The following is a 122,103-nucleotide window of genomic DNA, read 5'->3' as shown; positions in this document are numbered from 1 at the left end:
ATACAATTATAAATAATTGATGTTTAATAAGCATATTTATTTATATATTATATATACTTTCTCCTTTATACTATAGAAAATAAACTAAAGGATTCATAAAATGGTTTTTACATTGTATAAAAATTCTATGATATATTCATTTAAAACATATTTGGTATTAAAATAATTAATATTAGTTTTAAGTAAAAAATAAAAAATATTTATACATTAATTAAAGAAAATACATTAATTTTACTTTATTATTTACAGAGAAGAGCAACATTTACTTTGAATTTCAAATTAATAATGGTCTTATTTAAATTAAGTCAATAAATAATCATGTTAGAATAGTATCATATGAAATAAAAGGAACAATTGTTTTGTATTTAAAGTATAAATTATGATTCCTTAATAAAATTATATGAACTATTCGTTACATATTAATTTTAAATCATAAATATATATTTTTTATGTCAATCTAATTAAACACCATATTATATATAAAAACATATTCAACTGTGCTAAAAAAATACCTTAAAATACAGATTCAGAAATATTATAACATACAAATTCAAACAAATATTAAGAATATTTTTTGTCTGCACCTGTTCATCAAATATGCCAGGTATATGCTGATGTATCCAATAAATTTAAGCAATTATGTATAAATTTGTTATATATATCTTCAAATATATTACAGTTATTACTTATCATGAAGGACTTTTACACAGGGAAACATATTTCTTATTATTACTTTATGTATTTGCTTTTCGTAACTCACATATTTTTTATAATTTTTATAAATATATAAATACACCCTGTTAAGAATATAACACATAATGCATCGAAGACTCATAAACACAATGCTTCAATGGTTCAATGCTTCAATACTTTTTTCAAAAATTGTTTTAATAATACTAATTAATAGTGAAAAGAATACCAAATAGAGCAGTATAAAAGATATATATATTCGTAATCCGCACTTTTTAAATAATATTTGTCCATAAGTTTTATCACTAAAGATGTATTTTTTCTAATATAATCTATATAATCAAGATGTTTAAATTATGTTCTTTCAAAACGGGATATATTTTTTTTTTTCAAATACTAAATATTTATGTCTGTTATATTGTTTATCGAATTCCTTCTTGTATAATAAACTTTTATTTTATTGTTTGATTCTTCTATTGTACTACTTCCATATTTAGTTCTAACATTATATTAGTTCTCTTTATTATTATGTATCATATTTTTTACGCATGTAATATTTTAAACATTATTCTTTCCATATTGTGCTAACAATTGATAATTATTTATACCTAATTTTTTATTAAAATTGTACTCTCCTACCGTATTATAAAATGTACACTAAAAACAATATATAGATATATTTATCATTTAATAATAATAACACTTTTGTTACATAATAGAATTAATAAGAATAAACCAAAAAATATGTCAATAATGTAAAAATACTTAAATAATTTTATCATAATACATCATAGCTATAATGATATGTCCATGTTATAAGGATAAATGTAGTAATTATAATGAAAAAGAATGATATCATTTTTTGTTATATTATAAAGATCTTTAATATGATAATATATAGGGTCCAAAAAAATTTAATTATAATACAATATAATTTTAATCACAAAGAAAAATGTAATTACATTTGTAAATTTCTACTTATTATTTCGTTCATAACATTTTTAGTTATATATATATATATATATATATACTATTTTAAATAATCGATAAAAGAAAAAAACGTTCAAATATATTATTAATATTTTACGATAATGTTATATATAAATGCTAAACCTTAACAAATTAAATATATTTTGAATTCATTCTTAAATATTCAAAATATATACATTAATATATTACACTAATTAAATAATGTTTCTTATATTTTCAAAAACAAAAAAACATATGATTTCCTAATATTAAACAAAATGTGAATACATCTAAAAAACGAAATGTATAGAATATAGATTATGCATTATACTACATATTAAAAGAATAATTTCTATTTTTAAAGATGCTTTTGTATTTGTTATCCGAATTTTATAAATACTATTTTTGGAACTAATATATATAAATGATAAAAAATATTAATTATCGCAAAAATATAGTAGGAATGATAATAAAAAAAACAAAAATATTTTACAAAATTTGTGTCATACTAATTATAAAATTTACAAACTATATGATATTTATATATTTAAAAAATGATATTTGTATGTTACAACATCACGTATGAACAAATATATATATTAAAGGTATTAAAGTATATATTATTTTTTTGGCATAAATTTTTATATGATAAATTTTAAATAATTTTAATATTTATCATTATTTATAAAAAACTTCTTTATACTCATGAAATTAATTATTTTTAACATTTTTTAATTAAAAATATTCATTTAGAGGAAATATTAGTGTAAAAAAAATATGGAAAATAAATCAAAGATAAGAAGTATTTTTTCGTTAAAATATTAAATATATATGCTTTAATGCAAAGGTATCTCAAATGAAATATATTTAAAATATAAGTATAATATAAAGGTTACATTATGTACATAATATATAAAAATAAGCAAATTATTTAATAAAAAATGTTTTTAAGTAAAACTTATCTGATAAATTTAAATGGAATATATTATTTTTTAATTCATTCTTTGCAAATCAATAATGCCAGGAATACATTCTAAGGATACAAATTATACAATGATTATAAATAAATAATATATTGTTAAACATATCTATAGCAAAAAAAAATATTATTTTTATTATTTTAAAACTTTATATATAGTAACCATTCCTGTGACAGATAGGAATGTCATATGCAACGAAACATATTGTAATCGTTCTATAAAAAGACTCTAGATTATTGTTTACATTAAAAAGTATTATTCTTCAAACTATACAGTTATAATAATTAAAAAAAAAATGAAAAAAATATATAAATTTAAAATAGGATTTTTAAACTTCAAAAAAAAAAAAATTTTTAATTAACGCTAATATATTTTATTGTTTTAATATATATTATTATTATCGTCGTATCATATACGGAAACTCTTATTAGTTACTTTTATGTTTTTTCGGAATATGATAATCTCTCATTTTTATGTACATTAATGTTTTATATAAAGCATTCACTGAGTATTTTAAAAATTCATAATAATATATATATAACCTATAAATATATTACAGAATTTAATTCTTTGTATAGGGAAAATTTTCCAAGGTATTTGCCTATAAGTAAGATTTATCAGTTTTAGCAATTTTCATTTTTTTTTGAGATATTTTGTTGATCTTATTTTTTTAAAATAAATAAATATTTGTACAAATTATTTTTATATTTTCAATTTGAGAAGCTATAAACACATAATTTAATCTTCTAGTATAATATTCTATCTTTTCATTATTACATTTATATAGCATATGTGTATATTATATATATATATCTCAATAAAACGTTCCTGCTTTTTTATAATGTACTTTTTATTTTTAATGAATAGTTTTAATTATATTAATGCATAATAACAAAGGAATTTAATAAAGAAAGTTATTAAATTTGCATTTGCATAATATAATTTTCATATTTATACTAACTATATAATATTATGTCTACAAAAAACAAATAATTCATTTACATATTAAATTTTTACCGGAAATTGTATATTCATTATATGGTTTTCATATATATTTTACCAAAGAAACCAATATTTTGCTTTTCTACAAAGAAGATATGTTTTATTTTTTATCCCTTTTTATAATATTACATGTAAACTATATGTTTACTATTTCTGAAATATTCCCATAATTCAGTTTTATATGTAGTTTTCGTGCCTATGCTAAAAAAATATAATTTATTATATAGTAATCTTATAAGTATATATGTTACTCTAAATTCAATAACTTTTGAACACAATAAAAAAACTTGAAAATAAATATCACTCTTATAAATATCTTGTTATTAATCGCATAAGGGTACAGTTATTAAGGTATGTTAATGAACTATGTGAAAGTATTCAAACAAAAAGTTATACAGTTCCAGTAAAATTAATATTTATTTATTTACTGAAAAAACTTGAAACAACTGAAACTAAGGTGTATGAGCTTTTCTTTTTATTTTCAATTATTACATTAACATTTATTGCACTGTTTTCTATGTTTACTTTTGTTTAGTACTATAAATTAAATTACTTAAAAATGTAGATGTACTACACTATCCATAAAATATGCTGCTGCATGCATCACCATTTTAATAGTGTTGCATATACAAATATGAAATTTATTTAATAATAGATTATATCATTTGTACTTTGATTCGGTCTTCAATATGAAAAAATAAAATTATTTATATTAACAGAATTCCTGAATACTGATAAATGGCTCTAAAAACGATCAAATATGTTTGACCAATAGTATGTATTACATAAAGTATATTCCACAAAATTTTAATTTATAATTCTTCAAAAATATATGTTCTTTTACATATAAAGTAAAATACTGAATAATTCAATCGAAATGTATATTGAAAAAGCAAAAAAAAAAAAAAATATATTTTGTTTTTAATAATAACACTACATATGCAATAATTTATGAGTATGATTCTAATAATGCTATACAAAGTTCATACATATAGACCAAAGTAAAAATTTAACAACTAAAAAAAAAGGAAAATATAAAAATTAAAAGACAAATATTTTAATCAAATTATAAGCAATAAAGATACACAAATATAAAAAAGAATTAATTATAAATGGTTAACATATATTCAAATTATTGTTTCACATTAATATACTTGTTTTACATAATATTTCTTATATTATATCCATTCACACAATATATATAAAAGGGAATTCATCAAAAATACACATTAATAATTCAGAAATCGTAACAAGTACAGTAAATGTAATGGATAAACATAATTATAATTAAAATCAATAAAAATTTGTAATATTAAAAATATGTCATATATTAACTTAGTAATAATACATAAATATTAATTTATACTATGATTATTAAATTACTAGTAATTCTATACATTAGGGACCTCAAATTTTGAAACTTGCATACGAGAACAATATGAATTTATAAGGAATAAATTGTACATAAAATAATCCTATTTAATCCTATAAAATGAAATGATACTTATAAAAACATAAAAAGGATATCACATATTTAACATTGCAATAATCTGCATAAATGTAATTTATTGCCTTATTCGTGTAAATACATATAAAAATAAGACCATTTTGTTATAGGACGGGATTATATATTTATCTGTTTAACTAAAACGATATTAGTAAAATTCAGATGTATTATCAAGAAACAATTTTTTATTTTTATTTTTCAGGTATATTATTATTTAATACTGTTTACACTTTAATGTTATGTTGAAAATTATTAACACTAATTTGAAAGATATTAAATATAAATTTAAATAAGTGCCTTTTTATAATAATTTATATCACATTTTTTACATTGTATATTTGTATACATTAAATAATGAAAAATTATAACTACTTATTTAGAAAATTACATTATATTAAATGCAATTACTATTACATATTTTTCCCGTTTAATGCTTTAATACATTTTATTCTTATAGCATTAATCTTAGCTTATATTATGTTAATATTTTACATAAAAATATATCTATTTTTATATTAAACATTATATTTTAAATAAGAAGTAAAATAGTATATTCATAATATTATGAAGGAAACTTTATTAGTTCATACGAATCATAATTAATTTTACATTACCTTTAAATAAACGTAATAGATAAATTTCAGTATTATACAAAAATTCTGATGATACATTAAAAACCATAATAAAAAATAAATTGAAAAAGAAAATATATATGTTTTAATAAATTTATAAAATAATAAAAAAAAAAAAAATTTCTTTTTTATAAATATTTTAAAATTAAATTTAGGCAAATTTTGTTGAAATGATTTCATATATTTAAGAAAATAATATTCTGTTTTTCTTTTTGATATATATTAATCAACAATTATATATGCCTTATATATTTTATATTTACATATATTAATATAATACAGTCTAAAACAGAAATATAAATAAAATAAATTATGAAACACCATAAATTATATTTACGTATAATCAACTGTATAATGTTTTTAAGTAACATATTTAAAAAAAAAAATGGAATAATATATAAAATATTAAAAAAAAAAGAGAACATCATCGAACTAAAATAATTTATGTTAATAAAATAAATCATAAAAATAAATGAAAATATACGACTTTTATATAACTAATTTATTAAACATAGCCATTATATAGTAATTTTATATGCAAAGAAATTAATTAAAAACATATATTATTAATATTTGTTTTTTTCAATTTTCTTATCGTTATCTCTTTCATATGTATCTGTTTCAAAGAAAATATTATATTAAGAAATAAAAAATATTTTTTTTATAATATAATAACTAATGTTATTTGTATGAACTTCAAATTTGTTTGGAATTTCACTTAAACATTTGCATCATAAAAAGTTTTATAAATAATACATGACTTCTTTTATTATTAATGCTGAATAAATATGTATTGTAATAAAAATGTTATTTCTTTATAGTTAAATGTATAAAAAATCAAAAAAAAAATATAATATTTATTTAATCTATTTGTTAGAATATATCTATCAACTATTAAAGAAAATTAATTACAAAGATTTTATATTTTTTTGTCTAATTTAATATACTATTCCTTTTACGTCCAACATTACGTTATTGTTCTTTATTACAGTGTCATAATTTATGTTACATTTATTTCAAATATGTTGCTTAAATAAGCTTGCTATAATTAATTATTAATATTTTGCATATTTTAATGAGTATCCAAATATTTTTTCATTAATTAATACAACTAAATATAGTTTTAATTAATTAAGTGTTTGTCAAAATGAAAGGATTCATATATAAACGCGGTAATAGGCACATATAAACGAAAATATATATATAATAAATTATATTATATTAAAATTATTCAATGAAATACTATATACTATAAATAAGGAATTTTTGGTAATAGATATAAATATAATATTTAATGTCACAAGTGCATTTTAGCGATAAGCGCATTCTACAAGTATAGAAAAATTTAGTATAATATATATTTATTAGCTCTCATTCTTAACACTATGCAGTAAATATAAAAAAATATTAACAAAATAATGAGAACTATATAATGATCTTCATCATTAATATATAAAAAAATAAAACAAAAAAACTAAAATAAAAACATACTATCAGCATTAATAATGATTTCGTTTATAAATTATATATTCTAGAGAAAAGGTAAGAATAAAAGGAATTATTTATGTTAATATAGGTAATAATATTTATATATATATATGTTTGTTTTAAGAAAAAAGAAAAAACTGCATTATACAGATTAATGACATTTTACATAATAAAATTTATATTACATATTAGTGTAACATATATATAAATTTTTTTTAATATTTTGTCTTTTCTTTCATAAAGAGAATACTAGTTTTACATAACGATATATCCATAACTGTGAATTAATATTAAAATATGCTTACAATATATCCGTAGTTGTGATATATTTACTTAATGTAAATGAAGATAACAAACGTACAAAATATATAGAAATGAATTATATTAATTTATAGTTTATATATAAATTTTTATGTAAATGATGCTTTTATAATTTATTTTATTAATATATATGAATTTAAAATTACTTTATTGGTAAATAAAAATAACTAAATTTGTATTTTTTTTTTCACATTGTTATTTATGTCGATCTACGGTGCTAATGTAGAATCACCATGGATAGCTGTTTTCCATCGGTAATATTTAATTTTTTTTAATATGATTAAATTTATTCATAATTTTTTTTATGATAAAGATGCTATAATAAAAGTAAATGACAAATTAAAGCTTAAATAAGTAATAATAATTTTTTTGAATACAGTATTATAATTCCTATGGTTCGCAATTTTACGAAGTTACAAGCCTACCAGAGTTTAAAAGAATTGAAAATGAAATAAAACAAAAAACAATTTCATTGTCTAAAAAAAATGATAAAGATGAATTTAGGAAAGGATGCCTAAATTTGGCTGATTATCTAATTTCGAAAAATAATCCACCACGATATTATGAAGATTATAAAGTAACGTGGAAAGGATCATTAAACAATAAGTTAAGTGGTTACTACAAAAATCTAGGGAAACATGGAGGATGCCCTTTGATTTTAGAGAAAGAAGATAAAAAAATTTTACAATTAAATTATGAAGAAATAGATTTCTGTGAAAAGAAAAAGAGAGATATTGAAAAAATAAATCAGTTAGGTAATATATCAAAGGATTCTGATACATATAGAAGTATGTGTAACGCATATAACGAATGGATTGAACAGAAAAAGAAATATTTTGAGGACAAAAAAAGCTCTTTTAAAAAATGCTATAGAACAAAAGGCCAAAAAAAAAAAACAAAAGGTAGTTCGGAATTTATATGCGACCTAATGAATCCTCAAACATTCCATAGAATATCTGACTGCCAAGCCCCAAATAAATTATCACCTCGCGAAGCTGTATCTGAAAGTACACAAAAAGGTTTAAAAAGTCAAGATCAGGAAGTATCTAAAGCTTCGATTACAACCACAGTTCCATCAGATCAGGGACATCTAACAAAAATTTCAGAGAATGCCGAAGATAAAGAAATATCTCCAGATTCCCAGGAAATTCAGAAGGAACTTCAATCCACACCTCCACAAGAACTTCATTCAAACGTTCAAATATCAACATCTGAAACTACAGCTATGGGAAGTGAATCTACTTCTACGGGGGATACGCCAGTTACACCATTACAATATACCATAGATTCTGAAGCTCCACGTCCAGAATCATCAACATTTTATAAACTACCTGATCGAGATTCTCAATCCTCAGAAATACCCATTGACGCTGAAATTGTTCAATCACCTGGAGTGTCAAGGAATGATTCTCTTCCTTCTGTTTTACCTGCATCCTCTAAAATACTAGGTATCATTAACAATACTTATACTATTTCTGAAATAACTACAATATATAATATATATATTTAAAAAAATATTACAGGTCCAGCAAAAAATCCACATAACAACAGCATATCATTAATATTAACAAGCATTCTAGTTATCATTATATTTACCATTTTCATAAAAGTATAATAAATTTATAGTATTAACAAATATTATAAAATTTTCATAACGTAATAATGTAATTTATGTATATGTATTTTTTATGCTGTAGTATGCTTTAATAGGAAGGTTAAAAAAAAAAAAAAAGATAAAAAGAAGACAAATGAAATTTCTAAGAATACTGATACCTTCACTTTATGACAAAAAAAGTAAATTTTTAACACATTATCATACAGAAAGCCTACTACATGATGAAGAAAGTATCATAAAAAAACTGAAAATATATGAACACGACATAAAAAATTTAAACATACAAAAGCAAAAAAAGGATAGATTTAAAACCATTATAGAAGTACATATGGAAGTACTAGAAGAATTCAGAAATGAAGAATGGGAACACAAAAAAGGAGAATTTTTAGAGTTATGCCTAGAAATGTTCGCAGAAGAGGAATATAGAACATATCCTAATTTGAGTAATGGAGAACTGATAATGGAAAATACTAAAAGTATTAATGACATTGAAAAACAAAAAATTTTATGCAATAAATGGATAAAAGAACATAGAAACATTTCTGAAAAATTAAAAAAAACAGTATGGTTTAATTACTTGAAAAATGAATGGAAAAAAGAAAAGGATTTCATAAAAAATAGCGAAAAATTAAAAGTGAATTTTTCAAATAAAATTCAAAAAGATTCATTTTCAGGAGGAGAAAAGGATTTATGGAGAGAGTGGATATCAAAAAATCGTATGATTATAGATCGATACTTGGAACAGGAATGGGATGAAGAAATGACACAAGAATTGCTCAATACGATAGATGAGCTTGTAAATGAAAAAATTAAAAATAATACTATACTACTAAATACAGAAGAATTGCAGCAGAAGGTAAGTTATGATGAATTATATAAATATATAAAAAAAAAATTACTAGCGAAATTGTGCATACTAGTATTCATGATGGTATTGGAAGAATGCAAAAAAGAAGATTTTATAGAAAATGAAGAATTACGTTTGGATAGTTACATAAATGACTGGACAACAGAAGTAAACTTAGGGAGAAAATCAGATGTTACAAAAGAAATAATTGAATTTAATGACAATGTTTTAGAAAATACAGAAAATACAAAAATTCCTGCTTATACAGGGAAGGAAGGTCTTAGCCATGAAATAGAAAAATGGGTAAGAGTAGAAGATACACCGGAGAATTCCATATATAACGAGAATATAGTAGAATAATCTTATTAAATTTGGAAAAATACATTCTATAAATTCATAATTCACATCCAAAAAATAATAGAACGATATTTATATATAATCGGATGATGCTTATAAAACATATTTCATACACTTTGCGAAATCTAAAGGGATCATTAATAAAAGTTTATTAATTAATGAGTAATATAGAAGGGGAAATTAGATGTGAAATGTAAAATTTTTAATACAGTTATCTTAAAAATATGAATATTATATATACTTATTTTAATTTATGTAATAATAACTATTATAAAGTTATATTAATACCTAACATAATATATGTATCAAAACTCTAATAAATATATCTATATATAAATTAATATTAATATTTTCCAAAAAGGTTGGAGGAAAAATTAATATTTTGAAAAATAAAAAAAAGCAAATATAATAATTTTTAAATATTTTTATGAAATCAAAAAGATAAAAGTTAAATATGAATATGTATGTAAATTAAAAAGTACTAAATTCATAAGCTTCAACATTTTTTAAAACAAAAAGGAAATGAAAGAACATATAATTATTTCGTAGAAATTTTAAAAAATATTATATATCTTTTATTTTTTCTCTTTCAGTTAAACTTAAAATTTTATTTATATTATGTTATGTTAATAAAAAATATTGACTTACTTTTCATTTACGCTTTAATGATAATTTATATATTTTGACTTTCATCTTTTTTTATTTTTTTTTGATTTTTGTAATTACAGAATAATTCTTTTAATTTTTCATCTTAGTTAATAAGATTACTGAATATTTTTCTTTTTCATAATATTTTTCTATTATAACTGTATATATATATTTAAATTTATAAAATAAAATAATATTTGTCTTATAGTGCTAAAGTATAAGATACATTTTGATATATAATAATTTTTTGCTGTTACCATATACCATAAAAATACGTATATTATAAATTTCTATTTAATTCTTTTTATTAAGCAAATAATATTACAACCCCATTTTGTTTATTGTTTCGATAATATAATTAATTCAGGAATAATATTAATAATTAAAATTAAAAAAAATATATTTTTCTTATTTATTATAATTATCACAAGAGGGTAATAAAATCATATACAAAATACATATATTAATTTTTCTTAATATTATATCCTTATAATATATAAAAAAAATATATTATTATATATTAATAATATTTTATTTAGCAAATAATTTTCTTTAATTAATAATATACGCATAATCCAAGTTTCACAGATCGTTAATAGAATCATTTGAATTTAGATATTATCACATTATATTACCATTAAAAAAACGAAAGTTCTTTTATATTATAGTATTATAACATACATAATTATCTTTTCAATAAATACTCTTATGCTCTACCACATAAGATAAAGAGTATATACATATTTAATTAATATAAAGCGTACATTACAAACACAACATATATTGACGTTCTCTTTTATATTATTTAAATGGAATTCCAATACATTTTTTAGTTTACGTATAATCTCTTAAAACTATTGCGAGTATATTAAATATATATTAAAAATTAATCATTCTAAAACAATATTATCATACATAAACCTATAAAAACAATTATAAATTGATGTAAATGTCATTATATTAATGCTTATATAGATTCCAAAATATATTTTGTATTTTTTCAAAATGTCTATTTTATTTAAAGAAACATATTTTAAAATTAAAGAAAGACACAATAATATTATAAATAAAAAAATTTGATAAAATGCGAAAATATTTATATTATTTATATTAATAATAGTACTATAATAAAAGAAGAAGCATCGAATATCCGTAGCAGAATAATTTTTCAAAAGTACTTATTTTAATAATTATATTATCTTCTGAATTATTCGTGAAAAAAAGACAATTCATTGAATAAAAATACTAATAAAAAAAATAACATTTCTTTTTTTTTTTTTATAATTTCAAATAAGACAATTTTTATTAAATTACACGGAATATGGAAAGGATACATTTATTTATAATATGAAATAGTAATTTCATTCTTTTTGTTCTCTTTTACTACTATATTTTTCTGTTCTTAAAAATTATCATTGTGTTGATAAACAAAAAAGAATTATAAATGAATACATATTCTAAGAATTGATTCGTGGGTAATGATAATTTTTAATGTTTATTTGTTTTATTATTAACCCGAATTTTATTTCATTTTAATCAAAATAATATAACTGTTACACTTTATTTTTCAAATATGATAAAACATATCTATATTACCTTAAGATTTTTTTGGTAATAATAAATTGCATTTATAAGAATAATTTTATGAGCTATTCTACATTAAATATAAGAACATGAATTAAGATTTATCATGAATTCTTAATAAACCTCTGCCAACATTTATTATATCACTTCTAATATAATATATTGCTGTAAATATAATAATATATTAATTATAACGCACATAATAAGGAAAATGGATATAATTTCAACATATTATATATTGGTATCTATTTAAATTTAATATATTAATATATTCTTTAAATATTAAAAAAAATAATAGAAATATATAGTACATTTATGAATATATGTATATTTCTGTATAAGATATATTTAAGAAAATTTGTCAAAACTATATTATTGTCACAACTAGTCACAATAATAAAATAATAAATAACTATAATTTTTCATTTAATTTTAATTGCCTAGAATATATATATTAGTAAACAACTATAAATAATCCATTCGAAAAAATAATATTATTTCATTATATATTTATAATTCCCCAATTCTTCCATTAAAAAAAAAAAAAGAAGTTTGTTAAAAAGACTTAAGTAATAAATATATTTTATAATATATTTCTAATAAAACTTATTTTATATAATAAAAGTTATGATTTTTTTTTTGAGTAAAATATACATAATGTAGCATAATACATTCACTTCGTTTGATTATATACAAAAATAAACATTTTTATTTTCAACATAATATCAACAAAGTAACTTAGTCGTCACGTCTACCTTTAATTATTTTAGAATTGAACAAGGTAAAAAATAGAGCATAAGTATTTTTCATTTAAAAGATCAATTGTAATATAGGATAATTTAAAGTACGTTAATTTTTTTATTATATATTTATTTTGATACAATTCACACACAGTTAATATCAATCTGCTTTTAATATACAAATATATGTATTAAGCAATAATATTTATCTATTTTGAAACAACAATTTATAGTACAAAATGAAAATCATTAAAACATTTAAATCTACAAAAAAGATAAAAACTTAATTTATTAATCTTCGTGCAAAAATGATACCTTATACACATGTGTATTTATAAAATTATATATATAATAAATAATACTACAACGTATATAACAGCATAGATATTACATAAAATATATTCTATTAATAATTAATTTATACGAAAGTTAAAATTACTTATTGTTCATTTTACTCCATCATCAACTTAATTTTTTGATATTTTTCATTATTTCTTAAGATCTTATAAGTAGCTATTATAATCAAGACTGCCAACATAATGAACGTTACTGCAAATAATAATATATAAGCATTTCCTTTATTACCTAAACCTAGATTACTTTCAAGAAAAGATAAAATATTATTTTCTGTGCCACTACCATCGGAAGGCCAAAATGCACTGGATACCGGTAATCCTATTCCCAATAGAAAAAAAACAAGAAATATGAAAATTCCAAATTTATAACTTCTAAATTTTATTTTTTTTAAAGATATATCACCAATTCTCTTCTTCTTTGCAAGAAAAGTATCAAAGTCCCTTTTTTTTACCCATTTCTTTTGAAAATGAAAATGTTTTCCATCAAACATTCCATTATTATAATCTATAACTTCTGTGTAATATTGTGCTTTATTCAATAAACATTTATGTGATTGATTATTTTTTCTATTAGTTCCTACTTTATTATTAGATAAATCTCTTTGTTTATTTGCTTCATTATCCTCAAATTTTTGTTTTAAACCCACATTATTTGAATGATTATTCAGTTTATATTTTGCCAGTAATCGATAATTTCTTGTATCTAATTTTTTACTAAGGTTATAGTTTTTATCGATAAATTTGTTAAACGTACTCTAAAATAAAAAATTACACATATTTGTTGTTTAAACGATACATAGTTCGCTCTAGAAATAATTATTAATAAAATAAAACATTAAAAATATAAATAATGCAAATATCTTTAAATTATATTATCATACCAGCTCACTGTAAAAATCGTATATCCATGTTAAAAGTATAAATGTAGAAATCTTTATAAAAAGGAACAACATAATTTTTTGATTCATTATATAGATATTTAATATTTAAATGTATTCTAAAAGAAGCAAATTGATAATAATGGAACATGCATCTAATACCAAAAGATTCTATATTTATATAAAAATTTATATTTGTTATTCTTTCATAAATACATTACAAACTATATATAGTTATAATTGATTTTATCACATATACAATGCAAAATGACTTTAAAAACAAATTATATTATTTTTATCTTAATATTATTTAAATAAAAAATAAATTTCATTAAAACTAAATGATATAAATTTATTCACAAATGTTTAAAATATATAATTTACTTATTGTAGAGTACTAACTAAATAATAATTTTATTAATAAATTTAAGAATAAACTAAGAAATAAATATGTTATGCCTTCTTTATTCAAATATCGAGTTTATCCATTATCCACAATGTAGAGAATATATATATAATATATCCCTCTGTATACTAAAATAATTATTGCAAATTTTAAGGATGTAATCCTATGTATTATTCTAATTTTGTAAACATTAATTTTTAGAAAAAAATGTTTTTTTAAATCAAATATTATAATATAATAATAATAATAATAACATTAAATGAAAGAAACCATATATCGTATTACCTTGATTATAACATATGTATTAGTTCCATTTTAAGTTTAATATTCTACTGGATATAAGGTTTTTAAAATAAAGAACAATTTATACACTGCCTAATATTTTAAAAAATACGTACTCTAAAAGCAAATACGAACTAATTTTTTATTTTTGTACAATAACTTTATAAAATTACTATATTTAATTAAGATTAATATGTATAATTATTTCTAAATTAAAAATATTTATGTTAATCTATTTAATTTTATAATTTTGTTTTAATTACACATATAATTAGAGGAAATAGTAATACAGTAAGAAAAAAAAAAAAAATTCTTAAATATAAAATTGTTACAACAATGTTATTTGCGTAAACATTAGTTTAATGATACTTATATTGATTTATATATATGTAATTTATATAATGTATATATTGACACTACAAATAAGAATGAATAACATTGTATATTACTTAAATGTATGAATTAGTAGTTTTTATATTATTTTTTTAAGGATAGTGCTATTTTTTTTTTTATTACATTGGAAATACATAAAGTCAAGAACATATCTTAAATGTTTAGTATAATAAATTGACATATGTGTATGAACAATAAATACTGCACGAAAAATATAATTAGAACTAAAATTATATTATAACTGAATATTTATATTCTTTTTGAATTGTAAACTGAACAATGAGAATTATGAAAACCTGGCAAACGCGGAGAATTATTTTAATCACCTGAAATATAACATTTTGTTATTGTTCTCTTCAATAAATATTATTTATCCAAGTAAATAATTAAATAATAAAAAAAACTTAAAACAATACAAATTATATTAGTATGGTATTTTTATAGTTTTTCATTATTTATACACTTGTCACGACATTTATTAAAACTCCTGTTTATGTACCAACATCTACTACGACGATTCCTCGTTTAACGTTTATTCTTATAGCTAATACTTTTATATTAAATATAAGGCACCAAAATTTTAAAATGTAAAATAATACATATATATAATATAAAATTAATTAGTAAAAACTAGAAAGCTTCAACATATACACTCTCATAACAATTAATTATAAATAGCTATTCTTTGTTTTAATTAAATTTGTAATTTAAAAATATTTTTTTAACCTTTTTTTTTAAATATTCCAGTTTTTTCTAAATTAAGAAATATTAAAGAAATATATAAATTTTCTTAAAAAATATTTATTTTTCTACTTCTTTAATATGTATAACATAGGTGAATTGTTATCTTATATATATATTCTTATTAACGTCGTAACATTATTACATTTATCTATAGATACAGAATTATTTTGTGCAAGCCTAAATTATAAATATGTTATTTATATTAATATATTGTATTTTTACTTGATAATGTTTTCTATTATATAGGAATTTAGAATAATTCAATTTTTTTCCTTCATTTTTATAGTATAAAATTAATTAGCATACTTTTACATTTATAACGGAAATTTTTCTGTATTTTTTTATTTTTTAACACTTAAAAATTCCTCCTTATACCTAATATAAAATTATTACACAAAAAATTTATACAAAAAAATGCAGAAATATTTTTAATAGATATAATTAAAACCCAAGTCATCAAAAAGAACAAAGTAATATATTTATGAATTGTTTATAGATAAATAATTTTTTTTTAATTTCATTTCATTTAAAAAAGAAATATTATTGATATAAATTAATTAGCAATTTTCAATATAAACTACATACATTTTTATATATCTTCAAAATAATATTAACTATTTACATAACATATTAATATACATATAAAATTAGGAAGTATACAAAATAAAAATAATTTCACGTTACTATACGAATGTAGAAAAATTATATATTTTTTTATTACCTTTAAAGATAATTTATAATTTTACTTATATAAAAATATACTTAATATTTTACCATTATGAAAGAAATTGTATTTATGCATATTATACATTAAGAATTCATTACGTTTAACTCATTAATTTAATCTTTTAATAACATAAAAGATTAAAAAAATATATAGTATATTTGCTTATATGTATTCTATATAGTGTATATACAATTAATTTTTCCTATACTGAATTAACACCACAGTTCAAAAAAATACAAAAATTATAAAACAGAGTAACTATCCACTTAATTGTAAATATTTAAAATTGCTAAAATATTGAACTATTATAAGTACCCTAAAATTAATAAAGATATTTTATTATATATTTTTATTTTATTTTTTATATCATGCAAAAAAAAATTATAAATACTTTGAAAAGCGCTTTACAATAAAATTGCTTTATAATATATATCACAAAAAACGTATTTTATATAATAAATTTTATGTTCGCTTTTATGTAATATATATATTTATTAGTTCCATGTCACTTAAAATAAAACAAGATACATATATTTTTAATTTAATTCTTATCAAACGTTTTCCAAAATAAGTAAACAAATATTCATTTTAGACTAGTAAAAGATAGAATAATATGAAGAATTATTATTTATAGTTAAAATATAAATTTACACAAGACATATAACATAATAAATAAATTGTCCTAATATTAATTAATTACAACAAAGAAGTAGATATCTTCCATAGCAATATATGGAAATACACAAGCGTATATATTAAGTCAAAAATAATCAATTAAGCTTAAGCAATAAATACAAATTGAAAAAATTAAAACATTAAAATTAACAAAAAAATAAGGGAAATTCTTTTTACTAATGTGTATTAATGAGACCTTTTACATGTACAACCTTTTATAAGATATGTTCAATTATGAACATACATATCACATGTGCCATTCAAGATAATGCACATATTAGCTCACATTGAAGTTTTCATCGCAGAAAGAAAAATATTTTTTTATAATTCATTTTATCTTTTCGTAAACTTCATTTTTTCATATTTTTTAACTTTCTTATGATAATAAATAATCCCTAAAATAAGTATGATACCTAATATAATAAAAGGTACAAAATATATAAAAAATCCACAAAAACCCTCTGAAACAATATTTATATATAAAGTGCGGGCATTAGGTTTACTTGTTTCCTTAAGCGCATTTTGACCTACAAATAACCATCTAAAAGGGGAATTCCACAACTTTAAAGTTAATTCTTTCATCCATCCGCCTCCTGAGTACGTTTTTATTAATCTAAACAAACGCACAAACATCCCATATCCCCAAAAAAAATCTAACACAAATGATATTGATAAGACCAAAAATAGTAATATAGGTAAAGCAAATCGCAATCCGAATTTTTTATATATTATTTTTTTATAAGTATTATCACTTATTGTTCTGTTGTTTTTAAGAAAATCTACATAATCTAGTTCTTTGAATATTTTTTTTTCCATATGAGAATATTGTTTAGTTTCAAATATCCAAGATTTATTTTTCATATATTTTTTATGGCCTTTTACATTTATTGGGAAACTTCGATTTGACTGTTTCTTTTCTCCTGAGACCAATTTTTCACTATTAGATATATTTTTTTTATCGTTTAATCTATTTGGTATTTCTTCCTCTAAACATACAATAAATGAATCATTATCCTGCTTATATTTCGCCAGTAAACGATAGTTTCTTGCATATATTTTTCTATGATGATTGTAGCACTCAACCAAATATTTGTTTTGCTTACTCTGAAAAAGCAAAAAAAAATTTATTATTTAATCAAAAGAATAAATTCACACTAAGATAAAATCTTGAAAAAAATAAAACTCCAAAATATAAATAATATATACATATTTAAATAAAACTATCATAACCATATAAGTGTAAAAATGACATATCCAACTTATAAACACAAAAGCATAAATTTTAATAAATAACAGTGTCTTAATTTTTCGTTCCATAATGTAAATCGTTAATGCGGTAATATACAGATCAAGGATATAATTAAAAATAATATAATATTCCTTTAATTAAAAAAACGCTATTATCATTTATTTAATTAGTTTTTCATTATTTCTTCTTAAAATTATATTAAAAATATGTAACTACAATTTCTTTTTCTACAGAGATAGAAAAAATAATTTCAAATATAAACTCTAAAGATTATATCATAATAATATTTATAAAAAAATAGATTTAATTAAAAAATATAAACTGAGTTCATTAATAAATATTCAACATACAAAATTTATTTAATATAGTAAATAATTATTGTATTAATTCTTTTCAAAATAAAATAAAAAAGCAAATATATGATTTCATAATATTTTGAATATGGTGTATATATAGAATATAGATAGTAGAGAATATAGATAATACATTGTACTTACTCCTAGTAGAAGTATTACCGATTTCAGTGATGTTTTCTTATTAATAATTCTAAATTTTTTAAAATTATATTCTAGAAAATATAATTATTTGTAAAAAAATTTTAATTATTATAACAATAAAATAAAAATAATTATAAAGAAAACTACAATTTTATAACTTTCCATTTTATTTGTAAATTTTAAACTGGTAACTAGATAAACATATAAGTAATATTTTTGTCTTTAATACAAGTAAGAAATCAAATTTACAACGAATCCACTAATATGCCGTAAAAGTATAAATTTCGAGGATATATAAAGACTGATTTTTCATAGAGTCCAAATTATTTTTGGTGGATATGGCTCTTAATTGGATAAAAATTAAATTATTATTTGTTAAATGAAACGTTCCTACTTTTATGTACGTATTTGTTCTTTTTAAGTTAATATGTTTATTTAGAAAAATTATAATAAAAATATAATAAACCTATAATGTATAAATATATCATCTGCATGAACACATAAATAATCGTATTAGAAGAAAGTAGTTTTTTAATTATTCGAATTGTAAAAATGAATATAATTTTTTGTTATCATTATATTTATAGTATATATTTAAGCAATTTTTATAAAAAAGAATTAATTCTAACAATTACATAAGATAAAATATAAATTTCGAAATGTTATTTAAGCTACTAATATAATTGTAAAGATTTAAGAATTCTAATATTGCTAATACTCTATTAATAATTCAATTTTTAAAGGAGAATATCATTATATTTTACTTATAATTTCATATTTGTACTATAAAAAATAAATCTAAAAATCTATCAAAGTATTCTTCAAATAATCTATTAAAAACTCATGTTTCATAATAATTTTTTTAAAAACTAAAATTGTTATGATTACTTTTAATTAAAAAATATAAGTAACAGTAAAAAAACAAACGATTTTGTTTTTATTAAATGAAAAACAACGTAAATATTAGAAGTAATATATAATTAGCTTTTAAAAGAAATCATTTATATGATCACATGTAGTCATTAAAAAAATAATAATTGTTAAAAATATAAATTATCTCATTAGATTAGTAAAGTTACATTAATTGTGATTTTATATATTAAATTAAACAATCATTTTTTATAGTAAATATCTATGAGAAACATTTTCGAGTATAATATATAAGTAGAAAACACATATTTTTTAGTGAATATATAGCAATGCTAATATCACATTTATTTGAATCATGAAGAATATATTATATATATATGTAATATCAAAAAACTAAATTATTTTAAAATAAATTACAATACTAAATCAAATATAGAACATAGTAACTGTTAAAAATATTTAGTACATGATGTTTCCTTTAAAATATCAACATATCTTTGTATAATACATATTCTGTATAAGGAAAAATTTTTAATAGAGAACAATATTTTTTAAGCATAGCTTCATTAAGTATATTGCAAATGTTTCTTAAATAAATGAAAAAATTGTATATGATTACAAAATATTAATTATAACTGGATTTTGATATAATTTTCTTCTATTTCTTTGGCTTATTTTGAGATTTTTATAACTATATAAATAAAAAATAAAATACATAATTAAATAACTTACCATAATGAAGTTGCATCTCCCACTTCAGAATTTAATAACAGTCTTAGTATTCATTACATATATTATAGTAAATTTCCTAATGTAATAAGAAGTAAAAAAAGTAACGTAAATATTCTTAAAGGAAGTGCTCCTAAGGACTAATTGCTGAAGTAGCACTCGTAAATATGTAATACGTTAGAATTTTTTTTAGAAAGTATCAGTACATTAATTTTACGCATCCATATAATTGAGATTCATATAGAACAGTTTTTTTAAAAAAAACAAAATATATTTATCACATAAAATGTTTTATATATCACATATATCAATTTCCTAATCAATTTTTTGATTACAGTTTTTGAATTATATTTATCTTTAGGCTTAAAATTTTCATCGTATATTCAATATTGTAATCCTCACTGTCTTAAGTATCATGTCCATTTTCAAATAATATATCATTAATCCTATATTATATGTTTCCTTATTTTTTATGACAACAGTATAACGAATATTGCGTCTAATATCCCATGCGCACTATGTTAACTAACTATAGATTCATTAAAGGTCCATTACAATGAAAAAAAAATGTTTTTATTATTTAAATATATATTAAGTATACTTACTCATTAGAAATTTCCATATAAGTATATTCATATATTTATATGGCATGAAGTAGCAAGAAATATAAGGAAAATTTTCTACTATTTTATTTCAACGTATCAGTGAATTATGTGCATATCTATATAAAAGAACAAATATAAATACTTTAACTAAAATAAAAGAATTAATTTTTTCATTTGTACTAGAATTAATGAATTTTATAATTTATATAAATGTAACTAAAAAAGTTATTGTTTATACACAAGGTAGTAACATAAGTGTATTATATTTTGCAGTGCTATTTTATTCTTCAAAAAAGTATTAATTAGTATAAATAAAATAAAAATATAAATTATAAAAAATAAAAGATACTTTTAATAGTAATTTTGTAAATAATTTTAATAAAGTTATTTATCAAAAACGCAAAATCGAATTTATTTTAATACAAATTATTTTAATAAACCCTCAATATATACATATATATAGTAGTATATAACAGAACAACTCTAAATTTTAGATATTAATGCTTTTAAGAAAAATAATAAAACAAAATACATTTTTCTTTTTTATAAAAATTTTATTTGATAATCAGAATAAAAACAATATATATGTGATGAGAACAGGTACATAAACATATATTACTAATATAGTTATTGATTTTTTTGTCAGTTTCCTAATAATAAGCTTAGTTATTTGTACATGCTAAACTTTTAAATACTATTTTATAATAGAAAAACTTAAATAATTGTATAGCATATTATATTGTTCACATGAAAATAAAAAAAAACTTAAAAATTCAATTTTTTTTATAACACAAAACATAATGTTACATATGCCGCATACGTACGACATGCATAACTTCTATTTAAGAATAATTTGAAAATTATATTCAAGGAATTATTTTATGTACAAAATATATATATTTTAAAATGTACTATCGAATTTAACTCACTTATATATTTCCATTACATTTTTAAGTATGCAATACTTCATATAAGTTAATAGAATTCATTATGTGTAATATGAATAAAAAAAAAAATTTTAATTTAATAATTGAGTAATTTATATCTTATATTTTTTTTTCATTTTTTCGTTTAAAATAAAAATTTGTAAATTTTATAGGAATAATAACATTAAAAAAAGAAAAAAAATCTAAAAGTAAATATAGTAGAAAATACATTTTTAGTAATTATGCAATTAAAAAAAAAATTACAACAGAAAAAAAAATGATATCGCTAAGAAATACGAAAAGATTATATATAATGTAATATCGAATAAAATTTAGAAACAAATTTAATATATTATTTTTCTTTTCAATATATTTATGGATAAGATAACTATGTATATATTTTTTTTTCCATTTATAAATAAATAATACCAAAATCATCTAACAAATTACAATATTTACGTAACTAAAATAAAATAAGTATTTTATGAATATACGAATAAAGGAAGAAATATGTATATTACATATTTTCATATAAATATAGTGAATATAGTTAATTATAAAAATATAATATATTAAATATATTAAGTTAACTGTATAACAGTAAAATGATACTAATCCAGGTAAGAAAATTACTTATGTAAAAAATAATTAAATAAAAAAAATATAAAATAATTAAATTTTTAATATTCTACATAATTCATATTACTCTACAGAATGTCGCAAATATAAGATAATTATTTTTTTTATATCATTTTTTCATGTATATATATACTTATATAGACGTATATATATAATCATATTTAAATATATTCTAGGTTTGGGATCTTTTGAAGGATTCTTTCATTTGGATGTTCTTAATTCTGCCAAAAATTATAAATTCTTTCTTATAATAAAAAACAAAAGAGTTCAACTTAATTAATAATACTATCTATTATCAAAAATATATAATGAAAAAAATTACATAAACTTATAAAATTCATTTTTATAATTATTTTCTAAATGTTAATGTAACTAATACAGTTTGTAATTTTTAGAGAATTCAATTTTTCTTATATTATTTTATGTATGTCGTATTTATTAAATACATTAACACAAATCTAAATTAATTAATAATGCATATTAAGCAAAATTAAAAAGCATTCTATAGGTAATTTTCATTTTTTTTGAAACATTTTAGTTCTTAATAAATTCATATGACATCCAAGATAAGAATTATTAAATATGTATATACTAATGCATATATATTCACATTAAACCCCTAATATTTTTTAAATTATTTTAGATATAATGTCAATTTCAGTAATCATTTCACATAAATATAACTTTTTCTATAATTGATTAGGTTCCTTTTAATTTAACATATCCTTAATGTTATAATAATAAGATCCATGACGTTTTTTATTTTAATATATTTTTTAAAAATTAATTAGTGCACGCTACGCATATGTTCAGTGAAATTATTATTTTCATAGTGTTTCATTAAGTAAAATTTTTATGGTCATCCTTATTAAACAACTACTAAATCCTTTTACAATACTATTACTACAATTATATCTATTGAAGTATATCCACACAAACGTATTCATGTTAAATTTATAGCTAAATTTTGTATCATTATAAAATTTAATTTCATGTCTTTCATTTTACTCTACAGCCTTGCTGATATTTGTTTTTTCTTAACATTTTTAACACTATTATATTGCATATAAGTTTACATAGTTATATCTCATCTAATTATTTAAAAAAAAAAAAAAAGTATTGAAGTATAATGTTTTTGTTTTTCTATGTTCCAAATGAATTAATTTATCGCAAGCAAACTTGCAAATGTAATTTGCTTGTGCATATTATTTATTGTTACACGTGTATATTTACTTAGATACTATCTTAACTATCGTGGAAATTATGAACATATGCATTAGCATATAAGAACAGTTCATCTGTATGTACGCTCATTTACTTATATAAAATATTTTCTTTTATTTTGTCACGAATTAATAACTTTTTTTTTTTCGCTTATATTTTTACTCCTTATGTTTTTGTATTTTTTATATTCTTTTGCTTTTCTTTCTGCATATATATGATGAATGTATTAGTTAAACTCCAAATAATGATCATTAATAGAGGTAATCATAAGTACATTATCAATTTTTACGTAATATAAAATGGACTTCTGTTAAACAAATTTCTTATCTAACTAATTTATTTGAACAGCTCACTATTCAGATTACTTATATATTTATTTTTATCCCATATCTTTATTAACATTCATAAAAGTAGTAACTGTTTCAACGAACTTCATGCATTATTGTTATTCTCCTTTGTCATTTTTCTGACTTTTATTATACGTTCCATTCTTTTTTATGCACATGAACTTATTCTAAATTGTTCAAATCTATAGCGGATGAACATAAGTTTGTAATGCCAGTAATACCATGTAAATAAATTTTCAATACGCAAAAATTTGTATACATATATATATATTCACATGTTTCCTCCTTTGCGACTTTCCAATATAAATGATCTAACGAATATAAAGAAATATGTTATAGCAAAACATATATATATGCGTGTGTGTAGTATGCATAGATAAGTATCTAAACATTAATAATGCTATCCTATTAACATCAATAGGTATGAACTCAACTTTGCCCTCAAATTTTTTCATTTATTGACATAAAATTGTGCTCCTATGATAAATTTCTTATTCTATTTATTTTGATTTAAATGGATTAGATGAGCATTAGTGTCTTTATAAAAGTATTCTTCATATGCGTTCTTTCATTCGTGTCACATATAATGTGTACAATAATATAAAAATAATTTACATATATTGAACCTCAGTCACAATATGAAATTTATGTAATGGTTTCATAAGGTGAAATAGATAAATCAAGCTGTAAAAAATGTATCTTATTTGTTTCATTAATAATTATTATTTTTATGTATCCTGTGTTTATGCAGGAAAACATGCTTGTACAAATTCTGCTAAAAATATATGTAAATAACTCAATGTAATTTATCAAGTTAAAAAATAAATATTCGTTTTTTGGAATATATGAAGATATATGTACTGAAATATGTAAATGGATACATTACATTATGTAAGTATACACATGTACACGTACACACGAGTCTATACGCATTTACATACATACATTTCATATGAACATGTACATATACACATATGTATGCACACATGTATGTACACAGTATATTATCATTGTTCATACATATAAATTCTTTGAAAACAATTGTGTTCAACTATTATATCTCTAATTTCAAAGAAATTATATAATTAGAGGCTTATTTTTTCGATTTTTCATACATGTAGAGGAAAGAAAAAATAAATTAAAAAAATGTTGTAAACAGATACATAACTATATATTTAAATCACTTTTCATTAAAACATTTATATGAATATTCATCTTCCTTTATAGAAAAACATTTTTGTAATTACAATCTGAATATAAAAAAAGGTGAAAAAAAAATTTATGTTAAAATTTCTAATTGTACATAAGCATTTGCATCAATATTAATCACATATTATGTTAATTTACGTCTTTTTATTTTTCTGGAATCACATTTTCATAGCCTTATAAGATAATGTTTATCTTCTCCATTCTCTCCTTTTTCAGCATATCATTCTTTCTACAAGAATAGGTCGTCTTCAAAAAGATACAAGTAACCTAACAAAAGAAATAGCATCGTTTGTGAACATAATAGTGAGAATTTTTACGTATACTTATTCTTAATGCACACAGTTCTCTTATTTCATATTTATTAATGTTTCTTCATATATACTACTTTAAAACTCATGTACACAATGATGATAGATAGTCTAAGTAAAGAATATAAAATAATTTTTGCACTTTTAATTAAGCATATCACAACAATAATTATATCGTTTTAGTGTTGTGTGCTTAAGTCAGTACCTTGTTCACAACTGTCAAATTCAAATTTTGCCTTTTGTTATTTCTAAAAACATGTACACTAATACCTTTAAAATTTAATAAGTTCCTTTTTTTTCATTTTAATTTTACAAAAACTAATTATAAAAAAGTAAAGAAGAAAAATGAGGTAAAATGAAGAATTAGAAAAGTTAGATAAATAGGAGATGTACATAGGAGAACTAAAAAACTTTTAGAAAATATATGTACACATGTAATGCATGATTTTTACACATATATACATGCAAATAATTAAAAAAAATTAAAAATGATATTACACAAAAATTAAAAATATTCAAAAAATTCAAAAAAAAAATTTTTTTTTTATTTTTTGGGTGAATAATTTAACTTTTTTACGGTTTTAATGTTAAGCCTGCTCAAAATATTTAATTAACTTTTTCTTTGGTAGCTACTAGTAAAGAATAATTGTGTTGACATGTATTTATCTTCATGTATACTATAAAAACACAAATAAATGTAAAGCTAATACTATTAAGTGATAAGAATAAATATGTGAAAGCGACTTTTTTTAATTGTACAAAAATTTTATTATCATAATTTCTTTTTTGTTTATGTAGTTTTTCTTATAAAAATTGTTTATATACCTTTTACACAATAATATATTTGTAATGTTTTTCTTTGTGTTTAACTATAGTAGTGTTCTTAATACCAATGGATCGAATATTGCAGCTATATATAATATATTAATTTGCATTATTATTATTATTAAATATTCACATACAACTGAAAAGTATAGGATAAGGTAATTTTAATATAAGTTTATTTCAAAAATATGATATAAATAATTGCCTATAAATTCTAAAATAAATAAAAAATGAAATATGATTACTTTTTGAATATTTAAAGTGTACAGCGATATATACTAATTAATATAAAGATAATAATATGATGTGTCTATTAATAGTCATAGAATTATAACTAAAAATTTATTTATTTTAGTATTTTTATATATGTAGATATTAAATAATATCACCTAATTAAATTTATTATTTTTCTATTTTTATATCTAATTTCGTTTCTATTTCCTAGTAATCTAATTAAATAAAAATACAATTTTATTCATCTTCTTCACTAAAAAAAAAAACATTATCATAATATAATTAACTTACATACATATGTATTTTATGTACATAGAAGAAAATATTTTAGTAAAATACAGAAATATTTGATATTAACATATAAACATATATATATATTCTATTAAAATTCTTATTGTCATTGTTTGCATTTTCTCCAATTTCTACGTATACCTTTACAAGTAATAATATATGTAGATGTTTTTTAACTAAAGAATACTTTTTATAGTTTATTCAATAATAATAATTAAGAAATTTATTAGTATTACATTATTATATACATTTAGACATATAAAAAATCAAATTTAATAAAAGAATATTATTTTCATATTTTTATATTGAGAAATTTATTTATTAAACTTATTTAATAACATCTTGTAAGAAAATAGAGTAACTTTTTCAGTATATATTATTACAAATTATCTGACATAAATATGATATATATTTACAAACTACCTATAAAAATATTTTCTTTTCAACTTCATTTTAATTAAAAAATTATAAATTTTAATTTGAAGAAATTATTAATAGTTAATGTAAAGTACATATATTTTTATGCATCGCTAAAATAATATTAGCTCATTAATATATTTACATATATAAAAAATACGTTATACATATAAAAGAATACGTGCACTGTATTATATAATAGCGGAAATTATTTATTTATTTTGTCTATATCTACAGTTAATTTTGCTTTTTACCGACATAATCAAATTTTTAAAAATTATAATATTATGAAAAGATATAAAAAAAAATTTATATATATAATTTATTAATATATGACTATATATAATTCATCAAATCAATTTTTTAGTTATATAAAAAATAAAAATATATATGGAGATTATCTATTAATTGTTAATAATATACATGTACATATGTGTAATACCTTTATTCAAATATTGAATAAACACCTCAAATTAGTACAATAATATAATAATTAATGTTTGTAACTGTTCATTCAGTTGTAGAAATATAAAAAAATATATATGTTTGTACACGACTGTAAATATTTAAAATTTAATAAAAATATATTTTAATCATATGTTCATAACTTCAAATCTATATCATAAGAAGTAAAATAAATATATACTAAAAAGCTATTTGTAACAATTATGTTATGTTAAATACTTTCCATGCGCTTATTTTACAGAATAAATATTAGCTCTCTCTGAGGTTATAGAAATATAAATATATAAAAGAAACGACATATATTTACTTTTTTTTATTATGTAAAAAACAAGATAAATTTATTGCTGATATAAAGGTTATGATAATTTTTCTTAATAATACGAAAAAATAATGGTTTTAAATTAGAACAAGACAAAAAAGAAAAAACGACAATTTTTAGATAAAACAGAAATTAAGATGATTCCACAGAATTATATTGATTGCGCTGTTATATATTTACTTTAATCCCCATGTATAGTATATATATTTATTTTTAGTGATAAACTATTTGAATACATATATATAGATACGAACTCAAAAAATTAGTTAATCTCAAGTAATGTTTTAAGGTGAAAATTGAAAAATATTAGAAATTTATATTTAAAAAAAAAATAAGACCATTTGTTAGACAGCTGTATATAAAAAAGGCGACTTATTTGTATATACATTTATAAAATACAAGTAATTATGGAGGAGATTAATAAAATTTAACTAAAGGTATTACAGAAATTAATTCATATTAAAGACTTCTTTATGGAATGAAATATATTTCTTATTATTATTTTTATCTTTTCCTTAATTTAATTTTTTGATATTTTTTAACTTTTTTATGGTAATAAATAATCCATGATATAAATGTGACACCTAATATAATGAACGGTACGAAATAGAATATATATCCAAATAACTGTCCTAATATACATTTTTCACTGAGCTTAACACCTTCTCCTGTTGCTTCTTTGCACAAATTACATAGAGTAGAAGATGTATCCTTTGTTGTACCATAGTGCAGCCATAACCCTGATGTATTATTTTTCAACCATTTTAAAACTTCTGATAGCCAACTATTACCAACTTCGAAGTTTTTTATATAATCCGATAACCCAAATAAACCACTATCCCATGAAACTTTAGTAGTAGAAAAACCCAGTGAAAAATTTATTATGAATACTATAAATAAAATTAAGAACAATAATACAGGAAGAGCTAATCGCAAACCATATTTTTTTATGATTATATTTTTGTAAGTCTTATCACTAATTGATCTGTTGTTTTTAAGAAAATTCTCGTAATCTAGTTCTTTAAATATTTTTTTTTCCAAATGGGAATATTTTTTTGTTTCAAATATACGAGATTTATTTTTAATAGCTTTTTTATCGGCAACTGTACTACTTGAAGAACATGTATTTAATAATTCCTTTTTTCCTGTCCTTATATTTTCGTTATGTGATATATCTTTTCTTTTAGGAACTTTATTATTTGGTACATTTTCTTTTAACCCTGTAATTAATGAATCATTATCATGTTTATGTTTTGCTAATAATCGATAATTTCTTGTATTTATTTTTTTATGAAATTTGCATTTTTCCTTCAGAGGTTTGTTAGAAGTTATCTAAAAACACATATTAAATATTTATTATTTAAACATAAAAAAAATATCAAACTAAAAAATTACATAAATAAAAAAAAAAAACACAAAAAATATAAATAATAAAAATATCCTTAAATAATAGTATTATACCATATCACTGTTATGATGACATATCCAAGTTAAAAGAACAAAGGCACAAATTTTAAAAAATATGATTGACTTAAGGTTTTGTTCCATGATATACATTTTTAGAATTGTAATATATACCGTGATGACTAAATTTACAGTAATATAGTATACTTCTAATTATAAATTATGCTACATTTATTTCTCTAATATTTTATTTATATATTTTCATAAAAATCTAATAAAATACATATAACTACAATATATTTTAAAACGAACATAAAAAATTAAAACTTAAAATATATATTAAAAAATTATTATCTTAATTATATATTCAAATAATTAATTTTAATAAAAATAAACAAATTTGAATTTATTCAAGAATATTTAAATATATAATTTAATTATATAATATAAGAGATTAATTAAGTTGTTGTTTTACTAATCCTTAAAAGAATGAATTAAATAAAATATAAGTTATCTAAATATTTCTAAATATTAAATTCATCTAGTATATGGAATATACAAAATATAATATGTATAGATTATAGATAATACAGTATCCAATGTATCAAGAAGATAATATATAATTAGGAATTTATTTTTCATTTAATAATTCTAAATTTATTGACATTATATTATGGAAATACCGTTTATTAATTAGTAATACAATTTGTTATAATAATATCATAATAATGATAAGAAAACGAAGAAATATTTTATATAACTTTTTACGATATATTAGATATAACACTTTCAATGGTTAAAGGACTACATTTCAATTAAAATAAAGAACTAATTACTTCAACCAAATCTACGAAAAAATTCATATTTTTATGTAAAAAACATAATAATGTTTTATACAATAATTTTTGAAAATTATGATTTTTAGTTAATTTTATTTCACATTATAATTTATAAATGAAATGTCTTCAAACACTTGTGCTTAATTATTTCTTTACATTTTTTTAATTAGATATACATATGTAGAAAATGAATTCATAACATAAAATAAGAAAGAAAAAAAAAAAAAAGTGTTTTTTCATTAAATGAATTTCTATCATAACAATCTTGGCTCACTAACTAATTTTTGTTAAGTGTTCCAATAATAAAAATTTATATATTTTTACTTATCTATTTATTATATCGTAGATATTTATGTAATTTATAAAAAAGCAAATGAACTAGAAGTTACAAAAGTAATATAATATTATATTAAAAGTTTATATCTATTAAACTATTCTTATAACACTGTAATTCTATGTATTTATAATATGTAATGTACATACATTTAACAAATCAGAATAATACAAATGAACCTTAACAACTTCATATGAAATTCTCGACATCTAGCACCTAATTTATTAGTATATATTTTATTTTTTATAATACGTTAACCAAATTTTTAAATATATTATTCATTTTATTTAATAATGTATTAAGATAAATATGTGGTTTAGCACATCAAAAAATTCAGTTGATAAACAGGAAAAGAACAAATAATAAATAACTCCAAATAAAAAGCAATTATTTTTAAAAATGATATATTAAATCTATTAAAAAATAAACTAAAACTAAAAGATGAAGGTTAATAAAAAATAATACAAATAATTTTTAACGATACATATAATTTGACTCACATATTTGATATATACATACAAGAAATTTTAAATAAAAAAATAATTCGCTAAACATATATGTGCACGTAGCTTATTAAGCCTTTTTATTATGAATTATATATTATGACTTCCTTTAATTTCATGAATGCACATATTTCATTTAATGAATTAATATTCATTATGTTTCTTTACTCAAATATAGAAGATTGTTGTCACAACTTTTACTTCATTTACATTATAAAAATTTAAATATAAATAAATAAAAGACAAATAATATTAAAGAAAATGTAAAAACAGTTATAAATAAGTATTTTTTAACTGCATATAAAATTTTGTTTATTACATTTTTATTTATAACTATACAGTTATAATTTACGGAGCAGTTTTTCTATCTTATGTTACAGAGTTTTTTTTTTTTTTTCTCTATTCTACATATTAGAATATTTTTCCATTAATTTTACTTTGATTTACAGTTAATTCCACTTAGTATGTTCATGATTAAATATTAATATTATTAAAAATAAATATATAATTAAAATATATTTAATGATTTATCTTAAATAGAAAATATTCTGAAAATATTTCAAAAATCAATCAAGTAAAAAAAGAAAAAACATCTTCATGGAAGTATTTTATAATTTTTAATACATAAACTTTTTTGGATTCATATTGACAAACATATATGTAATTGTATAATGTATTATTAACGTACATAGAAATGGAACAAATGATTCTCATGTTTTATTTTTCTTACACTTTAAAATATTTTTATATAATATTACAACTACTTTTTTTATTTATATTCCTCTTTTTCTCTACTTCATTGAAATTGAATCAAATAGAAATAATATTTGATTCCATAAAAAAAATATTTACACTACAATAAATTAAATATATATATATATTTTTTTTTGACTTTTTTTTTATCCTTAAATTTTTTATATCTCTTGCTAAAGCATAATATTATATATTAAAGCATAATTCATTTATTACATCATAATAATTATAAAATTTATATTATGTAATTAAAAGTATAATTCTATAGGATGAATTATAAAAATAAATAATGAAAAGAATATAATTATTATTATTCTAACCCTTTACATTATAAAAACATAACACAATTGATTTAATAATATTATATTTTCACCATTCTTTTATGTGATGGAATTTATATAAAAATTTTCTCTAATTATATTTTTGTTATTTTACATATTTTACAAGAATATTATATTATGTTCTTTTTAAGTGTATTTTTTTATTTACTTCTTCTCAATAGTTATAATATCCTTATAAATAGTGTGATTTTTTCTTAACATAAGTTAATTTATTTGAGATTATAAAATTAAATCACTAAATATTATAAAATTATATATATTTAAAAGAAGAAACATATTATATTAAGCTTATTTTATTTAAAACAAATGTGGAAAAGATATAAGAATGTTTAATATTTTAAAATAAATATAAGAATTAATATTAAATTTCTTAAATGATAATATAATGGAACAAAAATTATCACTATTGAACAACTTAAAATATAGTTATATGTAACATCTACTGTCATAGTTAAAAAAAAAGATTAGCACTACATTTAATTTTAATAAATATGTTTATGTGTTCATTCTATTATCTTTGCTTTTGTATTATTATTTCATTTTAATATATTGTTATATTTTTTGGGATTCATCTTGTATACATTCTTGATTAACTTATTATTTATTTTAATAAGACATGAAATAGTAAAAAAATAGCACTTCGGACTATTTATCACTATTTATTTACATAAAAATTAATTTATTTTTGTTTATTCTTAATTTATATTTAATAATTCAGTTAATGAAAACTTTCAGAATATCTTTTAGTTAATTCAAGAAAATAAAAAATTGAGAACTTTATAATAACTGATAAATAATAATATGTAAACAATAATATATATATGTTACTTGAACATTTTAATTTATGCTTTTAATTATGTCTTTTTATTGTTTAAATATGATATCGTAATGCTTTTGGTAAAAGTTCTTCGTAATTTTTTTCATATTTATATCTATATAAAAAGAGTTTATTTAAATTTCTAATTAATTGTATGTATAATTGATAATCTAAAAACTTTTGTATAAGTTTTTATTTAGGAATCACTTGATATAAAATAATGAATCAACAATAACATTATGTAAAATGTAGTACTTCATAGTGTAATTATCCTACTACATAGTTTATACCGTTAATATTATTTTATAATATTTATCATTCAACTTTCTCTCATTACACATTCCAGAAGATATACGTAAATCGCTAAAAAATTATATATAATTTTCTTTTTATACAGTCATTAGAAATAACTTAATTGTATATGTACCGAAAGAGTAATCTATATATGATTTAAAACTAACATAAATATATAAATGAAAGTGTAATTCATATTAGTTTAACTTATTATATCTAAAATAAAAAATATTTGTTAATCCAAGAACTTGTCAATTTTCATATTTGTAGTTTAATATATGTAAATTTTTGTACCATGTAAGAAAACAAATATGTATGTCAGAATTTCAATAAAATACATTAAATAATTTGATTATATTTATGCTTAATCTTTTAGAAAGTATATAAGATATTATATGCCTTGTGTCACTATATTCTGACTAAACAGCAAAACAAAATTTATAAATACTGAGCTATAATTTGTTAATTTATTAAAAATTCAAAAAAATGTGATAGAAAAATTTAAAAGCATATAATATAAATGATTCATATATAAAATAAAAAAAAATAAACAATATTAATAATAACGCGAAATTACTTGCTAGAATATGACGTAAGAACTGTTTTAATCTATAGATTACAAAGACAAGCGTATTTCTTATGTGAAAAACTTCAAAAGTTATGCATAAAAAAGAATTCTGTTAATTAAGATAAAATGGAAAAAATAAACTTAATTATTAAGTAATTTTAAAATATGAATTTCAAATTGAATTCAAATAATTCTTAATATTTTCTCGTAATAAAAAAGATATATTATTTAATTATAATATTATGCAACCAGCACAATTGAGAAAGTAACTTTTTCAACATATTATTATTTGCTATAAATAAAAACTTTTTTTTTTCTTCAGGAAGAAATCATAAAATAAAACTTATTTATTGATAGAATATTTACTCACTAATTATAAAATTTTTTCTAGGATACATTAAATGACAATAATGAGTAATTTACAGTTTTTACCAGTTACTAATATAAAAATGATTTAAATTATATTAAAGATATTTTATACTATATATAAATAAATAATATTAAACAAGAAATATATATAAAAAAAATTTTAGAACTGATCTATCAATTTTTGATTAAATTTAATTCAATAATTTCTTCTTATAATAATACAAGAATATATGTAAATTACATAGCTTATTTATATAGTAATATTCAGTAAAATATATATATATGCTAAATGTTTACAGAAATGAATTAACTTTGTTACTAAACACAATAATAAAATGATAAATTGATTTAAATATTCATCTAATTTTGACGAATTAAAATTTTCAAGGTAGTACAGAGTTATAAATAAGACGTATTTTACAATTTATGGTTCTTTATTAAATATTCATAATTTCACATATATACGAAGCAAAAATAACTAAAAATAGTTCTTATGCTTGTTTTTACCATAAATATGTTTGCATCATATTTCTGATAAAATCTATTTTATATAATTTATATTAGGTTTTCTTTAGATAAAATGTACATATATAAATACAACAAAATATATTAAAACTATTGGTATAATACATAACAGGGTATATTTATTTTGTATTTAAATTAATAATATATTTACATAAAAACCTAAAAAAATAATAATTTTATACTATAAAAAGATATAAAGTAAAAAGAAAATACTCTTATACAAATATAAGTTATCACAGTTATAAATAATTTTACGAATAGTAACATTATATATTAATAATAAAGAAGGAATATAAATATTCATAGGATTATATTTTAATATACAAATATATGTATTCTCTCATAATACTTAATTAAGCTAAAGAAATAATTTAAAATATGATTTCGAAAACTTTAAAACTATTAAAATAAAAAAAGAAAAAAGGAATATATATTTTTATTGTTTCGTACAAAACAGACCAGATGTACTCACGGGCATTTACAATAATTTACAAATTATGCGTATGCTTATTAAGTTCATCATTAACAATATTATAGTTATTACTTCATATTAAAGAATTCTTTACAAAAATATAATATTAATTATTATTAGTTTTGCTCTGTCATCAACTTAATTTTATTATATTTTTCATTATTTCTTATGATTTTATAAATCGCTATTATAAGGATAATTGCTAATATAATGAAAACTACTGCAAATAATATTATATAGATTTGTCCTTCTTCTAAACTTGTTAGTTCTTTTACAAAATCTATAATAGCTTTTTCTATAGCATACCGTTTTGAATCTAAATCATCTACGGACAATTCAAATCCCCGTTTTATTGGTAATCCTATTCCCATAAGAAAAAAAATAAAAAATAAAGCAACTCCAAATCCGTATTTTTTCAATTTTATTTTTTTTAAAGTTATAGCACGAATTCTCCTTTTTTTTTCAAGAAAATTATCATAATCTTTTTTTTTAATCCATTTTTTTTCAAAATGGAAATGTTTTCCATCAAATATTCCATTATTATAATCAATATATTCCGTATAGTATTGTGCTTTATTTAATAAGCATCTATTAGATTGTTTTTTTTTTTCTTTATCACCTCTTTCATTATTATTTACACTTATTTTTTTGTATCCTGCATTATTAGATATATCATATATTATCTCTAAATTATTTGAATTATTAAGCCGTTTACTTTTTGCTAGTAATCGATAATTTTTTGTATTTGTTTTTCTATCAAGGTCGAAGTACCTATTAAATGATTTCTTAAACATACTCTAAAAAAAAAGGAAAATGTAAATATATGTCATTTAGTTGATATACACTATAATAAAAAACAAAAAGTATTAATAAATATAAATTACTAAAAATAAAAACAATACAAATATCCTTAAATATTATTATTATACTGCTTCAATGTTAAAATAACATATCCATTTTAAAAGGACAAACAGAGCAATTTTAATAAATAATATTAGTTTAATTTTTCGTTCCATAATAAGTGTCATTAATATTCTTATTTATATATTGAAGAACGAAATAAAAATATTATAATATATTAGCAGATATAAAGTATGTTTTAATTATTTGAAAAAATATTTTTTTGTTGCTACGTTAATAATTAATAAAATATATATAACTGTAGTGAACATTACATTTACAAAAATAATCGATCAAAAAATATACTACAAAAATTTTATGTTAAAGTTATTAAAAAGAAAAATAAATGTACATTTAAATCATATAATTTGAATACACTAAAAATAATTCAAAATATATTATTTAATTTTTTAACTTGATATATTGTTTAAATAATTTTTTTTAATCCTTTTTTCAATAAATTAAAAAGAAAAATACGTTTTCCTTTAATATTTAGAAATATTGATCTTATAGAGAATATATAGGAGCTATAGAATGTATATTATACACTTCTCTAGATATTGCAACAACAAATACTAATTTTAATGATGTTATTCATTTAATCGAATTTTTTAAACATAATATTTTAGAATAATATGTTATTATTAGTAAAAATATTAATAATATAATTAAAATAATAGTTACAATAAATTAATAAAACAAAATTTAATGTTACGTCAATTATAATACATGATTTATTTACTTCATAAACACATACATTATTTTATAGACTATATGGTGTACAAAAAAACAAAATTAATTACATACTACTTAATTTATGGTAAAATATACATCTAAAAGTAAAGTAATTACTCATTTTTTATTAACCTACAACAATTTTTGAAAATTATTATTTTTAATTAAGTTTAAACTAAATAATTTTTTGCAAATATAATATTCTTAAATTTTTAAAATAATTTATTTTTCTTTAAATAAACATATATATTTAAAAATAATTTAATAATAAAAAGAAATATATAATAAAAGAATAAATTTTTTTTTAAAGGTGTGTTAATCTTTTTTATTCACATTTATCCATATAATATCCCAAAATTTTGAGATCTAATTACATTTCTGCAGAAAATAAAAATGCTTAAGCTATTTTATATCCTAAGAAATAAATACATAAATATACGTACCCATAGTAATTAAACAACTATGAATATTAATATTTGGGTGATATTTGAATTTACATAATAACTCTTTTAAAAAAAATCAAAGTTCTATCATGCAAAAAGTTTATGCAAAAAATTCACAATAAATTAGATATATTAACCTTATACAGTTAATCTTTTTACTTAAAACATATCTTAATATTTTAATTAAAATATATTGCTTTTATAGAATAACTAAAAATATAATTATATATTTATTAATAAGAATAAATGTATAACTTTGATCTACTTTTATTTAACGAAAAATTAATAAAAAAAATGTATTAAAAAGAAACAATAAAATTCCTTTTCATTGATATAAAATCCTTATATTTTCGTTTTTATTTAATATCCGACGTTACCTGATGTAAATAAATGTATAGAAAAAAATGCAAAGCATCACACATATATAAGTAATTATCTATATATAATTATTATAAGAAAAAAATTTATATACCTAAAAATTTATTTACATATTGTTTAATGCTTTATTATATTTTATTATATCCATTTTATATACTTTTATAAAGTACTTATTATTTAAGAAATAACAGAATGCGTAAATATCTTGTGAAACCCACTAATAATAGATAAATATTCGTTCAAAAAAAATTTCTCTTAATACTATCAAAAATAAAAAATATATAATAAATTTTAATTTATAAATTTCTTTTAATATGGATATCTCGGTTATACTTATGAAACAGTTTTATATCTAAGCATTACGTGAGTTATATAATGATACATATATTTTGAAAACTACATTTATTTATAATATTTCATGAATACTAAAATTGATAATGTGATGTTAAAAATTAATACATTAAAGAAATATAATATTAGTTTATATTGGTAATTCTATCATAAAAAAATATTAAATGTAAAAATATCCTTATATGAAATAAACATTGAAACATATAATTCCAATAATAAATTATTTTCAAAGAATATTTGTTATTATTTCTATAAAATATTCATAATAACAAAAAACATATCAAATAGTTTTAGTTTTATCATACGGAAAACAATAATATACGTTTAAATTAAAACGATTATATAATTAATATTTTTAATATGTTCTTTAAATAATCACTCATAACCATAAAAAGACTAAAAAATTTTAAGTTTCTTAAAAAACAATATTGCCTCATTCATTTAGGGGATTTGTATTAATTTGCAATTTTGTATATCAAGTTAAATGAGCTCATATATTTTATTATAAAAATCTACGTAAAAACCTATATACATATAATTTTCTCATATATAACCCTTTTGTTGAGAATAATTAGCTGTATGTAATTAATATTACAATGAAACAAAAAATACATATATATAAGTATAACATATGAGAATAATAAATTACCTCATAAGAATACACTATATTATTAAAATAATTATAGAACCATACAAACCGAAATAAATATTTAATACATAATTTTTTACTTTTGTGTGTTAATATATATGTTTATATTATCCATGAATTATAATAAAAGTTATATTCATGCAAGAAGGAACTTTTTTAATAACATTAAATCATTAAACAAAAAGTAGAAATTTATCAGTTATATGAAAAATTTGTCTTCTTTAACAGATATGTTCATTACATCTATACTTTATATTCATTTTCTCGAATATAAACCACATATTTGAATATTTACACTAGGATATAAATAAACGTAAAGATACTTATAATAGGCGACTATAATCCAACTATGACTTCATTATTACACACGAATAACAATAATATATCTTCAACAATAAGCATAAGATTATTATGGGACTAAATAATATTTCCAATTTAATTTAATAATGTAAATAATAGAAATTCTATTAAAAAAAGTTTTACAGCTAGATCAAATATCAAAGCTTTACTAATAGTAATGAATATTTTAAAGCTTTTTTCTCCCTAGAGTTCGCATATCTCCTTTATTTATATATATGAATAAATAGCCAACATATTTTTCAAAGAAATTATCTATCCCTGTAAATGGTTTGCATATAATTCATGTAAATTTATAAACTAAAAATTTGGACGCAACTGTTGTATTATTTTTACTCATAGATTCTAATTTTCTAACAAATTCTAATACATTTATATCTTTCTCATTTCTGAATCATAATGCCATTTACAAATAACGTAACTTTTAATACTACCTTTTTTGTCTACTTCTCATCCTCTGAAAACAAAATATTCGTTTATTAAAACAATGTTCTACTGGAAAGTGTCACATTATCTAAAGATTTATCAAAGCCCATTACAATCAAAATTAAGTATAACAATCATTCACGAAATTATATACTTACTCATTAAGATACTATTAATAATAATATAATATGAGGTAGATAATAATATTAGGCAAATTTTCTAGGATGATATTATTACAACTCATTATATTAATTAGAAGGTTACAAATTATATAGAAGAAATATAGGAGTTTTTACTAAAATAAAAAATTTCACTTTCCCATTCACATAAAAATCATTCGTTCTTATAATATCCTTGAGCTTGTAAACAATTTAACATATTTTAACAAGTTACTAATAAAATGATATTGTCATTTGATTTATAAATATTTATTTTTTGTTTTTAAAAATATATTAAAAATAAGTAAAATATAAATATAAACCTTAATAAAGAAAATATAATATTAAAAATGTTCTAATGAATATTTGCAATAATGTTATTTATTAATAAAGTAACACTTTTTACAGTGAATGTTTGCACAGTAAATATTATAAAAAAATGTTTGAAATATATATTTATATATATATTTCCCCATAGAACTATTAAAAAATTTTGTTATTTATAACATTTATAAATATAATAAAATTGATCTTTTGATGTTTAATGATTTAATTTTATATTTAATATAAAAAATATATATATACATTGAATACACATATTGACATATATATTACAAATATAACTATTAATTTTTTTCTCATTAACCTAAAAAAAAAAAATAGTTCTGTACGCTTACTATAATTGTTAAACATTATTTATTAATTAAAAAAATTAAACTTATATGAAATTTAATACTAATTATAGAATGTGAAACAAAAATAAAAATAAGGTAAAATTTTTCTTTGTTTCAAAAAATACAAGCTGCACGTTAAATATATTTCGAATATTTAGAACATTTATGCAATGTTATATTAAATTTTGTATTCTTGAAGTGAAAACACCTATAAAATTTGTATATTTTAAAAAGGGAAATCCAAATGTGCGGTTACATAATTTTATATCTAATAAAAGTATTCGTGTATGTTTAAATTAATTATTCATATTCATCCAAATAAAAGTATCATATATAAATAATTTACATTTATTCTCGTAATATTTAACTTGTTTTTAAGTAAATACATATATCATAAATAATTAGTATTATTAAATGCATATATATTATATAAAAACAGACACATTAAAAAAGCATTATATAATAAATATTGGAAAAAATATATTCTAATTTTATTAAAATTTAAGAATATATATTAATTTTCATATTTCATATCAAAATATATAAGTATATATTAGTGATTTCATATATATTACATATTTCAATAATATTATTACAGTATGTAGTATCATTAAGAATACAATAAATTTTTTTAAACTCCGAAATAAATACTCTTTTGCAGAAAATAATTATGCTTAATAATGATGCTAACTATTCTTTTTGACGATAAACTATATTTTAGAGTATCTAGAAATGTTAGATTAATATTACATTACATATACTAGCAAAAGTTAAAACGTTATACAGTAATTTTTTGAAATAGAGAATTAAGACTAATAATTTCAAATGTGAGGAGACAAGTAATATATTTAAATTACGTAAATGTATTTCATTATAAATGTTTTAATTAAGTTTCTATCTTTTCTATATCCATCTGTATAGCACACTATATACAATAGTCATTTTTCAAAATATATATTCTGTATTCTTTGATAGATTTTGATGTAGGACTTATATTTTTGGTAATAATTTTATTCTCATTTATATCTATTAATCTATGTTTTAATTATTATTATATTGTTTGGAGTTATTTCTTATATTTTTTAATTTAATTAGTCTTGATATTTTGTGGAAATTTGTATTTTCTCTAATATATTCTAAGTGACGTTTATACTTTTTTTTCTTTCCTTTTTATTATCTCCTTATTCATCATTTGATGACGTCTTTTTTTTCAAAATTATATTTGTTTCTTAAAAATTTATTATGTATTGTACTAATAATATAATATATTTGTAATGCAAACAAGTATCTTTTTTTTTCCTGTGATTTATAGTTTTATTAAATAGGAACTAAAAATAAGGCTTAATAATATATTTTACTATTTTGAAAAAAGATTTACCACTTAAAAAGAAAATTGTGTTTACAAAAATGAAATAAAAGACAACAAAAAATATTAAAAAAAATAATTTTATTAAAATTAAAAAATATATATTTGAAAATTTTTCTTTTCAATACTTATCTTTTTATTTTTTTTCTTGAAACAAACAATGATTTATAGAAATATAAGAATATCACTATATTTACTGCTACTCTATATAACTATTATATAACGCTATGATTATACGGTAGATAAAATAAGTAATGTATCAAAATAATTTAACAAATCAAAATTTTTTGCTTATTTCTAATTTGAATTTTACATGGGTTGCTCAAATTTTTACGTAGAATATATAAATTTTAAATTAAATCTAATTTTTTAAGAGACCTATGTGTTTTTTATTTTATAGATTTTAAATATCATATAACCAGAATTACTGTTTTCATTTTAGACGCTGACTTTTGAAATAGATAATATTTTAAACCAATTTGATATTTACATTTTTATTTTATTTTATTATGCTTTTTGTACTGATGAATAAAAAATACATATATATTAATAAAAATATGTACTTATAATTTTTTAATACAGAATTTATTATTATATAATTAACAAGTCTATACAACTTATAAAATGAAGTAAAATACAAATAGAATAATTAATAGATTTAACCTAAACCTTATTATCTTTTTTTCCTTTTATTTAGTTCTATTTTTTTATAAGTATTTACTTGATAAATTTTTTCATTAAAAATAAATAAACGTTTATTTGTTATTAATAATAACAAATATTTGGTTTTTATTCTCTTTATTGTTTTATATGTAAGTGTATATAAAATTACGTACATAAAATAAAAGGGGAAAATGCTTTTTTTTTTTTTTTTTTTTCATTTACATGTTTGCAGCATCATAATAAAAATAACGAATAACACACAATCAATTTTTTCATTCCTTTTTATATTTAACTCTTTTTGTCTCTATGTTTGTAAAAATGGTTTTTTAAATATAAAACTTGTGTAAATTATGAATATAATTTTTTATTATCTGTAATAAAAATAAATATACATTGAAAAAAAAAATAATATCATATAAATAAATAAAATATTTCATATAAATTCATGGTAGAATTTTGTTATTCTAAATATCTTTTTTTTATTATTTTTCTAATTTTCATCTTATAAAATAAAAAATCATTCTTTGAAATCTTCGTAGAAACATATTTAAAATATATTCATTTTTATAAATTTTGTTTTCTAACGGCCTAAAAATTGATAAAATAAACATAAAATTTTTTATAAATAAGAATAATCTTATTAAATAAAAAAATAAGAAAAAAAGAGAAATAATTTATTATTCTTTTCTAGGCATTTTGAAATAAATGTTATAGCAAGTTACAACATATGATATATGATAAATAAAAGTAAAATAGCAGCACATATACAAAAATGAAAAATATTACGATATTACTTTTCACAATTATTTTATTATAAATGAATAGTAAAACACTTATTGTGAATATATTTTCTAATAAAATATATGATACACAAATTATAATAATAAATTTCATTTGATATATGAATTTATATTATTATTATTCTTCAGATACAAAATGATTTCATTAATAAATTTTATTAAACCCTTTAGAAAATTACTAAATATTTTTTTCTTTTATCGTTAACTTATGATAATAATCAATTTATAGTATGAAATATCTGATTTTTTGTTTATATTTATATATACAATACAAAATTATATATTATACATAGTCAAATGTAAAATGAACTTAAAATGTTAATAATTATATGTAATAGAATGGAGAGAATTAAGGGATTATTTTATAGTTATTCAATGTAATTTATTCAGAGAACAATAAATTTATAATTAAAACTAATTTTTTAAAAAGTTATATTTTTACTTTAACAAAAAAATACTTATTCTCAGATATAATATTTACATTTTAGTTAAGTTCCTCCTTCATTTACTAATATTCTAATTTCAGCAATAATCATGATGTTTTGTTTCTTGACAAATATATATATTATTATAAAATACAGTAAAAATTAATCCAAATAATTTGAATGGTGTTATTTTAACATTAGAAACAGAGGATAATTAATAAGAGCGAAAAAACTATACTTTTGAAAGAAATAGCATCTATATATTTATAATATATTAAAAAATCACAGTAGATTCCTAAATAGATATTCCAATATAATGTACAATTTATATAAATATATATTAAATTTAACTTAATATTCTGCAACATATATATACACAACTACATAATCCCAATATGAATAATAAATAATTGGAAAAATATTTTTTTGTATAAATTTTTTTTAATTACAATAAAGTAATATATTTTTCCAAATTATTATATTAATAATTAAAGACTTTTATTTTATATTATACAGAATGTACTTTATTCTTAAAATATTAAGTAAAAATTAATTAAGACATTCTTCTAAGGAATTTCTTTTTACATTTTATGCACGACAAAAGGAATATACTATATATAAATGTACTATGGAACATTACTTTTATTTGTATATGTATTAACATGATATAGATATAATTTATTTTATTTAATTCATATATTCTTTTATACAATGGCATCTGGAGTTACAGTAGAAAACGTAAAACTTATATTTATATTATTATATATAATATTGTATTCAAGATCTCTTTGTTATAGAAATAGATAAATATATATTTCATCTAAGCGGGATTTTCCTTATTTAAATATTATTATTAAATTTTTTCATTTTTAGGATAATTGCGTGGAATTATTTCTTAGATACAAAGATGATTTTGATAAGACTATTCAAGATTTTAATGATAGAACTACTGAACTAAATCCTGGAAGTAAATGTGCTACAATACTTAAGCATGATAATGACTTTACAGAACCTTGCCAAGAAATTGGCGCGTATTTAATGAAAATACAGAAGGATTATTTTTCTGAAAGAATAAGACGTTGTAAATACTTGAATTACTGGATAAATAATAAAGAAAAATATAATAAGTTATCTAGTTGGTTTAATGGATATAATGAATTTTCTTCCAAACTTGGTCATATATGTGAGCAATATATAAAACAAATTGATAAAACAACTTTAACAAAATTTAATGAACTTTATGACTTATATGAAAAGTTTAACAATTTTATTAAAAATGTTGCAACTCAAAGTGTTAATTGTCAAAGTGCTCAAGGATGTTATGACTTATATATTAGATATTATATTGAGTGTGAAGAAAGTAATAGTAATGAATTTTGTGAGGAGTTGAACAATTTTAGGGAAGCATATAATAAACAAATGATAAATGTAACTGCTTGTCCTAATGTACCAAGAATTTTAGAACCTAAAAAGAATTATGTATTTTTTGCCAGTTTAACAACTCTTACAGTATTAATAGCAACTTTCACTTTATTCCTATTATATAAGGTTAATAAAAATTATAATAATTATTATGAATATTGTACAATAATTAGTATAATTCATTTTTACAAACAAAAAAAATAATAAAATGAAATAACACATTTTAGTATATATATATACATATTCTTTTACTTCCATATAGTTTACTCCAATAAAATCATGGTTATATAGTCGTTTACAAAGGAAAAAAATAATTCAACTTATTGAAGTAGAAGAAAAAAAAAGAGAATCCTTAGTAAACACATGTGAAGAAGTAAGTAGAAATTATGAAGAAAGTTTTCATAATGTATGTTATCAACCTCAAGGAGTAGTTTAATACAAATATTACTGTATATATTATATGCATTAAAAAATCAAATATTTAGTGACATAAATGCTGCATATAAGTGGGTTATTCATTAATAACTAAGACACACTAAATATAAGGAAACGAATAAGTGTGTATAAATATTACAAAAATGACGATATAAAAATTATAAAAAGAAAAGGATAATATAAATGATATACTACTGTAAGAATCAGTAACACAAAAATAAAGTTATACATTTGATGTTGCTTAAAATGCAAAACAAATAATTTTAAAACTTAAATAAATAACACAACACTATTCAGAAATCTTTGATTTAATTGCACAATAATATAAAGTAAAATTAGTTAAGTATTAAAAAAGAAAGAAAAAAAAAAGTACAAAAATAAATATGAAACAGCACACTCATAACATTATTATATAAAACGAAAAGAATAAACTTAAAATAAAAATATTATTCAATAAATAAAAAATAAATGTATTTTATTTATAACTAACTCTATTTTAAATTTTTATCATTCCTTGTTTCCTTAAAATTATACAGAAATAAATTTTTAAAAAATTATACAAAACTTTTAACTTTGTTGTCTTCAAATAATATATACCATACGTCACACGGTAGTAAATATAAAGATAAATGATCATAAGGGGATTAATTCTGTTGTTGATTAAATTTAAATTGTAACAATGATATTTATTATTTAATAATTCATGAATACGTTTTTCTAGAGCTCTGTACTTAATTTGTTTTTTTTTCCATTAATACACTTTTATATTTTGATATCCAAGAGGAGTAAACAAATCGATATACGATAAATAAAAAATAAACATAACATTTCTTTATAATTGTAATACTTTCACAAAAATATATTATTATATTAACAAATGCTATTTATATTTCCACATTTTATTATTATTTACATTAAACAAAGGAAAAATGCAGGAAATATTTGCTAAATATATTAGAAAGTAACACTATAATATAAAAGGATCAGAAAAAATTAAGGGTAATTTTTTTCTTCAAATTTCTTCATGGAATCCATTTTTATAATGTCCACTGAATCTATTATATATACATTTTAAAATAAATTAAATGTTTTAAAATTGGAATCCCGTTATTCATTATGGAATATTTTCATATTCTGTTATAATTATTCAATTAGAATTTTCAGAATACTTATACGTCTAAATTATTTCATATAACTATGTATGACCTAGGATTTCAATATATACCTGAATTTTAATTATTAATTTAGATATGCGAATGATTAGATTATACATAATACCACATTCATAATAATAAAACAAAAAAATATGTAATAATGAAATTATACATTATTATTGATATATCGACATATTCATATAAAAAATATATACATAAATATTTAGATGATAATTAGGTATTCGATTTTATTTTTAATGTCTATATATTTATAGTAATCATAGATTTAATACGGAAATAATTACCCATATTATTCTTTGTAATTCATATTAATATAAAGACATCATTTAAGTTTTTTTATTTTTTAATAATTTATTTTTGTTTTTGTTTTAATGATCTATTAAACTACGTATATATAGCGAATTTTATGATGAGATACAGTAAAAGAAAAGTATAAAATTAATAAAGCAATTCTTCGTTAATGTTTTATTTATGTAATATCAATTAAAAATATTTTTAACATAACTAATTTATAAGAAACATTTTCTTATTTCACATAAAAATTCAACATATATTATTCATAATTTAATTATTATAAAAAAAAAAGTTCAGTAATAAAAAAATTATTTTTATTTATATTTTAAAGAAATAATATTGAACTAATAAAACAATTTTTGCATATTCAAAAAAAATAATTTATAGTTTAAATTGTATTCCTTTAACCTTTTATTCATTATGTATGTAAATAAAAAAAAATATTAAAATTTTTCAAAATTTCGAAATTTATTTTTTACTCTTTAAAAAAAAATTAATTGTATATTAAATAATACACATAAGTTAACAAAATAGATAAAAAAAATTGCATCCAACGTAAAATTAAAATATTTACCATAAGACCTAATCTCAGAAATACATTTAGAAAGAATATTTTGATATGTATATAACTTCATATTTAGACCATTAAAAAAAATAAAAAAAATTTTAAGAAAGATTTTATAAAAAAATGTGTTTTATAATGTATTTATATTAAAGCTTATATCATAGAATAAACATAACGTTTGTTTTTATTTCTATATATATATATATCCATACAAAAAAAAACTATTAAATACTTTTCATCATGTAATAAACAAGACAATCTTATTTTTAATTATAAACCAATAATATGTTCTTCTATTTACACAACAAATAATCATTTAATTCTAGAAACAGATAAAGCAAAAATAGTTAAGGCTATTTTTACAGTGACCACTAAAAACTGAAAAAAGGAATCAACCAAAATTATATTAATATTACTTATAATTATTTATATTTACCCATATATATTTTTCAAAAAAATCTTAATAAATAAAAAAATAGGTTTATGGACAATACCATCAAATCAAGGTCAAAAGATAACTTAAAGTTCAATGTAAAAAATATTATAACATTTAAAATAACAAAAAAAATAAAAAAGCATATTTATACTTTTGCTTATCAACAAATCCAGATATTCATATTTGATTTTATAAATTATAATTTTATATAGATATGTTATTTGTGTATATTTCTTATGGAATTATATATTATAACTGTTATGAAAGATTTTACTAGTAGAAGGATACGCCGTATTATGTATTTCACGTTTCTTATTTATTATCTTTATATACTTTGCAATTGACCTGAAGAGATAAATAAACGATAGTATAACTATAAATGTAAATATAGGAAATCCTACAATTTCTCCATAATACCAAAGCTTTGAAATCATAATTTTACCTTTTACATTTTGGGTTGGTATTAAAAAACTTAGTAGTATTCCAATTATTGCATGGAAGCTCAATAAAATACAAATAAGAACTGCTTTTTGTTTTGTAACATCTCTTAAAAACTTAAAATCTGCAATAGTAGAATTCCTAAGTGTATTTCTATAGTATATTTTGTCGAATTTTCTTTTTCCTAATTTTGAATTTCTTCCGTAGTGCACAAAATTTTTACTTCTCCTACCATTTTCATAACCTCCTGCATTATATAATGAACATTCATTTTGCTTTTTATTTATGCCTTTGTTTACTTTTATACTATTATAAGTATTCAATTTTTGGTATTCCTTGATAGTTGGTGTATCACCTTTTATATATACAATATCTGAACATTTTTCCTGCTTATGCTTTCCTAGTAATCGATATGATCTTGTAACTATTTTTATATCAGCAAAGTACTTTTTATACAAATATTCATTATCGATACTCTAAGAAAATAAATATCCATGGTTTAAAAAATATATAAATTTTTTCTAACAAAGTAATAATAACAATATGACGCAAAAAATATGAATAACACAAATTTCATTAAATAATATTAACTTACAATATCATTATCAAAATGACATATCCAAATTAAAAAGATAAACATAAAAATTTTAAATAAAAAGTTTAATTTAATTTTTCGTTCCATGATATAGATTAGTAAAAATGAAATATATGCAATAAGAAAAAATTTATCAATCTTATAATATACTCCTAATAATAAATGATGTTTTATTTTATTTTTTTTTTTTTTATTTTTTCGTAAGAACTTAGTAAAATGTATATGACATTATTTCATTTTAAAACGTAATCAAGAAAAAATAACTTTAAAAATATATTATATAATTTTTATCTTAATGTTATTTATAATAAATTAACATTAATAAAAATATTATAATTTATATTCATTCACAAATACTAATGATATATAATTCAATATATTTAAAAAATTAAATAAATTTATTTCCAATAAATTTAATAATTATAAAAAAATATATGATTTTTTAACATTCCTATATACTGTTTTGACATAGAGTATAGAATTCAGATAATGTAGATAAAACATTTGTTTATATATTAAGAGAATAATTAACATTTTTGTTGATTTTTTTCTATTAATAATTTTAATTTTGGAAAAAATATTTCTTTTTAAAAAAGTGATATTTTGGAAATAATATATTTATAATAATAAATGCAGGAAAATATATATTATACAAAATACTGCATTTTATTTTTTATAGTTCTTGCATTAGTAGTACATAACATATTAACACCTTTATATACAATGATATATTTAAAAATAAAAAATATAAATACTAACTAATGCACGAAACTCTATATTATTTAAAGATAAATAATGAGGGATCTTTTATACATTTAATATAATTTTTTAAAGTCATATTTTTTTATTATTTAATATTTATATCATTATTTACGAATGAAAATTTTGTAAAGCTATAGACTTAAATATTTTTTCTTTTTTTCCTAATGTACACGTTTAGAAATAATTTAATAAGCAAAAAAGAAAAAATATATAAAATATATAAATTATGAAGTATTTACTATATGTAATGTATTAGTATAATTATAAACTTGGATGAATATTATGTTCTTTTTATTAACCGAAATGTAAATATGAATATATATTTTTGTTATTGAGCTTTTTTATAATAAATATTTAGGTTCTTTTTTTAAATATAATTAAATTAACAACAATCTGTAGTAATAAAATAATTAATCATACCTTTAATTTATTGATAAGTTTGCAAAATACACTAGGTTAGTAAATTGTTGCGCGGAATTATTAAATATTATAATTATATTAATATATCTTGTTATTTCTTGCAAATATTTTAAATCATAATTGAAAATACCTTTTTGTACTAATACATAATATTAACTGAAAAAAATATTATTTCATAAATTATAACTTTATTAAACATTAAAAAAAACACAAAAATTTTATTAAAATTTATTTAGTAGTATTTCAACTATGTTATTCAGAACAATCAATATATTTTAGTGTTATATTCTGCACTTCCTAAATATATACACATTAAAAAAAATTATACACGTGTTATTTAATTTACTAAAGAGTACCTTATAATATCTATGTAAATGTGACAACTGAATCATGTATTAATATTGTAATATATTATAATTTACAAATGAATCAAAAATAGACCAAAATTTAATAAATTAAAAAAAATATTTACTATTAATGGAAAGCCAGTGTCATTAGAATTATTATACATTACACACATTTAATTAAAAATACCACTAATAAAATATAGTAATTCATTAAATTATCTTTGTTAAAACTTATCTAATATATAAAAAAAATTATTACGGTTTAGTTAATAAGTTACAAGTAGATGATTTTCTTTTTTGAATTTTTAATTAATGAGAAAAACTATAATTATAATTTTGATGAAATTATTAATTGATTAAATAAATTATATACAACTTCGTATATATTCAAAATAATATTAACTCTTTTCTTATTATATAAATAGAAAATCGTAAATAAAAACAACATATAATAAAATATTTTTCTACATATTTTTATAATAGACCAAAAAAACAATTCATTTATTCTCATTACCATTAATGAAATTTTTCATTTTTATAACAGTACAACACTTTCATATATTTTTATTATTATAATATGGCAAATAAAAACAAAAAGACATAATTTCAGCACATTGTCTATTAATACAAGCTTAAGTTCAATTTATTAATGTAATCATTTAAAGATTTAAAAATAAAAATATAATTTTTATATTTATTTAAATATTTCCAGTAAACTTATATATTTAATTCAACTATTTAAAATTTAATTAGTACTACAATTAAAGCGAACATTAATAAAATAAAAATTTTTAATTATTCATTTAATTATAAAGGTATAAAACCTATAAATTAGTAAACTGTTTATAAATAACACTTATTTTCGTGAGACTACATTATTATTATGTATCTATAGAATAATATTTATGTTGTCAAAAAACACCATACATATATTAAAAAGGTTTTTATAGTAATTATGTTTCGTAACATATTTCAAAAAAAAAATATTGTAAAACAAAGATTATGTTTTATATTTAGCAAAAAAAAAAAAAATAATAAATGAAGATCTTTTCACCAGAATATACTAAAATTGCCTTAATAAATACAAAAAAGATACATATACTGATTATTTAAAACTAATAATGCATCTAACTAATAATATAAAAATGTTAGTCATCTTGTAGGGCAATAAGGTAAAAAACAGAAAGAAACAATTTTACATCAAATATGAATTATCACACATTCATACAATTATATATTTTATTCCAATCAATATTCTTCTTAACGCACATACATATATATTTTTTTCAAGAGAATACATGTAAATACGCATTTATACATTTGATGATGATGTCTATTGTCAAAATGAAACAATAGTTTAAAATACAAAATGAAAATTATTAAAACATTCAAATTCACAAAAAAAATTGTAGACGTTTATTTTTATTTTTTCATATATGATGGACTAGATATTTAAAGGTGAATTTATAAAAATTACGAAATTATATTTATGATTTTAATACATTTATATAAATAGGAAAAAAATTGATAGTAGTGTTTTTAAAAACCTATTTTACGGAAGTCGCGATATTGGCTATTATTCATTTTACTTTTTATATGTAACATTTTATCATATTTTTTAATCTTATTAAATATATAAATAGTTATTAGTAAAAATATTAAAGTCAATATATAGCTTAACATTTGTGCTGGTATCTCCCATTCTCGTAAAAAATTTAAGTTAATATTCCAGTTCTTAAAATCTATTGAAGCAATATCTAGTATTAGCCGTACAACAAATAAGAAAAACAAAGCGTACAAAAAGTATATTTTCTTTTTTTTACAATTTTTTAAAAAATTAAAATCAGAATTCATACCACACTTAACATTATTTGAATAATATATTTTGTCTAATATTCTTTTTCCAAAATGTGGATCTTTTCTTGGGCATACTAAAGATTTACTTTTCCTAGAATTTTCATAGCATTCTATATTATTTGATGAACTTTTACTTGGATGTATATTTCTTCCTCTTGTTAATTCAACATCGTTTAATACATATTTTTCTTTGTATTTTTCATTATTTGAAATATTTTCTTTTAATAATACAGTAATTGAATCCTTAATCGGCCTATATTTTGATAATAATCTACATGTTCTTCTATCTAGCTTTTTACGAAGATTGTAGTTTTCGTCCAAAGATATATTAAACTTATTCTAAATAAAATAAAAAAATGTAAATATATGTAATTTAAAGAAAAAATAAATTAATTCATATCTAATATATTAATAAAAAAACAACAATAATAATATAATACAAAATATTCTTAAATAATATTATAATACCTTATCACTGCTAATATAGCGCACCCAACTTAACCACATAAACATAAAAATTATATTAGAAAACAGTAACTTATTTTTTGTTTTCATTATGTTAATTAGTAATATTATAATATATATATTAAAAAAAAGTTAACACCATTATAGTTTATATATAATAATAAAGGTTTCTATATTAATTAAAAATTTTTTTTTTATTAATACTTCATACAGAACTTAATAAAATGCATATAAAAATAATATCTTTCATAAAAGAAATATTGAAAAATAATTATAAAATTTTTGTTTTAATGTTATTAATAAAATCTTAATTTGAATTAAAATAATGTAATCTAAGATCATTAATAAATACTCAAAATATATAAAATAATTATTTAATATGAAACTTCCTAAATAATATCTTATTAACATTTTTGAAAAAAAAAACTATTATCTGAATATTTCTAATTATTAGATTTATCAAAATTATAAAAAGTACAAATTGTAGCTGGTACACACAATACAACTGATTAAGACTTTATTAATTTCAGCTTTTGTTTTTATTACTATTATTAGTACATGCAATGTATATATTATAAAATTTAGTTCTTATAATTAAATGTTTTTAATTATAAAAATAAATGAAAAAATTAATTTTCTAAGAAAGGAATTCCATTCTAATTTATTTTTTAATAACTAACATAGAACGGATTTTTCGATGAAATACAATACATTGTAGGATATGGAATTTTCATTATAATTTTAACATGTGAAATTTTATATTTTCAAAAGTGTAATCCATATGAAAGCTTTGCTTCTTTATCATAAATTAATAAAATTATATATAGCTTATATTCTGGAAATACATTTTATTGTTATACATAATATATCAATAAATTTAAAAAAAAAAAAATTTTTTTCTTGTATTTTATTCAAATAAATGAATTAATATTTATGATTAAAAAGAAAAAAATTCATTATAATTTTGGTTAAAATTCATTAAATTAAGTAATAATAATTTTAAGAATAATTTATTTAAATATATTTCCAAATAAATGCTACATATATATTATTTTTTATTTAATATTATATTTTAATAATATATGTGAAGAAAATTATTCATAAATTTATTTACTTTTGTGATGAAAATTTTTGAACGAATGTAAAGGTGTTTTTATATTTTTATAAAAACATAGCACAAAGAGCATATATATAAAAGAAATATATACATAAATATGAGCTAAATAAATTTATTTTTCTAGCTAAATATATATTTTAAAAAATATAATATAACTTAACATTTTTATAATAAATGGTATGTAACAAGGTAAGGGAAAGCTATAAAATTATTATATACACAAAAAGTTATACTAATTATAAAAGAAAAATTTTCATATTAAATTTTATCACAAAAAAGAAAAAAAAGGATAAATTGAAAAAAAGAAAGAAAACAATTAAATATAAAACTTATTTTAAATTAAAAAAATAAAAATTCCCAAAATAGTATAATTCTAGATTTATTCCTAATATAAATCGAACTATAGTCTAATATTAAAATAACCATATTTAGTATTCCTAAAAAGTTTTATTATTTGAAGATTTCATAATTAAATTATATTAAACATCACTTAAATCTTATATATTCCCACAAAATTGAGGCATTTGTAAACCATTTCTTTTTTTTCTACGATATTTAATTTATTCCATGTTTAACATGTCTATTATAAGTTAATTTGTTTTTACATATATTTATATTGATCTTTAACGTTGACATATTTACACTAAAATATCATATAACATAAGGGCTTAATAATTTTTAATACTTTTATATTATTATATTAATTTTTTTATTTTGATTAATGATCAAGACAATAATAATACATAGTAATAATGTTTTTCAACCCATATTTGTTTGTAATAAATAATAAATATCTATTAAATATGTTCTACAAAAATTTTATTACTTAATTTTTTTATTATTTAATAATAATGTAATATCACAGTTGATATTTATTACGTAATCTTATAGCACTATTACTTTTTGGTACACTTATTTATGTATGCAAAATAATATAATGTAATAAATTATTTATTGTACGTTCTTGTATACATTTATTCCAACTTTACACATAATGATTTTATTTTCAGATATAATCATCCTTCTATCATATATAAATTTTTTGAATTAAACAATTTTATATTGATCACTTTCATAATATTCATTTTTATATATGTTTAGGTATCATTATACAACATAAGTCTCAAATAAGAATAATAATAGGATAATTTAATTTTATTATTTATGTTCTATCAGATCATTATAACATTGTTAATTTTTTGAAAAACAACATTTATTAATATGTTATTCATAAATTATATTATTGTGTATTGTATAATTTTTTCATATATAAATTAATTTCTATTTATTTTCATTTATTTCTTAATATAATGAAAAAGAAATTTTAATTCTATGGTAGTAGATATTAATTAACGCATAATAAGTACGATAATAACTAGTACTGTTTTCCTTTTATTATTATTAATATATATACATATTTTAATGAACTTGATTAATTGTATTTTATCTAATTTCATCACTAATGCATAAATAGATAAACAAATAAAATAATATTATATAAGGATTTCCACTAAACTAATTTTCATCCTAAATGTGATGAATATAATTTGTTAATAATTCCACAAAATAAGTTAAATAATTCTTTAAAGTGCTGTCCTTTTAAAAAGAATGTTAATTTAAATATTTTAAAGTTACTAAAATGTTTACTATGCTATTGAATGTGTGCAACTACCTATTACCATGTATGAATATATTTTATGCTAGATTCTTAAATTATTCCAAATTATATTTAGGAAAACGTAAAAAACAAATTTCTTTAAATTAGTTAAAGATTATAAATACATATGAATTTATATATGTACATTATTATATAAATTTTACCATATAAGTAAATATAAGACAAAAAGTAAAATTCACTGAAAGAAAAAAGATACAATATATTTTCTATTATACCATGTAGTTTGGCTTATTGGAAATGAGTATATACTAGAACCTTAAACAACCATGTTATTTCTGATTAAAAAAGTTATACCTAGAAAACAATTCTTTCTGTTACAAAATTTTGTTTTTAATTACAATGTAAAACTATATACATATATATATAATTATATTTTATTAATTCAAAAAAATATATATATATATTATCTATAACTTTTCTATATATTAGATATTTATGTAATTTTCATAAAATTTATTGAAAAGTACATATTAAGTAATTAATGTATCATATTTATATAGTGTAAGTTTGGTTTTAATAATCTATAATCACCTGAATTATTAATCATCTATATATAATTCATTTTTATAATGAATATTATATTATCACAAATTTATAATTTCTTATATAAATCATTCAAAATGCTAAATATGTGTTAAAAACCTATTTGTAGCAAATGAGTACGACTGTCCATTTTTTATAATACAATTTATAATAAATAATAATTAAACTTACCTCTTATTAAAAAAAATAATTACACTTATTTGTTTTTATTATATATAGAAAAAGATATTTACAATTAACTTAAGGAAAATCATACAATTTATTAACTAGTTAACGAAATAATCATGTTGATCAAATAAATGTAAATAAAATGAAATGAAATATTATAGTTGTACTTTTCATAGATAACATTATAAATTTTCTAATTTACTCAACGAATTATTAGAAATTTCCCATTTTTATATGAATTTTATGGAACATGCATATATTATATATGCTAGTATACATAAATACACATATATATATTATTCCAATATAATAAATTATATTCAAACAATTCTTTAAAACACAAATTAAAAAATTAAAACGATCACTTTCGTTAGGAATTTAGAATATATATATTTATAATTTATATGCATATATTCATGTATAAGTAGATGACGTCATATATATTAAATAATTGTATTCATATTTCCTATATTAACGTGTTATTTTAAACAATACTACATGTGCTTTTATGTCTTATTAAAAGTTTTTCCAAACAAAAAATTTAATACATTTTGAGAAAGTTTTGGTTTATTTTCATATATTTTTTCATATTTCATAAATTTTCTGAAAATATAAACAATACACATTATAAATAAGAATGGCATACATGCTATCAAAGCTACAGTTACAATTTGAAATGCAATTGATCCTACATTCTTCAATAAGGTATTACAAAATACATAACTTAATACTGTAACTATTATTAATCCTGCACCTATAACTGAATAAGGTGGAATAACTGCTAAAGCCACCTTTTTATATATCTTTTTGTTTTTAGTCATTTCATTAATAAACTTATTATCCTTAATTTTATGTATGGAATCTAACTGATTAAAGATATTTTTTTCACAAAACCTATCTATTCTACTAAGTAATGAGGACCTTTTTTCACTATCTAATTTATACAATTCTTCCATACTTAAAAAGCTTTCCCTTGATTCTCCTATTTCGGATTTAGTTCTACAGTTATTTTTATATTTATCTTCGTCCTGTAATGTAGCGTTACTATCGTCAAAATTTAAATACTCAATTGATCCCAAATCAAGTGGGTCATCTAATAATAGTCTATTACTTCTTAAAGTAATATAGCCATGTTGTTTATCTAACGATATGATACCCCTCTAAAAAAGAATAATCATTTTTAATTTATAAAAATATGTTTGCATACTGAGAAAATATTATTATTAAAAATAAAACATAAAACAATAGAATGAAAAAAAAAAAATATATATGAAATATTTTTGTTATACCACATTATTTATATCATAACTCATCCAAATAAAAAGCAAAAATGCAAATGTTTTATTAAAAATTAGCGACTTAATATTTTCTTTCATTGTATACTTATAGAATCCCATAATATATTAAATAATGAAAATATTAACTATATTCAAAATCTTTAAAATAATAAAGGAAACAGTTTATATTATTATTTTTGATTTATTTATTTTATTTTAAAGTAGTAAATTGAAGTTATATAAATATATTTCGAATTAAATTTTACATATGTAAAAAAATTTAAAATAAGTATAATTTTTATATAGAATTCTATTATAGAATATAAAAAACAAAATGACTATTGTTAAAAAAATTTAAATACAACTATACGCTAAATTCTTAAATTATTCGTTTTAATTTTTAAACAAAAATTTGCAGTAAATTTTTTTTTATTATTTAAACAAAAAAAAAATTATTTGTAAAACAAAATTATACAAGGTAAAATCAGGTAGAAAATATATATTAATATATATGCAAATGTTAGTTACCAAACATTTTATATTTTTTATAAAAAAATTCTAAATTTATACATGTCATGTAAAGTTTCATTCTGCATTTAAATAATATTAATTAATATAACAGAAAAAATGATAGAAAAATTATATGAAGTTATGATGTGAAATTTTGTTATATTATATAAACCTTAAAATATATCTATAAAAAATATAACTCCTTATATAAATTAATATATATTAATAAAACAAAGTTCATAGTTACTAAAAATCTATTATTATACATATGTTTTTAAAAGAATTATAATCATGATAACTATACAATTATACAAAGATTTTGCAATATTATATTTTGCCTATAAATCTGAATACAATTTTTTGTTATTTAATGAATTATTTAAAAGTATATAAAATACATATTTATATTATCTTCTCAAAATATAAATAAACATATACATGTAAAAATATTAATATATCTCAAAAAACAAAAAGGGAAAAAAAAGATAAAAAAGCTTATTAGAATTAATATAACTTTTTTGAATTACTAAATTATGTTAATTGAATAAACATAATTACTTTTTCTTCTAATTACATTATATATAAATATTTTAACATTCATAATAACTTTCGTTTATTATCTTTTACACTTTTTCATCCTTCTAACAACGAAAATTTTTAACAAATTAAATAAATATTTTTACATATAAAATTGCTAAACACATACAAATTTATAAAAAAAAAAAATGTTATAACTAACATTACAAAATAAATTAAATTAACATATAAGTTCTGTTTAATATAATGAAGATAATATATTAATAAATTTATATTCTAGAGCACTCCATGGAATTGTTTTTATTCTTGAACATTTTTTTTTCCCCCTTATTTTTAAAAAAAATATTTATTGTTAAATATTTTTAATTTCTTTAATATAAATACACGTATTTTTTTGATTCCAATTTTCTTTATAATAGATATTTACGTAATATTTATAAATTAGAAATAAATCAATATGCAAGCAATGGAACTAATTAAAATATAAATCTTGTTATTTTCATATTTACTGAACTAGCATAGAAATAAACAAAATAAATAATTGTTTACATAAGAATGCTACTGAAATTGAAATTATACTAGTAAATGCATACTATTTCTCGGAAATAAACTAACTGTCAATATTTGAACCATAACTCTAAATCTTAAAACTTTGTATATACGTTATAAAAAGAAAAAACTAATTTTTGCTTTTTTTGAATTAAAAAAATTACGCTTTAAATATTATAGCTTTATTAATACTCTATATAAATTATTTGTATACTCATATATATGAAAGATAATGTTAAATATTTAATATATTTATGTACTACTATAAAAAATGCAACAAATATACATTTACACATGATGAAGTAATATCCCCCAAATGTATTCATTTTAATTGCTCCTAATGATTATTTCTATACTTTTAAATGTAATTTAGAAATTTAAATCTATAAAAAAAAAAAAAGTTTATTCATATTATGTTTTAATATGTAATGAAATTTAATTCATTAATCTAATATTCCACAGACATGAAAAATAAAAATAACTTATATTTTTTTATTTATTTTCAATACATTATGTATTTAATAAATTTTTTTTTAAATTTTATTATCACTTCAATTAGTAAAACTCATATTATAATTCGTTTTAGATTTCACTTAATTTTCCTAATATTAGATCCACACACTGATAAGTAATCATAAATAATCCATAATTGTTAACAATAACATTTTAATATATAATTATAATTTCACATTTAATTGATGAAAAAAAAATTGAAGTTTCATAAAAATATTTGTACAATTAATATCTTTTATAAGGTATATTACATAACAGATATATAGTAGAATATATATTAAGTTTTTTCCTAAGTAATAAAAGTATATACGCACATATCAATGTAACTATATATACTTACTTTCTTTCATTAAAACATAGAAAAAGAACCACGCATTTTTAATATAAAAATTATAAAACATTTTATTAATATCCTTAACAAATAATAATTTTATTGTAGAAAATAATATAAACTGAGAAGCAGTACATATTTAGTACAAATATATATTTTGACAGTTTTATAAATAAAAAATGATTGAGTCATTATATATTAATTTAAAAAAAAAAGAATATATTATTAATAAAAATCTATTTATACCAATAAACAAATATATAAAACCATAATATTTAGTTGAATTAACACTATACATTATAATATAATTATAAAAATATAAAGATATTAAATTCAAAAAAACGCTAAGAAAATATATTTTTGCTATTGTATGTAGAAAAAGACCAAATATACTCATGTGGCTATGTGATAGTATATGATATATAGATAGTTTTACTAAGTAGATAACAAAAAATATTATATATACTATTTCATACTAATAACTTTTAAAAAGAATAATACATATTTTTATTATTTATTTTACATAGTCTCTATCTTAATTTTATTATATTTTTCATTATTTATTAAGATCTTATGAGCTTTTATTACAAGTATAACTGCTAATATAGTTATAAGTATACCAAATATAATTAGGTAAATATATCCTTCTGATAATGTTTGTTTTAGATTATCGGACAAGCTTCCTATATATTCCCAACATTTTTTAAATGGTTCATTTCCTTCAAATAAACCTGTAACTCACACGTCCGCAATATGGATAATCCTATTTCTAACAACAAAAATATTAAAAAAAATAGCAATTCCAAATCCGTATCTTCTAAATTTTTTTTCTTTTAAAGTTATATCTCGAAACATCCTGTTTTTTTCTACAAAATGATCATAACATTTTTTTTTTTATAAGTTTTTTTTCAAAATGGAAATGCTTTCCATCAAATATTCCATTATTATAATCTATAACTTCTGTAAAGTATCGTGCCTTATTAAATATACTGTTACATTTTGAGCATTTTTGCTTTTATCCCAATTTTCATTAACATATAATTTTTTTTTCTCGTTCACCATATTATTTGACATATTTTCTTTTGAATGTACCATATCTGGATGTCGATCCTTTTTACATTTTCCTAATAATCTACACGCTCTTGTACTTATATTACTAATAACATTATACTTCTTATCCAATGATTTAATAAAAATACTCTAAGGAAAAAAAAAAATATTTATTAATTAATGGTATAAATAAGCTAACAGTAAAAATTATAATTAAATAAAATAGATCAGGAAAAGTACCAAAAATAAAATTATCCTTAAATAATATTATCATGCCTAATCAATGTTCTAATGGCATACCCAATTTATAAATATAAATGTGTAAATTTTAATTAAAAGAAGTAATTTAATTTTTTTTTCCATTCTATAGATCTTTATTATTCTAATATATCTAGTAAAGAGGAAATTAATAGTAATAAAATATTCTTATATTTATAAAAGGCAATATGTATATTTTTTTATGAGAAAATAATAATATTTATATAATTAAATTGCATATTACAACAAGATAAAAAAAAAATAACTTTAAAAATGTACTATAAATTTTTTATCTGTATTTTATTTAAAAATAAAACTAAATTTAATTACCATAAATTAATTTGATACCATTCATAAATATTCAAAATATATAATTGAATTACTTAATTAAACGCATTAAATAAATTTTTTTTTAATCTTTTTCTGAATAAGTTAATAAAAAATTAAGTTAATTTCATACCATATGGAAATTTTTGGTTTATATACAATAGAGAATATACAGATTATATTTATGTATTACATTAATTCACATATTATAGAATCAATTATTAATTTCAAGATACTATATACTATTAAAAATTATAAATTAGATGTAATTATATTTTATAATAATTTGATATATTATTCTTAAAAATTATTAATTATTGTAGCATTAGAATAATAGCATTAATAGTAATAATAAGTTAAAATAACGACGTTTTGTACAATGTTATTGATTACATAATTTAGATCACGTTCATTAGCAAATATATAAGCTTATGCATTCTTTAATATTATATAATATATATATAAAAACATATTTATATTATTTTGTTTTATAAATGTAAACAAATATATTCTAGAGGTAAAAAAAACAGGTTTTTTTATTTATGTATCATAGTGTTTGAAATTATCTTATTAAACTAAATTTATTTCATACTCATTTATTATATATGAAATATTTTATAATATATTAACTTAATTTCTTTTATTTTTTTTAATAATATATATATATTTAGAATAAATATTAATATAAGAAAAAAAAATGAAAAAAATTGGATTAGAGGTAAAAATATTATAGAAATATTTTATGTATCTGTATTAATTTTTAAATATTTCATATTAATAACTTTACAAAAAAGAATAATCTACAGAGCATATTATATACGTAGCAAATAAGAAAGGAAAATAATATTATTTAAAGAAATATGTGATATAGTAATCCTGTTTATAATATTAAATTAATATGTTATTTTTTATTTATTCATTTACAAATATATAGTTTAAGCAATATAATTTAAAGATGTAATATAAAAAATTCACATAAATAAATATCATTTTGTTGAAAATACCTTTAAAAGAAAATATATATTTTGTTCAGTTATTTCTATTCATTATATATAATAATAGAGAAACTGATATTTATGAAAATAGTACATGTACAAAATATCATTGAAATAATCTAATATTAAACTATTTGGTTTTTTTACTTAAAATATTATTTAGAAATAATTAAGAAAATATAAAAATGAAAAAACAATTAACCTTAATATAATACTTTTAAATTACTAAAAATTTATATAAATTAACATTAACATACTTTTACTGTTTTAAATTATTTAAACTGTTGTCACTATAGTTATATGGTTCTTATTTAGGTACCCTTTATTGTTACAATAATTTAGGTTTCTCACTTTTTTGCTTTATATTAATATTTGTATATAAAATATATAATAACACACGTAGGAATATATAATAATACATACATAACTTATAATAAATGTACCCAATATATAATAAAATTTTGTTATATATTCAGTTGTATTAATAATTAATCATCCTTGAAATTGTTCGATCTTCTAAAAATACTTTTCGTTTTATTTACTATTAACCGTACATATATTTGTATAAATTACTTATTGGATTTCTAGTTAAAGTATTGTGTGCAATTTTATTACATTTTTTATAGTATAGCTAATTTTTTTATTAAATAACCATATCATGAAATATAAATACATATATATATGTATATACATATATAATCCTATTAATCTTGCAATAATATTTCCATTCAATCGTAAATTCGATATTATTTTCGAAATTTCACTATTTTGAATAAATCATATATATTATTGTCTTGTACCTTTAAAAGATGATTTGTTGAATGATATATTTATAAAATGTGTTTTATTTTCTTTTTCTCAATACTTTCAACAGGCAATAGATAAATATATTTTTACATTTACAATGGAAATTTAGGTTCTAATTTATGATTATTATTTCTTTAATATTATTATAATAAATTTGTTACATTGTTTCTCTTATACTATTAAATATAAAACATAAATATATGTTTATAATAATATACATTTTAAGTAATATTACATTTGAATAATATACCATTATTTAATGCATTTAAATTTTATAACACTATGGTCTTGAGATATATATACTATATATATGCATTTATTTTTATAATTAATACAGATAATATACGATGTTCTTTAATTTTATATAAGTTCACATGTATACATGCATGTCACTGAAAAAAAAAATATAAGAACCTGTTAATTTTATAATTATATTTTATACTTCAGTGCAAAACTTTTTATTTCTATGAATATTTATTTTATTCGTATATTAATTTTAAATTATAATCTTTATATATACATATACATTTTACATGGTTAATTTCTATTATATATTATACTAATTACACTGTTTATGTAATTATTCATACATATCAATATGGTACTTCATTTTATCCATTTTTCGATGACACTTCCCTCTATAATGAAAAATTCTTCTGATGTATTATTTATACTAAAAAACATAAGTATTCTAGTTTATTTTAAAGAACAATATATATATATATATATATATATATATATGCAACAAAATATATCCACTTTATTACATTAATTACAAAACAAAACACACCTATTTTTAATTTAAAACCAATAATATATTTTTTAAGTACTTTAACAAATAACAATTTTATATCAGAATAAGAGAAAAAAATGGAAAGTACCACTTTTTATAGTTCAAGTATAAATTAACATATACCTTCAATAAAATTATGTGAAATTTCTCATAATACATTAATTATAACTCATATATATATCTCTTTTAAAAATAAATTTATAAGAAAAAATATATATATTAAACCTTAATATATAGTTAACCTTAGACAATACATTAAAATACTCATTTTAAAATCTTAAAACATTAAAATTCACAAAAAATCCGAGAGCACATATTTGACTCTTTAGTACAATAAAACATATATATAATAGATGCATTTATAAAATTTAAGCATTATGGATCTAGTTAAAAGGTACATAACTAAATATTTTACAGATAATACATTATATTAAATAATACAGAACCCCAAAAAAAAAAATTACCTTACTATTCATTTTACCTTTTTCTGAACTTAATTTTTTCATATTTTTTAACTTTTTTATGATAATAAATTATCCACGATATAAATGTGACACCTAATATAACGAAAGGTAAAAAATAAATTACAATACCGAAGAAAGAATCTAATACACGAGGAATGGACTTCCCACTGGAATCAAATGCAGGCATAAAGAACGGCTTTAAATATATAGCCCATTTTCCCCCTACAAGTTCACTAAACTTTCTGCCAAATGTCTTCATCCATTCACCACATCCAAAAGCTTTCAATATCTTATATAACCCATTTTGAACACCGTAACCCACAGATAAATCTAATATGAATGATATCAGTAAAAAAGAGAATAATATTAAAGGTAAAGCAATTCGTAATACGTACATTTTTCGTATAACTTTTTTGTAAATTTGATTACTAATTGTTCTGTTGTTTTTAAGAAAATCTTCAAAATCAAGTTCTTTGAATATTTTTTTTTCTAGATGAGAATATTTTTTTGTTTCAAATATACAAGATTTTTTTTTCTTATCTTGTTTGTGTCTTCTCGGATCTTTTGATGAATTATCGTTTGTTTGATTACCCTTACCTTTGGATAATTTTTCATAATTATGTATATCTTTTTTTTTGTAATATCCATTATTTCGTATATCATTTTTTAATACTAAATTAATTGATTCCTTATGTTGTATATATTTTGCTAGTAATCGATAATTTCTTGTAACTAATGTGCTACTAACCTTGTAGTTTTCGTCCGTGGATTTACTAAATGTACTCTAAAAGAACAAAGGAAGTAATTTTTATTTAAAAGAATAAATAAAATCTCTCTAAAAAATAGGATTAATAAAAATAAAACACAAAAAATATGAATAGCGTACATGTCCTTATATAATATTATCACACCATATCACTCTTAAAATGGTATATCCATGGTAAAAGGAAAAACGCAGAAATGTTAATAAATAAGGTTGTTTTAATTTTTTGTTCCATAATATTATTTTTTAATGTTGTAGCATATTAAGGAAAAAGTTAACAATTATTTAATAGCCGTCGGAATAAAAAGGATAATATATTAATCAATTAATTTCATAATTATTTTTATTGTTTTATTTTATTTTAAAAATTTCATAAAATGTTTATAACTTCAATGAATGTAGTAACAAAGACAAGGAAAAATAACGTTATAATTATATTATTTAATTTTTATATTAATTTTATTTTTTAATATTATTTTTCATTAAAATAAAATAATATAATTTCATTCATAAATATTCAAAATATATGTTTCAAATATTTACTGTAGTAGTCTAATTAAATAACAATTTTATTAATTCTTTTAAAAATAAAATAAAAAAAATATATTATTTACTTAATATTTATAAATATTGAATTTATCTAGTATATGAAATATAGAGAATATAAAATATATAGAATATAGGTAATACATTATCCCATATATTCTGATAATAACATCTAAATTTAACGATATTTTTCTATTAATAGTTCTAATCATTCTAACATTATATTTTTGAGAATCATTTTATTATTCTTATGTTATATTAATTATTTTAATAGTATAATAATAGCTATGACAAATGAATAAAACTATACTGTGTACAACATTTATGGCATATTGAATATTCCACTTTCATTCTTTTAAACTCTATATTAAACATAAAATATCGAACATAAGCAATTCCATGATATCCATAAAACAATATTTATTATAAAGAAATATAAATTTTAATGTTTTATTTTTTTATAATTATTAATAATTATTATTTTTTTATTATATTTAACTCTAGCCATTTTCGTTGATGAATTACTTTTAAATTCATTTCTTGATATATTTTCTTTTATTTTTTTATTTAATTTTATATACTTAGAAGAAACGAAATAATAAAAAAAAATAATTAAGGTATAGTGTTATTCTTACAGGAAACCTTTCATTTCCATTATAACCTTACTAAAATAATATATTAGATATATTCTCTGAATAATAATATTTTATAACATTTTTTATTATCAAACTATTTTTATTACTACAATTCAAGCAATTTTTTTTTAAATATATATGAATTAACAGTTCTTTATATATCGTAATAAAAAAATTAATATAGGTATCCTCTTATTTATAGGAATAAAGTAGAAATACAAAAAATAAATAATATTTTAAATAAAATTTCTACTAAATATAAAATTACAATAATAAATGTTAAATATTATTTAGAAATAATATGTACTTTAAATATCTATTTACTAACTAACAGTAAATAAATAACTTATTATTTTTTTTTCTACTATTTAAAATATTATCGTTATAAATATGGAAGAATTTGTAATATTCCATTTGTTCTACATGTAATTTTATATATCCTTAATAAAAAATATTTACTTAACATATTCGCAGAAACCCCACAAAATAATACAAATATATAAATAATACCTACGCATGATAAAAGAATTGTAAAAATGTATATTTATTTTAATAATAATGATAAATTATATTTTTATATATTACAAATATTTAGAAATTTACATTTTTATGAGGGAACAAATAGGTATTTGTATATTTTATCAATTATTAATTAATTAAATTTAATTAATTAATAATTTAATGGCATAAAGCATAAAAACCATATGCAGTATGCCTTATTATAAATATTCAAAATAATTTGTATTTATATAATTTATGAAGTATCGAATCAACTGTACATTTAAGAACAATAATAATACAATACTTAGTTATAACTCGTAACGTAAGGATATTGATGACGAATTCCTAAATTAGTAATATATTACAAATTGCAAATAATTAAAAAGTTTTTTTTTTTGTTTTTATTATATATTTATAATTACACATTATATAAGGTAAAATATAAAAATAAACAACCGTTAAAATAGTTTTTATAGTTGCTACATTTTATAAAATATTTTAAGGAAAAAATAACTTATAATATAAATATTAAATATTTTTCTAACTAAAAATAATTATTATATATATCATTTTAACAAAATTATATTTACTTCCTTATATTAAGTACAAAACAAAATCTATTTACTGTATACTTCAAAACAATAACACCTTTTTTTAACATGGACAAATAATAATTTTTTATTACAACAAAATAAAAAAAAGAACTAAAAAACTCTTATGTCAAATGTTAATTTTCACATGTCAATAAGATTATGTTAATTGTACTGTTTTATATTTATTCTAAAAAAAAGCATATATATTTTATAAAATTTTATTTAAACAAATATATATATTACAAACATAATTAAGTTGAAACAAGAATAATGATATACAAAATATATAATACGGCAAAATTAAAATTTACATAAAAGCTAAAAACATAAATTTTTATAGTTCCGCACCAAATGGAGAAAGCATTCTCATAAGCATCTATAAAATATAATCAATTATGTGTATATTTGATAGGCATACAACTAAAGATATTACACATATTACTTCTTACTAAAGACATCTTCAATAAAATAATATATATTTTTTATATTCATTTTACTAAACCATCAGCTGAATTATTTCATATTTTTCATTATTCCTTAAAGTCTTAGTAAAGACTATTATAATTACCATGGCTAATATAACGACAAGTATAAAGAAAGATACTATATATATATTCTTTTCCCTTAAATCTATTGCTTTGATATACCCTTCTACTTATATACAAATATCTTTTGTTAAAACATTTTGATGAAGCCTACAATCTAAAATGCTTAAAGAACATAATACATATAATATTGGTAATCTAATTGCGAACACCGAAAACACAAAAAATATAGCAACTCCAAAACGGCAATTCTTAAATTTAATTTTTTTTAAATCTATTTCACGAATTCTCAATTTTTTTTCAAAAAAATATTATAATTTTTTTTTGTCCATTTTTTTGGAAAATTGAAATATTTTTTTATCAAACATTCCACTAATATAATTTATAACTTCTGTGTAGAATTGCGCTTCATTTAGTAAACGTCCATTTGATTTTTTGTTTTTACTTTGACCTCTTTTTTTACTTTTAGTAATATGTTTTATTTCTGAATCTTTATAATTTCGTTTCGCTCCTTATATTTCTGTAATAATTAATTTTTTTTTTCTGCTCGTATTTTGCCGCTGATGAATAATTTCTTGTAACTAACATTGTAACATTATGGTAATATTCATCCATATAATTATTAGGTGCACTATAAATAAATAAAGGATATATATGTTATTTAATATATAAATAATTTCATACTAAAGTAAAAATTTATTAAAAATAAAAAAATATGAAAATAAACAAGAAAAATTTCCTTAAATAATATTATCATACCAGAACATTGATAAAAGAGTAAATCCAAATTATAAGGAGAAACGCACAAGTTTCTATAACTATAAGTTAACTTTTTGTTTTATCAAATATTTATTTAACATATATAAAGAAAATAAATTTAACAGTATTATACATCTAATGATAAAGTCGGCTAAATTTATTTTAAAAAATTATTTTTATTATATCCTCAAAAATACTTAATATTATATATGTAATTATAATATATTTTACTATATATATAAAGTAAAATAACTTCAAAACTTATGTAATTTTTACCGTATATTATTTAAAAAAAAAAATAACTTCAATCAAAATAAAATAATTTAAAATTATTTATAAATATTCAAACATATATATATTTATTTAATGTAGTATACTAATTGAATATTTTTTTTATTAATACCGTTAATAATAAACCACTAAAAAAATATGTGATTTCTTGTTATAAAGAAATTTTTAGTTTATCTATTACATAGAATGTACAGAATATATATGGAGAATACCACTCTGTATATTAAAAAAAAATGTTAGTTATTTTACGGATGCTATAATATTAATAGTTCTAACTTTATAAAAATTGTACTTTTTCAAAACTAGTTATTTTCAATAATATAATCATTATTAATAGTAATACACAATATAAAAAAGTACATTTTGTGTTGTTTATGATACATTCTTATAGTTTCATCTTAAGCGCATACATTCCATAATATCTACAATCTTTAAAAAATCAAATATTTACATTATTACGTAATCCACTCTATTAATATATATATATTTAAAGGTAAATGAAAAATGGTTCTTTTTGTTCTTATTCTAATAATGGAAAATTATAATTTTGTATTAATTTGTACTTACACCAATATTTTCGAATGAAGGTCTCTATATTCATCCACAAAATATATTTTTTTTTAAGTAAATATATATAATTATGAGAGATAACAACATAATAAAAAATCGTATTAGATGTAAGAATGATATAGAAGTAGTTCAAACAATTTCATCAATTTTAAAATATATCAACTTAAATATATATATATAACTTACAGGATATAATAAATACATAACAAGTAAGAAGGAATAACAAATTAATTGTCTAAAATATATGATTTAGTAATATTTCACCTTATAATTTTAAAACAAATCTATTTTTTTTATTTATTATTTTAAAAATACATAATTACTGAAACATATTTTACAGGTTCACTATAGTAAGTAGAAATAAATATATGAATAGGTAATAATGCGTTAAAGAAAATTTTAGAAGCATAGTTATATTACACCAAAATATTTCTGTAACGTTTGTAAAGTAATCCAGATGATAATAATTATACATATATGATTTACCAAAATTTCTGTAATCATCTGATATTCAACTTAATATTTTAGTTCATAAGAAATATTATTCTTACAATTCATTAATTAAAAAAAAGTTTACAGATATTATCATTATTATATTTTTAATGTTTTATTATATATATTAATTTATTTGTATATTTTGTGATGGTTCTTATTTATTTTCTTCTATATTTTCTAATGGATTATTCCAATTTTTTACTCTCAGATTTTTCTACATATAATATACTTTAAAGCATTTAAAAAATTCATAATATTTTCTATATGAAAATTATAAAAAAACAAAAAATTATTGAATTATGTAATAAAGTCCTAGATATTAATTTATAAATAAAACATTTCAGGTTTAGCAACATTCATGCTTTCTAAAACTTTTGGTCTTAAAATATTTTTCTAAGAAATAAATAAGTATATTTCAAAATTGTTTAATTCTCTAACTAAATTATGATATAATATACACATTTTTTAATTTATTTATAGAACATTTTATATATCCATATTAAATATTATCTCCACAGTATATTATATTCATAAATATGCATATATATCTCAATAAAGTTATCATTCTTTTCATATTATATCATTTTTATACCTAATATATAATATTATTCAAATAAAATACATACAAATAAAACAAGAAAAAGGTAAAATAATATTAAATTTCTATTTCCAAAATATCATTGTATAATTACAATAATTATATATTTCAAAATTCACAAAAAATTATATATTCAGTTAAATATTCAATTTTTATCGAATTTAATATAGTATTTATATGGTTTCAAATATTATTATCTTAAAAAGAGTCATTCTCTCATTTTTAATAAATTTAAATCGTTCGAAATTTTCCTCTTTTTTACATGCTTGATACAATTTATTTTCTTTTCAATTTTACAAAATTCTTTTATTTGAATTAATTTTTGTAGTATTATTATCTATAGAGAAAGATATAACTTAATATGTAACAATATTAATAGATGTCTTGTATAAAATTGAAATACATTTTTCACATATTGAAAAAACTTTAAAATGATTATGGTATTTGCAAGAGTAAAATTACTATGTTTAAAAGTATAACTACCTTAATATACATTAACGAATCAAATAAAATTACTGAATCACAATGATATTCAGTTTCAATAAAAACCTCATTCGAAGGTCTACTGTCATTAGTAGAATTTTATGATTCTAATTCATATAATTATATATCATTATTTTCAATAATTATATTAACGTCTACTTCAACATTTTCTATTTATTTTATCTCTAGAATTATAAAATATTATATTTAAAAATGCAGATATTCTACTAGAAACCCTATTATATATAAAGACTATACAATGCTGTCATAATAATTTTATATTTACAAATAAGTAATATTTTTTAATACTATTACGTGCTCTTTTAACAATGCATGCATATTCAAAATAAAAACATACATATTTTGAAATGTATATTTGAAAGCGCTGACCAAGTAACAGTCTTGGTTATGAAAATGATTATCTTAATCAGGTGATAATAGATCACATATAATAAATAGTTCTGTAAAAAATTCTAACGAAAAAATGTTCAATAATAATAATTTTGGCGAATATAAAAGAAGTTCTTGAATAAGATAATTGAAGTGAAATGTTAAAAATACTAAATAAAAAAAAGGATTAGAATAATATTTTTTAAAAATAAAATTGCAAATATAATGATACATAAGAGACATTAATTTAAAAAGAACAGTAAAAACAACGGAGAACTAATTTAATAGTGTGAAAAAAGAAGCATGAAATTAAAGTAAAAATATTTTGTACAAAATTAAAAATTATGAAGTATATACACATAAAATATAAAAAAGCACAAATTTTAATTGGATTCCTATTATTCATATAATTGTTCATCATGAATACTGTTAGAATAAATAGTATTTTGTGTGGTAATTTTATATATACAAATGGATATGCAAGAAAAAGGTAACTTAATTATTAAAAAATCGTAACATGAACTGTAGCTGCAATAGAAAAACAGGATTACCATTAAATTAGCTAAAAAATATTAATAATAAGAGTATCTTATCATTTAATGTACGAAAAAATATACATAGTAATATGTATACTCTTGTAATTAAATAATGAGAATGAAATATATTATGGAACTCAATGTTTGAAAAATCGGTGCTATAACCTCAGAATTGTACATTAAACAAATTATATATATAACAACAAAATGATATCCATTATTATTAAACGATATTAATTAAACCTTAATAATAATATTATATATATAATATTATGATAACTTAGATAAATGCTGCCTATTCCTTTATTAGTTAAAGCACATAAAACAAATTCCTTTTATAATATGTTGTGACTCTATATTTATACACATAAATAAAAGAATATTCATAGTATTACAATATATATGTTATAATATAAATTCTTGCATTATATTCTTCTTTTTTGTTATTCTATAAAAACTATTTAAGTATAAGAATACATCGGTTATTATAAACTACAGTTTAAAATAATATGAACTCTAATTTTAAATTCGTAAGTGCTTTTTAAAATAATATATACCACATTTATTATATTGTGCATTTATACATATTAAATACAACAGTATTATTATATGTTATTTAAAGAAAATAATGTATGCTAAATAGCATTATTATATATTTATATTTTTAGCTACATGCTTTCCTACATTATATATATATATATATAGATAAAACAGATGCTTCAATCTGTTTGACCTAAAAGATTTACATATTCATTACTTATTTTACACTTAAATATAATTTTTTAAATACGTAAATAAAATAATCATAGTTATATGAAGAAATATTAAATAAATTTCGTAAATATTAATTTTTTATTATTTTAAATTAAAGATCATGAATAAACTTTAGTAGCATACAATAGATTTAATCATATATTCAAACAAAATAGAGAAAAATACATCAAGAAATAAAAAAAATTATTTTAATATATTTATAAAATATTAAAAAAAAAAAACAGAAAACATAGTTTATAAATATCTTAAAATATATTTTATGTAGTTAATTTATAATAATTCAGATGTTTCATAAAATCATATATTTTTTATGTTGCCACATGTTCATACACTATTATAAGTTCATAATATATATTATATTTACCATATATCTAATTAATATAATCAATTACAGAAATGTAAATATATAATATTTATAAAATGATAATCTATTTTCACATGAAATCTCCGTATATATCTATTAAGTAAAATGTTAAAAAGAACAAAAAAATGGCATGTATTGTAAGGGATTAAAATAAAAAAAGTAAAACAAGAGGTAAAATATTTTTATAGAATTAAATTTAAAAATAAATAATAAATTAACATAGAACATTTATACATAAATTCTCTAATCAATCATAACCATAATAACATAATTGTTTATTTAAAATAATTAGTTACAAAATTTTATTATTAATTTTATTTTTTTAATTCTCTGACCATTATTCATCACTTAAGTACTTTTTCATATGAAGCATTAAAATGAAAAAAAAATGTATGTACATTACAATAGAATATTTTATGATGCTTTTAATAAAGTTAAATTGTTCTCTAATTTTATTTATCAAATATTGTTTTAAAAAGTACTATAAATTTATGCATTCGTTTTTTTTAAATTATATATTAAATAAATATTTATTAATAGTAATATAAATATGTTTGCATATATGTATAAAATTCAAAAAAAATAATAAAAATAAATAATCTTTTAGGCTGTATATTCTAATGCACCTGTAAATAATTAAAGAAAAATAATTATGAGTCTTCAGTTTTTTTGATATCATATAATGTAATATATAATTATATTAACATGGAATTATTATATTATTATTTCTTAATGAAAGTTATAATGTATTTTACATTTTCTAATGATATATTTTAATAAGTTCCGATGTATTATATAATGCTAATTTTTAATAGGTTGTATAGATATCCGAATTTATTGTAATTTTTTAATATACCTAATTATACATTAAATAATTAATAATTTGTCTAAATTAAATCATTCAAATATAAGATTGCTAATAGCATTGTACATACGAGCATATATATGTAAAAAAATATATTATAATAAAAATATTTAACGATATAATGTAAGCCATAATTACTAGATTTTTGGGTGATTGTTATCTATAATATTAAAAATAATTTGTATATATTAATCGTATGTAAATTTTACAACTATAACAATTTAGTATAGTTTATATATTATTAATTCTCATTTCTAGTTTCATTGTAGTAAATACAAAAGAACTGTTAACATAATAGTTATTAAACGGGGAGATTTATAAAAGAAGTAAGTAACAATAGTATCGCAATAAAAAAAATATAAAAAATTGCATTACATATATAATGATAATTTTACGCAAAAAATATTATATTACATATTAACATAACTTATATATAATTTGTTATTGTCATCTATTTGATCTTTTCGTTATAGAAAAGTAATAATTTTATATAAAACATATACGTAACTGTGTTTACTATCAAAATATTATTAGTATTTATATCCAATAGACATATATTAAAACTATAAAAAGATAGGAACCATATAAAATAAATATTAATATGTTCACTCATTTTGTAGGTCTTTTACCATTATTTTTTAGTTGATTATCTTATAACTTCTGATAATAAATATATAATTATTTTTAAATTATGTTATTCATAAAATATTCGTATATGTATTTTTCGCTCACATTATATTTTACAACAGGGTATTAATATAGAGTCGTTATGGAAAAATGTTTATCCTCGGTAATATTCATTGTTGTTTAAAACTATTAAATTTAATAGTAAATTACTTATTATAAAAAAAAGTTATAATACAACTGAGGTAACAATTTACGCTCATTAAAATATTCATAATAATTCTTTTGAATTCAGGAAAGAGGTGTTCTTGGTTTAGGAGCTTTATCATACTATAGCAGATCAGAGTTTAGAATTATAGCAGAAAAAATAAAAAATGAAACTCCTTCCTTAATTAATGAGACTAATAAAAGCATTTTTAGGAGGGAATGCCTAAAATTGATTGATTTTCTAATACAGAATAAAAATGCACCACGTTACGTAAATCAAAATAAATGGGAAGGAACAATAAAAAATTGGGCAACATCTTACTTTAAGCTTATAACTAAAAATCATGGTGGATGTTTTCCAATTTTAGATAATAATGAAAAAAAAATTTTAGAATTAAATTATGAAGCACTAGATTTCTGCGAAAATAAAAATAATAAAATAAATGAAATACAATGTCTTACAAGAGGACGTAAAATTTCAGGTGAATGTGATGAGACATGTTCAAATAAAATTAATGAATATAATGCATGGATTAATGAAAAATATATCCATTTTAGTACACAGAAAGTGCTCATACAAAATAATTGCAAAAATCCACAGTCCCAATTTCCAACAAATAAATGCGATATACTTAATCCTAAAACATTTAGTAAACTTCCTGAGTGCACGGTTAAATATTCAGTTGCAAGGACACAGCTTGAATCTGCAGAAAAAAAAACAATTCCTCCAGATCCTGATCAAACAATAGATAGCGTTCAATCTAATCCTCAAGATTTACAGAAACAAGACTCGTATATTGGACATGTAGAGGAAGAAAAAACTGAAGTAGAAACTGAACAAGAACAGGTTCGACAGAATCTTGAACCTCAAACTGAGGAACTACCTTCAACAAAAGATTCAAGTACTCAAGGTGACAGCAGGGAAATTCAGGATCCTCAACCTATAAACGAACAAACATCAGGATCTGCAATTAAACAAAGGAAATCATCCGATGATACAGCATTTTCTCCAAATACGGGAGCACTGGAAGACATGATTGATTCTAAAGTTATTTCTTCATCTACTTCAATGCAAGTAAGTGTTTCACACTCTTCTGCTCCTTCTACGCCCCCTACATTTGCAGGTAACAATAAAGCTAGTTATTTTGTTATTTTAAAATAACTAAATACATTAATATATATATATTGTATACATGTTTAAAAAGATGCTACAGGTCAAGTACTGCAACGATCTAACACTCATACATCATCTACTTTAATAAGTATTATTATTATTATTGTATTTTCTTTTTTTATTAAAGTAAAATAAAAACATAAGCCTAAATATATAATAAGAATTTGATTATTCTAATAATTTATTTTATAAATGTTTTTTTTTTTTCTTTGTAGTACGCATTAATAGGGATGTTTAAGAAAAAAAAAAATATAAAAAGAAAACAAATGAAATTCCTTAGAATAAAAGTACCTTCACTATTTGATAAAAAAAGTAAGTTTTTCACAAATTATCACTTAGAAAGCCCAATATATGATGATGAAGAAATCATAAAAAAAATTAAAATAAATGAACGTAGAAAAAAAGTAAACTTGTCGAAGCAAAAAAAAGACAGATCAAAAATCATAATAGAAGTACATATGGAAGTACTCGAAGAATACAGAAATGAAAATTGGGAAAACCGCAAAGACGAATTCTTAGAAATATGCATAGATGAGTTCACAAAAGAGGATAATATAACCTATCCCAATTTAAAAGATGATGATCTAATAATAGAAAATGTTAAATGTATCAGTGATATTAAAAAACAAAATATTCTATGGAATAAATGGATACAAAGACATAGAAATCTTTCTCAAAATCTGAAAAAAGACGATTGGTTTAATAATTTGAAGGATGAATGGAAAAGAGAAGTAGCTTACATACAAGAAATGGAAGAAATAAAAAAGAAATCTTCAAATGAAACTCAAAAAGTTTCATTTTTAGAAAGAGAAAAAGATATATGGAGACAGTGGATATCAAAAAAGGGTATAATTATACAACAATATTTTGATCAGTACTGGAATAATGGATTAGCAGAGGAGTTGCAGAATATCTCAGATGAATGTGTAAATGAAGATACTAAAAATTATGTATCACTATTAAATGTAGAAGAATTGAAGCACAAAGAAAATTATGAAGAATTATGTAAATATATAAAAAAAAAATTATTAACAAAGTTTTGTATTCTCGTGCTTATAGCAGTATTAGAAGAATGTAAAAAGGAGGTAAACCTTGAAAATAGGGAATCATATTTGGATAGATCCATAAATGAATGGAAGGGAGAAGGATATTCAAGTAAAAAACAAGAAATTACAGAAAATATAATTGAATATAATAAAAATGATATAGAAAATAAAAGAAATGAGGAATTTAATGCTCATATACGGAAAGATAGTTTCAGAAATGAGATAGAAGATTGGATAAGAGAAGATGACTTATATGCAAATTCTATAGTTAGTGATAGCACAGTAGACAAATCGGATGAAATAGAAGATAAACAGTTTCTATAAATTCATAGGTATAATTCCATAATATATTTAGATGATATTTAAGAAAAAAGGCTATTAATGAAAAATATTATTTAAATTTTTTAATGTCTCTATATAATAAAGAAAATGAATATAAAGTAATAAGTAATAAAAAGAAAATATTAATCATTAAATATGAAGTTTGAAATTGAAGCACTTCAAATATATTACAATTATATATACATTTTTTATTTCTGTAATATTATCCATTAAAACAATATATTAATACTTGTTTCAATAAAAGTACTAAGATATTAATATACCTATACAAAAAAGCAGTTAATATTAATATTTTACAAAAATGTTTAACTTGGAAAAAATTATAATTTGGCATAAGGAAACAAAACAAAATAAATAAATTGTAACACTATTCTTGAATTAATACAATATTATTACAAAAATTTCTATAATTATATTTTATCCTATTACATAATAATATGTAGTTATTTTCACATTTAGAAATATATTTATTTGTATATTTTTTACATTCCCATAATTCGACTGTTTTATGTTTTAATTTATATAAAAATTTTGTTCACAAAAAAAAAAAAAATGAAAAAAACTCCTTATGGAAACATAATGATAATTTGCAGAAAATTTATATTATAAGTTACATTAAAAAAAAATGTATGCTATATACTTAATGAAAACATCTTAATCTGTTATGTGTTAATTGATGTTTGCATATTAATAGCGTTCATTTATTGTATATCTTTAAACACTTATCTGTTAGATATATTTGTGTTCTTTTAAATTATTTATTTTTTCTCCAAATTAAAATATTAAATTTAAAAATTCCATTTCTTAATGACGAAATTCATTTTCTCCATAGTATATATTGCATAATAAACGAAACACATTCACACATATATATATATATATATTGATAAAAAGAATATTTTTCCATTCATAGGAAAATAGGAAAAAGATAGCATAAATCATTTTGCTTTATATTTTACTACAACTGTGGGAGCCATTCTCCATTAGTAAGTGTTATATAATAATATTTCTAAAGGACTGTATTATTTATTGTATTACTTATAAATTGCTAAAATGTAAAATAATTATTATTAATGATTTATAAAATATTATTAAAACTAACAACTTTATAGTAAATCATGGAAATGATATATCAAATCCATTTTGCAATATTATTATTCATTTGCCATGCTATGCTATGTTATATAAATATATTTTATGATATTATCATCTTCTGTCCTCACTACAACATGATATTAATTAATTTTTAACTAAATACTCACTTTCACATTTAATAAGTTAATTTTTCCTTTTAAATATAAACCCCTTTTTACCTTTTCGCGCATATTTCAACAACCATAAAATGTTTGGTACCCATATTTTTTATAATATTTTACTTCCTATTAGAAAAAAATTTTTTAAAATATTTTTTAAAATTATTCTAAAAATATTAATTAAAATTTTTTAATATTACAATTCTTACAATATATTAATAAATAAAAAAAGTCTTTATTATAAAATTTTATTAATATAACAAATAATATTCCTGTTATTAATGTATAATAGTAAAAAATTATACAAGTAAATTGTTATTCCGTTTTCTTTAAAATTATTAAAATTCATACCAAACAAAGAGATATATAATAATATTTTCTTTGGATATTTCATTATATTTATTCTTATTTTTTAATATCAGGAATATTCAATCAGTAAAAATATAAAATAATAAAAATATGTAAATAATATTTCTTTTAATTAAACAAATTGTGTCAAAAATAATGGCACGCATCAGAATTTATTTTACAGAACTTCGTTTATTAATAAAAAAAAATTGGACAAAAAATATAAAATATGAAGCAAAAAATAAAATAAAAAAATGAAACAATAATTAACATAAAAAAAGGAAAAAATAATTAACAAAGTTTAAAAAATTAAGATATAAAGTAAAAAGAGAATAAAAATAAAAAACTAAGAATATATATACTACATAAAATAAATTCAGAAAATAATAGAACGATTAGAAAAATAAAAAACAAAATTAAAAAAATTCCTAAAATAATGTAAGTAAATTTTTGAAAAAAAGTGTAAAAAAACCTAAGGAAAATATAATCCATTTTAAATGTTAAAAAGTTTTTTTTTAATTCCTTATTATTATTCCCTTTATAATTGTCAATTATATTTAAACATAATTTAAGTATAAATTCAATATTGTAATTTTTATTTTTTTGTATTTTTTTCTAATTTAATTTTTATCTTCATTTCTAAATTATTATATTTATTATAATCACATAATTACGAAGAAAAATATTTTTGTAAAAAAAAAGAAATTATAATAATAAGAATGTTAATGAAGGGGTAACGTATTTATTAATAAAACATGTATGGATAATATTGATGATATACTTATATGTTAAAAAGTAACGAATGTGATTACCTATTATAACGCTTGAAATTTTATCTTTCTATCTATATCTATATATATATATATACATATACATGTTTAGTTTAAGTTTTACAATAATCCTATAATTTATTATTATTTATATTTTAAAATTAAATATTTAAAAAAAAAATAATAAAAAAAATAATTAAATATTATTAAAATATTGTAAGTTGACACAGGTACATAAATAAATATTTAATTACATTTAAGTAAATATAGGTGTTTCTCTATAGAATTGTTTTAACCTTATTATAAAAATTATAATAAATTTTTTGGATCCATATTTTTTTCATTGAAAAATTTTTATTTTATTATTTTTTTTTAAATAGTAATTTAAATACTTTTTGTAAACCATTTTCTCATGTTCCGCGTTATTTTTATACTTATTATTTTAGAGTTCATGCTTTTGTAATTTAATATATTATATTGAAAAATAAATAATATAAAATAAAACTATAAAATATTTAAGATGAAATCAATACTCTTTTTTGTATCAGCTTCCGCTGTTATATTTAAATTATCTTCTACCTCTGAAAGTGTTAATGGTTGCTTTAGTGGGGTAATATAAAATATTTCAAATAAATATATTTAAATTTTAGTTAATTCTATTTAAAAATTATGTTAATATAAAAAACATATATTCTTTTTTATATTTTATTTAGATATGTAGTGGAAAAACAAAACCTGCACTTTGTAAATCTTATACTACTTCTGAAGATATGCCAATAGCATATTTAAGACAAACGATAGAGAAAAACATTCTATCAGAAGAATCACGTAAAACATTTGATTGGGAATTATGGTTGAGGAAACAGGAAAAAGAAATGATAGAAGATTTTGAAAAGGAACATGCTGCTTTGTTAAAAAACAAAAATGAAGCATTTAATAATTTTTTGAACAGATTAGAGGAAAAATGGTCGCATTATAATCCCAGAATGCACGAAGAATATCAGTCAGATCTTTATGATGTATGTTCTAACTGGAGTGACGATGAATGGATAGAGTGGTTCAGAACACGTGGATTAGACTATATAATATCAGATTTTGAAAGTTGGTTCAACGAAAATATAAATGTGTCCGCCTACAATAAAATTATGACATCCAAATTGACTAACTGGAGTAAAAGGAAGAAATGTGAATGGAATTCAGATCCAAATAGATATTACGAAGCGCTTTATTGGATACGTTGGAATGAAAAAGCATTATATGAAGATCCAGATATTAATATAAAAGTTTCAGCCTATTTATATTGGGTAAAAAGAAAAAAAATGAAAAGAAACAGTGGGACCGTTTAATTAAGCGTTTTAAAAAAAAATATGTAGATTATAAAAACTCAGCGTTGACACAGTGGTGCAAAAAAACTACGGGGGCTTATAATAATTGGTTAACATCCTTTTATATAAATTGGATAGAAAATAAATACTGGAATTGGTGGATTATAGAAAAAAAGATGAAATAGACTTGTGAATAAAAATAATAAATATTATATTAAAATGAACGGAATGTAATTACAAAATTTTGTTCTATTTAATTTCCAAGGTGGATATTTCATCATGCAAAAATGAAGGCTAGGAGACAGAAAAATATGCATAATGAAAAATATATAAAATAGAGATTTATAAGTTAACTATTTTTCATAATAGAGCCAAGTGAAGTGAATATCTTATATTTTTCTTAAAGGAAGAAGATGGCTATTCTAAAAAAAAAAAAGTAGAATAAAAATAAAGCTGGATCACTGAAAACAAAAATTGAAGAGGGTAGTGTTTACATTTGAAAAATCACATTAACTCAAAACATAGAATACTATATAATGGTAAATGTAATTTTAGAAACCTAAATAAAAAATCAATATTTATTTTTAAATTTATTAGCATTTATTGTATTTGTGTTTAAATAGTGTTTACTTTTTTACATTTTTTTTTTGTTATTGAATTTATTTAGTATATGTAAAATATAATATTTTAAAAAAGTACTTTTGTTTTTTTCTTGTAAGTCATAAAAATAATTTAATATTTATAATCATATATACCATTATGTGTTTTTATTACACAGATAATTCTTAGTTATTACTATATTTATTTCCATATATCATAATCATACTTCTATAATTAGTATATCTCATATAATTAAACACTTTTTTTATATTTAAATTTATTAGTGAGAATATAAACATTTCATTCTACAGTTAAAATTAAAAAAAAGAGTATATAAACCCACATTTGAATAAATTTTTTTATCTCATTAATATTAAAAAAAAATTGAATAAAAAAAAAGCGTACTTTGAACCATATAACATGAGCTTTGTTTAATTTATAAAAGTATTTATATAAATTACCCTCAATTTATTGACTTAAAGGTTATTATATTTTTATTAGATAAATAAGAATTAATAATCATTTTTAATCATAATGTGCAACATTATGACATTTAATAATATTATTCAAAATTATATGTATGAAGTTTTTGTATTATTTTATATAATATAAATTGAAAGAATTACACTTTATATATTTAACTATTATTATAAAGGATTAAAATATTTAAATACTTTCTAGTACATTTTTATATTTATTTTATTTATTATACTTCTGGAAGATGGTTTTCAATTAATATATTTTTTTTTTTCTACAGTCGCAGAGTTAATATATTATCTAAAATTTTATTATTTCCTTTTTTCTTCATTTCTTCTAATAAAGTATCCCTTTAAAAATATATTTCATTGTATTACCTCTTTACATAGAAATATATATCCTTTTTTTTGTTTAATTTTTAATAACAAAAAATAAAAGTTACTAATTTTCCCTTTTTTTTGGCATTATCAACATATATTGTAACTCAATATTCCATATTAACGAAAAATTAAAAATTATATAATTTAACATATATAGAAATATGTTCGTAGACAAAACATACATATCTTAAATTCACTTATATACATGTCAAATATTAAGAATATAATACGTGAGATAGATGATATTCTATGAGAATGGACTACAATGATAACGTTTATATATTCTTATTGAAAAATTGACTGATAACTTGAAAACTATTCATAAAAAAGCAAAACAATGGAAAAATTAGTAGATAATTTACAAAAATCCTATCTACATTAATATTTCGAGACTACAAAAAGAAGTAAAAATGGATAAACTCTTTTATTTAATTAATAGAAGTATTCCTTTGTTAAGAAAAGGAAAAATAATAAACAATGGAATTTATAGCTAAATGAATAAGAAGCTTTGAATTAGAAAAAACATAAAGGTAAATCAAACAAGTGTTATATCTAAAAATAAATATTAAAACATTTATAAAATTTGCCTCTATTTAACTACTAAAGATGTTACGTTTCATGGTTTCATTATTTAGATTTTATGCTTAGGATTCTGTGCTTAAGTTTCAAATTTTACATTTTAATTACGCACGCAATAAATACAATAAAACGGAACCTTGAAAATATGTTAATCAGCCGTATTTTTCATTAAATAGTAATCATAAATGTTCAATACATTAACATAAGTTAGTATAATTTTAAAAAACTTTTAAATAATTGAATTTATAATAACACTTAAATAAAATCTGCATAATTAGAACTATATACCATAGTTATTTAGTAGACAATAAAATATGCATATAATTCTCACCATAATAATAGAGTAATATAATAATGCTACACAAAGCATATGAAAAAATAAAAAATTAACTAAATTACACAAAAATATAACTTATAAGATATATTATCCATAAAATATATATTTAATTATTATTAATTCAGCAATTCTGTTACATTATATATATAATAAATTTAGGATATATTAAACTAATAGCAAAGAAATTATAAAGATATTATATATAATTTTTGAAATATCTAACTCAACATAAATTAATAATATTTATATTAATAGAAAAACATACTTTGGCTATGAAGAATATATGTATCTATTATAAAACTATCATTACAAATGCTTGGATAGATATCTTGTTCTATAAATATTCATCCATTGAAATAATAAATAAAAAAATACAATATATAAACAAAATATAAGTGACTAAATATTTTATGAGTATTAACCCTTAATGCTCTTAATATAAACATAAAATATAACATATCTAACTTGTCCATAAGCACATACATTTTTTGTAAAAAATGTTGTTATACCATTGTTAATTTGAAAACATTAGTTATATGTTCTCATTCTATTTTCTCTAATTACTAATCAAAATTATATGTATTATTATTTTAAAATATGAATACAATAAGCATACAATAATATTGTAGCAAATTAACAAAATGATTATATAACTTTGGAACATCTACATACAATAAAACATAACTACTTTTATATTTATTATCAGTAACAAATTATATATATTTTATATACCTCAATTATTCCATCTGATATAAAAATTTTATATTCTCCTAATTTATAGTATATTGTTAATTATTACATTCTAAATAAATGAAAATATTACCTATTAATATCTGTTTAAAACTAATTCACAAATTTAACCTTTCAATGATATAAAAAATAAAATAAATATATAATATATTTATATAATATCAATATAATATATATTAAAATAAATTATAAAAAATAGAATCAACAATACAATCAGGGATTTTAATGATATAATAATTGGTTTTTACTTTTCAATAATTACGAAGTTTCATAATGCACAAAATATAAAACAATCATAAATTTTTCATATTTAAAAAAGATATTATTTTATTATATATTTATATTTTAATAATTATGTAATAAGAAAAACACCAAAAGACTTATAAGAATATTTTTTACATAAATATATTTTCCTACATACAGCTCATAAAATATTATATAAAATAAATAATAATAAAGTTTTTGTGTAAAAATATATCTTTATATATATGACAATGCAAAATCGCGTGCTCACATATTTTTATTATATACTAAACAAAACAAATTTATTTTTAATTTAAAACAAATCATATATATTCTTTAATTACCTTAACAAATAATAATTTTAGAATAAAACAATTTACATAATAGAAGACAGTAATTGTTAGTTAAAATATAATTTAACTGAGATCTAAAAAATAATATTAATAATTCTATTATTTATTTATTTATTTTGAAAGTACAGACATATATTATTCGTGGAAATCTATTTATATGTACAAATATAATTACTATAATAAGTATTTTTAGTTAAACTTAAATCATATGTTAAAATACTAATAGGAAAAATTTTAAAAGTTCAAATTCGCAAAAAAATATGGAACATATTTATATTCTTGTGTATTTAAAAGAAGTGTTAAACTCATGTAAATTTTTAATATATTAGAAATTTTAAGCATGCTTATTAAGAATATAACTAAATATATTACAGGTTTTACTTAAAATCAAAGACTGAATTACACAAAAATATACGTTTACTATTATCCATTTTACTCAGTAATAAATTTAATTTTGCTATATTTTTCATTATTCCTTAACATATTACAAATTCCTGTTACAAGCAGAATTATCGATATAACTATAAGTATACCAAATAATGTCAAAAATATATAAGCATTTGTTGTTTTCCCCCACTCTCCTACAAATTTATACAATGTTTTCCATATATTACCCTCACTAAGAGATTCCCATCCATTATTGATATAATTTAATTTTCTTAATAAGTGTATACCTATTGCAAACAAGTAAAAAATGACATAGCAACTATATATCCATAATTTTAAAATATTATTTTATTATTACTTTTCAAATAATTAAATTTATATAAATATGTTACATTTTACCAATTCAATGAATAAATATAACTTGAAAAATATATTATATATTTTTATCTTAATATTATTCAAAAAAAAACTAATATTCATTAAAATAAAATAATATTAATTCATTGATACATATAAAAATAAATTATTATTTAATGTAGTTCACTAATTAAATAATTTTTCTTTAAACATTTTAAGAGTAAACTAATAAAAATATATGTTATATATTGTTACGCGGGTAGAATTCTTATACAATAGAGAATATAGATAATATATATATATATGTATATTATATTTTTTTACATATTAAAAGAATAATTGATAATTTTAAGGATGCTAACTTATTAATAAATATAACTTTAAAATAATTATATATTGGGATAATTTGTTGTATTTTTCTTATATCATACACTTTACTATAATATTAAAATAAAATTAATAATTGTAGTAATAAATAAATATAGCAATATTCTGTATAAAATTTTTTATTAAATTATTTATAACACTTTCATTAGTTACTACTTAAGCACATGTGTTCTTTTATTATATATAATTTGTTCAAAAAATGCAATTTATTCTATTTAATGTATTAAGAAATATTTATTTTAAAGGATAAAAAATATATATTATTTATTTATTCATAATAATATTGGAAAATAATATGCTCAAATAAAATAAATTAAATGAACTTCCATTTTTTTTAAATGAAATATTTAATTACATAGACTTAATATTTTTAATATTTTATTAATTAAATATATATATTTACAAATAATATTAAAATAATAGTAAATAAAAATAAAGAAAGGGAGATAACTGGTAAAAATTAATGTAGAAATATTAAATGTAATTCTATTAGTTTTATATATTTCAAATAAAATATATTTACAAATAACAATTTGCGGTTTATAATATATACATAACTATAAGAAAAGGTGTTAGATTTATTTACTGAAATGCGTGATTTAGCAATTTTTCTTTTGAAAACATTAAAACGAACATATTATGTATTTATTTATTCTTCTACAAATAAATAATGTCAGCAATATAATTTAGTGATATAATTTAAAGAATGAATGTAAATAAATAGTATTTGGCTAAATATATCTTTATGCGAAAGGATGTTTTGTGTTAATATATTTCCCGTCTTTAATTATTATATCTAATAATTTAATACTTATATATATATTATCTGTAAAAAATATTATTGTAAGTATGTAATATTAAAATATTTTATTTTTCATCTAATATATTACTATTCAATGGAAATAATTACTTTATTATAAAAAATCAAAAAAATTAAAGTAAAAATTCTATATTTATATTGAAAAGAAAAAGCATATGAAAAAAAAATTATTTTGCTTTTATTGTTTAGAACCACTTGTAGAGTTATTGTGAATTTATAAGTACTCTTAATATTTTTAACTTTGTTGATGCTATAATTGATTTATTCATACTTTTACATACATTTAATGCATCCTTCTAAAATAGATATTAACCAATTTTAAAAACTTATAATATACATATATAACTTCTTAAAAAGGTATCTTATATATAATTGAATTCTTCAAAATATTTACATAAATTAAGAATTTATCATCCTTAAAATTGTTTCCTTCCTAAAAAATTTTTTGAAAATGCTTTTTATTAATTATTTATATATATGCCTAAATTGGTATATTTTTCTCAAATTAAAGTATAATGTGTGAAGAGTTTACATGCATTAAATATATTTAATTTTATCCTAATTAAATAACTATATGGTGAATTATGCTTGTACATAGATATTCTTATTTATTATTCAATGTTTCTAGCATTCAATTGTATATTCAATATTTTTTTAGTTATTGTGTTCTTCTAAATATATCATTCATATTAATATATTGTTTATCTTATAAATATAAAGTTCAATATTATACCTATATAATGAAAATAATTTTTCTTCTTTCAATATTATTTTTTCTAAATAATAATAAAAATATATATTTAAAATGAAAAATTTAATCCATAACATTTTAATACTATGTATACCTTTATTATTTTTTCTTAAAAATGTTACATTTTTTCGTTTAAACTGTCAGAAGTTAAGCATTAACAAACGCTATATAGTTTAATAATAAATAATATGAATGGAATTTCATGATTTTATTCATGTGCCTTTATAATATTGTAATTTATATAGTTTCTATATTTACATGTATCTATAAAATTAACTCATTTAATATTCTATGTGCTCAAAGATTGTAGCAGTTAACATGAATATAAACAAGTTATTAGGAAACAAAAAATAACGTTCTGTTAATTTTATGATTACAATTTACACTTGTCGTTATAGGACTTTATATTTCCCTAAGATTGATTTCATATGTATAATAAGTTTAAATTATAAATTTTTTATATATGTATATATTTAACATGTTTTAATACTATCATATATTGTACTAATAAAAATAATTATATAATGATTCATTAATATTAACATGGTACTTTATTTTATTTATGTGAAATGATAATTCACGTGTATTAATATATGTCTCTGCTATATTATATAAACTATCATATATAAAAAGAGAAATCGTATAGTATATTTTAAATAATATTACATATAAATATCAATGCAAAAATATATATTCACTTAATGACATTAAACAAAAGACAACAAATATATATTTACAATTTAAAAACAACAATACACTTTTTTTAAGTATTCCCACAAATAATAATTTCATTCTAGATTAAAAGAAAAAATATAATATACAATTTCTTATAGATAGAATATAAATTAACTAGAGACTTAAAATTATATGGGTTGTCCTATTATATATTAATTATAATTCATAAACTTATATTTTATATTATAACCTATTTAATTACACAAATATGTATATTGAAACATAATATTTTAGTTAAACTGAACAAATACATAAAAGTATACACTTAACAACATGAAAAAATTCAAATTGTAGAAAAATTCTAAGAAGATAATATTATCTGATTGTAGTGCACAAAAAATAACATTTACACCAAGGTTTATACTCAAAATTATAAAATTTAAGCAATTATGGGTATAATTAATAAATACATAACTAAAGATATTATAGATTCACTTTTATGTTAACTAATTTACTGAATAAAAAAGCATATATCATTTTATTCTTTTTATCTTTTCCTAAATTTAATTTTTTCATATTTCTTAACTTTTTTATGGTAGTAAACAACTCTTAATATGAGAGTTATACCTAATATAATGAAAGGTAAGAAATACACTACAATACCAAATAAATTATTTAAGGTACATAATTCAGTACATTTACTATCTCCGCTAGGTGGATGGTGCTTGCAGTTCCATGATGCGCATTGAGTCAGCCATGATGGTAAATAATCCTTCAACGTTTTTGCAATACTCGATAACGATTTTATATGGTCCCACAAACCTATATGATACCATAGTCCCCCTGTGTTAGGAGATATTAAACCCATTGTTAAATCTATCATGAGTACAGCTATAAAAAATAGGATCAATAATATAGGTAAAGCAAATCGTAGTCCATATTTTTTACGTATTACTCTTGTATAAGTCTTATCGCTAATTGTCCTATTATTTTTAAGAAAATCTAAATAATCCAGTTCTTTGAAAATTTTTGATTCAAAACGAGAATATTTGTTTGTTTCAAATATACATGATTTATTTTTATTAGCTTGTTTATATCCCTCTGTATTCCTTAATAAACTTCCATTTAATTCTGTTATTTTTGTTGTTGTCCCTTTTTCGTCATTTGATATATCTCCTTTCTTGGGCATTCCTATATTTTCTTTATTTGCTTTTAACTCTAGAGCACTTAAATTCTTAGGCTGCCTACATTTTCCTAATAATCGATGAGCTCTTGTATTTAATTCCCTGTCAAATATGCAATTGTTGTTTGAGGAGTTGTCGAACGTAATCTAAAAAAAATAAAGTAATTATTAGTTATATAAAATTAAATAATTTTATATAAATAAACGAAATAAATAGAATACTAAAATTATGAATAACATGAATATTATATAATAATGCTTTCTTACTTTATCTTTGTTAAAATAGTACATCCAAGTTACAAACATAAAGATAGAAAATTTAAAGAAAATAATTATTTTCATTTTTTTTTCAATATATATTTTTAATGCTGTTCTATATTAACTAACAAATTAACAATAATATAATATTTTTTTAATGATACGGACATTATGTTTATTTATTTAATTTTTTTTTATATTTTTCAGTAAAAATAGAATAAAACGAATGTTATTATATAAAATTTTTTATAAGGAAAATAATGAAAAGTAATTATAAAAATATATTATGCATATTTTATCATAATTATATTTATAAAATAAAAATGTTCATTAGAATAATATAATTCGATTACTTTAATAAATATTCAAAATACATAAATTAATTATATAAAATAATAAATTATTTAAATGTTTTATTTATTAATCCTTTTATTATTTAAGTAAAAAAATAAATAATTTTTTATTATACCTAAATATTCAGTTTATATAGAAGATAGAATATATAGAACATAGAGTATGTGGAATATAGAGATTACATGATTTTTTATATTTTTGGATAATAGTAACTAATTTTAACACTGTTTCAAAAATAATTTTAATTTTATAAAATGTTTAATTTGAAAAAGCAAGATGTCGTAGTTAAAAAAAATTAATTATTATAATAATGTAATAAATGTAATGATGAATGAAAAGATAAATATTGTGTACACCATTTTAAAATGTATTAAATATTACTTGTTCACTCCTTAATTTCGTATAATATATATAAAAGTTCCAATTAATATCATACTATCAAATCCATAAAACAATATACATATAAGTATTAAAAAAAATTAGAATTGTTTATTTTTTTAAAAAAATTTTTTAAAGACAAAAAATCCAATAAAGTTTTATTTATACTATTATGTGTAAATGAAATATTTCAAAATTCTTCAACTATATTTTATTATTTTGTTTTAAATAAATATATATGAATAGAAGAAAATTCAGTTTAATAAAAAAAATATATATATATATATAATATATATATGTATATGTTACAAATGAACTAGTAATAACTCATTAAATTTATCTAATTAATTTAAAATTTTAATTATATGAAAAATTTTCTAAAACGTATAGTTTATTTATATGGTAATTATTAACACAATATACATTTATGTAATTTCTCTAAAACTTAATTGTATTATTATACTCAATAACATATCAATAAATAGTTAGAGCTCTTCTTTTAAATGTAACTGTTTGAAATCTTTAGGTTAGTATTTATAAATAATACGTAATTAAAAGGGTATGTTCTTTTATTATATATAATATTGTAGTTATAAAAAGCGAAAAATTTAAACGTCCGTTAAAAAGATTTTTATAATAGATATATTTTTTTACACATTTTTATAAATTATATTTCACATAATAAATACTAAGTTTTCCTTTTAGAATTATATATACATATGTATGTGTCCATATATCAAAATATATACATTACTTCCCATAGAATACAAAACAAGGCACATTTATCTTTAATTTAACATTAATATTAGATTTTCTTAAAAAAATACTATATGGTAATTTTAGATTATAACAGAATATAAAATAAAAATAAAAATGATCTAGTACAAATATTAATTATTGCATTTCTAAAAAATTATACGAATTGTACTACTAAGGACTAATTTTGAAGAACAAAATTATAAATACATAGAAATATATTTAAATGGACAAATATATAAATTATGCCATAAGGTTTAATCAATATACAATTTTAATTTAAAACACATTCAAAAATATTAAAACAATCAAATTCTAAAAAAAACAAAGAAAATATATATTTGTGTTTGTGTATTAAATAGATTGCACATACTCTTGTGCATTTAATATATTTTAGATATAATATATATCCTTATTAATATATTACTATAATTGCTATAGTTATTACTTCGTATTAAAGACATCTTTACAGAAAGATATACATTACTTATTAGTTATTATACTCATTAATTATCTTAATTTTACTATATTTTTCATTATTCCTTAAGATTATATAAATCCCTATTATAAGCATAACAGATAATATTACAATAAGTATGCTAAAATATACTATATAAGAATAGGTATCCATAATATTTGTCATCTTTTCTATAGCATCATAGAAAAAATTCCCTACTGTATTATTTGTAATCTCCGTCCATTTAATATTATTCAAAAATGTTAATCCTGGTGATAGGGGAATTCTTACACCTACCAAGAAAAAAAAAAAAAACATAGCTACTCCAAATCCGTAATTTCTAAATTTTATTTTTTTAAAGCTATATCTCCAATTCTCCTTCTTTTCTCCAAAAAATCATCATATCCTTTTTTTTTAATCCATTTTTTGCCAATATGAACATGTTTTCCATCAAACAATCCATTATTGTAATCAATAACATCTGTATAATATTCGGCATTCTTTAATAAACTTCTATTTGTTTGTTTGCTTTTTCTTTTGTCCGCTTTTTCATTAATATATATAGATATTTTTTCATTCACTCCATTTTTTAGAAACTTTTCTTTCAAAAGAAAATTATTTAAATTATCCTTTTCATATTTTCCTAGTGATCGATAATTTCTTCAATTTAACTTACCAAGATGGTAATTATCATTCATGAATTTGCTAGATATACTCTAAACAGAAAAAATAAATATTTATTATTAAAACGATTATATAATATAATGCTAGAAAAAATGTTAATAAAAATAAAAAAACACTACAAATATAATAAACATAAATATAGTTAAATTATATAATAATGCTAGATCCTGATTAAAATAGCATATCGTGTTAAAAGGAAAAACGAAACTATTTTCATAGAAATAAGAAAGTTTTTTTCGTGTTCCATAATATAAATCATTAATATTTTATTATATTAAGAGAAAAATAAATTAACGAATATATACTTCCAGTGATAATGTATGCTCTATTTATTTAAACAATTATTTTTATTATTTCTTCAAAAATAAATTATAAATTGAATATAAATATTTTATATTTTACTATAAATACAATGTAAAACAACATTAAATATATACTTTATAGTTTTTATCCTAATGTTATTTAAAAAAAAAATAGATATCCTTGAAATATAATAAATTGAATGCTTAAATAAATATTCAAAATATGTAATTTATTTATTTAATTCAGGTCACAAATAAAATAATTTTTTTATTAATCATCTTCACAATGAACTATAAATTAAAATGTTCATTCTTTTTTATATATATATAATGAGTTGATGTACTATACAGAATTCAGAGTATATATATATAATATATTCCTCTGTACATTAAGATTATTACTAATAATTTAAAGGATTTTTTCCTATTAATAATTCTAATTTTATAAATATTATATTCCGGAAAAACTGATTATCTTTAATAATAAATTAATTATTATAATTTTGGTATTATTAAAAGAATACAAAAACTTATATTGTGTCATTTATATAACGTGAATTAATTCCTCCACAAACACATATAATTTTTTATGTTGTATTATTTTCCTTAGAAAGTACACATTATACGATATTACAAAATCTATAAAGAAATATTTATTTTAAAAGTAAATAAGGGATGATTTATTATTTTTTTTTTTCATATTTATTTACTATTATCATTTTTATTAATATTTAATTTATACCACTATTTGTAAATAACGAATATTTGAACTCATCTTCTAAATTTGTTTATTTTTTTATAATTAATTATATATATTTAGATGAAATATTAATAGAGTAAAAAAGAGGGAAAAAAAAAAGGGGTTAAGGATAAAATGGATATAAATATTGATTAAATTTCCATTTTTTTAAAATATATCAAAAGTAATGAATGTACTCCTAATATGCAATATATAATATTTACATAATAAATAAGAAGGAATAAGAATATAATCTACTAATATAAATGATTTATTAACTTATTTAATTATTATTTTAGAACAAGTATATTATTTTTAATATATCTTGCTGTAAATATCTACAGCTGAAAAGATATTTTGTAGGTGGACTGTAGTAGAACTCCTTAAATATTTAAATAATAAATATTTTAGCGAATATAATTCTAATATCTATAAAATATTATTTAAAAAATTTTATGGCCATTTTATATTATTTTCATTAAGCGTATAATTTAAAAAATATTATATATATACAAACTATAGTAATTATGTGGAATAAAACTTTATATTATTTTTATTAAAGAGTAAAAAATTACATGTAAATGAATATAAAAAAGAAAAATATATCTAATTTTTAATATCTAAAAATTACATTATTAAATTTTTATTGATTTAATATATATATATTATTGTAGTAACATTTATGAAAAAACTAATTTATTTTCTTTTAGCATTTTCATAAACTGTCCATCAAAAATTTTACTTACCGATAATATATCAATATGAAAAATACCTTATCCCATATAATATATATGTAATTATGCTGTACATAAAACTTAGATAATAAATTAAGGCAAATAAACTCTGCATAAATAAAATCCTATTTAACATTTATTTGTAATTGAACCTTTTCAATTTAGTTAGATTCACGGTTTTTAAAACATTTTATGAGATATCCTTTTAAGAAATAAATAAATATTGTATAAATGATTTATCATATTCTCAAATTAATAAATCCTAAACCCACAGTTTAATTTCTGTGGAAAATGCACAATTTTCTTATTATTACGTATATATATAATATGTCAATAATTTTTTTTTTTTTTTTTTATATACATGTCCTATTAAAGTTTGTACGTTCACATGCTATGCCTTTTTTATATAAAATAAAATAAGATAATTATGTTTAAAATTTACAAATAAACATGAAAATATAAAATATTTATAAATTTCACCTTTAAAAATATTATTTTCATATATACACAATCAATATATTACCATATTCACCAAAAAAAAAAATTCATTAAAGCGTTCAATTTTTATGGAGTCTTATATCTTATTTATATGGTTTAAATATAATTTACACAGATACCTGAATATCGACTTTTTGGAAAAAACATAATACTTTTTAATTTTTCCTTTTTTATAAATTTACTCATAAATTTAATATTTTACTATTTCTAAAAATTTTGCATATTTGAATAAACACATATAATTTTTCCATGTACAGTGAACAAATATGACTAATTACATAATAATTTCATAAATATAATTCTTGCACAAAATGGAACTTATATACATGTTCAATTAAAAAACCATAGTTATGAATATTATGCTGATAAAAATCATATTACCTAGTCCAAAAGTGCAACATCCTATTTTTCAATATCCTACAGGAATATAATCAATTTCAATTAATTCCAAATCTCGTAAAACTGTCACTTAGAAAGTTATAATATTGAGAAATGGCACCTACTAATTATACTACATATGAAGTTGATTCCTTATTTCCATTAATTACATTAACATTTATTCTAATATTTATTTTTATTTTTTTTTCTAACAATAAAAATTATTCCAATTAAGTATATTAATAATCTACTAGATTCACTATTTTACGCCACTAAATTACCATTTTTATAGTACTGCATTTACGAAAATGTAATTTTCTTTTAAATGTTTTAGTTTGTCTGTATATTTTCACTTTATATAATACAAAAAAAGTAAATATTTTGAAATATCTTGATGAATGCAAGGATCGTATAATAATAAATAGTACTAAAGATGATAAAACTATTCTTGTAACAGTAGATATTATATTATATATTATACTGTAAAAAATTATAATTTATAAATATTCAACAATAAATATATTCGTTCATATAAAATAAAATATTAAAAGAGTTAAATGAAATTTATTTTAAAAATGCACAAAAAAAAAATGTCAATAATTCATTTAATTATAATATTTCAACGTAATATTATAAATGTATGTTCTATGGAAAACTACAAAAGTCTCATGCAAAAAGGAGCCTTTAATTGAGCCCAAGTATATAATGAACAAAATATAAAAAAGTATATATATTTTAGGAAAATGTATATATTTAATAAAGTGTAAAAAAATAATAAAATATTAATATTAATTAGACAACCAATACTAACGTTAGTACTAAAAATCAACATATATAGTATATGTAGTATTTATTCCAAAAAATATATTTATATAATATATACATATATATATGTATAAAAACAATTCTAAAAATAAATAAGAATAAATTTTATCACTAAGCATAGTAGAAAAGGAAAAGATTCATTAATTTAGCTAATAAAATATGTAATAAGAATTGATAATTCTAGTAATTTATTTCATAAATATATTTATGTTATATTGATGTACATTTTAATATAACTCTTAAAAAAGTACAAAAAAGACATTAAGAAGGTAAGTTAAATAATTGGAAATATTATTACTTTCACATTCTGAGAGTAAAAATGATATTTTAAAACACTATCACTTATAACATCCATTATACCATGATAAAATTATAGAATATATAAAAATAAATGAAACCTATATTGTGAAAAACTTAAATTTGTCAAATAGCAAAAATGTAAGATATAAAACTATTGTAGAAATACATATGAATGTACACAATGAATGCAGAAATAAAGAACGCCAAATCAACGAAGAAGAATTTTTATCAACATTATTACAAATGTTCACAGAAGAGGAGTATACGATATATCCTAATTTGACAAATGATGAGTTAATGGAAAATATTAAATGTATAAATGATATTGAAAAACAAAAACTTTTATGAAATTATGTGATATAAAAACATAAAACTTCCTGATAAATTTATTATAATAGACCGCTTCAACATTTTAAAGTATTAATGAAAAAAAGGAAAGGCATACATAAAAAAAGTTCAAGTATTAAATAAGAAATATTCTAGCGAATATCAGTATATTCCATTTATACAAATACAAAAAGGTGCTTGGATTCAATACATATCAAAAAGGGGTACCATTTATAGAACAATATTTAGAACAGGATTCTTTATGGAATTGACAGAAAAATAACAGGATATTTCATGTGAATATGAAGAAAATAAAAGGGAATTATCACTAATAAATACAGAAGAATTTCATAACACAGATATTTATATAGATATATACGTATATGTATATATTACTACTAAAAATATATATACTCTTACATATGATGGTATTACAAGAATTAAAAAAAAAGGAAAATATAAAATATAAGGGGAAATGCTAGGATATTTTCATAAATGAATGAGAACAGAACCAAATTTATGGAAAAATTCAGAAATAGAAAAAACCTAATTAATTTTAAAGGAGGAAATTTGGAAAATAAAAAAAATATAGGTCATATAGGGGGAGATAATTTTAGAAAGGAGATAGACGATTGGATAAGTGAAGATAATGCAAATGTAAATTTCACAGTTAATGATGAGAAATTAAACAAAACCGTTGAAATATCAGGAACTCATATCTTATAAATTCATATGTATGCATCCAAAGTATATTCTGATGATATTTCAGATAAAACATCCGTTGTCCATAAAAGATAATTCTTAAATACTCTGATATCATAAGGGAACAAAAAAGAACAATGTTATGAGCAATATAAATAAAATAAGCAAAAGTCATATATATAAATAAATATGCATATTAGGAGATATACATAACATATATATTTCTTTTTATTTCTGTATGAACATCTAGAAAAAATTTATATTAATCTTTAAATTAATAAAAATGGGAATATTTTAATGCGCATGTAAAAAAAAAATTAATTGTTTTGTACTAATTATTAGAATATTAATTCACGAAGTTTTAAGTAATGTTTCTTGGCTGAATCATTAAAAACTAATTTTATTCGTAAAATTCTAAGATATGTTAAATATATATCCTATTTTAAATACCCATTAGTTTATAATATATATATATTAGATTAATACAAAATATTGAAAAACAGTCTCCCAAAATAATAATATTATAGAGAAGATTAGTAACCTACAAAAGAATTCGTTTAATTATATGCATATTATTTGTCAATTGTTTTTATGTTTTTCTTAAATATTTAATTTGTTTATACTTCATTTATGTAATCTATCACTGAAATGTTATAAGCATAATAACATAATGTTTTTCATTAAGAGGAATTTATTTTTACTATGATTTATAATAAGAACATTTTTATTGCACCTTCAAAAAGAACAATAATTATATTCTTAATCTATTTTTCTTTTACATTATGCTACAAAGTTACATGTTATGGTGAATATCACTTTCTAATATGTATAATATAATATAAAGTTTAATAAAATTATTTTTAATCTAATACGTTATTAAATAAATAAATATATTTGTTTTTTGTTTAATAATACGTAAAACGTAATATATTATATATATATATATATAATAAATAATTTTATTTTCCAAAGTTATAACACAATTAATAACATTATATTATATTTTTTATTTAATGATGTTTAGATTTGTAAAAACGTATATGTATATATAAGTATACCCATGCATATATCTCTTTTTCATTTCAAAAATTTGTTTTTTCCTATATCGGTTTATGACATCTAAAATGAATGATTAAAATATTTTTGAGAATTTGTAAAATATAATTATTTTATTATATTAATTGTGAAAGACAATTATAAAAATGGAATTAGCTTTAATAAGTATAATTAAATATATATTAATATAGATATAATATATATTTTTTTTATTCGTAAAGTAAGAAAACAACATAATAGAAAGTTTTTTCATATATACCGTAATATTTATTATTTGTCTGTATTATAAGATGAAGGTTGATAAAATATTTAAGTATAAAGTAGTAAAATATAGCTGTAATAAGATTTCTTATTTTTGTTCTCGAAATTTTTTTTTTAAATATTTTAGAATATATTACTAACTTTTTTTCTTTTTCTTTCATTAATGTTATTTTATTTAATATAATTTTTTCTGCAGAAAGGAAAGATAATCTTAATTTACTTTTTATAATTAAATATTTTTTTTACATAAAAAATTAAAGAAATCTTAATCGTAATTTCTCTGAGATTTTTAAAAAACTAATTTTAGAACAAATTAATACATCAAATTTGTATGTGTAACATAAAGCACATTATTATTATACATTCAATAAGCCTTTTGCATATTTTTTATCTACAAAAAAAGTTATTTTCTTTTTTCTTTTATACAAATTTACAAGTTCCTTAAATTCAAAGAAAACCTAATTTCATTATATGATAATATATTTCCAATAAACTGAGCTCATTCATATAATACGAACATTATGTGTATGAAAACTATGTATAATAACTAATATAAGGTATTGTAAATGAAGTTAATGACATTGATAAAGAAATAACAAATCATAAGTTATTGCATAATTCCTCATATAGTAATTTTTTAATGCTTTATAATTATGCTGAAAATTTTGTTAAAATAATATATTTTCGTATTCACTTATAATAGCATCCCATTCGTAAGTACATTTAAAATATAAATTATTAATACTTTATACATATATTGTTTAAAGGCATCACTGCTCATAAATTTTTATAACATTCATGTTTGTTTGTATACATAACATCTTAATTAGCATTATCTTAAAAATGTACTATAAATAAAAATAAGTTTCATTTTAAATGACTTTTTTTTAATTTTAACATATTAATTCATATTTCACGTACATAATTCTTGAATAGAAAAAAAATCTTTATCTATAATTCATCATTCTTAACTATTTTTTATATAAAACTCATATAAATATTCTGTAAATCCAGAACCATATTACAAATTAAGGCACTTTTTATTTATGATCTTGGCATTTCATGTAAAAAAGACATCAAAAGTACAGTGATATACATAAAAATATAAATATATTTTAAATATTTAACAATTTTTCGTTATAAAATTTAACAAAAATTGTTTTCGTAAACTATACAACATTATATTTTCTAAAAAATAAAAAGTTTTTAAAAACGTTCATATATATATCTGTATAAATGAACAAGTTACTTAAAAATAGTAATATATTCTTTATTATAAATATAACAAGCATTAGAAACCAATTTTAAAATATTCATTACATATTATACTACATCAAAAAAATATATAATAAATTCTCTATGTGTTTATATTGTTTCAATAAATATCAATAAATCATAATGTATTAATGTAATATAATAAAAAATTAATAATATTATAATGCTATATTGTAAAAATAACGTACGAAATTTTAAGTACCAATTTTTTATTTCTTGAAATGAAGATTCATTCATTTTCGTTATCATTTTGATTATTCGCGACATTTATATTAGGAAAACCATTTTTCTCTCATATTAAATGCATTTTTTATTATTCTATAATGTAAAAGAATAAATAATATCCGTATAAAAAAACAAATAACATTTCATTTAATTTTGCATACATAATACATTATTATATTTTTAACATCGATAAATTTATTATTATTTATTATTATTTTTTTTTTTTTTTTAAGAATACTATTTTTTTTCGCAAAAAAAATTAAAATAAAAAAAAAAAAATTCACTTGCATAAACGTTTATTTTTAATACTTTATCCTATTTTGTATTAAAAAAACTTTTTAATTAATATTAAAACAACTAAATTCTGAGTCAAAATAAATAAAATGTTTTATTTTTTTTAAAAAAAAAAAAATTTAATTTTTCATATACAGTATAGCAATAAAATTGAATACAAATAATATATATTTCGTTATTAACAGATCCCTCAATATTTATTAAGAAAATATATAATTATGTTGATATTGCATAAAACGCATGCAAATAGGTCCTATTAAATTATAATTATTACATATATATAGTTTTTCTATAATAATTATATTTATTGCAAATTATTTTAAAAAAATATTTCATATGTAAGACTTAAGATAACTTTAATATATCCTTCATTATTTTAATTAAATACAGAAATTTTAAATGATACTTTTCTTAAAGATAAATTACATATATTATGTCATATAATTTTATTATATTTTATTTGTTTTAATAAAAAAAATAACCAGGCTCCTTACAATAAATGTACAATAATATATAAATAAATTTTTTTGAAATAAATTATTTATATATTCCTTAGTTGCATTTATTTAATTATGTGTTTTCTAATGATTTTTTAGAACCTAATCTATTTATATTATTTTAATTAATACTTTTGCATAGAAAAATTATTGTAATATTTTTATTTAATATATTTTTTCTCGTGTTACATTTGTAAAAATCATATAACTATTATATTTAAATATATTTAAAAGTAAAAATTTTAACATTTTGAAGTATCACAAAGTAATAAAGGATAAGTATAATTAATATTCTATTTAATATTATCGAAAAAATTATATTCCAAAAATTAATTTATCACAAAACATTTGACTCCTAAAATTAAGTCCGAAATGATAGCGCATATAAATAAGTTAACTTTTTTTATTATAATTTTTTCATTTTCCCTATTAATATGGATATCCCAGGATGCTTATGCGGTAGAATTATTATATTTAATAATTTCTATACATTCTTTATAATCATGTATTTTCATTTTAAAACTAAAAATTTATTCATATTAAAATGAGGATATTTTTATAAATATTAAATATTTACTAACATTTTTAGGCAGATATCAATACAGAATCAGTGAATAATAAAAAATATCATAATCATAAGTTTGATTTAGGTATGAGAAGATTTTTTCTGGGACCAATGTATTATGAAGGTGATAAATCCAAACAAAAGCATTATAAAAAATATTGCTTTTCCAATTTATTAGGATGTTATGATACGTCCAAATATAAGGATATTATTTTAAATTCTTATAATCCAAATGTATCTGATGCAGCTCTTGTCGAATTATATAATGAATTAAAAGAAGAAGCAAAGAAATATGATGGATACAGACCAAGAGAAAAAGAAATAGAAAAATATATATATTATCTTTTATATTATTTAAAATTGAAATATAAAAAGAGAGTTGTGACAGCGTCACCTCCCAAAAAGGAAAAATACGAAAAACTCTTACAAATTGTATCTAGCCCAAAAACTAAAAACTTGCTTAGACTTACTATTCCAAAATTAGCAGAATCATACTATTTATTTTCTTATATCCCATACATAGATCATTCAATAGATGAAGTAATTTTATCTGACTTAATAGGACAAGCAAACACTATTTTATCTTTACATAATAAAAATTGAATGATGGTGAATATAGTATATAGTACAAATAAGTACAAATGTTTTCTATATACGCTTATGAGTATTAATGTATCATCATTGAAAATTTTTAAAAATTAAAGAATTTATTTTAATATACATAAGATTTTATGCATTTCGTAGAACGAAAAATATCCCTATTATATAAGTGTTATATGAATTATCTGATATTCAATTTTAATTTAATTAAATCCATTTACTGTTATTCATATATGGGGTAGTTTAAGTGATTCGTTCATAAATTTGTTTTTATATATATATTTAATTTTTCAAAAATTCTATAAGAAAGTATAAGTTTTAAAATTATTTGCTTTCTTCTTTATATTTTTTTATTTATATATTTGGGAAAAACACCTGTATGTGCAATAGTATTATTTTACCAAAATTATGTTTTTACCAATCATTTTATTGAGATTTGTATTATATTTATTTTTATTTTTTCACTTGTATTTTAATATATAGTATAAATTTGTAAATGTATAATATTATTAAGTTTTATAATCGTCCTCCTCAGATGAATGTATTTAGTGATTTCCCACAGGTGTTCGTTACATGTAAAATAAGATAATTTTTCTGAAAAAAACAATATATGCAACATTTTATATTTCTTATTAAATATTTAAATCAATTTTATTATAATTTTTACCAAACAATAATATTTTTTATTTATAAATTTTAAAATATTCAGATAATATATTTTCATTTAAGTAAAAAAAAAATATATAGTACAGAATTACTTCTTTTGTGTTATAAACAATAAACTTATTTCATGTTCACTTATTTACAGTTTTTCCACTATTTCCTTTATTATTATTATTATTTCTATTTTTTATTTTTAGAATAATTCTTGGAATTATTTGTTAAATATGAGCAAGAATTTGAATCATATATCTAACAATATACTGCAAATGCTTCTAATTTTTGTGCCACTACTTGTTCACCACCTGAATATAATGCTGGTAATAATATCTGTACCCTTGTATGTAATAATATTTATGGATACTTAATATATATATATAAAAATTATGCAACTAATAGGGAAAATACGCGTAAATACTTAAATTATATTCTACATAAGAAACCTATTGATAATTCGTATGACTCGTTTCATACATATCAGCACATTCCATAGAAAAATAAACGAATATATGTAAGATTTATATATAAATGATTTATTTTAATATTTTACTAAAAGATGCAAGCCTATATAATTTAGATGAGGTGTTTATCAGAATTATTCCTAAAGAAGATAAAACTTTAATAAGAAATTGTGTACATTTTAATAAATATTACGAATTTCATATTAAACATTACAACAAATGCGAAGGACATGTAAATAATGAATTTTCTAAAGAATTAAGCAATATTAAGAAAGTCTATTATGAAAAAATAAGCGATGTAACTGAATGCCTTGGTAGACCAAAAATTTCATCAACTAAAAACATTTACGCGTTTGCTTCCAATTTAACAACAATTGTTGTATTACTAAGATCTTTAACCTTACTTTTTATATATAAGGTTAATAAAAATTATAGTTAATGGTTCTAATAATATAATGTAAAGTACATTTTCATTTTCACAAATGGTTACAAGCACAAAACAAATATATATTTTTAAGTATATATGTATTATTATTTATTTCATATACTCTGATGAAATCGTGGTTACGTAGTCGTTTACTAAACAAAATAAATAATTGATCTTAACCAAAATGAAAAAAAAGAAAGAGAAGCCTTATAAAATATCTATGAATAAGTGAATAAAAATTATGAAGTTTTCATAATTTAGACTACCATCTTCAAGGAAACAGTATATAACAAAATTACAGTATATATTATTTATATCGTAACATTGAATATTCAGTTATATAAGAGTTATATACAAATCAGAATTTATTAATAAAAAACGTAATCTAAAAACAAAGAAATTAATTCATATTCGTAAAAAACACAAAAATTATTATATAAAAATTATTCAAAGATCCGTTTAACAGATATATAACACTACTGTTATGGTCAATAGATAAGAAATCCACCTATGTACAAAAATGTCTTTTATATAAAAAATAAATCATTTTAAGACTTAGATATACAAAGAGAAATTATGAAGTACATACTGATTTAATTACAAAATATTATTATTTAATTTTTATATCCTATCCAAGTATCAAAAAAAGAAAAAAAGGAATAAAAACATTAAAAACACTATCAATAATATTATTAAATAAATAAAAAAAGACAAACCTTAAAATAAAAAGATTATAAAAACAGTTAGAAGAGCACACGTATTTTATATATAACTAACATTGTTTTACACTTTTATTATTATTTGTTCCAATGTAATTAATAAGAACTATAAATTTAACCCTGTATACAATAATATTAATATTGATGCCTTTATCTTGTAGATATTATATGTGGCATTGTAGTAAGTATCATTGTGCAAGATGATAGATGAGGTAAATTTTAGTGTTTCTTAGATTTAAATGAGAAGATTCATATCCATTATTTAATAATTGATAAATGTATTCTTCTCAAGCACAATACTTAATTTTTTTTCTTTTTTAATATTCTTTTATATATATAACATCCAAGATGAGGAAAAAAAAGTATACTTGATAAATAAAAAATATATGTAAATCTATTTTATAATTATATATTTTTCAATAAAGTATATTATAATAAGAAAATGTAGTATTTATATTCCTACATATAATTTTTGTTTACTTTATACGAAAGAAAAAAATACTATAAATATTCCTATCAATGTAATACCAGGTAACATTAAAATGTGAAAAGGGTCAGAAAAATTGAAATGTAGTTTTACTTTACTTGAGATTCATTGTAGAATTCCACTTTATAGTCTCCATGGAACTCATTATTTACATATTACTAAAAAGGAGTTATGTAAGAAATGGGACTCCCATTTTTTATTATGTAAATTTTTCATAAACTGTCATAATTTGTACATTATATATTTTTGATTACCCACTCACTTTTATTATTTCTCATACCAATGTATATCCTTAGATTCGGCTATACATCAGAATTTTATTTATTAATGCATATATGATATTTTTCGGATTATAATGAATATCACAGTCAAAATAATAAAACAATAATCATCTATTAATGAAAGCATATTACATCAATGAAACATTAGAATATTCTTATAAAAAATACAAACCCAAATTATTTTATAATAAGAAAGTAATCTATTTTATTTTTCATGATAAATACTTTATAGTAATCAAAAATTTAGTAGGTGAAAAAGTAATGAACATATGGTTTATACTACTAATAAATATACAGACATTATATAATTTGTTGTATTTTTTTAATCATTGTCTTTAATTTTAATGTAATGATTTATAATAATATATATATGTATATACATTCCGAACGGCATAATAAACTTCATAATAATAAAACTTGAAAAAATTATAAAATAAAATAACTCTTCCTTACAGATTTATTTATTTAATTTCAACATAATACATATCCAAAGAAATTAATCTATAAAAATTATTCTCTTAATTCACATTCAAATTCAATGTATTGAAAATAATTTATTTTTTTTAAAAAAATTATTTCAGTAATAAAAATATTACTTTCTTTTATTTTTTAAAAATGTAAGATTAAAAAAAGAACAAAACATTTTACGGATTAAAAAAATATGTTCAAATTTTAGTTGTTTATCTTTTAACTTTTATTATACTTTTACGTATATAAATAAAAAAAAATATTTCAATTTCATAAAATTCTGGAGTTTAATCATTCCATTTAAAAAAAAAATTGTATATTCAATTATGTGCATAAGCTTATAAAATAAATTAAAATATAGTAACAGGCGTAAAATCAAAATATTAACCATAATTCTTAAACTATGAATTCTAATTAAAAGGACACTGCTACATATTTACATATTTATAATTTTACTGTTCGAATAAAAAATAATATCTATTAAAAAAAATTTTTTAAAAATATATATATATTAACACACATAAGATAATGCTTATTTCCTAAAATAAACACTAGATTTGCTTCTACGATTAACATATATATATAAAATGAAGTATGTGCTATTCTATGCATAATGTACTAAAAAAGACATTTATTTTTTATTTTAAGAGAATTTTAAGTTTTTTTATCTTTAGAGCATATAATTATTTAAGACTATAAAAATAAAAAATAATTAGCACTATTTTTAATAGCAGCAAATATATTTTGGAAAACGAAATAAATAGAATTATACAAATTGCATTTCTCTATATCAATTTTTAAAATTTTACATGTATTTCTTTAAAAATTCTGTTAAATACAGAATTATATACACAAAAAGCAATACTCTGATTAGATGAGCAAATATTTAAAAAAAAAAAAAAGAAATATATTATTACATTCAAATTAACCAAAAAACAAAAATATTAACTGCATTTTATTATAATTACTTATCAAAACATTCAGGTATATTCAGATAGATTTATGAAATTTAAACAATTATTGATATATTTGTTATTTGTATACATAAATAAAGAAATTATGAGTCATATTTGTTATAGATTACAACTCTGTGTAAAGAAGGATACATAGTCTTATGAATATTACTTTTATTTTCTAAACTCTATAGATATTTTACAACCATTCTGTGCAGATAAAACATTGCTGCTCCAATTATAAGTGTAAAGATCAAAAATACTAAAGTTGATAAAAATGTTTGACCAAATAGAGGTAAAGTTATATCAATTTTAGCCATATAACCCAATTTTCCTAAGACAAGTAATGCGATTCCAACTAATACCTTGAAGCTACCTAAAATAAAAATCCCAAATAATTTTACTTTTATACATTCTTTTAAAAAATTAAAATCATCATTCATTACATACCTAACTGTATTTTTATAAAATAATTTTTCAAATATTTTTTTTTCACAATATAGATTCCCTCCACTGTTTATGCAAGGCTCACTTCTTCTAGATGCTCTATAGTTTTCTCCATTGTTTAATGAACACTTATCTGTTTGTATATTTTTTCTTTAGTTATTTTTTCATTACACCTATCTTTTTTTACGTACCTTCCTTTACTTGATATAAGTTCTTTTATCCATATCGCGTTAGAACGATTCCCCCGTTTATATATTGCTAGTAAAAGACAAGTTATTGGATATAATTTTCCATTAACATCATAATTCTCATCTAAATATTTATAAAACATACTCTAAAAAAACAAAGTATATATGCAAAAATTTAAAGAAATAATTAATTTCATAATGACATAATTATTAATAAAAATGAAATATGAACAGTATTAATAATACATATATCCATAATATTATAATACCACAACATTTTTAAAATTATATATCCATGCTAAAATGATAAACACATAAGTTTTAACAAAAAATATTAACTTAAGTATTTTTTCATAATATAAAATTTTATTAGTATAATATAATTTGTGAGGAAAAAATGAACAATAATATAATATTCTTATAATTACAAAGAACATTATATATTATATTAAATATTTTTTCATAAAATCATAAAAATATATACATTATATTATACATTTTACAATGTATAAAAAAGAAAATATCTTTAAAAATATAATTTAAAATTACTATCCTAATTTAATTTATAAAAAACTACTTTTCATTAGAATAATGTAATATCAATTAATTAATAATTATCCAATATATATAAATTAATTATTCGATATATTAGTGTATGTAGATAATTTTTCTTTTTAATACTTAAAAAAAAAGAAGATACATAAATATTTTTTAATATTAATTTTATATAAAATGTACAGAACATACACAATTTATTGTCCTATTCATGAAGGACCATAAATTACTTAATAATATTTTCTTACTAATAATTATAATTTTATAAACAACATATTATTGCAAAATTGCTTATTGATAATAAAATAATAACTATTATAAAAATAATTGTAATAATATTGAAAAAAAGAAAATAATTTGTACAAATGATTATATTACTTTGTTTACCTCATCAAATCATTTACTATGAAACTACGAATTCATTCATAGTTTATAATGTATTTAAAAAATAAAAAATTTAACATTATACTTAATAAAAAATTATACCATCTAAAGGTAAATAATGAATGATTTTTTATTTTTGTAATATATGTTCTGAAATTTATAATTTTTAATTATGCATAATTTATGCAACATTTTCAAATGAAAATTTTTAAATATACCTAATTTTTTTTTTTTTTTAAATTAATTATATATTTACAAGAAATATTAATATAATAAATAAGAAAAATAAAAGTAATATATTATTAATCTATTGTCATAAAATGTTTTATTCGTATAAAATAAAAATGGAAATTGTCTATTTTTTTTTTTAACATTACAATATAATAAATTTATACTTATAAATTTCCATGAATATTAAAAATTAAATAAACTATTAATTAAATTACTCTTTTACTAAATAGTATTTGTATTTTTTATAAGAATAACTATATTGATAATTTAATAATTAATATAAATTCACAACTTAGCAAATTATTCTCATAAATTAAAACAGTAAGATGTAAGATTTACATAAATATTATTAAATAATTTAATAACATGTACTTATGGAAAAAGCATAAATAACTAATTTGTATATAATTCACATATGTTACATACACTAATTATTAAATAAATATATTAATGATTTAAACAGTTCATAATAATAATATGAATTATGTATAATTCAAAAGATAATAATTATTATCCCTATAATTCATGAAGAAATAATAAAATATAAGAGAATATTATAATAATATAGTTGTTTTATATAAACCAAATTCTAGTTATTCATCAAAGAATAAACCAAGCGTTTTCTTATCAGTAATAGTATTTTTAGATTATCTTTAATTCAAAATGTTAAACGTTAAAAGGAAAACTGCAAACGAAATATACCTAACCATATATAAATAATGACTTTACAAAAAATTTATAGTTCTATTGCAACTTTTAATAGCTATGCTGTATTGCTATATTTATACCCCACAATTTTATTTCCGATACATTGTATATTAGATTTTAAATAGTATATATAATTTATATTATCAGAGTATAATTGTAAAATATGTAAAAAAGTATAAAAACAAACAAAATAAAATCGTTTGTTTCCTCTACCATTAAATTTTGTATTACTAATAAAGTTATTTCATATACTATTTATGCGTATTTTTTGCAAGCATATAATATATTATTAGTAGTAGTAAATTTTAATCTAACTAATAAAAATAATCCATAGAAAAAATATTATTAATTATACTGAAAAAAATTTATTCATAATGTTTAATTTTTCTTATAAGTTGACAATCTAACGTTGGAAAAATTAATAAAAAATTTTAATAAAATACATTTTATTTAAAACATAATTAATAATTAAATTATAGATTACAAAAAAATAAAAATACAGACAAAAAAAAAAAATTATATATAAAATAAGTAAATAAATTAAAGTAATAGTTTTTGGTTAATGTCTTTAAAGTATTAAAAGTTAAATGTACAACATATGAATTAAACAAAATTACATTTTTTATATTAGTTAATCTCATCTATTAAAATATTTATATATATCATCAACACAAAAAATTTTATATTTCGTTACTACTTTGATAATTAGTTATCTCTATATTATATCATCTAAAGGTTCATATTAAATTTTTTTATGAATGTTTTTTATTTTATTTTATATATATTTATTCTACAGCAATATAATTAAAATTTATATTTTTTTAATATTGAAAGTTTTAATAATACATAGTTTTTTTATGTAATAAATAAAAGTGCAACTTCAAATAAAATTTTATCTATAATTATATCAACTAACAATAGTAATATATAATCCTTTAAGGATAATTTAATTTTCTTGTAAAATACTTATTATTTCATGTATCTTTTTTTTCATACAAATAATCGAATTAATATTTTTAATAATGAACTTCTCTTAATATATTTTGTCACTTATATTTATAATATATTCCTCTAATAAATAATATATATTAATAAAACCGTTAATTAACATCTTTATGGTTGAATGTTAATGAAGTGTATGTTTAATATAAGGCTTATTTTATATACACTTAAGGATATTCATAAAATTCTTCCTATACATATGGAAGCAGAGTTCATCAGTTGAAACAATATTTTTCCCAAAAAATAATATAAAATAATAATATATAAATATTGTTAGATATATAAAAATTTTGTACATGGATAATATAATATTTCATCTTAATTTTCTATTTAACGTTTTTTATTAAAATGAATTTATTTAAGTATTATAATTTTATGTGTTACATGAAGATTATATTTTGAAAAATTCATAGAGCTACTATTTTATTTTCTAACTAACTTGTTCTGAATTTATACATTATAGTTACGAATTCAAATTTATTTTTATATTAAATATAACTATAATATATTTCTTATATTTGAAGCTTTTACAAAACATTAAATTAGATTATTAGACTACATTATGAGTAAAACTAAAATAAATAAAAATATTCTACCAATATATGACTTCAGCTCATAGTGTGTTACGGTCTTACGTAATTACTAAACATCAAAATGAAATATATTTTTTTACATAAAAGAAATAACAATAGTATCTACTAAAATTATAGTTATTTAAAAAAAAAACTTTAATAAAATAAAGTATAATAAAAAAATTATATTAATTATATTATTAAAAAAAAAAAAAATATAAAATATACATATAAATAAATATAAAACGTTAAGAAAATTAATGTATATTAATTATACCACATTTTTTCTTGTTTTCTTTAATTATAGATATTTAACAGAAACGTATATTTATCTAAATATTGTATTCTTTTTAATATCTATAAAGTAAATCATCTGATAGTATGTATAACTCTATTAAAATGAAGTTCATAGTTCTATATTTACTACACTAAATCTCCTCCTGTTAGAATTTCTATAAGTACGTTTTATGAATTTCCTTGTGAATCTCTGCGCATTTAAATCAGCGAAATTAGTCCTATATCTTTTTTTCCTTTTTTTAATTTTATCTATATTTGATCCAAAGGGAGTAAACTAATGTACAAAAGAAAAAAGTAAAACATATATAATGTTATCATATATAATTTATAACATTTTAAGAAAAATATATAATAATTCCAAACTAATTCTTATTATATAAAGGAATTTGTTATTAACTTTAAAATAAAGGAAAAAAACAAAAATTATTCCCATTACTAAAGTAACTGCAAGGGAAATACGCACAAAAGTGTTTTGCAATAAATAATATTCTACATCTTTTGGGGGACTGTTTCTCCATTTGGATTTTCAACATTAAAAATCCTTAATAATTCAGACTTTACACCTGATGCATGTCTTAAATATCTTAATTCTTGCGATTTATATTTCTCCATTTGATTTTGGTTTTTTTTTTTAATAACTATTTTTAATACTTCGGGAGGCCACGTCTTCCCCTTCATTAATCGGTAACCCAAAGAATTCTCTAATTTTATAAAAATACCTTTTTTAGCCAATTCTTCCATATATGTACAAGGTCCTGATGTATCTTTCTCTAGGATCTCAGAAGTACAACGTAGTGTTCCATCCTTGTTTATATTCCATCTAAGATCAACTTCTTTTTCTTTTTTTGGAATATCCAAATTACTTAATGTTTCTGAACTAATACCCACTATTTTTCTAATTTCTTCATGTAGTGCCGCATGTTCTGAATTTTCCCTTGATGAAGATTTTTTCTCTTCTGAAGATCTTTCACCACTTCTCTGTTCATTGTATTCAAATGCATTCTTATTTCTATGTGCCAAGGAAGACGCTCGAATAAAACTACACTGTAAATTTGAGTTATTTTTAATATTACAATCAGTATAAAGTATTGAATCCAAAAAATCTGGTTCCAAAATGTTAGATACTAATATTTCTTCAGAGGCCTTATTTTCCAAAAAACTTTCTAGTCCATTACATTTTCCCTCACTTGAGGATTCTAATTTAGATAAGAGATTACTTGGATCGAACTCATCGTCACAATTCAAAAAATAGTTAGGACATTTCAGTAAATTTTTCTCACAACACTTACTCTTTTTTACATTATATAATTTACTAATAACATTAAGGTAATTTTTATATATATCATTCTCAAAAGAAATACAAAAATCTTTACTTTTAATATTCTCATAATTTGTAAAATAATCATACAAATATTTCTCATCTTTTTTATCATTCAATTCCTGTAACGTTTTTTCATCGAAATTATAAGTACAATTTAATACCCTATAATCTTCGGTTAGGGATGATTGTAGATTAAGAAATTTAGTAATAACATCTTTTATATCTTCTTCTGGAGAATCTCCTATAAACAATTTCCTTATTCCTTCATATACCCAGTATTTATAATGTGAACAACGGACATCATAGCTCCATAATTTATCCGTTTTAGTCAAATTATTTAAATTTCGTGCAACTTTTTTACAAAGATTAACACAACTAAGTTTATATTCCTCTTTTATTGAATCAAATTTATCACAACTTAAATTATTATCTATCTCTGTGACCTCAGAATTAAATTCTTCATATATTTTATTTGACGGTAATTGTTGTAAAACATTATCCTGAATATTGAATTGAAAAAAAAATTTATGTAAATAATTAAATACTTCTTAAAATGTTTGAACATTTGCATATTCTATGTGAAATGTAGTATATAAATAAAGAGGCATAAATTTTTATTTCTATGAAAAATGAAATTATTACATAATTTATATTTTCCATTTCTATAATTTCCTTCCAATTTTAACATGTATTAAATTAAAAAATAAAAACTATATATATATAATAATATGCGTATAAATAATGACAACATATTTGAAAATTTAGCGTTTTGGGCGATTTTTTCCTATTTAGTATTCTTATCCTTTAAATTATTTCCTAATTAAAAATGTTATATAATGTATTTCGTAGCATAAATTATTATTCTATTGTTTTAATTATATTATTATAATTAATTGAATCCTAAGTAAATTTAGCATTTATACAATGTAATAGAAAATAGTGAAAAGCATTTAATATTTGATACAAATAATTCTCATTATATATATGTTAAAACAATATTATCATAATTACTTTAATAGAAAATAGTTCTTTTAATATAAAAAAATTAATTCGCAGTGATTTGTGTTCAAGCACTTTTGTATTTTTAAATATTTTTTTATGGCTTACTCTAATTACCTAATATAATTACAATATTTTCCTTTTGTTGAAGTAATTATTCCAGTATCATGAAAAAAATAATTTCATTAAAGATACATAACTTATCTTAGTGGGGGAAATATAATAATACATACATGCTGTATCATCATTAACCAAATTCATAATAAAAATTTAAAAATATGTTAATGTTTGTGTAATATTAGAAAAAAATTGAAATGAAACAAAAAAAAAAAAAAAAAAAATTTTTATATAATAAAAAATATTTATATATTTATTTTAATTAAAATGCATTTATTATGTATCCTATATAACTAAATACGATTTCTTAGCCTTTTTTAAGATCCATTCTAAGTTATAAGTTTCTATTTTTTTTTTTCATATCACTGTTTCTATGGTTTATCTGTTCGTATTCATCAATGTTTTTACATATAAATGGAACAATTAGATAAATTATTTTAAAAAAAAATGCTTAAGAAAAACTCAAGAAAAATAATTTTCTTAAAAATATGTATAAAATTATTCTTATTTTTCCAATGTAATGAAACTATTATATTATATTTAACTGAAAAAAAATAAAATTAATCTGTATACTATAAGTTAAATATGGAATTTTGTTTTTAAAATATTTAATTTTTCACATATACTAAAGTAACTATGACGAGTAACATCCATTATGTTGCATAATTTGCAGATTTTATTTAAAATTATTTATTCTTTTTTTTCTTTTTAATGATAAATGTACTAATATATAATGTATTTTATAAATAATTAAGGAAATATTAAAGGATATTTGTTTTATGTTTTTGGTTATGTATCTTTGCAATAGAGCATTTTAAAAATTCTTTTTTTTAAATATAATAATTTTAGCATGATAATACAAAATTCAATAAAAATATAACATATGTAAATAAAGAAAAAACTTCTACAGTTAATATATATACAAAGTAATTTTCTTTTCATTCAGAAATATTCGAGATTTAAAAAAAATGTTTTATTTTATTTTATTTTTTTCGAATTTCATTGATATATACATTAATTTTTGTTTCACTATAAAAATGTAATGATTTTTTTTTTTCTGAAAATTCTTTTATTATTGATTTCTTTCGTAGGATAAATATATATAAAAGCATTTTTCTTTTTTAACGAAACTGTAATAAACAAATATATGTAATTATTAGTATAAAATTATGCCTCGAAAAAAGAAAATAATAATTTTACGTATTTTGTTAAAATAAAATATCTGTTAATTCTCATATATCTTTTTTATTTATCCTAAATATTTAATTTAAACAGAGGCCGTAACAAATGTGGTAACTAAGCGGTTTATTAAAGTTATTCATAAGCATATACATAAGTAAGGAAAGATAATATATATAACATCATCATAAAATATACTTTATTTATTTTAATTATTGCATATTTTCCTTAAATTATATTTTAAAATTCCTTTCACATATAATTTTAGCTTATTTTTTTTAGCTTGTACGAAATTTATAACTTTTGTTATATAATTTATGTTACTAAAAATCATTAATCATATACACAATATAACAATTATTACATATATTATATTTTTTATTATAATCATTCATTTGTATTCATTAAGTAAAATACCTAATGATTAAATATAATAATTCCCACTAAATTAACTAATTTATTAATATATGAGCTAAAAAAAATTTTTTATACGAAGACTTGTACGTTTCAATTAGAAGCAAATTCCAAGGGAAAATGAATAAAACTTTTTTCTTTTTTAATAGAGTGTTCTAAAGTTTTGGATTATTTTTAAAGAATATTTCTTTTATTTTTAGTAATTAAATTATATTTTTTATATTATAAGATACAATATATCATATAGACACCGTACGTATAAAAATCCTCAAAATTTTATGTATTTTCAAATGTTTCGATAAGTTTTGATTCATAAAAATATAACAAATTGGTATAAAGAATATATTCATATTCATACATGCAAAATGTTCAGTTATATAAAAGTTAAAATTATGTTTATACTAATTAAGACAGTTAATATTTTTATTTTTTATCATTATTTATCACATAACATCTATTATATTTTACTTTTCTTTTTACTCTTAAAGTCATTATTCTTATATTCTAAATAAATTTTTATCTAACATTTGATCAAAATATATTTTCCATATAATGGTTAATTTGTATTTTTTCATTTTTATATTAACTCATGTTTAATATTTATTCTATATTTATTAACATCTTTCACATATGAAATTCAGAGATTATTCAAAAAAAAAAAAAAAAAATTGTAATATTAAAAGTTATCTTTTTTTTCTTCTAATATCAACAAATTAGGACTCAACCATATAACATATTTATGGAATTTCAGTTTTCCTTAAATAACCTTATATTCACATTTTCACATAATAAATATTACATTAAAATATATTTTAACAGAAATCAAGACAAACTATATAATTTTATATTAATTTTAAATTAACTCATATATTCCTTTAACAAAATATACTTAAATTATAATAATATTATAAAGTATATTAATGTACAAAAAATCCTTTAATTTTAGATTACATATAATTATTATCCTAGTGTCATTTATTTAAACGCTAATATATGAGTTTAAACCATTAACGCTAAAATAAGACGTAATTGTTTTTAAATTAAAACTAATAATTCATTTCTTTCAATGAAGTAAGCAAATAATTATTTAATACTAAAAAATTAGAATAAATAACTAAATCTAGTTTTTACATGAAAAAATATAAATTGGTGTAATATATCAATAAAAATATATAAAGTATATCTCTCATGTATTAATTTTAAGGAACATATATATAATTTTAATGATAAAATTTTAAATGAACGAATATGTAAATGAATAATTAAAATCAGTTAAAATGGGAAAATAGTTAAAAAAAAAAGGAATACATATTATAACCTTTGCATTAGCAAAACATTAATAGTGTATATTTTTTCTATTCCGGATAAAATAGGATATACTCCAAAAGATGAATTTATAAAATTCAAGGAATTATCATTTTAAATGATAATTGTCCATATAACATATAAATTTCCGATATTAAAAGTCATTAATGTTTCCATAAATGAAAGAAGGATACTTTGAATTACTTATTCCACCTTTTATATGCCTTAATTTACGATATTTTTCGATATTTCAGTATATAAAAATAACCATTGGTTTAAGTATTATCCCTACAATAACGAATACCATAAGTTCTGGAACAAAATTCTTCAATGAAAAAAAAGTATTATACATAAAATTCAAATAAATTAATTTTCTTAAAGCAAATACCACTAATTCTAATACTAAAAACAAACAAGAAAAAATATATAACAAATCATTTATCATCTTAATGTATTTTCCTAAATATTTTATATCATTATTCCTAGAACGCCTATCTTTATTAATATAATATATTTTATCAGCTGTTCATTTAACAAAATGTGAATCTATTCCAGTGTACTGAGAAGATTTAATTTTCCTAGCTTGTTTACAACCTCCTACATTATTTATAGAACGTTTTCTTGGGTGTTATTTTTTCGTTTGGTTCCCTTTCCAAAATTAGATCCATATAATTTTTTTCAATCTTCAAGTATAAGTACATCAACTTTTATTAATACAATATCCTAATTATTTTGTTGTTCACAACTGCCTAATAATATATAAGTTCTTGCATATAAATCTCTTCTATAAGTGTATTCTTCGTCCAAATTTTGGTTAAGTGTACTCCAAAAAATAAGTGTAAATATTTGTTATTTAAAGTATAAATAATCTAATGCTAAAAAATTGTATTAATAGAAATAAAACATGAAAAACATGATAAACATGAAAAATTAAAATATACTTAAGTAATGATATTATATCAGACCACTCTTAAAATTATATGTTTAATTTAAAAAGATAAATACAACATTTTTTATAATAAAGAAATATATATCTTTGCTCCATCATATATATTTTTAATATTTTAATATTTTCAGCTAAGATAAAATTAACAATATAATTAAGAACCCTATATTTATTTAGAATCCTTTTTTATTTTTTATACGTAAGCACTTAATAAAATATTCACAAAAATATAACTTGTTTACAACACATGTTAAAAACATAACTTTAAAAGTTTACTATAAAATTCTTACCAAATCGTCATTTATAAGGATCTAACATCAATAAAAATAACATAATTCAAATATATTTATGAATACTCAGAATATAGAATATGATTATATAATACAGTAATTAAACGTATTTTCTATAAATTCTTTTAAAAATATAATAATAAAAATAAATATTATTTCCTAATATTTTGATATTTTTAATTTTCTTTCAACATAATATATCTAATATATAGTCAAAATGTTCTATATAATAAAAGAATAAATTATTTATTTTTAATGATGCTTTCCTATTAATAATTAAAAAGTTAAAAGCAATAAATATTTGAAAAATTATTTATTATAACAACTTAACAGCTGTAATAATCAGTTAAACAATAAACATTCTGCACTTCTTTTTATGTTGTAATAACTATAAAACTTGAATATTTTTTATTACATATTTAAAAAATTAATTTTATAATATAGTAGCTAATTCAAGGAAATAAATATATTTTAAATGCTATTTAAAATAATGTTTTTTATTTTTACATTAAAAATTTTTTAAATTATAATTTATAAATATAATTTATTTCATTATCTTATAATAAAATATTATATAGTTCATCAATTTATATTATCTAATTCAATTAAATTATTATAATTAGAATAAATATTAATAAAACAAAAAAAAAAAATGTTAACAAATGTTCTTTTAAAGTCTGATTATATGCTTTTCATTAATTTCATTATTCAACGTCATAAAATATAGGAATCACTTATTCATTACTTAATTATAAATTTTCAATATAATTTATATATAAATATTTTAAGCAGAATCAATTTAATATTACAATTAGTAACAATAATAATATAATAATTGTTTTTATCTCTTAATTTAACTCTAATGTTTTAGAACCTCAAGTTAGTAAAAATAAGTAACATTTTATTATTAAAAATGATATTATATCTTTGTGTGTACATATATAACAATTCCTGCAAATAATAAAATAAACTTATTTTATTTTTGGTTTATTTTTATTTTATTTTAAAGGTTAAAAATTGAATTTATATAGATATTACTCATATTAAATTTTACGAACGAAATATAACTTAAAAATTAATTTGGTATAATTTATATATATAAAGATTTTACATAAAAATATTAATAAAATAAAATAATACGAAGAAGAAGAATAATATTAGACAGATGAAAAAAAAAAAAAAAAAATTATTCAGTCATAAATAAAATTTTTTTTATCCAAAATAAACTATGACCTTTAGAAAATATATACATACTATATTCAGAATGTCATTATGAATTTTTACGTTTTCCTAAGAAATAATTCTAATTTTATATATTTATTTTGTAGAACTTCCTTCTGTAGTTAAATAATATTAATCATTGTGACAGTAAAAGCAATAGAAAAAGTATATGAAGTCATGAAATTTATTTTTTATTATATAAAATGTATATTAGTACATAATTAAAAAGATATATGTTCTTTTGTAAGAAAATATATGTTAATTAAATAAAATTTATTGTTACATGGAAATCTGTGAATTTATGCATATTTTTTAAAGTACTATAATAATTATATTTACATTTTTGTATAATGATTTTACAAAATTATATATTATTTCCAAATAAGAATACGATTTATTATTATTTAATGGAATATTAAAAATTTTTTAATTTCTATACTTATTCGTTTTAAAAATGTGAATAAACATAATAAAAAAAAAAAAAGGAATAAAGACACATTTAATACAAAAGTATTTCTTACAGCTTAATAATATCAAGGATATTTATAGCAATATATTTTTACAAATGAAAGTAACAAAAGGAGTATATATTTAAAATATATAAAAAAATCATAAAAGATATTTAGGAATATAAATAATTTACTAATTTTTCTTATAAAATAATTTATAAAAAATAATGTATTTTTATCTTAATAAATACTATTATAAGCATATTTTTATGAGGAAATATAAACAATTAATATTTACAAATAATATAAATATTTCTTATAACAAGTAAATTACTATATATTCTAGAAATTTTACTCATTGTATATTTACAGTGGAGATAATAATAATAGTAATAAACTTAATATATTCAAAAAAAAATAACATTACGGAACAAAATAACAAAAAAAAGAGTTTATCTTAATTTTATTTCATTATTTTAAAAATTAAAAGAAAAAAATTAATATATTTAAAAAGAAAAAATAATAATTATTACAGCTAAAATATTTTTTGTATTACTAAATCAAGTGGAAAAAGTTAGCATAATTATTATTTATTCTAATATATAACGTGCAAATATGATAATATGTATAGTGAAACATACATAGTATCTCATATATACACTTATTATTTTATAAACATGTCCTTTAAAGAATAAAAAATATTGTATACAAAAATTATCGGATAACACTTAAAAATTGATAAAATAAGATACCTGTAATATTTATATTAAGAAATAAATTACTCAACATATTAATTCTATATATCACTACGAAAATAATATATTAATTTGTTCACCCTCTAACAATTCTATGGTCTTCCTTTTTCTTAAAATTTTATTCTTTTTAATTTTTATTCAAGTGAATAATTAATGATTTATTTGTTTAAATATTTCCAGAATAAAAACAAAATTCCTTTGTTATCATCAATTTATTTTATTATAAATACTTAAATATATTTTTACAGAATAGGATTAAATCAAGATTATGTACGTATAATAATAAAATGATAAACATATGAATCCTGTTATTTATTTGAACAATCTAGTAATGCTAAATATTAAAAATCCTTCACGAAATTTTTCTTCTTAAAATTAAATGACAAATAAATCTTCAACATTTCATAGAAATAACCTGAACTATAAACACTAAAAGATTTAATATATTTTGGAATAAACATATAAAATATAAATGTGTAGTATTATTAACTATATATATATAATACATATATATATATACATATATATTAACATTTTTTGACTACTAGATATAATATCACGTATTACACTCATTTGTATTGAATATGTGTTCCATAGTAATCGATTATATTTCTTCTAATCAATAATACTGTTAATGTTATATAATTATGGCGGATATAACTTTTTTTATATCAGTGTATTATTTAAAAATAAATGACAGAATACTACATATATTTTCACACAATATTTTATTTTCTTATTGTTTCATTAATAATTTTACATTTATATTCACTATAAATAAATTACTTCTTTTCAACTGTGCTTCTAACACAATTATAATCACAAAAATATACATTTTAATTAATCATGAACATGAATGAAATTTTTATTTTCATCTAATGCTTTTTTACAATAACATTTTTCGTATTTTATCATAGTACCTAATTAATATTAATTTTGTTTTAATTAATCTATTATATTCAAAACATATTTGACAAATCTATATACAATATAGTTATTCATACATTTAAGTAATATAATTTTAACAAAAAAAAAAAAATCAATAAAATCAATAAGATT

At 18.6% G+C, this 122,103-nt stretch overlaps 14 protein-coding genes and 9 pseudogenes across 23 annotated transcripts; 7 read left to right on the top strand and 16 right to left on the bottom strand.

Annotated features, from left to right (window-relative positions):
* Positions 1-765: 765 nt before the first annotated feature.
* Positions 766-1,344, bottom strand: PmUG01_00068800 (annotated as a pseudogene). The gene is given in 5 exon segments: positions 766-825; positions 839-988; positions 1,003-1,074; positions 1,088-1,159; positions 1,174-1,344. Coding segments are annotated over 5 exon segments (525 nt in total).
* A 6,478-nt stretch (positions 1,345-7,822) lies between these two features.
* Positions 7,823-10,411, top strand: PmUG01_00068600 (STP1 protein; the record flags this gene model as incomplete). Its single annotated transcript, XM_029005533.1, has 4 exons — positions 7,823-7,843; positions 7,969-9,037; positions 9,113-9,198; positions 9,287-10,411. The coding sequence occupies 4 exons, from the start codon at positions 7,823-7,825 to the stop codon at positions 10,409-10,411; spliced, it is 2,301 nt and encodes a 766-aa protein (XP_028859166.1).
* Positions 10,412-13,831: 3,420 nt separating this feature from the next.
* On the bottom strand, positions 13,832-14,704 carry PmUG01_00068500 (fam-m protein; the record flags this gene model as incomplete). The annotated part of the gene is made up of 2 exons (XM_029005522.1): positions 13,832-14,491; positions 14,618-14,704. The coding sequence occupies 2 exons, from the start codon at positions 14,702-14,704 to the stop codon at positions 13,832-13,834; spliced, it is 747 nt and encodes a 248-aa protein (XP_028859165.1).
* Positions 14,705-18,174: 3,470 nt separating this feature from the next.
* PmUG01_00068400 (fam-l protein) lies at positions 18,175-19,158 on the bottom strand (the record flags this gene model as incomplete). The annotated part of the gene is made up of 2 exons (XM_029005511.1): positions 18,175-18,945; positions 19,072-19,158. 2 exons carry the CDS (start codon positions 19,156-19,158, stop codon positions 18,175-18,177), a joined length of 858 nt encoding a protein of 285 aa, XP_028859164.1.
* Positions 19,159-29,499: 10,341 nt separating this feature from the next.
* PmUG01_00068300 (fam-l protein) lies at positions 29,500-30,543 on the bottom strand (the record flags this gene model as incomplete). The annotated part of the gene is made up of 2 exons (XM_029005500.1): positions 29,500-30,327; positions 30,457-30,543. The coding sequence occupies 2 exons, from the start codon at positions 30,541-30,543 to the stop codon at positions 29,500-29,502; spliced, it is 915 nt and encodes a 304-aa protein (XP_028859163.1).
* A 5,787-nt stretch (positions 30,544-36,330) lies between these two features.
* Positions 36,331-37,242, bottom strand: PmUG01_00068200 (fam-m protein; the record flags this gene model as incomplete). Its single annotated transcript, XM_029005489.1, has 2 exons — positions 36,331-37,011; positions 37,144-37,242. 2 exons carry the CDS (start codon positions 37,240-37,242, stop codon positions 36,331-36,333), a joined length of 780 nt encoding a protein of 259 aa, XP_028859162.1.
* An 8,008-nt stretch (positions 37,243-45,250) lies between these two features.
* On the top strand, positions 45,251-46,397 carry PmUG01_00068100 (PIR protein; the record flags this gene model as incomplete). Its single annotated transcript, XM_029005478.1, has 3 exons — positions 45,251-45,277; positions 45,413-46,087; positions 46,224-46,397. The coding sequence occupies 3 exons, from the start codon at positions 45,251-45,253 to the stop codon at positions 46,395-46,397; spliced, it is 876 nt and encodes a 291-aa protein (XP_028859161.1).
* Positions 46,398-49,108: 2,711 nt separating this feature from the next.
* PmUG01_00068000 (Plasmodium exported protein, unknown function) lies at positions 49,109-49,986 on the bottom strand (the record flags this gene model as incomplete). The annotated part of the gene is made up of 2 exons (XM_029005467.1): positions 49,109-49,780; positions 49,900-49,986. The coding sequence occupies 2 exons, from the start codon at positions 49,984-49,986 to the stop codon at positions 49,109-49,111; spliced, it is 759 nt and encodes a 252-aa protein (XP_028859160.1).
* Positions 49,987-52,967: 2,981 nt separating this feature from the next.
* PmUG01_00067900 (Plasmodium exported protein, unknown function) lies at positions 52,968-53,840 on the bottom strand (the record flags this gene model as incomplete). Its single annotated transcript, XM_029005455.1, has 2 exons — positions 52,968-53,624; positions 53,754-53,840. 2 exons carry the CDS (start codon positions 53,838-53,840, stop codon positions 52,968-52,970), a joined length of 744 nt encoding a protein of 247 aa, XP_028859159.1.
* A 3,922-nt stretch (positions 53,841-57,762) lies between these two features.
* PmUG01_00067800 (Plasmodium exported protein, unknown function) lies at positions 57,763-58,632 on the bottom strand (the record flags this gene model as incomplete). The annotated part of the gene is made up of 2 exons (XM_029005444.1): positions 57,763-58,416; positions 58,546-58,632. The coding sequence occupies 2 exons, from the start codon at positions 58,630-58,632 to the stop codon at positions 57,763-57,765; spliced, it is 741 nt and encodes a 246-aa protein (XP_028859158.1).
* Positions 58,633-61,492: 2,860 nt separating this feature from the next.
* Positions 61,493-62,240, bottom strand: PmUG01_00067700 (annotated as a pseudogene). Its single transcript is given in 6 exon segments — positions 61,493-61,651; positions 61,666-61,752; positions 61,766-61,861; positions 61,875-61,955; positions 61,970-62,167; positions 62,181-62,240. Coding segments are annotated over 6 exon segments (681 nt in total).
* Positions 62,241-65,680: 3,440 nt separating this feature from the next.
* On the bottom strand, positions 65,681-66,665 carry PmUG01_00067600 (fam-l protein; the record flags this gene model as incomplete). Its single annotated transcript, XM_029005433.1, has 2 exons — positions 65,681-66,451; positions 66,579-66,665. The coding sequence occupies 2 exons, from the start codon at positions 66,663-66,665 to the stop codon at positions 65,681-65,683; spliced, it is 858 nt and encodes a 285-aa protein (XP_028859157.1).
* A 2,536-nt stretch (positions 66,666-69,201) lies between these two features.
* PmUG01_00067500 lies at positions 69,202-69,883 on the bottom strand (annotated as a pseudogene). Its single transcript is given in 4 exon segments — positions 69,202-69,549; positions 69,564-69,602; positions 69,616-69,738; positions 69,752-69,883. Coding segments are annotated over 4 exon segments (642 nt in total).
* A 6,261-nt stretch (positions 69,884-76,144) lies between these two features.
* PmUG01_00067400 (STP1 protein) lies at positions 76,145-78,750 on the top strand (the record flags this gene model as incomplete). Its single annotated transcript, XM_029005422.1, has 3 exons — positions 76,145-76,165; positions 76,295-77,281; positions 77,596-78,750. 3 exons carry the CDS (start codon positions 76,145-76,147, stop codon positions 78,748-78,750), a joined length of 2,163 nt encoding a protein of 720 aa, XP_028859156.1.
* Positions 78,751-81,659: 2,909 nt separating this feature from the next.
* Positions 81,660-82,485, top strand: PmUG01_00067300 (tryptophan-rich protein; the record flags this gene model as incomplete). Its single annotated transcript, XM_029005411.1, has 2 exons — positions 81,660-81,749; positions 81,853-82,485. The coding sequence occupies 2 exons, from the start codon at positions 81,660-81,662 to the stop codon at positions 82,483-82,485; spliced, it is 723 nt and encodes a 240-aa protein (XP_028859155.1).
* A 7,622-nt stretch (positions 82,486-90,107) lies between these two features.
* PmUG01_00067200 (fam-l protein) lies at positions 90,108-91,085 on the bottom strand (the record flags this gene model as incomplete). Its single annotated transcript, XM_029005400.1, has 2 exons — positions 90,108-90,890; positions 91,011-91,085. 2 exons carry the CDS (start codon positions 91,083-91,085, stop codon positions 90,108-90,110), a joined length of 858 nt encoding a protein of 285 aa, XP_028859154.1.
* A 1,894-nt stretch (positions 91,086-92,979) lies between these two features.
* PmUG01_00067100 lies at positions 92,980-93,676 on the bottom strand (annotated as a pseudogene). Its single transcript is given in 3 exon segments — positions 92,980-93,294; positions 93,309-93,635; positions 93,650-93,676. Coding segments are annotated over 3 exon segments (669 nt in total).
* Positions 93,677-97,460: 3,784 nt separating this feature from the next.
* Positions 97,461-98,459, top strand: PmUG01_00067000 (annotated as a pseudogene). The gene is given in 3 exon segments: positions 97,461-97,778; positions 97,792-98,192; positions 98,207-98,459. Coding segments are annotated over 3 exon segments (972 nt in total).
* Positions 98,460-102,415: 3,956 nt separating this feature from the next.
* On the top strand, positions 102,416-103,211 carry PmUG01_00066900 (Plasmodium exported protein, unknown function; the record flags this gene model as incomplete). The annotated part of the gene is made up of 2 exons (XM_029005389.1): positions 102,416-102,502; positions 102,633-103,211. 2 exons carry the CDS (start codon positions 102,416-102,418, stop codon positions 103,209-103,211), a joined length of 666 nt encoding a protein of 221 aa, XP_028859153.1.
* A 910-nt stretch (positions 103,212-104,121) lies between these two features.
* On the top strand, positions 104,122-104,747 carry PmUG01_00066800 (annotated as a pseudogene). Its single transcript is given in 2 exon segments — positions 104,122-104,388; positions 104,403-104,747. Coding segments are annotated over 2 exon segments (612 nt in total).
* A 3,057-nt stretch (positions 104,748-107,804) lies between these two features.
* PmUG01_00066700 lies at positions 107,805-108,526 on the bottom strand (annotated as a pseudogene). Its single transcript is given in 4 exon segments — positions 107,805-107,927; positions 107,941-107,961; positions 107,976-108,248; positions 108,263-108,526. Coding segments are annotated over 4 exon segments (681 nt in total).
* A 3,631-nt stretch (positions 108,527-112,157) lies between these two features.
* On the bottom strand, positions 112,158-114,029 carry PmUG01_00066600 (annotated as a pseudogene). Its single transcript is given in 4 exon segments — positions 112,158-112,322; positions 112,446-112,566; positions 112,581-113,869; positions 114,012-114,029. Coding segments are annotated over 4 exon segments (1,593 nt in total).
* A 3,568-nt stretch (positions 114,030-117,597) lies between these two features.
* On the bottom strand, positions 117,598-118,208 carry PmUG01_00066500 (annotated as a pseudogene). Its single transcript is given in 2 exon segments — positions 117,598-117,999; positions 118,014-118,208. Coding segments are annotated over 2 exon segments (597 nt in total).
* Positions 118,209-122,103: the final 3,895 nt, after the last annotated feature.

Source organism: Plasmodium malariae (assembly GCF_900090045.1).
Source record: "Plasmodium malariae genome assembly, contig: PmUG01_00_39, whole genome shotgun sequence".
In the NCBI taxonomy this organism is placed as follows: Eukaryota; Apicomplexa; class Aconoidasida; order Haemosporida; family Plasmodiidae; genus Plasmodium; species Plasmodium malariae.
Note: the sequence above shows the minus strand (reverse complement) of the source record. Positions and strands in the feature narration are given on the sequence as shown.